Source organism: Solanum pennellii, chromosome 9, assembly GCF_001406875.1.
Source record: "Solanum pennellii chromosome 9, SPENNV200".
In the NCBI taxonomy this organism is placed as follows: Eukaryota; Viridiplantae; Streptophyta; class Magnoliopsida; order Solanales; family Solanaceae; genus Solanum; species Solanum pennellii.
Genome location: NC_028645.1, coordinates 566,799 through 681,730, shown reverse-complemented (window position 1 = coordinate 681,730; position 114,932 = coordinate 566,799). Strand labels below are relative to the sequence as shown.

At 33.5% G+C, this 114,932-nt stretch overlaps 16 protein-coding genes across 25 annotated transcripts; 7 read left to right on the top strand and 9 right to left on the bottom strand.

Moving 5' to 3' along the window:
* Positions 1-12,563: 12,563 nt before the first annotated feature.
* Positions 12,564-17,453, bottom strand: LOC107031617 (serine/arginine-rich splicing factor RS2Z33-like). Of its 4 annotated transcripts, none has more exons than XM_015233046.2 (7): positions 17,358-17,453; positions 15,658-15,788; positions 14,571-14,610; positions 14,357-14,452; positions 13,744-13,940; positions 13,554-13,652; positions 12,564-13,267 (listed from the first exon to the last, which is right to left on the bottom strand). In XM_015233046.2, exons 2-7 carry the CDS (start codon positions 15,765-15,767, stop codon positions 12,862-12,864), a joined length of 948 nt encoding a protein of 315 aa, XP_015088532.1. In that variant the 5' UTR covers positions 15,768-15,788; positions 17,358-17,453; the 3' UTR covers positions 12,564-12,861. The 4 variants fall into 4 exon arrangements, with proteins under 4 accessions (XP_015088532.1, XP_015088533.1, XP_015088535.1 ...); XM_015233047.2 differs by having other exon boundaries at positions 13,554-13,649; XM_015233049.2 differs by having other exon boundaries at positions 14,571-14,903; positions 17,358-17,420.
* Positions 17,454-18,775: 1,322 nt separating this feature from the next.
* LOC107030620 (ABC transporter G family member 20-like) lies at positions 18,776-21,285 on the bottom strand. Its single transcript, XM_015231885.2, has one exon. It carries the CDS (start codon positions 21,102-21,104, stop codon positions 18,906-18,908), a length of 2,199 nt encoding a protein of 732 aa, XP_015087371.1. The 5' UTR covers positions 21,105-21,285; the 3' UTR covers positions 18,776-18,905.
* Positions 21,286-23,533: 2,248 nt separating this feature from the next.
* On the bottom strand, positions 23,534-27,772 carry LOC107029681. Of its 4 annotated transcripts, none has more exons than XM_015231118.2 (4): positions 27,575-27,772; positions 27,313-27,491; positions 24,788-24,989; positions 23,534-23,938 (listed from the first exon to the last, which is right to left on the bottom strand). In XM_015231118.2, the coding sequence occupies exons 1-4, from the start codon at positions 27,654-27,656 to the stop codon at positions 23,706-23,708; spliced, it is 696 nt and encodes a 231-aa protein (XP_015086604.1). In that variant the 5' UTR covers positions 27,657-27,772; the 3' UTR covers positions 23,534-23,705. The 4 variants fall into 4 exon arrangements, with proteins under 4 accessions (XP_015086604.1, XP_015086605.1, XP_015086606.1 ...); XM_015231119.2 differs by having other exon boundaries at positions 23,534-23,941; positions 24,791-24,989; XM_015231120.2 differs by having other exon boundaries at positions 24,791-24,989.
* Positions 27,773-28,639: 867 nt separating this feature from the next.
* LOC107030825 (pathogenesis-related protein 1A-like) lies at positions 28,640-29,931 on the top strand. The gene is made up of 2 exons (XM_015232063.2): positions 28,640-28,948; positions 29,492-29,931. The coding sequence occupies exons 1-2, from the start codon at positions 28,719-28,721 to the stop codon at positions 29,817-29,819; spliced, it is 558 nt and encodes a 185-aa protein (XP_015087549.1). The 5' UTR covers positions 28,640-28,718; the 3' UTR covers positions 29,820-29,931.
* A 2,125-nt stretch (positions 29,932-32,056) lies between these two features.
* On the bottom strand, positions 32,057-36,050 carry LOC107030609 (fatty acyl-CoA reductase 2-like). The gene is made up of 9 exons (XM_015231875.2): positions 35,740-36,050; positions 35,443-35,546; positions 35,129-35,328; positions 34,932-35,032; positions 34,556-34,769; positions 33,886-34,047; positions 33,726-33,807; positions 32,838-33,211; positions 32,057-32,330 (listed from the first exon to the last, which is right to left on the bottom strand). Exons 1-9 carry the CDS (start codon positions 36,032-36,034, stop codon positions 32,165-32,167), a joined length of 1,698 nt encoding a protein of 565 aa, XP_015087361.1. The 5' UTR covers positions 36,035-36,050; the 3' UTR covers positions 32,057-32,164.
* An 865-nt stretch (positions 36,051-36,915) lies between these two features.
* Positions 36,916-42,778, top strand: LOC107031619. Its single transcript, XM_027919474.1, has 7 exons — positions 36,916-37,199; positions 38,516-38,651; positions 41,636-41,720; positions 41,811-41,858; positions 42,150-42,271; positions 42,367-42,531; positions 42,576-42,778. Exons 1-6 carry the CDS (start codon positions 37,037-37,039, stop codon positions 42,485-42,487), a joined length of 675 nt encoding a protein of 224 aa, XP_027775275.1. The 5' UTR covers positions 36,916-37,036; the 3' UTR covers positions 42,488-42,531; positions 42,576-42,778.
* A 249-nt stretch (positions 42,779-43,027) lies between these two features.
* LOC107031777 (protein GPR107) lies at positions 43,028-45,727 on the bottom strand. The gene is made up of 2 exons (XM_015233250.2): positions 45,059-45,727; positions 43,028-44,050 (listed from the first exon to the last, which is right to left on the bottom strand). The coding sequence occupies exons 1-2, from the start codon at positions 45,546-45,548 to the stop codon at positions 43,239-43,241; spliced, it is 1,302 nt and encodes a 433-aa protein (XP_015088736.1). The 5' UTR covers positions 45,549-45,727; the 3' UTR covers positions 43,028-43,238.
* A 2,124-nt stretch (positions 45,728-47,851) lies between these two features.
* LOC107031404 (phosphatidate phosphatase PAH1-like) lies at positions 47,852-56,383 on the top strand. 3 transcript variants are annotated; one of them, XM_015232756.2, is made up of 12 exons: positions 47,852-48,102; positions 48,191-48,259; positions 48,493-50,040; positions 50,183-50,778; positions 50,855-50,928; positions 51,574-51,658; positions 53,315-53,401; positions 54,934-55,006; positions 55,217-55,260; positions 55,508-55,636; positions 55,733-55,831; positions 56,085-56,383. In XM_015232756.2, exons 3-12 carry the CDS (start codon positions 48,609-48,611, stop codon positions 56,142-56,144), a joined length of 2,679 nt encoding a protein of 892 aa, XP_015088242.1. In that variant the 5' UTR covers positions 47,852-48,102; positions 48,191-48,259; positions 48,493-48,608; the 3' UTR covers positions 56,145-56,383. The 3 variants fall into 3 exon arrangements, with proteins under 3 accessions (XP_015088242.1, XP_015088240.1, XP_015088241.1); XM_015232754.2 differs by having other exon boundaries at positions 50,171-50,778; XM_015232755.2 differs by having other exon boundaries at positions 48,191-48,263; positions 50,171-50,778.
* Positions 56,384-57,363: 980 nt separating this feature from the next.
* LOC107030678 (myosin-9-like) lies at positions 57,364-68,593 on the top strand. 2 transcript variants are annotated; one of them, XM_015231948.2, is made up of 18 exons: positions 57,366-57,666; positions 57,749-57,982; positions 58,399-58,494; positions 59,916-59,968; positions 60,146-60,242; positions 60,364-60,437; positions 61,493-61,598; positions 62,932-63,042; positions 63,527-63,603; positions 64,518-64,584; positions 65,322-65,387; positions 66,514-66,621; positions 66,745-66,875; positions 67,105-67,171; positions 67,273-67,328; positions 67,397-67,481; positions 67,723-67,793; positions 67,889-68,593. In XM_015231948.2, exons 1-18 carry the CDS (start codon positions 57,511-57,513, stop codon positions 68,364-68,366), a joined length of 2,133 nt encoding a protein of 710 aa, XP_015087434.1. In that variant the 5' UTR covers positions 57,366-57,510; the 3' UTR covers positions 68,367-68,593. The 2 variants fall into 2 exon arrangements, with proteins under 2 accessions (XP_027775351.1, XP_015087434.1); XM_027919550.1 differs by having other exon boundaries at positions 57,364-57,666; positions 67,733-68,025.
* Positions 68,594-72,830: 4,237 nt separating this feature from the next.
* Positions 72,831-74,650, top strand: LOC107029827 (probable membrane-associated kinase regulator 4). The gene has a single exon (XM_015231272.2). It carries the CDS (start codon positions 73,087-73,089, stop codon positions 74,440-74,442), a length of 1,356 nt encoding a protein of 451 aa, XP_015086758.1. The 5' UTR covers positions 72,831-73,086; the 3' UTR covers positions 74,443-74,650.
* Positions 74,651-78,971: 4,321 nt separating this feature from the next.
* LOC107029542 (cytochrome c-type biogenesis protein CcmE homolog, mitochondrial-like) lies at positions 78,972-81,189 on the bottom strand. The gene is made up of 2 exons (XM_015230975.2): positions 81,051-81,189; positions 78,972-80,521 (listed from the first exon to the last, which is right to left on the bottom strand). The coding sequence occupies exon 2, from the start codon at positions 80,148-80,150 to the stop codon at positions 79,305-79,307; it is 846 nt and encodes a 281-aa protein (XP_015086461.1). The 5' UTR covers positions 80,151-80,521; positions 81,051-81,189; the 3' UTR covers positions 78,972-79,304.
* A 521-nt stretch (positions 81,190-81,710) lies between these two features.
* Positions 81,711-84,561, bottom strand: LOC107029194 (ankyrin repeat-containing protein At5g02620-like). Its single transcript, XM_015230546.2, has 3 exons — positions 84,170-84,561; positions 83,174-83,583; positions 81,711-82,923 (listed from the first exon to the last, which is right to left on the bottom strand). Exons 1-3 carry the CDS (start codon positions 84,501-84,503, stop codon positions 82,042-82,044), a joined length of 1,626 nt encoding a protein of 541 aa, XP_015086032.1. The 5' UTR covers positions 84,504-84,561; the 3' UTR covers positions 81,711-82,041.
* A 4,852-nt stretch (positions 84,562-89,413) lies between these two features.
* LOC107029237 (probable pectate lyase 4) lies at positions 89,414-94,535 on the top strand. Its single transcript, XM_015230609.2, has 5 exons — positions 89,414-89,805; positions 91,415-91,766; positions 91,847-92,057; positions 92,193-92,261; positions 94,017-94,535. Exons 1-5 carry the CDS (start codon positions 89,577-89,579, stop codon positions 94,233-94,235), a joined length of 1,080 nt encoding a protein of 359 aa, XP_015086095.1. The 5' UTR covers positions 89,414-89,576; the 3' UTR covers positions 94,236-94,535.
* A 4,558-nt stretch (positions 94,536-99,093) lies between these two features.
* LOC107030657 (exocyst complex component EXO70H1-like) lies at positions 99,094-101,127 on the top strand. The gene has a single exon (XM_015231930.2). The coding sequence runs from the start codon at positions 99,176-99,178 to the stop codon at positions 101,084-101,086; it is 1,911 nt and encodes a 636-aa protein (XP_015087416.1). The 5' UTR covers positions 99,094-99,175; the 3' UTR covers positions 101,087-101,127.
* Positions 101,128-108,344: 7,217 nt separating this feature from the next.
* On the bottom strand, positions 108,345-109,859 carry LOC107029892 (putative F-box/FBD/LRR-repeat protein At5g56810). Its single transcript, XM_015231334.2, has one exon. The coding sequence runs from the start codon at positions 109,857-109,859 to the stop codon at positions 108,345-108,347; it is 1,515 nt and encodes a 504-aa protein (XP_015086820.2).
* Positions 109,860-111,374: 1,515 nt separating this feature from the next.
* Positions 111,375-113,520, bottom strand: LOC107030692 (exocyst complex component EXO70H1-like). The gene has a single exon (XM_015231959.1). The coding sequence runs from the start codon at positions 113,403-113,405 to the stop codon at positions 111,489-111,491; it is 1,917 nt and encodes a 638-aa protein (XP_015087445.1). The 5' UTR covers positions 113,406-113,520; the 3' UTR covers positions 111,375-111,488.
* Between the last annotated feature and the right edge of the window lie 1,412 nt (positions 113,521-114,932).

Below are 114,932 nucleotides of genomic sequence, written 5' to 3'. Positions count from 1 at the left end.
CAAACCATTTTTTGGGTGATCCGGATTCCGACGTCAAATATTCCAAATTTTTTTGTGGACGTCCCGTCAAGACCTTGTATATGCATCCGATTGGCCCTCACAGCCCGTCCGACCCATATGGAAGGTCAAACGAGCCCCTAAGCGAGCATAACCCTCATTTCGACGATTTTCGTGTGCTATAGCAAATCATTTTTTGGGTGATGCGGATTCCGACGTCAAAAATGCCAAATTTTTTTGAGGACGTCCGTCAAGACCTTCTCTATGCATCCGGTTGGACATCACGTCCCGTCCGAACCATTTGGAAGGTCAAACGAGCCCCGAAGCGAGCATACGCCTCATTTCGACGATTTTCGTGTGCTATAGCAAATCATTTTTTGGGTGATGCGGATTCCGACGTCAAAAATGCCAAATTTTTTCGTGGACGTCCGTCAAGACCTTGTCTATGCATCCGGTTGTCCCTCACGGCTATTTCAACCCATTTTCAAGGTCAAACAAGCCCTGAAGCGCGCATACCCCCCATTTCGATGATTTTCGTGTGCTATGGCAAACCATATTTGGGTGATCCGGATTCCGACGTTAAAAATGCCAAAAATTCTTGTGAACGTCCGTCAAGACCTTGGCTATGCATTCAGTTGGCCCTCACGGCCATTCCGACCTATTTTGAAGGTCAAACAAACCCCGAAGCGCGCATACCCCTCATTTCGATGATTTTCATTTGCTATAGCAAACCATTTTTTGTGTGATCCGGATTCAAGCTTCAAAAATGCCAAAAAAATTTGTGGATGTTCGTCAAGACCTTGGCTATGCATCCGGTTATTCCTCACGGCCATTCCAACCCATTTTCAAGGTCAAACTAGCCCTGAAGCGCGCATACACCCCATTCAATGATTTTCGTGTGCTATAGCAAACCATTTTTGGGGTTATCCGGTCTCCTACGTCAAAAATGCCAAATTTTTTATCGACGTCCATAAAAACCTTGTTTATGCATTCAGTTGGCCCTCATGTCCATTTTGACCCATTTTCAAGGTCAAACAAGACCCAAAGAGCGCATAACCCCTATTTCGACGATTTTCGTGTGCTATAGCAAATCGTTTTTTGGGTGATCTGGATTCTGACATCAAAAATGCTAAAATTTTATGTGGACGTCCGTCAAGACCTTATCTATGTATCCTATTTGCCCTCACGCCTAGTCCAAACCAATCAAGGTCAAACGAGCCTTGACGCGCGCATACCCCCCATATTGATGATTTTCGTGTGCTATAGCAAACCATTTTTTGAGTGATCCGAATTCTGATGTCAAAAATGCAAAAAATTTGTTGTGGACGTCCGTCGAGACTTCGGCTATGCATCCGGTTGGCCCTCACGGCCATTTCGACCTATTTTGAAGGTCAAACGAACCCCGCAGCGTGCATACCCCTAATTTCGATGATTTTCATTTGCTATAGTAAACCATTTTTTGTGTTATCCAGATTCCGACTTCAAAAATGCCAAAAAATGTTGTGGACGTCCTTCAAGACCTTAGCTATGCATCCGGTTGACCTTCATGTCCATTTCGACCAATTTTAAAGGTCAAACAAGCTCCAAGTGTGCATACCCCCCATTTCGATGATTTTCGTGTGCTATAGCAAACCTTTTTTTGGGTGATCCTGATTCCGACGTCAAAAATGCCAAAAATTTTTGTGGACGTCCTTAAAGACTTTGGCTATGCATCCGGTTAGCCCTCACGGCCATTCCGACCTATTTTGAAGGTCAAATGAGTCCAGCAGCGTGCATACCCCTCATTTCGATGATGTTCATGTGCTATAGTAACCATTTTTTGTGTGATCCGGATTCCAACTTCAAAAATTCCAAATTTTTTTGTGGACGTACGTCAAGACCTTGACTATGCATCAGGTTGGCCTTCATGTCCATTTCGACCCATTTTAAAGGTCAAACAAGCTCCAAGCGTGCATATCTCCCATTTCGATGATTCTCGTGTGCTATAGCAAACCATTTATTGGGTGATCCCGATTCCGACGTGAATAATGCCAAAAATTTTTGTGGAAGTCCGACAATACTTTGTCTATGCATTCGGTTGGCCCTCACGATCATTCTGACACATTTTCAAGGTCAGACGAGCCCCGAAGCGCATACCTCCCATTTCGATGATTTTCGTGTGCTAGCAAACTATTTTTTGGATGATCCGGATTGCGACGTCAAAAATGCAAAAAAATTTTATGGACGTCCGTAAAGACCTTGGATGTGCATTAGGATGGCCCTCACGGCCATATCGACCCGTTTTCAAGGTCAAACGAGACCGGAAGCGCGCATACACCCTATTTCAACGATTTTCGTGTGCTATAGCAAATCATTTTTTGGGTGATATGGATTCCAACGTCAAAAATGCCAAAATTTTGTGTGGACATCCGTCAAAATCTTAGCTATGCATCCGGTTCGCCCTCACGGCTATTTCGACCCATTTTCAAGGTCAAACAAGTCATGAAGCGCGCATACCCCCCATTTCGATGATTTTCGTGTGCTATGGCAAACCATTTTTGGGTGATTCAGATTCCGACGTCAAAAATGCCAAAAAAAAATTGTGGACGTCCGTCAAGACCCTGGCTATGTATCCGGTTGGCCCTCGTGGCTATTCCGACCTATTTTGAAGGTCAAACGAGCCCCGAAGTGCGCATACCCATCATTTCGATGATTTTCATGTGCGATTGCAAACCATTTTTTGTGTGATCCGGATTCTGACTTCAAAAATGCCAGTAATTTTTGTGGACGTCCATCAGGACCTTGGATATGCATCCGGTTGTCCCTCAGGGCCATTCCAACCCATTTTCAAGGTTAAACAAGACCGGAAGCGCGCATACCCCCTATTTCTATGATTTTCGTGTGCTATAGCAAATCATTTTTTGGGTGATCTGGATTCCAACGTCAAAAATGCCAAATTTTGTGTGGACGTCCGCCAAGACCTTAGCTATGGAACCGGTTTGCCCTCACGGCTATTTCTACCCATTTTCAAGGTCAAACGAGCCCTGAAACGCGCATACCCCCCATATCGATGATTTTCGTGTGCTATAGCAAACCATTTTTCGAGTGATCCGGATTCCGACGTCAAAAACGCCAAAAAAATTTATGGACGTCCGTCAAGACCTTGTCTATGCATCCGGTTGTCCCTCACGGCTATTCCAACCTATTTTGAAGGTCAAACGAGCCTCGAAGCGTGCATACCCCTCATTTCGATGATATCATGTGCTAAGGAAACCATTTTTTGTGTTATCCGATTTCCGACTTCAAAAATGCCAAAAAATTTTGTGCATGTCCGTCAAGACCTTAGCTATGCATCCGGTTTTCCCTCACGGCTATTTCAACCCATTTTCAAGGTCAAACAAGCCCTGAAGCGCGCATACCCCCCATTTCGATGATTTTTGTGTGCTATGGCAAACCATATTTGGGTGATTCGGATTCCGACGTTAAAAATGCCAAAAATTCTTGTGAACGTCCGTCAAGACCTTGGCTATGCATTCAGTTGGCCCTCACGGCCATTCCGACCTATTTTGAAGGACAAACAAACCCCGAAGCGCGCATACCCATCATTTCGATGATTTTCATTTGCTATAGCAAACCATTTTTTGTGTGATCCGGATTCAAGCTTCAAAAATGCCAAAAAATTTGTGGATGTTCGTCAAGACCTTGGATATGCATCCGGTTATCCCTCACGGCCATTCCAACCCATTTTCAAGGTCAAACGAGCCCTGAAGCGCGCATACACCCCATTCGATGATTTTCGTGTGCTATAGCAAACCATTTTTGGGGTGATCCGGTCTCCTACGTCAAAAATGCCAAATTTTTTATCGACCTCCATAAAAACCTTGTTTATGCATTCAGTTGGCCCTCATGTCCATTTTTACCCATTTTCAAGGTCAAACGAGACCCAAAGAGCGCATAACCCCTATTTCGACGATTTTCGTGTGCTATAGCAAATCGTTTTTTGGGTGATCTGGATTCTGACATCAAAAATGCTAAAATTTTATGTGGACGTCCGTCAAGACCTTAGCTATGTATCCTATTTTCCCTCACGCCTAGTCCGAACCATTTTCAAGGTCAAACGAGCCTTGAAGCGCGCATACCCCCCATTTTGATGATTTTCGTGTGCTATAGCAAACCATTTTTTGAGTGATCCGAATTCCGATGTCAAAAATGCAAACAATTTGTTGTGGACGTCCGTCAAGACTTCGGCTATGCATCCGATTGGCCCTCACGTCCATTTCGACCTATTTTGAAGGTCAAAAGAACCCCGCAGCGTGCATACCCCTCATTTCGATGATTTTCATGTGCTATAGTAAAGCATTTTTTGTGTTATCCAGATTCCGACTTCAAAAATGCCAAAAAATTTTGTGGACGTCCTTCAAGACCTTAGCTATGCATCAGGTTGACCTTCATGTCCATTCCGACCAATTTTAAAGGTCAAAGAATCTCCAAGCGCGCATACCTCCCATTTCGATGATTTTCGTGTGCTATACCAAACCGTTTATTGGGTGATCTAGATTCCGACGTGAATAATGCCAAACTTTTTTTTGGAAGTCCGTCAAGACATTAGCTATGCATTTGGTTGGCCCTCACGATCATTCCGACACATTTTCGAGGTTAAACTAGCCCCGAAGCGCATACCCACCATTTCAACGATTTTTGTGTGCTATAGCAAACCATTTTTTTGGTGATCCAAATTCCGACGTCAAAAATGCAAAAATTTTTATAGACGTCCGTAAAGACCTTGGATATGCATAAGGTTTGCCCTCACGGCCATTTCGACCCATTTTCAAGGTCAAATGAGACCGGAAGCGCGCATACCCCCTATTTCGACGATTTTCGTTTGCTATAGCAAATCATTTTTTGGGTGATCTGGATTCCAACGTCAAAAATACCAAAATTTTGTGTGGACGTCCGTCAAGTCCTTAGCTATGCTTCCGGTTTACCCTCGCGGCCATTCCAACCCATTTTGAAGGTCAAACGAGCCTCGAAGCGTGCATACCCCCCATATCGATGATTTTCGTGTGCTATAGCAAAGCATTTTTTAGATGATCAGGATTCCGACTTCAAAAATGCCAAAATCTTCTAGGACATCCGTCAATAACTGTCTACGCATTCAGTTTTCCCTCCTGGCCATTCCGACCCATTTTCAAGGTCAAACAAGCCCTGAAGCACGCATACCCCCCATTTCGATGATTTTCGTGTGCTATAGCAAACAATTTTTTGGGTGATCCGGTTTCCTAGGTCAAAAATGCCAAATTTTTTATGGACATCCGTAAAGACCTTGTATATGAATTTGGTTGTCCCTCATGGCCATTTCGACCCATTTTCAAGGTCAAACGAGACCTGAAGCGCGCATACCCCTTATTTCGACGATTTTCGTGTGCTATAGCAAATAATCTTTTGGGTTATATGGATTCTGATGTCAAATGCTAAACTTTTGTGTGGACATCCGTCAAGACCTTAGATATGCATCCGATTTTCCCTCACACCTATTTCGACCCATTTTCAAGGTCAAACGAGCCCTGAAGCGTGCATACCCCCCATTTCGATGATTTTCGTGTGCTATAGCAAACCATTTTTTGGGTGATCAGGATTCCGACTTCAAAAATGCCAAAAATTTTTGTAGACGTTTGTCAAGACCTTAGTTAAGCATCCAGTTTTCCCTAACGGCTATTTCAACCCATTTTCAAGGTTAAACGAGCCCTGAAGCGCGCATACCCCTCATTTCGATGATTTTCGTGTGATATAGCGAACCATTTTTGGGTGATCCGAATTCCGACGTCAAAACTGCCAAAACTTTTTGTGGACGTCCGTCAAGACCTTGGTTATGCATCTGGTTGGACCTCACGGCCATTCCGGCCTATTTTGAAAATCAAACGAGCCCCAAAGCGCGCATACCCCCTATTTCGACGATTTTCGTGTGCTATAGCAAATTATTTTTTAGGTGATCTGGATTCTGACGTCAAAAATGCTAAACTTTTAAGTGGACGTCCGTCAATACCTTAGCTATACATCCGATTTTCCCTCACGCCTATTCCGACCCATTTTCAAGGTCAAACGAGCCATGAAGCGCGCATACCCCCCATTTCGATGATTTTCGTGTGCTATAGCAAACCATTTTTTGGATGATCCGGATTCCGACGTCAAAATGCCAAAAATTTTTGTGGACGTCCGTTAGGACTTTGGTAATGCATTCGGTTAGCCCTCACGGCCATTATGACCTATTTTGAAAATCACACGAGCCCCGAAGCGCGCATAACCCTCATTTCGATGATTTTCATGTGGTATAGTCAACCATTTTTTCTGTTATCCGAATTCCAACTTCAAAAATACCAAAAACTTTTGGAAGTCCTTCAAGACCTTGGCTATGCATCCGGTTTTCCCTCACGGCTATTTCGACCCATTTTCAAGGTCAAACAATCCCTGAAGCGCGCATACCCCTCATTTCGACGATTTTCGTGTGCTATAGCAAACCATTTTTGGGTGATCCGGATTCTGACATAAAACTGCCAAAACTTTTTGTGGACGTCCGTCAAGACTTTGTCTATGCATCCGGTTTGCCCTCACAGCCATTCTAATCTATTTTGAAGGTTAAACGAGTCCCGAAGCGTGCATACCCCTCATTTCGATGATTTTCATGTGCTATAGTAAACCATTTTTTGTGTGATCCGGATTCCGACTTCAAAAATGCCAAAAAAAAATTTTTGACGTCCGTCAAGACCTTGGCTATGCATCCGGTTGGACTTCATGTCTATTCCGACCCACTTTAAAGGTCAAACAAGCTCCAAGTGCGCATACCTCCCATTTCGATGATTTTCGTGTGCTATAGCAAGCCATTTATTGGGTGATCCAGATTCCGACGTGAATAATGCCAAAAAGTTTTGTGGAAGTCCATCAAGACTTTGTATATGCATTCGGTTGTCCCTCACAATCATTTCGACACATTTTCTAGGTCAAACGAGCCCCGAAGCGCATATCCCCCATTTCGATGATTTTCGTGTGTTATAGCAAACCATTTTTGGGTGATTCGGATTTCGACGTCAAAAATGCAAAAAAAATTTATGGACGTTTGTAAAGACCTTGGATATGCTAAGGTTGGCCCTCACGGCCATTTCGACCCATTTTCAAGATCAAACGAGACCGGAAGCGCGCATACCCTTTATTTCGACGATTTTCGTGTGCTATAGCAAATCCTTTTTTAGGTGATCTGAATTCCTACGTTTAAAATGCCAAAATTTTGTGTGGAGTTCGTCAAGACCTTAGCTATGTATCCGGTTTGCACTCACGGCTATTTCGACCCATTTTTAAGGTCAAACGAGCCTCGAAGCGTGCATACCACCCATTTCGATGATTTTCGTGCGCTATAACAAACTATTTTTGGGGGGGATCCGGATTCCGACGTCAAAAATGCCAAAAATTTTTGTGGACGTCCGTCAAAACCTTGTCTATGCATCCGGTTCGCCCTCACGGCCATTCCGACCTATTTTGAAGGTCAAACGAGCCCCGAAGCGTGCATACCCCTCATTTCGATAATTTTCATGTGCTATAGTAAAATATTTTTTCTGTTATCCGGATTCCCACTTCAAAAATTTTTGTGGACGTCCGTCAAGACCATAGCTATGCATCCAGTTTTCCCTCACGTCTATTTCAACCCATTTTCAAGGTCAAACGAGCCCTGAAGCGCGCATACCCCTGATTTCAATGATTTTCGTGTGCTATAGCAAACCATTTTTTGGGTGATCCGGATTCCGACGTCAAAAATGCCAAATTTTTTTGTGTACGTCCGTCAAGACCTTGGCTATGCATCCGGTTGGCCCTCACGGCCATTCCGACCTATTTTGAAGGTCAAACAAGCCCTAAAGCGCGCATACCCCCCTTTTCGATGATTTTCGTGTGCTATAGCAAACCTTTTTTTGTGTGATCCGGATTCTGACGTCAAAAATGCCAAGTATTTTGTGGACGTCCGTCAAGAACTTGGCTATGCATCCGGTTGGCCATCACGGCCATTCCAACCCATTTTCAAGGTCAAACGAGCCCCGAAGCGTGCATACCCCCCATTTCGATGATTTTCGTATGCTATAGCAAAACATTTTTTGGGTGATCCGGATTCCAACTTCAAAAATGTCAAAATTTTTGTGGACGTCCGTCAATAACTTGTCTATGCATTCAGTTTGCCCTCATTTCCATTTCGACCCATATTCAAGGTCAAACGAGCACTGAAGCGCGTATACCCCCGATTTCGATGATTTTCGTGTGCTTTAGCAAACCATTTTTTGGGTGATCCAGATTCCGACGTCAAAAATGCCAAAATTTTTGTGGACGTCCGTCAAGACCTTGGCTATGCATCCGGTTGGCCCTCACGGCCATTCCGACCTATTTTGAAGGTCAAAAGAGCCCCGAAGCGCGCATACCCCTCATTTCGATGATTTTCATGTGCTATATAAAACCATTTTTTGTGTGATCCGGATTCCAACTTCAAAAATGCCAAAAAATTTTATGGACGTCCGTCAAGACCGTGTCTATGCATTCGGTTTGCCCTAACGGCCATTCCAACCCATTTTCAAGGTCAAATGAGCCCTGAAGCGCGCATACCCCCCATTTCGATGATTTTCGTGTGCTGCATCAAACCATTTCTGTGGGTGATTCGGATTCCAACTTCAAAAATGCCAAAAAAATTTGTGGACATCCGCCAAGACCTTGGCTATGCATCCGGTTGGGCTTCATGGCTATTCCAACCTATTTTCAAGGTCAAACGAGCCCAAAACGTGCATACCCCCATTTCGATGATTTTCGTGTGCAATAGCAAAGCATTTTTTTGGTGATCCGAATTCCCACTTCAAAAGTGCCAAAATTTTGGTGGACGTCCTTCAATAACTTTTCTATGCATTCATTTTGCCCTCACACAAAATTCAGCAAATAAGAGGTTTTATTTGCTTTGCGGCTCGTTTGACCTTCAAAATTGATCGTTTTAGCCGTGAAGGTCAATTGACTTCATAGTTAACTTCTTAATAGACATTCAAAAATATTTTGGCAAAAAAATGTCGAAATTCCTGATCACCAAAAAAGATCGTGACAATAGCACACAAAAATCAGAAAATGAGGAGTTTACCTGCTCTGGGCTTGTTTAACCTTCAAAATGGTTCGTTTTGGCCGTCAGGGACAACTGGATCCGTAGATTATGTCTTACAGATGTCCAGGAAAAATTTGGGCAAAACGACGTTAAAATTCTGAAAAACATAAAGTCCATCGGGCACACGAAATTAGCAAAATGGGCGGTACCAGCTTCAAGACTTGTTTGATCTTCAAAATGAGTCGTTTTGGCCTTCAAGGCCAACTAGCTTCATAGCTAATGTCGTAAAAGATGTCCTCAAAATAATTGGGCAAAAGACGTCAAAATTCTGAATAACCAAAAAAGATTGTGGACTATATATCACAAAAAATTGGCAAAATTAAGGGTTTACCTGTTTTAGGGCTCGTTTGACTTTCTAAGTGATGTGTTTTAGTCCTCAGTGCCAACAAGTTACATAGATAACATCTTACTGGACGTCCACAAAAAAATTGAACAAAAAAATGTCAAAATTCCATATCAACAAAAATCCATGAAATATAGTACACGAAAATTGTCAAAATGTGGTACACCTTCGGGGCTCGTTTGACCTTGAAAATAGGTTGTTTTGATCGTCAAGGCCAACTAGATCCATATTTAACGTTTTAACCGGCGTTCATGAAAAATATTAGCAAAAAAAATGTCGAAATTTTGGATCACCAATAATACATGGACTAAACCACACGAAATTCAGCAAAATAAGAGATTTACCTGCTTCGGGGCTTATTTGACCTTCAAAATGGATCGTTTTGGCCGTCACGATCAACTGTCTCCATATCTAACGTCTTAATGGATGTTCATAAAAAAATTTGCAAAAATAATGTCAGAATTTCTGATCACAAAAAAATTGTGGACTATAACTCACAACAGCTGGCAAAATGAGAGGTTAACCTGCTCTAGCTTGTTTAACCTTCAAAATGATTTGTTGTGGCCGTCAGGGACAACTAACTCCATCAATACAGTCTTAATAGACGTCCACGAAAAATTTGGGCAAAAAAGACGTCAGAATTTCTTATCGCCAAAAATCCATATACTATAGTACACAAAATCAACAAAATTAAGTGTACCTGCTTCTCGGCTCGTTTGTCCTTGAAAATTGGTTGTTTCGACCATCATGGCCAACTGGCTCCATAACTAATGACATAACGGAAGTCAACAAAAAATTCGGGTAAAAAAGACGTCAAAATTTCAGATCACCAAAAATACATGGACTATTGGACATGAAAATCGGTAAAATTGGGGATTTACCTTCTTCATGGCTCATTTGACCTTCAAAATTTGTTGATTTGTCTGTCACAGCCAACTAACTCCATAACTAACGTATTAACTGATGTCTACAAAAAAATTGGGCAAAAAGACTTTGAAATATTATATCATTAATAAAATACGTTGACTATAACACAAAAAAATTGGCAAAATGAAGGATTTACCTGCTTCAGGATTCCTTTGACCTTCGAATTGGTATTTTTGGCTGTAAAGACGAACTGGCTCCACAGATAGCGTCTTAACGGATATCCACAAATATTTTTGGACCAAAAAAACGTCAGGATTAGCAATCACAAAAAATACATGGACTATAATACATCAAAATTGGCAAAATAGGGTATACGTGCTTAGGGACTTGTTTGACTTTAAAAATTAGTCGTTTTGGCCGTCCAAACCAACTGGCTCCGTAGCTAACGTCTTAAAAGACGTCCACAAAAGTTTAGGCAAAAAGACGTAAGAATTCAAGATTACCAAAAATTCATGGATTAAGCACACGAAAATAGGCAAAATGAGGGGTTTACCAGATTCAGGGATCGTTTGACCTTGAAAAATTGACCGTTTTGGTTGTCAGGACCATTTACATCCATAGCTAACGTCTTATCGGACGTCCACATAAAATTTGGGCAAAAAAGACATTTGAATTTTGGATCACCAAAATTATTGTGGATTATAACACATGAAAATCGATAAATTGAGGGGTTTACCTGCTTCGGGACTTGTTTGACCTTCAAAGTCGTCTGTTTTGGCCGTTAAGGTCAATTGTCTCCATAACTAACGTCTCAACGGACGTCTGTAAAATATTTAGGCAAAAAAATTGTCAATATTATTGATCACCAAAAAATATTTTGGACTATAAAACACGAAATCGGTGAAATGAAGGGGTTTACCTACTTCTGGGCTCGTTTGGCCTTCGTAATGGAACATTTTGATTGTCACGGCCAACTGACTCCATAAGTAACGTCTTAACGTATGTCCACAAAAAAATTGGGCAAAAAAGACGTCGAAATTTTGAATTACCAAAAAAATCGTGGAGTAAGCATGAAAATCGACAAAATGAGAGATTCATATGCTCCGGGGCTCTTTTGACCTTCAAGTTGGTGCATTNGCTTCTGGGCTCGTTTGGCCTTCGTAATGGAACATTTTGATTGTCACGGCCAACTGACTCCATAAGTAACGTCTTAACGGATGTCCACAAAAAAATTGGGCAAAAAAGACGTCGAAATTTTGAATTACCAAAAAAATCGTGGAGTAAGCACGAAAATCGACAAAATGAGAGATTCATATGCTCCGGGGCTCTTTTGACCTTCAAGTTGGTGCATTTTGACCGTCAATGCCAACTAGCTCTATAGATAATGTCTTATCAAATGTTCACAAAAAATTTGGGCATAAAAGACATCAGAATTCTAGATTATAAAAAATTCATTGACAATAGTACACGAAAATCGGCAAAATATGATATACTTATTTCGGGACTCGTTTGACTTTGAAAATTGGTCGTTTTGGTCTTCAAGGCCAACTGACTCCATAGCAAACGTCTTAATGGAGGTCCACAGAAAATTTGAGCAAAAAAGACATTAAAATTCCATATCACCAAAAATCAATTGACTATAGCACACAAAAATCGACAATTGGGAGGTTTACCTACTTCGGAACTCATTTGACCTTCAAAATGGATCGTTCTTGAACCCAGGGTCAATAGATAACGTCTTAACGGACTATGGTTCACCATTCTTCTTTGTGATATTTGATGTTATTTTTGCCAAAAGTTTTTATTGACGTCTTAACGACGTGAGCTATGGAATTTGTTTGCCCTGACTGACGACCAAAATGGTCCATTTTCAAAGTCAAACGATCTGAAATCTCACTAGCATTAGCACGCCACGAAGACTAAGTAGTTGATGGGATAGGTAATTGTCTGTTCTCTTCATTCAAAAAGAATAACCTAGTTTAACTTGAAATGAGATTTTTAAAATGAAAAAAAAAAAATTAATCTTGTAATTCTAAATTGAAGTAATATCAAATGTACCAAAATATCTTTTAACGTTAGTTTAAACAGGTCATGTAAAAAATTAAAGTTTATTAGCAAAACAATAAACGGATCATTCTATATGAAGGAGACTACAAAGAAAATTGATCATTCTTTTTTAAACGGAAATATCACATTACTTTCAAATTTGGAGACTCAAGATAAGTGATATATATCCTTAGTTCTCTAATATGAAGAATGTACATGGATCAAGAAGCCAGCAAACTAGTCACTGCAAATACATCAGAGGCTCTGTAGTTTCATTGTTTGAACATGTTTCATATTATAGTTCAATAGCTAGTCTAGTAATTCATCAAATACCAAGCACTGCACTAACATATAATAATCCCAAATATAGATGCAAAGTCTGACACTTTCAAGTACACATCTCATTAGTTCTCACAAGGTCCAGCCTTCACAAAAATTAAAAAAGTTCCACCAAGTTTCAAGGTGACTGGCTCTCTCTATCAGAGTGTTGATTACGAAACTCACCTTCATCCTCATCATCTTCATGGTTCCTCTGGTACTTGGGACTCGGACTTCGACTTCCACCATTAGCTTCAGCAGGGCTGTCATCATCATACTTTCGAGGAGCTGGGCTATCCCTTCTAGGACTTGAAGGACTGACGCTCCTCTCTCTGGGGCTTTGGCTATAGGCACCTTCTTCTCTCATTGGTGAAGAAGGGCTCTTTGCTTCCATCGGGCTTCCCTCTTCAGGTGTTGGGCTGCGCTTCCTAGTCTTGGGTGGAGGGCTTGGACTATCCTTCCGTGGCTCGGGGCTCCTACTGTAGCTTCTTGATCGCTTGACCTGGTCGACTTGTTCTCTCTTTGGTGGCGGGGATCTTGATTGACTGAAAGAACAAAGGGAAGAGCTCAGATATAGTTCATAAAGTTGAAGCCGGAAAAAAATATTTGGAAGTTGAGGCTGTCTAGGTAGAAGCTTTACAAATTTCACCTGGTATACTCCCAAACTAATTTCTCAATATTTTATCTACTGATGATCAGTATTTGCAAATATTGATAGCCAAATATTTACAAATAATGACTTCAGTATCTGCAAGTGAATTCATCGGGACAATCCGAGCAAATAGCAAATCCCACAGCAAAATGAATGCCATTTAAAGTGTCGAAACTCACCTATAGCTGCGACTTCTGCTATAACTTCGACGAGGAGAACGTGAACGAGAACGTGAGCGTGACTTTGACCTAACAGGCGACCGTGAGTAGCTGCGTCTACTGCAATGAACACCACAAAGTCAAGAAACTCAAAAGGAAAAGATAAGGGGCATAAAATAAAGAAGGCAATTGCTTCATAGAGGTTAAGTACCTGAGTTTTTTAGGACTATTTGGGCATTTTCTTTCTATATGACCTCTTTCTCCACATCGATAACACTTGTTCTTCCAATCCCCAGCTTTGCAATCTCGAGCCCAGTGACCTTCAAGGCCACAGTTGAAGCAGCGACCTGACCCAGGAGCGGGTCCTTTGCCAAGATACTCACGCGAACCACCTGGTCCACGTGGCACCTAGAGAAACAACCATTATCCGATATCAGAATTGACCCATATGTATCATAGAAAACAAAGTTCAACAATTTATTCATTTACTTAAATATTTTGTGAATAGGATCATGCGAGGATCAACAGATACTACTACAATTAGCCCACTTCCGTTAAACTGGGATATGCATTTTGATGGTGTGTTTTTAACAAGAATCGCCTTCCTCTTTGGTGTTTTTTTTTTTCTTGAAGGGGGAGAGAGAGCAATAATGTTCAGCATCTATATATAATTCAACTTAAAAGGCAGAGAAAATAAAGTGCAGTTAAAAGAGAGAATCAAGGTTATCCAGCAGCTTTACTGGATTACTGGAGCCCTATTCACTAGTCAGGACAGCAAATTGACAAGAGGAAAATTCCAGGAAATACATGTATAGAATACTTACACCCTTGGCAAATTCCACAATTATGCGGCGTCCATCAATGTCACGGCCGTCTAAATAGTATCTTGCATCATCAGCATCTCGAGGATCACTAAATTCCTGTTGAAACAAATTGTGTAGCAAACAAAAAAATTTTGGCGGGGATTGTTGAGGGATCAAAATGGGAACTAATGAAAATATTAACACCATCAAGGGAAAACAGAGAGATGATACATACCACGAAGGCATAGTCGTGCTTCATGTCCACATCCCGTACTCTGCGGAAATGGTTGCCAGAAACAGTAAGGCCATCATTACTTACTTAAGCACAGGAAGTTCATGAACACTTGCCCCTCAAGACGAACTATACACCAGTTTGAGATTGTTGGGAATTCCATAAAAATACGCAAAGACATTATAGAACAGACCACCAAAGTCTCCTAAAACCGGGCAAGACTCCACCAAGGCCATTAAAGAAAGAATCACCGAATTCTCCTAAAACCCGGCAAGACTTTCCATCAAATCCACCAAGGCCACCCTCTCAAGATTGACCTTCAGGCCAGGCAAATGCCTATAAACCGTCAACAAGATCATTCAAGTTAAACTCACAAGCATCTGGAACACATTTTCCTTTATATATAATAATTGATAATATACCCGAGTAATACATATGCTTGGAAGGAAATTCCAACACACAGAAAGGGGACTTAAAAATATAAACCTCCACCGACTTTCTGCTGGTGTGCTAAACCAACTGTTCATTTCTAAGGAGTTCCCCACAGAAAACCATGATTATTGTACGATAGCAAACACAAATAAGTCGAGCTTTATGACAAACGATTATAAGGGCACACAGAGCAGGCAACTATGATCTTAGTATATCATATAAATTGGATGAACAGAACAATGGGGCATAAAACTCCCTTCCAGATGAAGGAAAAGAAATCAATGAGAAATAGGACAAAAAGAGTAGCACTGAAATACTTCGCCAGTACCCCCCGTCCAATTTTACATGCATAGGTGATCCATCAATTTGAGATCTAATGCTACGACCCTAAGGAACCAAGTATCTCATTGACAAATACAAATAACCTTCTATTATGGCTAAATTAAGCACCTTCATGGAAGAAGCAACTCTAGGACATCAACAAAAAACATTACATGGTTGTAACAAAAACAATTTTCCACAGAATTTCCGCAATATCAGTTGCTCAATGGCAACTGGCTATATCAAAAGCAGTTAGAAAGCAAATGACACTGTGATTGATGGCCTTATGCCTATACAAAGAAACGCATGATATGCCAAGAATCTGGAAAAGATTTACCTCCCATATTTACTGAACGCACGCTCCAGATCACGTGAACGGGTCCGTGAAGACAGGTGTCCCACATAGAGACGAGTGCTATTTCCCACACGATCATCATAACGAGGCATCTTCACAGCACAATTCTCAAACTGAAAACATGCACAGAACAAACATAATTTTTTTTTTAAGAATGATCAACAGAACAAAAATGATATAATATTATAACTCAATCCGTTTACATACATTTTAAATCACCCAGCACAAGATGTATCTAACCAAGTCAAACATGCCAAAAAGATATTTAGAGCAGAACTAATCTTGGGGTAATACAACGAACAAGAAATGAAAACTAGAACATTGAACAAAGATGATACCAATCTAAGCACAAAACTGATATAAGCCAAAATGCAAACTTATTTTGAGCTAGTTAAAGGACTTGAATCCCGTCCAACAGAGAAAAATAAGAGTTCAAAAGATAATCATGCATAAATAAGAATGTGTCTAATCTCTTTAATATTTCAAAAGAGAAAAAAAAAATCAAGCAGGTTCAACCTGACATATTCAATTTACATAATCCAACTCAGATGACTTCCCATCAACTCAAGCAGGATCTAACCAAAGTAGTATGATTTTAGCGACAGTTTAGAATTATCTCAACCAATTATGGAACCTAAGCGTCACCTCTTACCGCAAAAAGATCAACTCACAGTTTACTTCTTCTAACAAATTTTACATAAGCTTTCAGTGAGTAAAACAACCACAACCTGACAACCATTCCATATAATAAGAATCTAACATACTACATACTCATAGTAGTAAATTTCTCCTTCCCAAAAATTAAAATCAACAGCTTACAATATGCACACAGAATGATTAAGCCTTAACTTTCTTTTCGGAATTGAGAAAACTTCAATTTCTATAAGGTATTACAATGCCAAATAGTTACAGGTGCGCCACTACGAATGAAGAAAAGCATGCAGAACTCACATCGATAGAAACTCAGCACACTTTTAACAAGAAAACCAACAACATAATCACAACCAACCACAAATTCACATTTCTTGAAATCATGCTACTTCACAATCAAATTCCATAACAAGAAAACACCAACAGAAAAAATAACCACCACAAATTCACATTTCAAGAAACCATAATTCAATCCATATCAAACAATGTCAACAATTTCAAAAGCACAAAGCCAGAAAGCTTCAAGCCTTTTTCATAATTGTTGACAGGAAAACAACCTACACAACTTCTCACTATTAAAAATCACATAATAGATGACAACCCTTTTAACCTAGTCCAACCCCACATCAAAAAAACTCAAAAAATTGATTAAAAATCTCAGCTTTATACTAAGTCCTAACAAAAATTCCACAAATACTCACAAACCCAAAAAANGAAAGCTTCAAGCCTTTTTCATAATTGTTGACAGGAAAACAACCTACACAACTTCTCACTATTAAAAATCACATAATAGATGACAACCCTTTTAACCTAGTCCAACCCCACATCAAAAAAACTCAAAAAATTGAATAAAAATCTCAGCTTTATACTAAGTCCTAACAAAAATTCCACAAATACTCACAAACCCAAAAAAATCAACAAACCCCACAACAATTTCTCACTAAACACAAATCAACAAACCCTAAAATCAATAATTTTAATGCAATTAAAGAACAAATAAAATTAAAGGTAAAAAAAATTTAAAAAATTACCCAAATTATTCGAAATTCCTTTGTAATTTTTCTTTGGCTGCTTATCGAAACCCTGTAAAAGATAAACGAAGGAACTCTTAATATCAAAACGTTATCTTTTTCTCGAACCGACATAGAGATAATGAACGGCTCAGATCTCAATGATTGTATATCGGACGGTTAAGATTGATTGAGGCCCAAAATTAGTTTGTAATTTACAGGCCCATTTTGTTGAGCCCAAAGTAAAAATTGTTTGGAATTTGGATGGTAGTTAGCCTCTTAGGTTTCGTGTTGTATTGTCTCGATGAATATACTTTTTGAATAGATAGTATTATTTTTCATTGTTACGTAATGTCGTACGTGAGTAATTTGAAAGCATTCCGACGAGAAATAGATTATTAGCTAATAAGAAAAAATAAAAAGGAAAGAAAATAAGGTGACGATTTGATCACATCAAATTTCGCCCGTATATAAAATAAGATTATTTATAATTACATAATGATATGATACAATAAAAATTTGAATAATAATTAAAACAAGCATACAAACGGTAACAAGTTGTATAGGGCGGATGCCGTTGTTAACTAAAAAGGTGATTGTTTGGCTTGGAGAGAAAAGAAAATTCGAAAATTTGTTACATTGTTGCATTTCTTTTTCTTTTCTATTTTGGCTTTTAGCGCGCTTAGGTTTATATCTCTGAATTTAAGTTGTTGATGTGGATTTTAAAAAGAAAAAAATATATATTTTCATTTAATATTTATGATTAATTAAAACATCTAGACGAATGAACATACTATAATCATGCTTTATGAGAAATTGAGTTTCAATATTAAGAAGGTATTGGTAATTATTTTACTTTCTCCGTTTTAATTTGTTGATCTTATTATTTTTTTTAGTTTCTTAAAAGAAAGTTTTTTTTTTCGTTTTTGACAATTTTTAGTTTCAACTTTCAAATGACAAATTTAAAATTATAAGATTCAAAAGTCTTCGTCATTTTATTAAATTTCGTGTTAACTCAAAATCAGATAAACAAATTGAAACAGGGAAGTTATATCGTGAATGATTAAATAACATATAGACCGAATGGTTAGAAGCTAAGTTACTCGGACTCTCCTGGAACGTTGTTGCACCGCACCCATTTCAGATCCTTTATAAATGCACTACTTTTGAATGATTCAACACACACTCGATGACATTTTTGAAGAAATCGAAGTTAGAAGGATATTTGTAAATTACATTTTCCATAAAATAGTGGAACTAACAATATCAGAATTCAGAAGTTAACAATCTAATACAAAAGTTAACAATCTAAATACAACTTGATGAACATTATTTAACAACATATATTGAACATTTGAAAATAAGCATAATAATAATGCCTAAGAAAACATAGGAGAAAAGAGCTACTCAATTAAAATTAAGATTAAAAAGAGGACTACTCAATAAAATTATGGTGAGATTAATTTATTTATTTTTTACCTAAGCTGAGCGGACTCTTCACTTTCGATACCACTTCAAAAATAACTGTTGACATTTCTGAAGAGTTTGAGCTAAACGTAACGTAGGTTTTCACCTCCTCTTATTTTTGCTTCCAACCAACAAAGCAAAATAGAAGAGAATCCTAAAGAAAAATCCCAAAGCAATTGTGATCCAAAAACAAGTCCATTTGTTCAAATCAGTCACACCACTTTGCTTCAATATATCTGATCCTGTTGTCAAACATGTTGTGTTAGTTATATTCATTCCCAATGTCTTGCTCATGTTTTGCAACAACTTGATCTTCAAGGCCTCAGGAACAGCCCTCAATGGCGAGGCATCGAAAAGCTGGACACCCTTTACAAAACACTTGTTGGGATCAGAAAACTCATTTTGTAACACCCCTTGGTAAGGGTATTTCACTAAGGACATATAGTGAAACCATATCCAATAAGGAGGTATTCTATCGCGACTAATGAAGAAGCCACTGAAGAGAAAGAAGTAAGCTAAGACCGCGACCACGACTGTGTAGGCCATCATGATGTTGTAGATGACACCAGAGAGGAATGTGACAAATGAACTCCCTGCCCAAAATGAGGCAACTAAGAAGAGCAAGAAGTAAAGGAAACCAGAAACGCCACCGGCTAGTCCAACTGACCAATATGTTGTGACAGCAAAGGCAATGGAGAGGACTAATATGGAAGGAAGTGAGATAATGGCATGTGAAACAACATAAGAGGAACGACGATAAGCGTTATAAGCAGTTTCTCTCATGAAAATATACCTTTCTTGAAGAAAAACAGGAATGGCTTCAGCACAAGTGTAAAAAGTTGTGGACATTGCAAATGCAAAAAAGCCTAACCTTTCTTGAACCCCTTTTGGTGAATTGTCTAATTTCCAAAAAATTGTGGCTAGGATGATCCCAGTGACAACGACAGCGCCAAAACGCATACCAAACAGCTCAGGCATTCTCATGGAATTCAGCATTGATCTTTTAGCTATCACAACCATATCTACCCAAAATGGATTAGCAAATTTCGGGACGTTTGAAGAAGAGAGATTTGGGTCGATATTCGTTGCTCCTGAGACTAATTTCCCTCTTGAAACACTTGCACTTATGGCATCTTTAAGTGATGGTTTTGGTCCATTGTAAAAGCTGCTAGTGCTAGTAGTTGAGTTTTTTCCCCTTTGCCATATTTTATTGAATTCCATCAAAGTTTTGGTTCCGTTTGGAGTTCCTTCGAGTTCTCTGATGAAATCCAAAGCAAACTCTATCCTGTTTTCATTTTCAGGAATCGGATTCCCAAAATCAGCAAAGAATTGTTGTAGACATGAAGGAGGGCTAGTCAAGACTGTGTGTCCACGCGAAAGGATGATTAAACGGTCTAAAAGACTCAAAATTCTATAACTTGGTTGATGAATTGACATGATCACAATACTACCACTTTGTGCTATTCTTTGCAAGACTTTTACCACCATATATGCACTAGTGGAATCAAGTCCTGAAGTTGGTTCATCAAGAAACAGGACAATAGGGTCATGAATTATGTCGATACCAATAGAAACACGTCTTCTTTCGCCACCAGAAACTCCCCTATGGCCTTCATCACCAATCACTGTCTTGGCAGCATTTCTAAGGCCTAATTGATCGATCAACGCTTGAACTCTACCATTCTTCTTGGACTTTGATAAAGTCCTTGGAAGACGAAACTCGGCTGAGAACATGAGTGTTTCTTCAACTGTTAACATTGGGAATAAAAGATCATCTTGCATAACATATGCTGAGATAACCTTGAGAAGCTTTGATTCAAGAACTTCACCATTCAAAGTAACATTCCCTTTAAGACTTTCTCTTGATATTCGATCTGCAAGGGCATCAATCAACGTTGATTTTCCCGAGCCACTAGCTCCAAGAACAGCCATGATTTCACCTTCTCTGGCTTCTCCTGATATGTCATTCAACAACACCTTATCGGATGACAACTCATCGTCTTTATCGCCCCTCCTCAACCACCTAGGAAGTGATATTTTACTTTTGACTTTAACACTATAGTTTAGGTTGTGAAAGGAAAGAACAAAGGGAAATGATGAAGGAGTAGTAGTCCCAAGTTCAAGAACTTGGTTTTTTTCCTCAGCAGAGTCGCCAACGCGTTTCAATAGCTCACCTAGTGTGATAGAGACATTGTGCCTTGGTTTTCTTCCAAATTCTTGAAGTTCCATGTTATTTCTTGGGCCTAAAAATGGAAGATCACTAGCTGAAGACATGTCGTCGCCTCCATAAAGACTAGACATGTTTGATCAAATTAGTACTACGTACCAAATTTTGTAGCTAAACAGCAAAATTGATCAGTAGTTGTTGTTTTTGTAAGTGAAGGGTGTTTGTTGTTTATGGATGTATATTTCTTACTAGTTTTGTCTAAAAACACACACTAAATAGAAAGATAAATGTATGAAAAGTTAATTCAACAAAGTTTTCTTCTGGTTGAATCACTTTCTTTATGAAATTTTGGCTAGGTAAATATATATATATATTTTTTATGCCTTTGTACAAGAATATAAGGTTAAAATTTTAATGTTTTCGTGTAATATTGAGGTTTGAAAATTATACTAAAGTAAGTTCAGTAGGTGGCAAGTTGGATGCCTTCCATTGAATAAGTATACGTAATATACATCATCAACTACTAGGTCTATGTTACTACGCATCTGATACGGGTGCATATCTAAAAGTCGGATGTGTTATTATTTAAATTTAGATTCGGGGATATATAAGGGTAAGATCCAATCAATAAATTTATATTACGATGTATATGAGTATATGTTTTGATGATTAATTGAAGTTGTTAAATCAAAGCTAGTTAATATTTTGTTCATAAGTTATCTCATATAATAGTAAGTGTTCCTTATATTTGTTCATAAGTAATCTCTAAGTATAGCAAAGTGTTCCTATATATATAATATTTTTTTCATAAGCTATTTCTTATACTAATAATAAAGTGTTTCTATCTATATATAAATATAAATATAAAATATAAATAATTATAATAGTTAATAAAGTGTTCCTATTTATATGTATAATATTTTCTTCATAAGTTATCTCATATAATAGCAAAGTGTTCCCAATATATTTACCACATGAAATCTCAACCAAAAATAGTAAAATACCATATCAACGTATGCTTTTTTTTCACGGATGAAGTTAAGATTTTGAGTTTATAAATTTTAAATCACAATTATTTTTATTTATGGAGTTCTAGATAAAAAAAAAATTTAAAAAAAATATCAGATGCCTTAGTTGTAACTAACCAGATTTAATGGGGAGACATTTCTTGTGTGTTTTTACAAAAAATAAAATAAAATATCAACTACATATTCTTCTAACCTAATAAATTCTTTTCTAAGTGATTTTAGAGTATATGATAACTCTTTGGTTTTTCTATCAATTGGTTTGTTGAGAAGTAATTTACAACAAGGGAAACTTTATTAGACATCACTAAAATGTCAAAAGGTTCATGTCTATTAACTTAAGGTTTATGACCAGAATTGCGATGATTGAAATTTGTTTATCCTTAATAATCGACTTTAATTTAAGCTTTAAAAATAAATAATATTTTGATAGAAAACGTTCGATCCCCTTAACAAATCTCCTCCGCAAAAACTAATCCTCAATTACCAAAGGCATAGTGAGAGCGAGATGGTTAAGCCTCATCCAACCTTAATTAGTAGTCAAGTTCGAGCTCTAAAGATGAATATTATCACAGTAGGAAGCATTTCATCCCAGCGAAACTTAAGCATCAAAGGGTATGTCTAGATATGGTTGGGACCCATCGACATAAGATAATCAGTTGATAGTGAGTTTCTCTATTCTTTCAAAAATTTCTCACGATTGAGTTGGTGTGAACGGTGAAGTTTACTGCCTGTCTAGCCTATGTTTCGAATTTGAAGATACATAATAATGACATAAAGTTTGGGTACGTAATGTAAACTTGACTATTTCTACAAATTAAAGAAAAAAATATAATACACATTGCTAACTTGTTGCGTGTTATATTCATATAGTAGCCACTCCTACTTTCTTGTGTGTTTTATTTAGTTGCAAATAACTATAATTCATCTAATTTTTATTGAATTATTAGTCACTTCCATGTGGCTTATAATATGGTCACCAATATATTCCTAATCTCTTTTGTACACGCCTTCATTACTTTACGAAATCTATTTTTTTATTTTTTTTGTCTATTTCCTATTATTATTTTACACTTGATAGGAATGTATTCTTATAATAAAAAATAAAAAAAAATCATTTTTTAAATCTTGTACCTAAATCCCTTTCTTATTAATATGAATTTTGTTTTACTTTGGGTGTAGATGTTCATCTACTCTGGACCTAAGAATTCCTACAAACTCTTCAGTCAAAAAATAGAATATAGAAATGTGGAAGTTATAGATTATATAAAGTTCGGTCAACTAGTTTATATACACTAAAAATATATGTGTTGTGCGTATTTTGTAAGCTAATCATCCATAGGTAGATTTACTTTTTTCAGAGGTAACCCGCGCTAGGCAAACCCGATGCGACGAGCACAACCTAAATGGCAAACACCTTGCTTTTGCTAGCAAAGGGTTTTGAACTTGAGATCTCCAACATGAAAATCTCAAACCAAACCACTAGACCACCTCGAGAGGGTACTTTTTTACCTGTCCTTTCAATTACTTGAAGCAAATTACAAGAACAAGGACCAGGTTGGAGTTTTCTCTTGTAGTACAATGAATTTATACATATTTTCACTCTGTTAAGTTTACACTATACAACTGTCTCAATAGTTCTCTCCAAGAAGAAGATTGAAACCAAAAAGCAATGTACAAGTGTTTTAGGGTATACCATTTCTTTTCTACCTAAATGACATGACTAAGTGGTCCAATGCCCAATTCGTCCTCTATGTCATCGCTCTCTTCGAACAGCTTCAAGAATCGAGCTTGCTCTTGTTGTTTCTTTCTCTTTTGCCAATATTTGTAAGCAGTTACTGCTCCAAAAACTACAAAAGTCATCACTAACACACAGATGAGCAGCACTAGAGCCCAGTGCATTCCCTTTTCCTTATTCCGTGGGACATCGGCGTGATTAGAAGCTACTGAAATCATGCAATAACACAGACAATAAGTTACAGAATATAGAGAACAAATGGATAAGCATCCATAATGCTATAAATACAAGAATTTTGTAGCCCTGATAAGTTGATGTTTAAATAATTTGTAGATTTTGGAACTCAGTAGAATCGTTCCTAATTTAGACAAAATCATCATGGATTCCCTACGTTCCACAAAGGGATGTCAGAGGAGACACAAGGATATAGTAACATTTAGAACAAAGATTACTAGAAATCCATATCGTCATCATACATAGCTTGCAAGGGAACTGCAACCTTCCGTTTATTCAGTTTCTTTTGAGAAACAGTCCAATTTAATTCTTCAATTATAGAACCGGGCAAAAAAATTGTTTACATCTGTGTCAACACCCCTAAGTGAATGTAGTGTGGTACCATTGTCTTTTGATTGCAGGGCCAATTAGGAGCCCAAATCCTACGTCAAAATAAAACTCAAAGATTTACCCACCAAAACCTTTTTCTATTGATCAATTCGATTGGCATAAATTTTATTTACCTTTTTGATGATTAAGATTCCCCTATGAGTTATTCCCAACTCCAACTGACCCTCATGTTCGAAAACTCCAGGAGGAGAGGGGGTACTTGAATGTCAGCCCTCTTGTCAGTGGCGGGGTCTGAACTAGAGACATATCTTTCCACACATTTTGTGTTGCATCCTTATCACTAAATCAAAACCTCGAAGAAAAGATTGGTGAGGGGGGNGAGTTTATGTGCAGTAAAATAATTCCAACTAGCCTCAAGTTCACTGTTGTTATAGAGAATACATCACATTAACCAACAAGAAGAGGAGACAGCAAAAGATAGAATACTCACCACCTTCAAGAGGGACGCAGTCTGGACACAAAAATGTGGCATTGAACTCTTTCTCCTTGAAATGAATATACTTCCCATCAGCACTAGTAAAATCAGATGCACAGAACTCCCATTCATCAAATATATCATCAGGCTTTATAAATGAGTCCTTCTCATATATCCCACATCGTTTGCACTTCTTTTCTTCAAGTTCTGTCAGAGGCTAAAAAAATAAACATGCACATTAGATCAGCAAACTTGTGAACTTCTAAAAGAACAAACATAGACAAGCTTCCGAGCTGCATCAGAAACTTCCAAGTAACAAGAATAATAGTCTAAAATTGGAATACAAATTCAAATTCTTCCCTTGATGCATAAAGCAAACAAACACATAGTTTATTAAGAATAGGAGTCTCCTCTGCCAGACAGCCACATATATGCTGTAGGCTTGTAACTAACTGAGGATTGTCTTGACTAAACTTTAAGTACTCCTATGTATCATGGAGAAAGACTGGGAAGAAAATTATGAAAAGAAATTGATCTGACTACTGGTTGCAAGTCCTCTCAATCTTTACATGATCAACTGTTTAGTTCCATTACCTTTTCTCTTTTTATTTCTAATTTTTTGGGTGCATGTGGTTGGGGTTGAGGGAGAGGAAACGGTTCCCCTCACACACAATTGGAACTTCATGCTTTGGTAATGGTTATTGCCTTCACGCACAGCTATTCCTAGGTTGAAACCTAAAAACTCCACCTCAGTAAACCCCTCTTCCATTTCCAACAGGTCAGCTCCCAGACAACTAATCAGTCATCTCCCAAGTGCCAACAATTGTCTGCAGTCAACTAGCACTTCTCTTCTCAGGCCTGCAAATGCCTTTGATATGCTTCCTAACATCATGCAACACCAATATTTCATCCCCTGCTCTCTCTCATTTCGTTTCTACCAGTAACTATAACTTATGCTTCTTGGAAATCCTCCCATCACGTAAGAATGAAAACCTTTAAGCCTAATTTAAGCCTTATCCCAACATCTACAGGTTAAAGGAAAACAACAAAGGTAAATAGAATTTAAAAAAAGTGAGCTCCCCACAACTACATCCGACCATGTAAATCAGTGTTATCAAGCATTTTGAAAGAAGAAATGACTACAATCCACTGAAAGTTGGGATGCTAAGTTATCTAATAAGAATGATTTCTTCGGGAGACAGAGGGACTGCATTGAAACCTGCTTCTACAACAGACCTTTTCCTCCCAAATGAGGGGTAATGGGTAAGAGACTGTATACCTCTCTTGCCTTCTTGCGCATCATCATTCCAGGTAAACTAATACAGAGCCTTGAAGAAAATATCTCTGGAGTGTAACCTCCACTAGAAGGGTCAATTACTACTAAAATAACTTCTAAACCTTGTAGGGTAGACATTGATGAACTTTTTTTTCCTCCTGAAACCGTACATCTAAATGGAACCTGGCTCTGCACTTTCCCAATTGACAGAGTTGACCTTAGAGAAGAAAATGAAGATTTTTCTAGAGCACATTTTTACTGACTTCATTATGAAATTTTCTTGTTTTAGCTTTTTGCCTTTTCCTTTTCTCAACACGAATTTAAGCATGAGAAAACTTTACTAATTGGCAAATGGCATGTCAAATAAAGGGCATAAGCTTCAGAAGATAAATCTGGTTATATTCCACCTCTCTTTAAATTATAGAAAAACCTCAAGAGAACGATATAGTTGGAAATATGATGAACCAACAAATTTGCAGTAGTGGTTAAGAAATCATTAACTTAAAGGGTAGTTTGCGGCTTTGCGCAATGGAACGCTTTGGAAGGCATGCAGCTGTAAGAAATTGAAAGTGGGTATTCCCTTGATTTTGGGATCAGTACCGTCTTCTTAAGTGGGCAGTGCCATGAATGTATCTTCCAAGAGCTAATGCAATGGATATCGGGGCAGGTGCATCTAGTTGCTAGAAACAGTGGATTTCTTGGCTATGAATTTTGTTAAAATGTAAAACAGGAAAAGAAAGCACACCTTCTCTCTTTACTACTATGTTCATTTTACTTAACTATTTCCTGATGTGATTTTCAGTAGGTTTTCTACTTTTTGCTATACTTCTTCCATACAAGCATGTTTTTCTGCTCAAACATCGATAAAGTTATAACGACTTAATAAACAAATTCTATCATAGTAGATTGACAGAGTCAGTATAACTCCCTCTATGTCCAAAGCATAGCCGGTCTCAAACCCAAACAAAGGAGTAGAATCGTTATAGGTTTGACAATATGATACTAAATAGTCAAGCTACGATCAATCCTCTAAAATCACAGGGGTCATTTCGTAGCTAGTTTGGAGGTGTGCTATGCAGGCATTAAATCCTACATGAAGCGATACCACGTTTGCTAGCTGGTCAGGAGGTAAATTATTCATGTATACAATTAACACAATAACCTGGTAACTAATATACGTATAACTCTAACCAGCTACGAAACAACCAGCTCATATAGTCAACCCACACTAATTCAAACATTTTCAAATTAAGCAATTGCATACCTGCCAAGACTCTTCTCCCTTGAAGATATACAACTCATGTTTCTTCTTCACATCAGGCAAATATATTGTTCTATTTTCACCTTTACACTTAAAATAAACTTCCGGTGATGATCCGAAAAACTCATGAGTATTATATATCTCGATCGAATCTAGTGTTACAACCGCCGCTGTAATCAATTCTACAGAAAAAATAGACAAAAATCACATAATTTTCCATCGATTAGTTCACTACAATCAGAAATTCGATTGAAATGAAATTTACCTGGAAGCGAGCTGAGAAGAATCGAGCTACAGAAAAACGAAAGGAGAAGATGAGGAACCCTAGGATTCAATCGACGACACATCGCTGTAGAGATTTTTCGTTTTTTTTGTAGCTTTTTGTGCAAGGAATTGGGTTTTTTTTTTATCGAAGACGAAGATGAAGCTAAATTTTGTACCTTTTGCTCTTCAGATTGTATCTTAATGTTTATTTTAGTCCTACTACTCTACACGTCCACTCGGGTTCGATTCTCTTTGGGTACGAAATCGTTCTATTACTCAGCATTTTATCCTTTGAATCCTCGTAAGTATGAGTTTTTTATTATATATTCCGTCTGTTTTTAATTATTTGTTTACTTTTGAATCGACACAATACTTATTGACATATTAAATTTACTTGTTTATCTTTTTCAAAGTAATTAATTGAAAGTATAATGCGTAAAATTAATCATGCTTTTTTGATTTATCAAAATGCACTAGTAATTAGTGACAACTTAAAAAAAAGATAAATAATTAGAGACAGATGAAAATAAACAATGTACAAACATTGTATAGATTGAAGGGGGTGGTATGTATTACTATCTATGTCCTAATTTATGTGTCATTATTATCATTCGAATTTTAGTGTCAATTTTATTAATTTTGAACGTAAAATTAAATATGAAATTTTTAACAACATATACAATAATATCCTACAAGTGAGGTGTGTGGAGGATAGAATTTATATAAAACTTATTACTATATCTTGGAGGTAAAGAGAAGACGAACATGAAATCTTTAAATTTCTTAAAATGAAAGTTAATATTTGAAATAACGTAAAAAGTATTAAAAGTCATAATAATTATTTAATTTAAAATATTTAAAAGAATACGAAAAAATTACTGTAACTTTTGAAATTCAAAGAACGCCACGTAAATTGTGACATAGAAGTATATATATTCATTCCATATGATGATCTTGCACCATTGCTTTAGAAGTTGGTTGACACTTAAGCCGATATCTCATCTCCACCTATCTTTTGCTTCTTTGTTCCTTCTCAAATTTTAACCAAATAACCAAAACCAATATTTGCCAACATTAATGCTACTTAATTTTCATTGCCATTGTATTTGTCAATAATCTTTTCTTTTTTTTTTTGTCAAATATCAATGGCTAAAATATTATTAACACCAACTTTTTTGGTGTTGTCCATCTTACTAATCTTCATTACTTTCTCACAAGCAACTCCACCAACCTTTGATTGGGTTCAACAAGAATACCTCAAGGCTCACAATGATTTAAGAAGTAGTGTTGGTGTTCCTCCTTTGGAATGGGATGAGAAATTAGCCGCTTATGCGTATGATTGGGCTGTTCAACGAAAAGAGGATTGTAATTACAGGTAAAGATCGATGTTCAATATACATAGTCTTTCGAAAATATTCTAGTTAGACCACCTTGAAAGGGTTGGATCAATTTGGACATGATCATGTAGCTAAATTTATTGTGATATGCACAAACATGACCTTTAAGTGGCACTATTTAAATTTTGGTCTATTTTGATTTTAAAGTGCAAAAAGTGGCTATTTGTGCAAATTAGCTCCCATTTAACATCTCCTAAACTTATTTTAACGATGAATGACTAAAATTTCACCTTTAAGTTCTCTGTATTACTATTATCTCCTATTAGCCATATAAATTCCCAAAACACATCAGATTAATGTATACGGCGCATTAAATTAATGTATCACATCATCATATTAGTGTATCATGTATAAAATGTAATGTATCTTCCTTCACGATTAATGTATCTCGCGCATCAAATTAATGTATCAGCGCTTCTATTATTGTATCCGTTTGAGAGATATTTATAATTATAAACTTATAAGGGGAAAATGATAGTTTTACCTTAAAAGTATGTGATTTCTATCATTTGCCCTTACAGACAACATTCAACCGGACCGTACGGAGAGAATATCTTCTGGCAACTTTACGCAGAGACACCAGCAACTGGTATTGTTAAAAAATGGTTCGATGAAAAGAAGAATTTTGACGAGGTAAATAATGTTTGCAAATGTAAGCCAGAAAAAGAAGGATGTGAATGTGGCCATTATTTAAATATTGTATGGAAGACTACTACAAAAGTTGGATGTAGTGGCAATGTTTATTGCAAAAATCAAAAGGGTGCTTATGTTGTATGTTCATATGATCCTATTGGGAATTATAAAGGTGTTAATCCTTTAAATCCTGGTAATAATTCAACAAGTAGTTAAGGCTAGGTCACATTTAACTCTGAAACGATCGATAAATAACGATGTTTTGATTTTGTAATCACGTTGTAAGGATTTTTTTTGTTTTTAAAAGAATATTTGGTGTATTCGTCTATAGTTTAACTTCAAATGATTTTTAAAATCTATTTTCATTTTTCTTTTTTTTTCTTTTTCGTAAGTTTTGAAATGAAGAAAATTATAAACTTAATCGACCATAAGTTGAGGTCATTGATACTTGAGTCATTCACACAAATGATTATTTTTCATCAAGATAGAGGTTAATAATCGACAAAGAAAATGGCACATTAACTTGTGGACGTTTAGTGATGAATAAAGCGAGCACACATTTTAAAGACTAGAGTTAAATTTAACAGATGTTAGATTGACCGATTTATCCTGTACCCACATTGATAGGAGATAGTAAGTATCTGATAATCGAAATAATTATGGTGACCGCAAGTTAATATGAACATTCAATGCTTAAAAAATTAGAGTGCCTTCACATACTTCTCTAATATGGACTAGGCAGGTAGTTATGTTTACAAAGCAAATTTTGTTCATAAAACGCGTTTAAAAATGCGATTTATACTTGTATTGTATTTTTTTTATTTTTTTTTAATTATGCATCGTATATTTTATTATTATTTTCTTTTTTAAAAAAAAAAATTGAGGGTCTATCGGAAATAATTTTTCTATTATATAAAGATGGAGCTAAGATATAAGTACATACATTTTACCCTACTTGATGAATTACACTAGATATGTTGTTGTTGTTACTTATATACTTGTCAATATAGTTACGAAGACGGTTTTGTTTCTTGCTATTTCGTTGTCTCTTTTCTTACAATCTTGCATCAGATAGTTTGCTTTTGAGTCGAGAGTCTATCGATAATGACTCTCTACTTCATAAAAGTAGGCATAATGTTGTGTATATATATCCTACTTTTATAGGGCGCAGAGAAAAAGAACAATACAATCTATCTAAACAACAGTATGATATAATACAGCACATTACAATATGTTTGATAGAGTTATCTAGCACCTATATTGATACTCCTTCTGTCTCAATTTACGTGACTTACTTTCTTTTTTAGTCAGTTCCAAAAAATTTGACACATTTCTATATTAAATAGCAATTTAACTATAAAGTATCTATTATAATCTTAATGAAATGATTTACAATCACAGAAATTTCTATAATTCATTTTGGAACACAAGTTTTACTTATGTACTTCTCAATATAATTACGAAGATGGTTTTGTTTCTTGCTATTGTGTTGTCTCTTTTCTTACAATTTTGCGACAGATAATTTCTTTTTGAGTCGAAAGTTTAGCAATAACTTTCCTTTTGTGTATATCCTACTTTTATGGGGGTGTAAGTGCAACGACAAAAAAAATACAATCTATCTAAATAACGTAGTTACTAAAACAAAGATAATACGATACGATATAATATATTATGAAAAAATACATTACAACGTGTTAGGAATATGAAAGTAATCTCTCCAATTTATTTTTGACAAATCAATCTCAAAGCTTTTTCTTTCTTCTTCAGACATATCTTCCATTAGTTTTTGTATGTTGCCATTGTGAAACCTTCAAAACAATAAGCCATACAGAATTCACTACATTTCATCTTTGTAAAATACTCTTTACGTCCGAAATCGTTTGTCATGTTGCGCTTTTCGAAAGTCAATTTGATTAATTTTTAAAGATGAATTAGATCATATTAATTCAATATTTTAAACAGAAAAATTAAATATTCTAAAACTATATGAAAAGTACAATAAATTACAACTTTTTACTTATCTAATGCACCCCACCCCCTCATTAATGGAACTAGAAGTGTCATATAATCTCTCTTATAGATATTGTATTGTATTGTTTTTCTTTTTTACAATTTTGCATCGGATATATTTATTTTTTAAAATCGATGGTATATTGCAAACAATTTTTTTACCTTATAAAGATGGAGCTAAGATATATGTGTATTTTACCCTACTAGCTGAATTACACTAGGTATGTTGTTGTTGTTACTTATATACTTCTCAATATAGTTACGAAGATGGTTTTGTTTCTTGCTATTGTATTGTCTCTTTTCTTACAATCTTGCGTCAGATAGTTTCCTTTTGAGTCGAGAGTTTAGCGATAATGACTCCCTACCTCATAAAAGTAAGGATAATGTTTGTGTATACCCTACTTTTATAGGGTGCGAAGATGAAGAACAATACAATTTATTCAAACAATGCGTTTATTAAAATAATACAGTATGATATAATACAACACAATACAATACGATATGATATATTATGGAAAAAAAAATACACTACGACCATTCAAATAAGAGTGTTAGGAAGATGATATCCTGCCTTTCAATACATGTTCTTTTACTCCAGGAATATGAATTCCTATAATGTAATCTCTCCAATTTATTTTTGACAAATCAATATCAAAGCTTTTCCTTTCTTCTTCAGACATATCTTCCATTAGTTTTTGCATGTTGCCATTGTGAAACCTTGCAAAACAATAACATATATTATTTTTTTAATATTTGAATACAGGTAAAGTTGTCTTCGTATAAAATATAGGTCACAAATTTGAGTCATGAAAGTTGTTATACTAATGTTTGCATTAAATTAAAATAGCCTGTCTATATCACACTCCTTGAGGTGCAACCCTTCCTCGAAACCTGTGTAAACACAATATACTTTATGCACCAGACTGCCCCTTAGTCTAAAATAAAAATTAGTGCGTCTATATCACACTCCTTGAGGTACAACCCTTCCTCAAACCTCGTGTAAACGCAATATACTTTATGCACCGAACTAAGCACAAATTTGAGTTGTGAAAGTTGTTAAACTAATGTTTGCATTAAATTAAAATAGTCTATCTATATCACACTCCTTGAAGTGCAACCTTTCCTTGAACCCTGTGCAAACGCAAAATATATACTTTGTGCACCAGACTGCGCCTTAGTCTAGAATTAATAAATGCAATGATAGTAAATGAGAAAGTGTCATACCATCCCTTGTAGAATGCATATGGTTCATAAACCTTGCTAAAGTTCTTTAAAAATTCCACCTTCCTTTTAAAAAGCTTTTGCATCTTTGAATCTTCAACTTCATGATGTTGATTGAACAATTCCTTTGAAATATAATTTGAATAATCTAACATGTTATCAAAATATTTCATCTTTTGAACCTTCACTTGTTCTCCTTTTGAGTTAACAAAAGGAAAAGAAGAGAAAAACTCATAGCTATAGTTCAAAAGTTGTGATGATAATAAAGGATTCACATATGATGATGCTACATGATACACATTTAGCTCTGGACTTTGCAAGTTTCCATGTTTGGCAATAGCAGCCAATGTTGTATTTACAACCATATCAACTGGAACCTAAACCAAGTAAACAAACACAAGTTGTTAGATAGTTTATGTGACGTTGTTTGACTGGTACAAAATAAAATTAATTTAATGAACATATATAAATATATATATGAGACTTATGAAAAACATACTTTTTATTGATGATTTCTTAATGAACGTATAAAAAAGAAATGTGATAACTAATAAAAAAAGAAAAGTGTCGGAACAAATTTATAACAAGGTACGATTTAAGACTGTGGTTCTTTATGGTGTAATTCATGAGATTATATTTTCTGACTAGTGAAACGAATTCAATGAACCTGCAAACTAAGTGTTTGATTAGATTCTTCGATTTTGTGATGCGTAGTGTTAGGAAAAAATACATTTTGGATCTATAACAAGTGCAATCTAAAAATTAGGGATGACAACAAGGTGGAGTAAGTAGGGATCACCCGCATAAACTCATTCTGCTCCACCTAACATAGTATAATTTTATATTTTCAAGATGCACCTCATAAACCCGCACCTCAAAAAGTATACCTACCATATCCATAAGACAGTAGGGGTTAGCATAAACACCTGGAAAGTCCCCTTTTCCATAGAAAATAATTGCAGGGTCAATTACCCTGTGAGAGAAAACAAGAAGATAAAAAAATTATAAAAAGTTTGACTCACGAAATCTGAACGTAACTAATATAAGATACCTTAATCCTTGTATCCATCCTGGAAAAGGTTGTTCATAACTACTAGTTATTGTGGAAGGACGAATAATGACTATTGGTATGTTTTCCCTCATGCTATCAATCACCATCTCCCCCATGGCCTTTGTGAATGAATATGTATCATGCCATCCATATAACTTTGCCCTATTAAAAATCATATCATATAGTATAATTCATTTAATTACAATTGAATATATGTATGTATATTATAATGACGATTAATCTTGTAATACATGTTACTCGATCTGTCTCAATTTATATGACTTCTTTTTCGTTTTAGTCAATTCAAAAAAAAATGGCATGTTTCCCTTTAATTTAGCCTCATTTTACATTTTTGTCCTTCAATTTTGAATGTGCACAAATAGGCACTTGAACTTGTGTAAAGTTGAACAACCACACACACGAGTCCTATGTGTCATAATACACGTAGGACACAAATTTCATGTAGGATGTCATGTAGGACGTTTGTGTCTATTTGTTCAATTTTTATACAAGTTTCAATGTTTATTTGTACACACTCAAAGTTTGAGGACATAAATATGAAATTAAGCCAAGTTAAATGGCATATTATATATTGTGCGTATTTAGTATATACTCCCCTATTCTATATTAACAGAATTTGTGAGGTAATGCACACTTATTAAGAATGTACCTCTCATCTCCTAATTCTTTTATAATTTTCTTGAACTCATCATTATTTTTAATAGAATTCTTCAATTTTGAAACAAAGTCCAACTCATTGGCAGCATTGAGAAGTGGAAACTTAGCAGATGGAGAATGTGTTGTGAGTTTTTCCTTTGTTATGCTTTCTCCCATAATGAAAGGCTTCTCATATTGTAGACCTTCTCTTTCTCCATTGGCATATGCTTTAAAAGAAACAAATTGCATAAGTAAATAAAACCTTTTTTAATTTATAATAGTTAAACATCTATATAACAATGTCCTTATATAAAAAAAACACTAAAAGATATAACATGATTGTCGTTATAAAGAGATTTGACTGTCTGTCGATGAATTTGAATGTGTACCGGTCGAATAATGGATGAGGAGTTTCAAGTTGTTGCATTTCTTGGCAAACATCATGAGTTGATATGCACCATTCACATGAGCATCAAGAGCCAAGTCATACCTAGATAATATTGATGAAGACACAACTCATTAAATAAAAAAAATAAAAGTGTACGTACTTTCTGTAACAACTTTCAGATGAGATGATCGCACTAACCTCAAGTCAAATGTGGTATTTGCTGCGGAGTCAATTATCAAATTAATTTCTTTAGCTATTTGTTGAGAAATAATACTATCCATACCAAGGTTTGGCTCATGAATATTTCCAACCACAGGAATCAATTTACTTCTTATGAATGACTCATAAGATTCCCCATGTATTTCTTTTAGACATTTGAATAATTTTGACTCTATTATCTAATTGAAAAAAAAAAAGAAATCATGCATAATTAGTGACTTTATTTGGAAATTAGATTTATTTATAATAATATAAAAAGTATATATGGAAGAAAAAAAATATAATCAACATACTTCACTTGTTAATCTGTCAAATGCAACTTCCTTATCCTTTGCCCTTATAAGGAGGTAGATCTTGTTTATCTTTGGTGTTGTTCTTAATATCTTTTCAATTAAAACTACAAAAAGAAATGTTTTTATTGTAAATATTAGAGAATATAACCAAGTGTTTAAATGTACCTGTCTTCAACAACTTAATGTTTTAGATACGATAATCTAAGTATGCATTTTAACGTGATATCATAGTAGGCAAAAGTCACGTGTTTGAGTCTCACCGCCAACGAAAAAGAATTCCAACATTATTGAAATTACCTTTTGCAAGAAATCCTGTTGCACCTATGACAAGAAGATTTTTGGCTTCAAAAAAATCAACAATCCCTATTTCATTTTTAGCTAAAACATCTTCATGATGATCACTTAATGCTTTAATAAAAGAGGAAGATGAGTCAATACCATGATCAATTCCTAATGTTAAGTGACTAGTTTTATTTGATCTAAGTTTGTATGAAAAATTGCTAGAGAAATGAGTATTATTTTCAAAAAACAACTTATTTATTGGTACCCTTGTGTTAAGGATAAAAAGATTTTGAAGGTGAAGCATTGTCATTTGACAATTAAACAAATAATTTAGTTATATGTTATAGAAGCTAAAATATTTTTACATTATTTATAGAGGTAAACTTACATTGAAATTAAAAGGGTTGTGAGATCTAGTGCGAAGTGTAACCTAACAATTAGGCACATTGTTGAATTATGTTGAATTGTGATTTTGACATTTAACAAATGGCCACCATGTATTCCGTGTTAAAAAATGAGATCTCTTGTTCATTTACAAATAAAAAGTCGTATTTACAGATTCATGTGATAATAATCAATCCACATATGAATTTTTCATCTCTCACATTAGTTTTGTGATGATAATCAATCCACATATGGTAATTATATCTTTCATATTGCTTAGATCTCTAGTCTCATTGACAGGGATGGCCATAGAGTAGAGTGAACGCAAGGCGGCGTGAATTTAATTAAATTTGGAAAAAAAATTATTCGCACCACGTGTTTAGATCAAGTCAATGTAATTTCCATTGTTACATAATTTAATAAAGTAAAATGAACAATAAAAACACATGACATGCATGTATTGATTTGATATAAATACTCGATGCGCATAAGTTTTACACTTAAATTTATATAAATTGAGGCAAAATAAAATAAAAAATCTCGATAAATAATACCTTAATTTTAGCTAGTTATCGATTATTTGAGTTAATTTTTTTCAAACGATTATTTGACTAGTAACTTTTATTTCAAAAATTTACTTAACTTTATTTTGTTAAGCAAAAATCACTTAATTAATGATAATTGGGATAACTTCTTAAATAAAAGTATAATTTGTGCTCATTTTTACATATATATTCTTGAGTGACATATTTTAGTGTAATTAACGGTGTCGTATGATACTCTAGTGCAAACGACATCGTATTAGTACTTTTAGTGAATTCGTGTAAATTCTTGGGCCGCAGCCATTGTTAACAGAGTCTTCTTCTTCAGTAGCCATAGCTGAAGCTTCACTGTAATCTCAACATTTAGCTTCGAAGTTGTTCCCAAGATGATGGGTTTAATGCGTGTTTTGGCTAAATCGAACCGTTCGATTCAAACGAGTATTCAAAATCAAGGGCTGACATTGCCTCTCTGCAGACAGTTTTCGACCCAAATGGAAACACCCCAGAAGGACAATTCATCTGATTCATTCCTTCGAAATCCGTCTTCTGGTATACATGAATCTCTTAAATATTTGATAAAAAAATGATCTTCTGTTTGTTGGAATTTGTTTTTCTTTTTCAGTAGTTTGTTTAAGTTTTTTTGGTTGGATATGCATAATTCAAGAAATTATGGATACCCTTTTGCTTATTTGTACTTTTANTAAAAAAATGATCTTTTGTTTGTTGGAATTTGTTTTTCTTTTTCAGTAGTTTGTTTAAGTTTTTTGGTTGGATATGCATAATTCAAGAAATTATGGATACCCTTTTGCTTATTTGTACTTTTATCTCTTGTTTTGTGGTCTTTTTTTCCAAATATTTAAGTGTTTAGGGTTTATGGTTTTGGCTATTGAGCATTGTCTACTAGGTAATTGTGTCACTGTTAAAGGTTTGAGAATTTTGAAGTGATTGTCTGTTTATTAGAATTGAACCAATGGTTATTCGGAAACAACCTCTCTATATCGAAGAGGTAGTGGCAAGGTCTACGTACGCTCTACCCTCCCCAAACCTTACTTTGTGAGATTTCACTGGGTTTGTTGTAGTTGTTCATTTATTGGAATTTGTTTTTTCCAATGGTTTTATAAAATTTTTGGATTGTATATGCATAATGCAAGAAATTGTGGATACCCTTTTGCTTATTTGTACTTCTATGCAGTCTTGTTAATTTACCTGTGTATTTTTTTCAAATGTTTGAGTGTTTAAGATTTATGGTTTTGGCTGTTCTGTTTATTCATTAAGCATTTTCAATTTTCCCTGTTTGCTTATTGTTTGAGCATTGTTAGTTTGCTACTAGGTAAGTGTTTGACGTGTTAAACACCTTGAGATTTTAGTTACTCATGGCGATGAAAATATTTTGTTGGATTTAATTGTATTGATAAATTTGTGAGTTTAACAAATCAGTGGAGGTAATAATCATCAATCAATCAGCTATACCGCAATCCCCACTAGTTGGAGTAATTGGGGTCAGCTATATGAGTACTTTGTATCCTTGCCACGCGTGTTTATATGAGTTCACTCTTCTATCCTAATTCGACAATTTTTATGCTAACCATCAAACTACTCCATCCCCTTCCTTTATCCAAGTTCCTAGCTTGTTCTAGTTATGCTTCACGAAGATCACATAGGTGGTGTTGGAGGCAATTATCAACCATTAAAAAGTTATGGATTCCTTATATCCACTTCTTTTGCGTCACTCTCCTTTGTTCCCGCACATGTAGAGTGGATAAGTTTTGATAGGGATGTGAATTGTTCTTTTTCTTTTGGTGACACAAATGCATATGCAATGTTATACGAGGTTGATCCAGGATCTTGGTATTTCCATTTCCCAGGTTTGGTTTATGGGAGACTTTTTGTCATTGGAAAGCATACAAGGAAGAGTGACATTATTAACATGTTAGGGAGTTCTAGATTGAGCCCAGATGACGTTAGATTTGAGTACAACATGAACTATGCTCCAGTTTCAGTGTAAGTTTTCTTTTATGATTTAAGGTTTAACAATGTCTATGAGGAAATATATCTTGTCATTGTGGTTTTGATTTTTGAGCACGCAAGGGTGTGATTTAGTTGTCAATGAAGCTAGAATGGATCATGGATCACGAGAGACCAGGGTTCAAGGCCCTGCAAAGCTCTTGGTGATTTCTCTTCATCTTTCGAAGTCTGAATGGGCAGATTTGCCCGGTATCTGTGTTGGGTACTTTTGTGAGCATCTGATTGCTTTTCGAAGGTCGTAATATATGGACCTCCTTGTGATCAACTTGTTCTCTGGCAAAATTATAGGTGTTAATTTTTTCTTTATTATTTCCAATTTGTTTTATGTTCAAGACATGCCAGTTCTTGCATCAATTTTAAAATAACGCTACTATAATTGAATCATGGGATAATACGTATAGACCTCCTCTAACTTGTCCCTTTTTTCCAACTATGCACTAAAATTTTGTGGGTTCCAATACCCCAAGTGTATCTATTACCACCTTGACTATTGACATGAAAGAGGGGAAGTGCTTACAATTACACCATGGCTGTGAAAGCCAAAAGCAAATCTAAAGCATACAGCCTCTTTAACACATGATGCAATTGACCCAAGTCAAATCTTTCCTTCTTCAAAAATTCTTTCTCCTATACAGAAGTATGAACACTTTTTAGAAAAAGGTAATGCCATCCATGTTTTTTTCAAGCTCCTGCCCATCTCTGCGGCTCTGCCAGCTGCCACTCTCCTCCCTCAATCTATCTCTATGATCCAAAACCATTTCTTCTCTTAAATTTCTATACCGTTTCATCACTTTCCTTTTTACTGTTAAACAACAAGATTATTTAAAGTTATCCATCATTCCTGAGTTCGAAATTTCAACACCCAGCATAACACAAATTTCATGAACAAGAGACGAACCGTGATAAGCTATTGCCAATGCCATCTAATTTTTTTCTGTTTTGTTAATTGTTACTCACAGTAGCAGGACACACCTTCCCACGAATTTCTCACTGTCTTTCTTGCTTCTCCAAACTGAACCGCCATACCCCAGACCCAACTTCCAAACTACAAAAGACAATATTAAATTATAGGCTTTTGGCTAAAGTTGAGCCATCACTACCATCAATGGTGGCCGGGATCATAAAATACATAAATATTACTCCGTTAATGGAGTAAACATGATTTCACTTCTTTTAGTATATTATGTTTTGTTTCTCTGTTTGGGGAAGAGCAAAAAAAGCGAAGCAAATAAAAATCCATCAATGTTAAGCTCTATTAGTATATGTTTGCATGTGGGGGAGGAGAGGAGGGACATATTGGAGATAAATAGAGACAAGGAAATGTGAAGCAGATAGGAAAAATGAAGAGAAATAATACTAAAGAAAGCATGTTTAGGGCGGCGGCGGGCTGAAGGTTTGAAGAACATGACTTCTTCTTTTTACGACATTTTTCATTTTTATTTTTAACTTTTTAATGTTTTAAATTAGAAAATATTATACACTCTCTTTAAAACGCGTGGAAGCACGTATTATTCCAAGTCAACAATGTTAATGCCACATTTATTCAGTCAATGGTCAGTTGTTCGGTCANTATTTTTAACTTTTTAATGTTTTAAATTAGAAAATATTATACACTCTCTTTAAAACGCGTGGAAGCATGTATTATTCCAAGTCAACAATGTTAATGCCACATTTATTCAGTCAATGGTCAGTTGTTCGGTCAATTTGGCGTGAGTGTTCTTAATTGACCAACATTCCCCTCCATCCTACATAGTTGGTCCAACCACCATTTTGTAGAACTTGCCTTTAAGCTCGTCTGACACCTTCTTATCACACAAGACTCCAAAAGTGAGCCTCCATTTCATCCACCCTGCACCAATACGATGAGTGACATTATCATCAATCTCTTGATTACTTTGGATAATAGACCAAAGATACTTGAAACTTTCTTTCTTTTGATAGCCTCGGTATCAGGCCTCACTTCCACGCCAGACTCATGTGTTACATCAGTGAACTTGGAGTCACTTGCACTCCAGGTATCTCTCTTGGTATAGGCAATATCCTGAAAGGATCAATGTATAAAAACTTGACAGGATATGGATTCTTTGTAAAGGTAATCTTATCATTTGTTTTGATGAAGGGTTATCTTATCAGTTGTTAGCAATATTTGGACTCATACTATTTTGTCAAAAGCTTAGAATGAATAACTAAGAGTGTGAATGGTACTGGAACATAAACCCTTAAGAAAAGGGCTTCTTATATATACTTATATAGTTATATATAACCCAGCACCTTCTTAATACATGAAGATGCTTATTAACAAAATACTTTACTTTTACCAACCAAACAAACTAAGGTGCCATTTTGTTTAGGAGCAAGTTATGCGGGAATTAATAATGTAGGGATTGTAATGCAAAGATTTCCGGGGCTTAGTATTGTAGGAATTGTAATGCAGAGATTAACTAATGTAGAGTATATGGGGACGATAAAAAAGGTAAGCGAACAATGCATATTTATACCTTGTTTAATATATAAATTGCACTACCTTATGCTGCAAACCAAACGGCCCCGTGGAGTTTTCAGGATATATCATTTGTTATCAGATTGGATGTCTTGCTTCATTTTTTACAGGATTTGTACGGCAGTATTGACTCGTAGCTTGTGAGTTAATCTGAATTACACCACCAATACTTGGTCATTGCGGGTAACAAATTAGTACTTTTTAGTTTATTCCATTTTCCTAATGATGTTTCTTGTCACAGTTGTTCCCTTTTCGACCAATAGTTCTTGAAGTTGTCTATTTTATTTGCATTTTTTCTGTACTTTGTTGTTTGTTCAACAAGAGAGTAGTCTAAGCTTTCTTGCCCGTTTGTTTAATATATGCTTATCATAAGTAAATTGCTTTAAATATTACTGTTACTGCTTTATCAGAAATGAAAATACTTACTACTGCGCCATTCCCTATTTTATCTAATGAATAGGATGATTCAGTTCCCTTCTCGAAATTCTTATGAGGCTACACTTAGGGAAGGAAGTCGGAAGGGTGGCTTATTCAGAATGGAGAGGGTACTGTTTCAATATACATCTTCTTATTTGTTAATCTCTGGAGGGTCACATGCAAAATTTTCATTTCCTCTAAATTTTTGATGATTATAGGTTGGTCATCAGCAGTGGGACTCTTTGCCACGATACGATGGAAAGACTGTAAGTCCGGTCTCTAGACTCTAATGTTTACTGTCTCCATTCTTTTTTCTGTGCTGTTAGATGGTGGTGTAAGGGCTGATTGATTTTATTCTATATGTCTAAGCCTTAGTCATAGGATAGTTACTTGATATTGTGTTGCCGGGAGGTAACACTTATGGTGTAGTAGTCGAGATGTGTGCAAGCCGACTCTGATGATAGTTTTATTTTTATAAAACAACGAATTATTCTTTTTTCCTGAATGAGGTTCGTGTTTTGAAGCAAAAATCTAAGGATGATTGTTGGCATTATCAGATTTTATTGCAAGGAGTCCCTCGAAATGCAGTAGCCGAAGATGTGGAACGTTTCCTTGCTGGTTGCCAGTATGATGCATCAGCAATTCAAATGTTCGGTAGACCACAACGAGCTGCTGATAGGTATCTAAGCTCTACGACTCACATATCGATGGCTTTATTCACTCGTATGTGTTCTCTGTTAGTAATTAGATGGATTTCTGGCTTATTTGTTGCAGACCACCAACTAGAACAGTCTTTGTCGAGTTCCCCTCGCAGGCTAAGGCAACACATGCATTTATCACGAAGAACAGAGGCTTCTGTCTTAATAACCAAATCTCAGTGCGACTTCTTCAGTAATCTCATCCATCTCCAAGATAATTATCTACGTTTTGTTTCCCTGTTTGCGATGCTCAATTGCTAGGATGTCGATGATGATTTGGAATGCTTGGATTGTGTACCTTCTTGTCCAGGCTTCAATCTTCCATCAGAGAACTATTTTCATTTATAGTAGGAAAAGCTGAGATGAAATTCGAAATAATATAACCTTATCGATCTTTTGAATGACTGCAAAAACTGTACAAGGAGATGTTTTAAGCTTTTGTTTAGATTGTTTGTTATACTTTAAGAAGTACCTTCATGTTCATGATACTCCCCAAGTCCCTTTTATTAGATACTACTCGAACTACAACTTGTTTCAATTAAGCACTTAGACACATGGTAAATTATTCGTATACTACTCGAACTACCACTTGTTTCAATTAAGCACTTGCAGACTTCTAAATTCAGTCCAACCCATCCATTTGCTACCACTATATCGCTATATATAAGTGGGCAAAACTTAGGTGGAACCAGTTTAGTAGGATGAAGAAGCCTAGGAAATACAATAAAAGGGACAGATCAAACAAAATCATGATGAATGAGGTTTATATAACAATTCCATTATACAAAAATAAAAGGTCTGTATTGTGATTTCAAAGCTACTAAACAACAGTGAATTGTAATTCATTCTGGTAAACCTACTGCCATTCTTCCAAGTAAAACTCACAGTGTTAGGCTGAGAACTGTATAAAATGTAGGGAAGAGACCCCTCCTGCATAAGACTTCATAATCACAGCTCAAACTCCTCGTCTTGAAGAGCCAACGCTGCAGCCTCTTCTTCCTCATCATCAAGAACGAAGTACTCATTCCTTTCCACAGGCCTAAACATGTAAAACATGACGATGTAAAAAGCTAAGCTCACTATTTCCTCCGCAGAGTATGCCACCCATTGATACTTGTACGCGGAAATTGTCCTCAATGCAAAAACCACAATCCTTGTGAAGTACAAGTATCCAATCACCACAATATAAAACTGCCTGAAAAGAGTCAACTTTGCCAAATTCCTTGCCGCCTTCCCATCGGTCTTGGAAGTCTCCCTCAATGACCTAATCGACCACACAATGGGGAAAATAATAGCACAGCAGCACACAATATCAACAATCAAAAAGACCTGATTCCATGTCACCCAATCCTTAATAAAAGGACCTGTTTCGCCAATAACAACCGAAGCCACATTAGCCAAAACCTGAAGTGGAATCACAATCATCAACACCTTCTTTTCCCTATCTTGCAAAAATGGCTTCAAGAACGACCACCCAGTACCAATCAAAACGATAACAGTGAAAAGCAAAACCACACGCATGGACTGGAAAATGTAGAACAACACATCCCATCCATGTGCAGTCCCAGTAACCTTAACATAATGCTTATCCTCAGCAGCAAAAAGCAAATTCAACGCCTTCATTACAACCAAAAGTGCCATAAGTCCATGAATCCTATGCACTGATATCCTATTCTTCAAACACACCAACACCCAGACGGCCAAGAAGCCAAAATAAACCAAGGAAAACAAAAAGTACAACGTTGGCAACTGCGTAAGACCTGTAGAAAGAGGGGAAGATTATGAGAAGTTGAATGTGCAGAGAGATTAGAAATACATAGTGAGTAACTGCATTATGGTTATTTCAACCAAAATGGCTTGTCAAGTTATCGTAAGAGATTTGCACAAATAGGATCACTTTCAGGTTTCTCTATTTAAAGTTTGTCCCAATGTAAGGAAGTTTTGCAAGAGTAGGTTGGCAAGGCCTAGCTTACTCAAAGTGTCCCTAGCCGGGGCATTACTTGTTTGGAGTTATGCCAGGCCGGAGCACAACTTGTTAAATGCCTGACCCGGCATAACTTTGAACAAGTTATATCCCGCCCCAACGTAACTTCCACTTGGTCTTAAAATGCAGAACTTTTAAAACAGGAGATTTAAACACCAGCCCTCAAACACCCATTTTTTGCATAATATTTGAATATGACAAGCTAGTAGAAGTATTAGAATATTATCATTTGTTCGAAAGAAACATTTCCATCAAAAATGTTTATTTGGGAAATCATCATTCTGATCATTTGCTTGTGTTTGGTTAATACGCCGTAAGGAAAGCTTCTTTCTTTTTTTTAGAATGAGGGGGTAAGAGCTGGACATTTGCAAAAGAAATGACTCCCACCAAGTTATACTCCCCATTTTGATGAAAAACATTTTAAGAATTCAAGCATATGAAACGAGTTCATGAAGTTATATTAAGCTTTTCACAATTCAAGTAACCAAGAAAATTTCATCAAAGAATATATTTAGTTTTCACAATTCATAAGACACCATAAAAATCTGATTTCATCAACGAAACTAGTAGGATTCCGCGGAAAATGGTTACATCAAGGAAAACATTTCCACCATACTAAACCAAAAGGTCCCTTTCACTATCATATTTTCATATTTTGCAGCCTTACAATGGAAGCTCAATTTGATCAAATGCACAGATTTCCCAAAATAACTAACAAAAGGAACAAACAAAATGAGCAATTTATCAGGAAAAAAAAAATACAAAGTGGGTAATCGAATAAAACCTGAAGATAGATAATCTTTAACGCGGCCATCGAGATTGTAAAGCTCAGTGCGTACATCCATTGAAACTTTTGATTCAGGAGCACAATTGGCGAAGAAGAGAGAGTATTCATTAGGGGAAGTTACAGGGTAAGCTCGATCGAATGATGAATTAGGTGGAGGAGAAAGATCACGAAAAGTGAATAAATGTTGAATGAAATTGGATTCAAGGACACAGAAATTAGGGTTTTGTTGAAGCTCAATAAGGACTTGAATTAGGGATTCTTCAGATAAGAGAAAGAATCCGAGTCCAGAAGGATCAGGGGTAGCTAGACTGGAGATGACGGAGACAGAGGAGACGCTAATGGAAGCTTGACCCGTATGTGTGAACCCGAATCGTTCGAAGAGGATCATGGGTCGGTTATCGGATCGGATCTTCAGTTTTTTAATCTCGCCGGAGGTGCATGAGGCAAGGCAGAGTAGAAGGAGGAGGAGGGTGGGTAGTTTCGACATTTTTTTGGTCCGGCGGTGGATACGGCGGCGATGGTGGAATCTGGCGGCGGAGCACGGCGGAGGAGAATTTGGTAAAGAGAAAGTGAGAGAAAATGGAATGTGGAATAAGATTTACAGGAAATAGCTGTGAAATGACGATATTGACCCTTATGTGCGTTAGATCTAATGTATTAGGTGGGAAAATTTGGGATCTAAAACCAAGAGAGGTCTTTGTTTTTTTTATTTATATATAAAACAATAAAAATAAATAGATGAAAAAAATAATAATATGAATAAATAAAAGACGATGTAAATAACTATTCATTCAGTGTAATTCCACAAGTAAGGTGTAGTGTATACGCAAAATTTCTTCCTATTTGTGAAGATGGGGCAGTTTTCAATGAGACAATTTGTGTTGGTCCTTTTTAATGAAGAAAAGAACGATTTAATAGCAATTTGAATTTAATTTTCTGAAATTGCGATCTTCTAAACTAATTAACGTTGACTTGACTTTTGAATGCTTTTTAAGAGAATGACTTATAAAAACAAAGTTGAAAAAGAGAGATTAGAAAATCGTCAATTAGTCTTTAATATAACTTATATTTGATGATGTTTAAACAAAATAATCTATTAATATTCTCGACATTCAAAATAAGCCAGTTATTAATTTGTCGATATAATCAAAGGTAATCTTTATTTACATAACTAAAACAATAGGAAATGTACATGACATATCTCATTTGTTTTTGTTAAAGGTCTCAATCTGAATTGACATCTCAATAGTCAAGATACTGATTCTAGATTTGGATACATAATAATTAAGACTATTTGATTTTCAATATTTGAATATACATAATCTATTTACATGTACATAAAAAATATACAACTCAAATAAAAATTAATTAAATATTTAAGAATCAATAAAATCATTGCTTGATTAAAAAAATGAATCGCTGTTACTTGTTAGTAGTAATAGAAAATGACTATAGTAATGATATGGTGCTTGATATGCCCCCACCCCTACCGAGACGGTGGTGATGGAGATGTTAGAGGCTACATAAACGGTGGTGATCACGATGGCGACAAAGAGGGGGGGAGGGATGACGAATAATGAATATAATCATAATGATAAAGGAACTAAATGTGATAACATTTAATAATAATAGTTACCAATAGTAGTGATTGTAATGACATGGATGATTGACGGTAAGGATAATATTNGGTGGTGATCACGATGGCGACAAAGAGGGGGGGAGGGATGACGAATAATGAATATAATCATAATGATAAAGGAACTAAATGTGATAACATTTGATAATAATAGTTACCAATAGTAGTGATTGTAATGACATGGATGATTGACGGTAAGGATAATATTTTTTATTATATTCTTAATTTATTACATTAAGTAATGTATTTAAAAAAATACAACAAATTAATATGGATTGGTCCTATTAATTATATTAGAAATACAAAATAAATTTACAATAAATCATTTTTTTTATAGATATGTCGAATTAAAAATTAACAAGCAAATAAAAACAAAAGGTTTATTTTCTTTTGATTTACGCACATCACCTCATAAATATTTTTTCCAATGCAGATTCTTGAAAATTTCATAGCATTCTATTGTTTCTAAGATCTAATAGAATATTTTCTATGTGAATTAATTAAAAATTATAAATAATTAAATTATATATGATCAAATATAGAATTTGTCAATAACTTAGGGATGTATGTGTTATTATCCCTAAAATATTAATTGATTATAATATACTAAAACAATTTTTCATTGGCCAAATGATGACTTCTTATGAAAAATATTAAAAAAATAAGAAGGCGATACTTCTTAGGAAGTTAGGATCTAATTCTAGAACCCCTTTTTCTTTAGAAACTAGATAACATAATTTTTTTTTTCGAAAAATTTCGAATTGGTGTAATTAGTGATATTTTTTCTAAAGAAAATTATGAATTATTTTTCTCTGTTAACGTTTTTTTAGGTGAGCTTATGATATCGTATTTACCTCATGTAGTTTATATCTCTTATGTGATTTATGAATATTGTACACTACGAGATTTTACGAGTACGCATCCAAAGAGTGTATGGGAGCAAGTTTCTTGAGATTTTTTTTTATTATTGGAAAAAGCTTTATCAAAATTAAATTTCCAAGATTACCATTTTCAACAACCCAAATTTACAACAATAATGAAGGTAATTATGTAATTTTAAGAAAAGAGTAAGGGTATAAATGGAATTAAAAAAAACCTCCATTGAAAAGGCCATAACTTATTTATTTTCCATTTGCATATTTAAGGAATGTTTTAATTTTTTTTGGGGCAAGTTGGAAGGAATTTATTGACTCTGGTTGTGTTTGTTATCCTAAAAATCATTCAATTCTTCATATTGTTATCAGTTCAAATTTCAAAGCTATCCTCTTTGTTCTTCTAGAATTTTTTTTGCTATATTTTGAGTGATTTTGACAATTTTGTTGTTATACAAAATATTAGAAAAATCAACAGAAATCACCTACTTCCCAGAGAGAGAAAAAAGAAAGATACCCTCATAATATTCCTGGTATAGTCTTCTTGTTTTTGCATATATAAAATGGAGTAAATTTTTGATATTATTTTCTAATTTTCTTCTATTCGTCAACCCTTTTCAGCTGTGAGATTAATTTCATTTTGATCCATCCATTCTTGGAGCTTCAAGATTTTATTTTTCTCTTCAATCTGTAAGTATGTGATCTTATTTTGCTAATTGGGGTTGTGTTTTCAAGATTTATTTTGGTTTTTATGCATTTTATAGATTCAATTCTCATTTGGGGTTTTGTAATTTCAAGAATCTTGATGTAAAGTTTTGTTCTTTAGGGGTTTTGGATTTTTCTTGTATTGTATTGGAATTTGTCATTTTTGATACTATGCATGGTGTTAAATTTGTTTTTTTATTTTAATCTGTTGCATGCAGGTTTTGTTGTATTCTGTTTTCCACTGCTCAATTAAGATCTTTCTGAAGCTGATTGATTGTAAGGTGTTGATTATTGTGTAATTTTGGGGATATTAAGTTTCTTGGTAGTTGAACAGATGAATGTTGTAGGTAAAGTTAGTAGCTTTATAACACAAGGTGTATATTCAGTTGCTACCCCATTTCACCCTTTTGGTGGAGCAGTTGACATAATTGTTGTGAAGCAACATGATGGGACTTTTAGGAGTACCCCTTGGTATGTTCGATTCGGTAAGTTTCAAGGTGTTCTTAAGGGGGCAGAAAAGGTAGTTAGAATAGAAGTTAATGGCAAAGAAGCTGATTTTCACATGTATCTTGATAATTCTGGTGAAGCTTATTTTATCAAAGAGGCTACTAGTGAAAATGAGAATGAAGAAAATGGTTGCTTGAAGAAGCCCGATAATTTGAAAAGTGAAGGGGATTCTAGTAATCTTGGTAATGGTAACCATAACGAAAGTAGAAAAGATGATGTGCTGTCTAAAAGTGAGGAGGATGAGTATAATGCTGCTGATTTACCATTACGAGATGAACGTGTTACTTTAGGTATGGATCGATTGAATAGAGTAGATTCTGATGCTGACCGAAGGTTCTATGAGTTTCAGGATGACCAATCTTCTTTGGATGATTCGGTTGATTTATCAGAATATGGTTCCAGTAGGTATGATAATTTGGATATGGAGCATGTTTTAGAATCACAGGACTCCAGTTCAGAAGTTGTTCTAGTGAGCGTTGATGGCCATATTTTGACAGCGCCTATCTCATCATCTGAAAGGAACTCAGAAGATGTCGAGTTAGACACACCTCAGTTTCATCTGGGCCCTGGTCAGGGGACTGATTTTTGTGATGATAGCTCAGAATTTAATTCGGGTGATAGTACATGGGCTGACGATTATTTCAGCAATCTGAACTCATCCAAAGTTGCATCAGGGGACACTTGCGACGTGAAAAATGAGAGCACTACAGTTGAGCACCAGTTAGAAGTTTCTGAAGTAGATGGGAAACGTCTTGATCGAACTCCGGAAGATGACCTGAAGAACCGGGAAGAAGATCTTTCCATGAAGAGTACTGTGGAGAGCACATCATGCAGCATTAAGAGGGATGATGTTTTCAAGAGCTGTCTAGAGCTATCTGCATTAGCCATGCAGGCTGAAGATGAGGTTAATCAGTCAGATACGGTTTCTCAGTCGGATATTCAGGGAGTTGTTGAAGATGTAAAGGAGACGTCTCATAGGAGTCCTTCTGCAATCAGTGCCGAAGATATACATCCTGAGAAATTGGGAAATGAAAATGGCACTCATGATTCTGACAGTGTAACCCTTCAGAAAAGTGACTTGGACGTAGAGCATAATGCTTCAGATAGTGCAAGAGACCATCCTTTTATGAATGATGAACAGTCAAAGCAACATGGTGATTTAACAGTAGCAGCAGAGCAGGCACAAAGTGAACTGCAAGGATTCGATGAAAGCACCGAATGTGATAATGTGGAGCAGCAGACTGCAGCTTTGCTTAAAGGTACATAAACTGATTCAAGCACAAGGAAGCGTGCCTCTTGTTTTTTTTTTAATTAAAAAAATTATAGTGTCTCATCTAGCTGTTCAATTTAATTAATTCTTCTTCTCACTATGTTCACACATTTTGTTAGTGATATCTGCAGGAGTAGAGATATCTCTTTGTAGGCACTTGCTTCATGCTGGAATGGGTTCCGCTGCTGCTAGAGAAGCCTTTGAGGCAAATCGCGTTTCTGAGGAGGTATTCAGAAACTCCGCAAAATCCATGATAAACAATCCAAATTTAGCTGTCCGAATTCAAGGAAATTATTTACAATGGGACAAAGCTGCACCTATCGTTCTCGGGATGGCTGCATACAATATGGAATTACCTGTTGACTCCACTGACGTCATACCCGTGGAGCAGGACAAGAACCTAAAAACAGGAGAGGATGATAGTGGGTTGCCTTCAACTCCTGGTCGACGATGGAGGCTTTGGCCAATGCCATTTAGAAGAGTTAAGACAATCGAACATACTAGCAGTAATCTATCAAATGAAGAGGTGTTTGTTGATTCTGAATCAATCTCACCGAACCAGCCTATAGAACAAACAGCATCACCACAAGGAGGAAAGGAATCTCCTCGCAAGCAACTTGTGAGAACAAATGTCCCTTCTACTGGTCAAATTGAATCTTTAAAACTGAAAGAGGGTCAGAATTTGGTGACTTTCATTTTTTCCACTCGAGTCCTGGGAGACCAAAAGGTTTGTTGTGTTACTTGTGGCAAATTCATTAACTTCAGAAAAATGTAGTCTTTTTATTGTTTTGGTCTTAAAACAGGTTGAAGCCCATATATATTTGTGGAAGTGGAATACTCGGATTGTAATTTCTGATGTTGATGGGACTATTACCAAGTAAGACTTTTTGATCATTATACCTCAAGCTGCAAAAAATTGTTAGCCTTTACATACTATCTAAGAGGTTGTCTCTTACCTGATGAGTCGCTTGCAAGATGAGTGGTGAAGCCAAGATTTCATTGAGGGGTTCAAAAATATGACAAGTAAACACATGAAGAATCAAAGGGGGGTTCAAGATCTATTATATATTCATAAATTTCGTTTTTATAATTTTAAGAATGTATAAACACTGTATTTTTCCGCCGAACGTGAACTAACTGCTTCCGCCCCTGTGCAAGAACCTCTATCATGCTAGAAACTTAATAAATTAAAGCCAGTCCACTCTTCAGATTTTATAGGATAACTAGTTTCACATGTCCAAAGTTCTCACCTTTAAGCTGATGTGAGAAACCAATATCTTTTTGTGAAGTTTTCTACTTTTTGGTATACTTCTTGTATACCTGCGTGTTTCTCCTTTCATTTAATAAATTTTAATATACATAATGAAAAAAACTGATTTGAGAGCATAAAAGAATATTAAATAGAACTGTCTGTTGGAACATTTTCTCATTCTGGTATAGTCTTACACTACTATGTACCTAGTAGACCTGAATGAGGACATGCTCTCTAACGTAACTTAACAAGTGCATATTTTATGTCTAGGTCTGATGTTCTTGGTCAGTTCATGCCGTTGGTTGGAAAGGACTGGACCCACTCCGGAATCGCTAGACTTTTCTGTGCAATCAAGGTATTCCTTTCTCTGTCCTATATTTGGACTTCTCTTCGTCTTTAAGTCATCATATCAACTAAGCTTCGAACCATTCTTATATTTGACAACTAATACCTTAACCATGGAAAACACTTTCCTAGACAAGTAGTGTGGCAACAAGTAGCATCAAGTACCACCAAGTGTATTCATTATTGTCATATCATAGTAATTCCTGCATCTTTTTCTATTAATACATTTCTATTATTCATGTGGCAAGTCAACTGTTGTATTGCCTTTGTGATATATGATTCTGCATGAATGTAGATATCAACATATTTTGGGAATTCATGTCCTTGAACATGTTTGCTGACTTATTGTGGCTATAGATTATTTTATGCTGTTTTTCAGATAACTTGTGGAAAAGTGATTACCCTAGCATTTGATCTTTACCATACCTATGCTTAGTGATCAAAATATTTCATGAATTGGATTTGTTGATCATCTAAGCTAGTATTCGGAAAGTAAATTTATCCTGAATTGTTAGTTTAGTTAGGGTTACCTATGGAAAGATTGTCATTCTTCTTTGTTATGTGGAAAGGGTTTGGAGTGGGAATGTGGCAATTCAGGATTTGATGCGTCAGCATGAGGTAGGGGTAAGGTGTGTGTACATTCTACCCTCCCAGACCCTACTTGTGGGATTACACTGGGTATGCTGGTGTATGCTTCAGCACGAGAAAAATGTTGCAGGGTGGCTATGCCCATGACACTTAATGGGATTGATAAACACGTCAGCCAGAGATGAGCAGGAAACCTATTTAACGTATGTAGAGAGGAAGGTAAAACATTGATGGTATCATATAGAGTTTATCCATATAAAAAAATGGGAAAGAATTAAGGTTTTAGTAAGCAAGCATGGAAGAATTATAAGATAATTAGATAGAAGGTCCTGTGTTCAAGTTACCACAACTTTAGATGAAGTGTGGCATGCTAATCCACAGACTCACTCGTACAGGATGACAAGACCCTTATAAGATATTTGCTTAGGTGAGATCTGCAATGTTACATACCTCACGGCAGAGTATTTGATTCAACATATTGGACACTGTACAGTGTGCAGAAGTTGGGTCAAAGAGTAATATATATATAGTATGAACTCTTATGTCTCCTTTCCCTCTTTATTCTTCGTTTGTTGCTGGGTGAGAAGAGGGGGGAGTAAGAGCCAGAAGAAATGGTGGAACATGATACCCTCTTGTATATGGTGGACTATTTGGAGAGAAAGAAACAAGAGGTGTATGGAAAATACTGCAGAATCAGTACAAAAGATCAAATGGCGTTGTATGAAGACCTTCTGTTTTTGGTGTAATGAGGAGGGTATAGAGGATGCTGGACAGATTTTAAACTTTTTCTCTTCTTTATAAGTTTAGTAGCAATTTCTTGAGTTGGTTTCTTTTTTGGGTCACTGATGTAAATCTTTTTGATGGTTGCCAGCATATCCTCATTGCTGAGGAATATAACTTTACTTTATCAAAAAAAAAAAAAAATTCTTCGTTTGTTAATTTTTTGTAGATATGAAGTAGTATGATCGACTGACATCAAGCTGGTTTAATGTTTATGATCTCTCACTTCCATATTCATTGATGTTGAACTATTTTTCTCCATTATTTTATTGATGGATGGGCTTTCTATTGATTGCAGGAAAACGGATATCAGCTACTCTTTCTCAGTGCACGAGCAATTGTTCAAGCTTATCTGACCAAAAGTTTTCTGTTCAATCTCAAACAGGTAATCATAATTCAGTTTATATGAAATACCGATGACACTAGTTTTTAGTTTCCTAAAAGATGCAGAATATTTATTTGAATCTCAAGGGAGCATGTTAGTTGGATTTTCTGTTACATGTAGGACCATTTCTCGATTCATATGTTTCTGAAGGGACTGTCATATGTACGGCTGTAAATTGTTTGGTTTAAACCAAGAGAATTGACCAAGCCAAAAATCTTGGTCTGTTTGGTACTGCTTTCTTGTGTTTTTTTAAATAAAAATTATGTTTGGTTTCTGTTTGTTTTGATTCTCTGTGCAGGGGTTTCTGTTTTCCAACGCGGTTTCCTTTTTCTTTCCTTTTTAATTTAGAAAAAGAGAAAACTGAAATTAGGGGTATGCATAGTTTATCCAGGTATCGGTTTCCTTCACTTCCCCCCTCACTCCATCTCCGTCTCTCACTTCTTCTCCACACTTCAAGGCGAGACTAGAACATGATCAAATGAACACCCTAGAAATGTCGGTAAAACGTTGATAATCTAAGATCTAAACACCAATGTTATTGCGAATCATATACAAAATCTTTTCTTTTTCCAGTCTTAGCAAACATACTACCTCAGAAGGGCTTCAAGAAGCTTTTTCCAAATTTGGTGAGGTGGTACACGCCATAGGCTGTTTATCCCTGGCTATGCATGAAACTTCGTAACACTGATTTTCTTCATTGAATTGATAGTTGCAATATCAGTCCGCATCTATCAACTACCCATCTATCTCAAATTATATGTTGACCGTTAACTACTCCAAACTTCCTCCTTATCAGGCAGGCTTGGGACCTACTATGTGTAGCTTGAGTTTTAAGGTTGCTATGTCTATTAAAAAGAAATATAAAAGAGACAACATCAGCACATCTCCCTTGGCTGTTTTTGTGAATCACAACACTCATTTCTGTGTATTTCTTTAGTCTTGAGAAATTGAGCAACTTGAAGGTGCAACCAAAAATCTAGACAACTATCAAAAATAACAGCCTTGTTATCAACTTGCCTTCCTCACTATTATAATCTAGTTTTTATTCTTATTTAAGAAGTTCCCAGATTTGAAGTTCTGGCTTTATTTCCTGCGTGGGTGTAACATACTGCTGCAAGTAAATTAGCAAAGAAAGAGAGGCTCTAATAGAACTGTTGATTGGTTTGTCAATCTACTAACAGAAAATCAAATAATATGAACAGAATTCGCTCAAAACTCACCAACTGATTGACTACTGCCATATTTACATGTTTTGAGTACTTGTGGTGGTGGAACTTAGATTTAGCCTTTACAAGCCTTTCTTTTCATTTTTATTCTCCATGTTTTCCTGTTCTCAGACCTTACAATTGTTTTCTCTTTCTTTTGTGGGGAAAGGAGTTTCTGAGGATGCATTTTATCTAACACTACTGTGGCTCAACTGTATAGACCATCTTAGGAAATCTTGGATCTGGCCTCTGTTTGCTTGTCCTATCTTGTAGATTTCTGATTGTGCAACAAATTTCACTAACCTGAAATGTGTAAACGATCTGTAGGATGGGAAATCATTACCACCTGGACCTGTTGTTATTTCACCTGATGGTTTATTTCCCTCATTGTACAGAGAAGGTTAGTACAAATTTGCTAAAAGTCCTTTTTTGGCTTTAGTCTTTGTCAAAGTGCATTATGTACGCATACGCCAATTTCACATGTTTCTTGGTGTTTGGTTTCAACGAGAGTTACCCGAAATCTTCAGCTCTTTTGCTGATATGATAAAGAAGGAATTGCCTATATTTGATCTCTAACAAGATTTACCTTTTCTCTTCTATGTCATGGCAGTTATAAGAAGAGCTCCTCATGAATTCAAGATTGCATGCTTAGAGGTTCGTACTCAAAATAGTGATGGTTCTTTCAGGTGTCTTTTAGTATGCATGAATGTATGAAGCGGATATTACCAAGTAGAGATTGTACATCTTATCTGCCTAATCCTGATAGTTCTAAAAAAAATAATATATATATTTACCTAATCCAGATGCTAATGATGCATACCAAATGACCCCCTCTTGGATTCGATCCTTTTGAATCTCTCCAATGGTTTGCCACCTTCTAATGTATTCTTCTACATTTCAGGACATTAAAGCACTTTTTCCACCAGACTATAACCCTTTTTATGCGGGATTCGGGAATAGGGACACCGATGAGCTCAGTTACAGGAAAATTGGAATTCCAAAAGGCAAAATTTTTATAATAAACCCAAAGGTTTGAACTCTTTCCTTTGCTTTATTGTTGAAAAACTGTATGTACAGTTTGTCAAGTTTTACACTCTTGTCTAACATGTTGAAATTGGACTTACAGGGGGAGGTAGCTATTAACCACCAAATCGACGTGAAATCCTATACTTCATTACACACTCTAGTTAATGACATGTTCCCTCCTACATCCATGGTTGAGCAGGTTAGTGCTCGATGACTCTCGTTTTCAATATCTCATCTTTGTTTGTTCTAAAGTAATTATTAGCATAGACAATCTCATTTAGAGACTCGAAAGCATCTGGTTAGACATGTATAGTCATTCTTTTCTGTTAGCACGCGTTATGCAAAGAACCAACTTTTCATTTACTGGTTATCTTTGAGCTTCGACTCTTCTATACAGTCTTTCAACAGGGCCATCTCCATGACATTGTTCTGGATTTTCATTGTAAATGCAGGAAGATTATAACTTATGGAACTACTGGAAAATGCCCTTGGCAGACGTCGATAACTTGTAGAGATTTCTTCCCCTCATACCGATGGATCCACCTTTTTTGTTGATCTGAGAAGTCGAAAAGCTTAGCCGGTATATGTATAACCAACTACCTGCAGTTTCTTTTGTAGGAGAGCTGCCATTCTTCTTTGTTTCTATTATTAAGGTGTATAAAATTCAGCTATGTAGGTTCATTACATTGTACTCAAAAAGGCATAAAGTTCTTGCTCATGAATAAAATTTTACTTTCTATTTCTCTTAAAAGTCCATTTGCTGGTCTTCTCAAAAGTTCTAAAGTGTATTCTTTTCTAATTACTCATAGTTCATGCTCNCCATTACATTGTACTCAAAAAGGCATAAAGTTCTTGCTCATGAATAAAATTTTACTTTCTATTTCTCTTAAAAGTCCATTTGCTGGTCTTCTCAAAAGTTCTAAAGTGTATTCTTTTCTAATTACTCATAGTTCATGCTCCTCTAGTTCGTTGTAATTGAAAAATAGTCATTATCGCAGAGTTTTAGTAGCTTAAATGCATGTAGGGGGCAGTTGTGTCATACACGCGAAAAGATCAATATTGATGCGTTCATTTATTATCTCAATCTATTTCAGTTCAGCTCGGTTCATATTACCTCGATTTCTCATGCAATTTTAGAGGGTTTTTTGCAAATAGCCACTATAATAAACTTGATTGTGTTTTATAGCTATAGTTTGTATATTTGCAGGCTACAACTACAGTATTAGCGTGTACATTTGTATAATTCAGTATTTCTTTTTGAATTTACGAATTTATACAATTGCAAATATAAATAATTATATAAATTCTGAATTATACAAAAGTTATACAAATTATATTGTTTAAGTTTCGAATTATACAAACAAATTTTCAAATGTGATATTTTTCATACAGGCATAATAAAGAGATCTCTATATTAGGTTTTTTTTAAAAAAATGAATAAAATAATTAAAAATTAGCAAATTTTTATTTGTATTTTGACTAGTTAGATGTTTTGTTCCTAATCCGCTTAAATTTAACTCAATCTGCTTCTTATTATTTTTTCATATTGTGTTATATATTAGTATAGGTTAATATCTCAATATATACTCTCTAAATTCAAACTTTTTTAAATCAAGCTTGTCGGATATTACTTGTTTAAATTGTCTATTATATTTCTTACATGTTTTTTCGATCGAGCTCGGAGTTGTTTAGTATGAAAAAAAAAAAAGGAAAAAGAAAGAAATAGAGAAGGCGCGAAAAGAAAGGCAAGAGACTCGAACTAATACCGAACTTCTTCCTTTCTTCAACGAATTTCCAGTTCCAAATGTCTCATTCCATTTCTTCTTCAACGAACATTCACCGGAGAATCTGACCGGAAACTGAATTACTTGATCGGCGATGTCATGGCTCAGATCGGCGGTGAGCAAAGCTGTAGAAGTTGGCGGTGCCGGCAACAGAAATATCTCTCGTAACCTCCGTTACTACGCCGATTCCGTCGTTCAACAAGCTAGTAATGCCGTTTCCGGCGGTGCAAAGTTATTCCTTGATCGCTCTGTATGAATAAACTCTTCTGTCCGTCTCTCATTGTAGTTGATTGATTAAATTAGTAATGTGTGATTTTCTTCTGGTGATTTAGGGATCTCGGAGTTTTCAGAATTTTAAGCAAGCTGTGAAAACATTAGAAGAACTTTCTGTTTCATGTAGAGGTATAGAGAGAGTTCAGTTACTAAGAAGATGGTTAGTTGCCTTGAAAGAGATTGAGAGACTATCACTGCCTCTACCTGTTAGTGAACATGTATCTTCCCCAAAGAGTATTGATTCTATTTATACCACTGATGATGACAGGAATTCTCCTCGTGAGCCAATTTTGGTGAGTAAGTCATTGAACTGTCCATCTTCTGAAGTTTCCAGCTTTATGAAGGATGTTAGTAATATTTCATTATGAGGTCAATATTTACATGATTTCAGTTTTAGTTTAGATGCCTTATTTGTGTTAGCTTTGGGAATTCATACTGTAATCTGTCATAGTGGCTAATTTTTCGAGAACTACGTTGATTCATGTGAAACAGAATACAACAACTCAAAACTTAGCTCTCAATCATCTAAACAACGAGATATATTCTCCATCATGTACTAGTTGGGCCGTTGAGTATCCTCAATGACAAGATATATTTTTTCCATTCTCCAATCATAAACTATATTTTTCTCATAGATCAACTTCCTTGAGTATTTTGATTCATACCTTTGATAATTTGCTCATGTATTTGCTTACTTTACAACGGGCAGGTTTTATATTATGATCCTGATCTTGGTGGAGAACCAATGAATTTTAGAGATGTATTCCTTAGCAGTCAAGCTCTTGAAGGCATGATACTTTCAATGGTAAGATAAAAAAACAACTCAGCTAGCTGGTGTTGCATACCTGTTTGATGACTTGACAATTACTCCTCTACATGGTATAGTTTAACCCCAATGCTTCTTAACTTTTTTATACATCAGAATCCATCATTTTGATGTGGGTGCTAGGTCTGGACCATTACCAGTGTATGACCAAGCAAAAAGTAAATATATAAGGGAGGGGGATTCGGGGCGGAACCTCCAAACAAAAAGTTTGAAAGTCAGCCACTTCTAATAATGGTGCTTATAATTGTGGTTTGTCATACAGTTGCCATGCTTAAAAGAGACCTCTTTTTTACATGATCTAATGTTAGTCTATGTAGGCCTCCTAAAGATTCTTACTGTACAATATCTATACGTCATGACCTAAGTACAAAAGTATTTTACTTGCCTGATTTTGAAATTAGGCATTTTTCTGCTGTCTATCATCATCTTTGCCTTTGCCATTCTAGGGAGATGTGATTGGCCAATGCATCCACAACACCAGTTGCTTCTCTAAATCAATGTTGGATTGACACTTTATTAAACCTCTTTAACATGTTTCTCAAAGCATCAACAATAGCAGTCAGGTTCCATGGAGGATTTTATTTAGCAGCGGTCCGGTTAACCACCAACAAGGAGTCAAATTCAATCATTAATTCTAAATCCTGGTATCGATGAATTCTGGAGCCCAATTTTTTAAGCCTTGCCTCAGCAATGTTATTATTACGTTGCAAAACAAACATTCCATTTTTTATGTGGAATTTTACTTATTATCCTTTTGAACTGCCAAACGAACCCTTCGATTCAGGGCTTCTCTCAAGTTTACCCTAGCTACTTCCACCCAACTGGTTTTCTGTGTTTTTTTTTAAGGTTGAAGATATACCTCTGGTAAGTGGTGCTGCAAACTCCGATTTTGTGCCTTATGTGTTGGAACCTCTCATTCTTCATGTGAAACCTGAGAACAAGAATTCATCATCATGAGTAACCCTTTTGTCCGTTTTGTACATAAAAGTGAACAGAGAATAGTCGACCTTTTGTGCTCCTGAAGAAGAGCTGTGTTTCTAAAGCATATCCATAGATAATGCGCGGTTATAGAAAACTTTCCCTCTTATTTCTACTGCCAAATGTGGGTTTATAGATTTGTGTTATTCATCATCTTCTATTGAAGCCATATCACTATTTCCAAAAAGCCCCTCAGAGCTACCGGAAATAGTCAAGAATATTTGTCTATGATATTCATCAAGAAGAAATCGGAAAAGTGGCCCTCACTTGGGTGCATATGGCATTTTAACTTTCATGGATTAAACACGATGTCAATTGTAGTGATTGCTTTATCATCTGGAAACTCTTTTGCGTCATCTTTCAGTAACATATTCATTCTGTTGATTGGGATTAACTGGTCTTAACTTTTTTGTTTGAAACAGATTCTTGAAGCACCTGATACAGAAGAGGTCTCTTTACTTATGGAGATATTTGGGTGATTCTCCAATACTGATCCTAAATTTTTATTTCAGCTTATACCTTGGATGGACTTGGATAAATCAGTTATATGAATGGTTGAGTCACTTCAGAAATGTGTGCTGAACTCAACGGAATTTTAAACAGAACTGATACCAGGTTTATTTGGTTTCTGATCTATTTATTCACTCTTTAGGCTATCTCTTACGGGCGGGAAAGAAGTTCGTGAGGCAACCATGAGCAGCATTAAAGTTTTGGCAAAAGTTTTCTCAAGCTATAAAGAAGAAGTGCTGGTAAGGGAACAAACTCCTTATGCATATCTGGTAGTGATGTTGCTCTAAGATCTAAAGAGTTATGGTTAGTATGTTATTAAACAAAACTGTTAGTCCATCAATATTCCATAATTCATCCCAGGCAAAGAAGGAAGAACTGCTTCTCCATGCACAAGGTGCAATTGCTGGATTGAAAATAAATGCAGATATAATGAGGTATGAAGATCTTTTATCCTTTTATCATGATAGAACTCTCTCAATGTTTATATGCAAGTTCATTGACAAGAAAGGCTCATACTCTATTTCTTCTGGTGTATATTTATGTCAGTCTGTATCTTCCACCTCAATTTAGTGTCACCATAGACTAATTCTTGTAAGCTATTGCGATCGTTGCCATAGTTTTGCTATTCTCGTATTCTCTTTGGTTAACTTCTCTTAACCTATACCAGGAGCTGTTGATTTGTGAATTTCTGTTAAAATTGATAATTATTTGAACATTTGAGTTAATATCTCGGAGGAATCTTTCTAGCTTTTATTTTGTCCAGCTTTTAGAGGCAAGAATTTCCTCTCCTTTTCTAACTCCTTCCAAATATGGGCATCCTTTCACTATCTTTAGATGTTTCTAGTTAAAGTTTCATGTAAAATTTTTCTGGGTGCACGTTATTACGAGTGAAGAACTTGTCTGTCATTGTGTAGGAGAGTTGCCGGATGAGAAAAGCCTTTTCTGAACTTGGGACTTGAAACATTAAATGAGGCGAGCTCAGGAACCTGACAGGATGTTTAGATATTACTCCCTGCATCCCAAAGAAGAAGTCCAATTCTCTTGTTGGTCAGATCTAGATAGCATGTTGTACTCAACAAAAAGTGACATCAGACCCGAAGACCTAAATTCTGGTCGAAAGACTCTCTACTCATGAGTAGCTGACTGTATTAAGTGCATGCTTTCCATAAAGATTGGTGAAGAAAATAAACTTATCATCTTTAAAACATAAGCTATTTTCTCTATCCAGAGAGAGAATATATTGCCCAAGTTGCGAGAAGAAGCTTGTTACAGTCCGAGACCTTCTGCAGTAGCTCATGCTTCCATTATATTTAGTATTTCAGCAATAGTAGCATTTGATTTTTGCTCTAATGACTCACAACTTAGTAGTTATGGTGTACTGTAGCATATTGTTCTTTAGTTGTTTGCTATAAACCTTAGATTATCATGCATTTATTTTTATGCATAAACTGCAAAATATAATTTCTTCTCTTTTGTGATCTGCCATCAGAATAGATTCTGAAGTCTCAAACATACATCAAAAACTAGACAAGGTGATATTACAACTGCCTTCAAGCAAACATGAAAAGGAACCGTCTAGTGTTGCAACATCAGAGGCAAGTTGGATTTTATCTCCACTTTTTTGTTTTTTACCAAATTATGCTATCTAACAATGAATTTGCAAAATAAAACGAAATAGTTGAGAAAGCAGAAAATTTTCTTGGGGGTGGGGGAGTAACAGTCTCAATATATTAGCCATAACATACACATGTTCTTTACGAACTTAAACTTGTTCCTTTTGGCTAATATATGGATAGCTTTTTCTAATTATTATACTCCCAAAATATTGAACTTAATATCTTTGTTTGATTTGGATTTGGTTCATTGTAAAATCTGAAGGTTCTAAAGTTTTTGTAGAAAGTAGAGTAGGAAATTATTTACACGTCTTGGCAGTCGGCAGAAGAAGATTTTCAACTTCCCTTGGACACTTGTGATATAAAGAGGGATGACAGAGTAGTGTTTTGAAAAATAAAATACTCCTTATCAAAGACAAAAGGACGATTATGAAGAAAATGTTGTTTAACTTCCCATTGATGTGGCACCCGTTAAATAAGATGGTCAGAGAAAAAACATTAAAATGGGAAGAGGTTGCTTGATAACTAAATGCTCTGTAAACAAAAAGTCAATATTGAATCAACTCTGACAGAGGAAAATTATCTCATTTTATGACTATATAGAAACAACTAATGAATAAAATCCTGGAAAGACTTCACACTAAATGTAAAAGGATCTGTTGTTGTGAAAATTCTCAAATTACTCGGAAATTGGCAGTTAAACCATCTGTTTAAGTGGGAAAAAAAGTGAAAAATCAAATGAAGGAATGTCATGTTTTGGAGTTGGTTATCACATCCTTAAACTTTTAGTTATACTTATGAATCGGGATTCGGGAATGTTGGGGAAAAAAGGGTGTAAAGAGGTTAAAAAGGAAGTACAATTATCTTGGATTATTTTTAACTGACCATTTTAAGGGCACTTGAAAGAAAACAAAAGGACCTAAAGTATTTGAAGCTGAATAATATGTAAGAAACATACAGCTGTATCATTAGATGCAGTAAACAAAAGATCAGGTATCTGAAACTTGCCGACATAATACCTTTCCATATATATGCAGGATTTGAAGATAAACCCATATGTTGTTGTAAAAGACTGCAGAGTTGAGAAAAAAAGAGGTCAATTATATGCTGAAATTGTCTTGTGAATGTATTGCAGTGACCCCATATGAGTAATCTTATTAGGCACTTTTAAGTTATATGGTGCAACCGCCGTATTGATGGGAAGGACATCATTAAATAATGAAAATTCCCTGTCTTAGCAGTTGAATACAATTTTCTAGTGAAATAATAATTCAATTATTCAATTTTCTTGGAACTGATGCTTTTTCTATGGCAGGCATTGAAAGAAGCACTCTCCCAGCTTCAATTCTTATCCAAGATGGAAGCACTTCTATTACAGAAAAAGGCTTTGCTCGGTAGGGACGGTCCTGAAAGTCAGACCAAAAGGGTATGCTTTCTAAATGATTACATGGGATTTTCCTGAATCTGAATTGCTATATATCCATGAAACTAATATCCGTGGAGGTGATGGTCATAGCCCTAATACCTGGGGCATGATACCTGATTGATATCTACACAATATTTGTCTCCACTTTGAGCGGGAGGTGTCCATGGATATGAGACAGATTGAGTCCTTGAAGAAGTACATTTCCTTTATTAGTACAGGATCTGTTAGAACTAATCATCAGCTAAACATCAAACCGGTTATGCAATTGTAAGAGTAGGAAAAAGTAGAGGCGTCAATTTGGGAGGGGTCTAAGGGGTGGAATAGAATGGGCATGATGATTGTTCTGATCTTTCCTAATCATTAGGAAATAAAGTAAAAAGTTAAGAAGCTCGAATAGTGAAAAAACCCTATAGAGGGGTCTCTTCTAATATTTTGATCTGTTCTTGCATGTATGAACTGTGTTATCTCTTTGCTGTATAAATAGGTTTTTAAGCTGAAGGTTTTATCAGAATCTCTTTCAAGCTCTACTACAAAAACTGAAGCCCGCATTTCAGAGAACAGGTTCAAGCTTCTCTCTGTTGTCATTTCTATTCTCTCTCTTTGTAAAAAGAACTTCTAAATGAGATCTACTTTATAACTACAATCGCTGTAATCTTACAAACCTCCTTCCCTCTCTATTTCTCAATGAGAAAGAACAATTTACTGTGCTTTTCTATTGTAAATACTTCTATTCTGATATATAACTAGTACTAGTAACTACGTCGTCTTAGGTGGAGGAAAAACGAAAAGAAAAAGTGGAAGGAACACTGAATGTCTAATCCTTTGGTATTAAATGTGATACTGANATGCTTTTCTATTGTAAATACTTCTATTCTGATATATAACTAGTACTAGTAACTACGTCGTCTTAGGTGGAGGAATAACGAAAAGAAAAAGTGGAAGGAACACTGAATGTCTAATCCTTTGGTATTAAATGTGATACTGAACCTGACAGATTATGAACTCTATTTCGGAAAAATTTTTGCGAGAGTGATTGCAAAGACCATGGGGAACAGTAGTGCAAATTATAACTAGTACGTTAGAGTGATTGCAAACACTATGGGAAACAGTAGTGCAAATTTTTTATGGAACATACTTATGTTTCTCAAAAAGAAGTTATTGTTTCTGTAGTTTCTAGTCAAAGGGTAATCTTACATTTTAGTTTTCCGGTAATGGATCTCATATTTTAACACCATTAACTTAGCATTTTAGGATCTTATACTTCAACACCATAAACTTAATAGCATTTTAGGATCTCATACTTTAACACCATAAACTTAATAGCATTTTATAGAAATATGCTCGTACTGTTTTATTAAAGCAAAGTTATTCATTATGGGAAATTTTGGATTTCCTCTTCTTTTTTTTCCTTTTAGTGGAGATATCTGGTTCTCATTTTAAGATGGTCTCCGTTTTCATCATTTTCTTTCCTGCAGAATACAAAAGGAAGGAGCCCTTAAGTTCCGTGTAACAAAAACTAGCGAGATCTCCCAGCTTGAGAAGGTAAGATTTCCTCGATGTGTTCCTGATGAACATTCTATCAACTGTTTATAGTCAGTGAATATACTTGTATGGGAAATAATTTGATGGATGGTTAGATTCATTTTCGTTCAAAGTTCTCTTTTCCTAAGCTGGTAATTGTCCACCTTTGAGGTGCTTCAAATTCTCTGCTTCAACAAGTGCTCTCCCGATCTCTTTCTATTATCATCATAGGTTGGTCTTTTCTACAACTGGGTCAACTTGCAGGTTTCTTAGAGAATGACTTAAAATATTTTAAGTCAATTAACTATAATTGTAAGGTTATAACAATTATGACTGCAGAGAACTTATTACATTTTAAAATGAGGCGAGACAAAGTTATCTTATGCATGGATTTGCCAATAAATCCAAAGGGAGTGTGAGTATATATGAGCTTATAAGCTCCATGAAATCACATATGTCTTTGTCTTTATCTTGATCTCCTGGCACACAAACGTTTGTTTCTTTACTTCTTATTGTTTCCTAATCTGTATGTAACCAAGGAATGGATGCTCAGATGATTTCGTTCATTCATTTTTGTTTAATTTTGAGTTAGATTTACAATTACTGCAAAGAGCCAGCCAATGTTAACTATTTCCTACATGTTTCATGTCTCAGTAACCTCTAGTTCTTGGGAACGGGATAAAACATATTTCACTTAGTTATAAGTTTCTTGATCAGAGATTGTACTCGCCTTTTGAAGTATGATTTTTCTTTTTTAGGAACTTATGGATGAAATTAATGTGCTTGAAAATCAGAGAGATGAACTTGAAGCAGCTCTGCAAAAGGTAGGAAATGCTTTGTCTTCTTTACTGAAAGTTTGTGTTTGTATGTTGGTAGTAAAAGATGTTCCATCAATCTTCTATTTTACGTGGATTGAAGAGCTACTTCATCTGCATCTTGATATCATTTGATTGCAGCTTGTCAATTACTTCATAAACTAGTAATCTCTTAAGTAGTGTGGTGGTCCGATGTTCCCTTTTGAAGGACCTAGTCCCTCGTAAAGGGGGAGCAGAGCCTCCTTCACATCTTGAATCCCTCAGACTCTGCAATGACTTTCCTAATGGAAGGATTCTTGCCTACTAATTCTTTAGTAAATGTAAAATTATGTACATAGATCCTTGTGGTCTGGCCTCTCCCTGTACCCCCCCTGCGCATAGCGGGAGCTTAGTGCACAGGATTCGCCTTTATGTACTTCCACATAACACCGATGCTCAATTTTCTTAAATGAAGTTCCTTCCTAGTTAAAATATTCTGAATGGGCATCACGATTATACGCTTCTTTAGCATGGAGAAAAGGGCCAAGCAAACTGCATGCTAAAGGTAGACAAGTACCAGTGGGAAACTTCTTTTAATGGACACTTGAAATCACCCAAATTTGTAAGCTAAACCAATGAGAACTGTGTATCCTTATTTAGTTTTAGGTTTGGCTAGTGAACATCCCATATTTGGGTTACACATGCTAAATTTTTTTTGTTAATAGAATCAATTCTGTTCAGTTCAAGTAGTTACCTTTGTCAAAAAGTATTTGTTTGCTTCAAGAGAAGGGACATCTGAAAATTAAAAAAATGGAAAAGAAATGAAGTCACTTAGCTTCAATGAAGTCCAAGTAAAATGACTCAGCTTCGATGAAGTTCAAGTTCCCTGAGCATCAAATGCTTTATGGAAATTATTCCTGAAAAACTTGTCACCGGAATTGAGGTGCTAGAAGAAAATAGTCTTTGATATTCCCCTATATTCAACATTCAAACATGAATGTTTCAGAAATTACTCCCATTGACCTCAGTCATTGAGAAATTGTAGTAAAATACAAGATTTTTGTTGACTGATTATTTATGATCTACACATTGCCATACTGCTAGCATTTCTAATCATCATTCTTATCACTGATCATGCTGTGTCTAATGCGTGTAGGTCAAAGTCTCATTGGTTTCTGCAAATGCCCGTCTTTACAATGCTAGGGAAGAAAGAGATCAGTTTGATGAAGCTAATAATCAAATTCTTCAACACTTCAAGGTGAAGGTAAGGCGATGAAGTAGTACCGTTATAGAATTTATCTTATGATGAAGTCAATGCATAATTATGTAGTCTGCAGAGTGCCGACCATCTAATTATAAGATCTAATATCTTCAATTCTAAATTCAGGAAGATGAGCTGTCTAAATCGATGATCTTATATAGGGCAGAAGCAGATGTTTGTGATGCATTTATTAGTTTTTTAGAAGACTCCTGGACTTTTGAGTCCTCTCACATCAAACAAAAGCAGAAGCAGGTCAAGTATGAATCTTTCCTCAATCTGCATTTTGTTTCTGTTTTTCTTTTCTTGAAAAAAGTGTTACCGTGTTAGTTTTGAGTTTTCTGGCTCGGTAAATTTATAAGTAGCAGTACAATTGAAATTAAAGTAGTTATACTGCTATTTCAACATTTCACATGCATGAAATACATCCTTGAATTGTTAAATTTATAGGATTATGCTTACTTAATGATATGTTTTTGAAATATCAAGTGATGAATTGGACAAATGTGAAGATTATTTGGTGAATTTGGCAATCCACGTCTTATCGATGTACAAGGTATGACTGATTCGATGTGGGTAGTCTAAGATTAATGCTTCAGATCACATAATCAGATAGTCAAACTGAGAACAGAATGGCTTCTCCTTTGCACTTGACAGGATGAGCTGGGGCCTTCTATTGCAAACCTTAGACAACTTGGAGAGAACTTGAAACGGTATCATAATTCACATTTCTAAAATATCCTTCTAGAGGGAAATCGTGTTTCTAAATTTGAATTGCCAGGCCAGAAATTATCAACAACGAGAAGATCGAAACAGTTGAAGTGAAGAGAAGGTTGGAAGAAGAATACATGGATGCAGAGGCCAAGGTACATCTATAATTCATTTCTCTAACGTACTCTGATCTGTTACTAGTCTTAAGTGCATGATCATTCTCCACTGGAAGAGTATTTATATCGCTTGACACTCTCGTTCAGTCTGCATTTGTTTGTTTCTACATGTAGTACTTATCTCTAACTTATGTGTTTTTTTCTGTTATATTATATCTGTCCTCGCTATTTCTCATCGGTGGATGTTCTGTCTATCTTTTTTCGTACAATTAATTTGCAGTTAGTTACAGTGTTCAGTGTAGTGGATGGCATAAAAAGACAATTTTATGGGCAAGACGGCACGATCTCTAGGTGATGAAGTGTAATTATTTACTTGTTTTGTATGCACTACTAGTTAGTTGCATCCTGTAATGATGACCTCAAGATTAATAATACGACTTAACCAGGAAAGGTGATGAGAAAATGAAAGAGTTACTTGATACTCTTCAAAAGCTAGAAGACGATTTTGAATCCATTAATAGACCAACGCTGGAACTAGAGACCCTAGGGAAGACTGACGCAAAATCAAAAGAGACACTTGAAGGCTCCCCTTCTTCATCTCCTACACAGCCAACAAACGATGACTCTGCATCCTTTGTGGATGCTCTTCCACGAATCCAGACACCAAGGCCTGACCATACATCCAATCCAGAAACAGTAGTACTAACACCAAGGCGATGGATGAGAGAAAATGTCAGAAGAAGTCTTTCATTAGCTATTAATCAAACAACAGGGACACTGGAGTCCAGTTTCAAGTCGCCAAAACATCGGAAAGGGAAGTCCATGGATCCTGCTGCTGAATTGTCTAGGCTGAAACTCGAGCTGGAACTCGAGAATGATAGTAGAATACACCCTTCTGAGGAGATCAACGACTGGTGTGATTGATAAAGAAAGATTACATTTTAAATGAACTTCCCAACCTCAACAGACAGGCTCCAATATGTACCCTCTAGCTACCTTCTTCAGCCAAAAAACCGCGAAAACTGCCTATATCCCTCTTAAATCACTTTACACTTAGTTTTTCATGATATTAGATGAATCTTTTGTACATAAAATACATTGTTTTTATGACGTTTCGACTTTAATTCAGGTGTACACATGGATTCTCTGTATGTACTGTCCTTTTAGTAAATTTAATGAACTAAAGCTGTAGTTCTTCAAGTAAAAACCATATCTTTAATCATAAATTTCGAGTTCTGACACTTGGAATGGAAAACCTCTTGGGAGCATTAGTGAGCCTACCCAGTACGAATCTAGATTAGTCCGACTAGTGAAAGAAAAGTTACTTTTGGTCTGGTAAGAAAAAACCTATAGAGACTATTTTTGGAGTGCAAAAGCTGAAGTAGTGTTAATAGGAAGCCAATAGAGACTGGGAGTTGGGCCAGTTGTGGAACTCTGTCAGTTTGAAGTCATGTGAGGAATCTGATGTGGAATAGTAGCAGTAGCAGAAACAACAGTCAATATATAGAGGCGGATTTAGAATTTTGATTTTAACCGCTGAATCCATTATACTTCTGAAATTTTAGTATAACATCAATTATTTGTGAATTATTTACTGGATTCAGATGAACGTGTTACATATATTGTCAGCAGAGGGATGAAGTAGGGGCATGGTGGTTTCTACTTTGTTCCTGTAAACTACAAGTCTTTGATGAAATCAGTCCAAATTATTTGTGCAAATCTCTTGGTATTCACAAATCCTTTTGTTTTGTATCAAACAAACTACAATTTATACCCACTCCATGTTCCCTTCTACCTAATATTTCTGTCTATATAGTGTGAATCAGAGCTTTGGTCAAATGTCTCTCGATCGTTCTTCACTTAAATATTAATTTTAAACTCGCAAAAACATATCTAATTCGCACTCTTATCATTAGACGGAAGCTTTAAGATGGTCTTCTTAGTTCGTTCCTTTAATTCATCGTTCACTAGATCATTACAAATGGTCCTTTAAAATTTTTGGTAAAATATTCTCAAAAAATTCATGAAACTTCACTAGGTCGGATTTTTTGACAAAAGAATTTTGGGACCTTCTGTAGTGACCTAGTGAACGATAAACATAGTCTCTACAAGATCCACACAATTGTTATTAGCATTTAGGGATTACAAAATTGAATTTCAAGATTTTTATCATTTCTTGGTATGTATTAATTCATGATTTTTTTTTGAAATATGACTGAACGAAATTTTTGATCAATNGGATTTTTTGACAAAAGAATTTTGGGACCTTCTGTAGTGACCTAGTGAACGATAAACATAGTCTCTACAAGATCCACACAATTGTTATTAGCATTTAGGGATTACAAAATTGAATTTCAAGATTTTTATCAGTTCTTGGTATGTATTAATTCATGATTTTTTTTTGAAATATGACTGAACGAAATTTTTGATCAATATTTTTTTGGACTATTCGTAATGACCTAATGGACGATACCATATTTTCTTAATTTTTTATACGTGAGTCCATCAATTTTTGAAAATATGACAGTCCAAGACTACTATGATTACAAACGTATTAAATTTTCATGTCTCACATATGACCCCATCTCACAAACAAAGAAGACTAGAGAATTATTTTTTTGTTATAAAATCAAGGACCTCGAGCATTGGAAATTATATGATTTTTATACTCTACAAGTCTAATAATATTTGTCAATTATCGATTTCGTGCACTTTTTAAGAAACTATAAATATAAGGTACGTAATTTTACTATACTCTCTTAAATAAAATATAATAAATACAAATATAATAGAAAAATAACTATAATTAATGATAATACTGAATCAGAAATTAAGAATAAAATTATTCATTAATTTCATAAACTGATCGTTGAATATCTAAAATAATATAGTGAATAACTATTGTTGAACGGAGGAATACGTTTGAATTCAATATTTCCAAAAATTGGGAAGGCAAGACATTGTACCCTTTGGCAATGAGTAGGGTTAGTAGTGTCAAAAGTTAACATCTCAAAAACAGTTAAAATTTTTATTAAAATATAATATTATTTTTTTTAAAAAAAAAAGATGTCTCATCACTGATTTGACCAAGTCAACTGGACAATGTGAAATTATATTAAAAAAATCCTATAACAGAATTCAATTTTATTTTTATTTTTATTTTGGTGCTAAAAACAAAGTGTTGAGGAATGGGCTATTTCTTTAATATCTACTGCATAAAAAAATGTTAGTTTAATAAAAATTTTATTGGGGTTGTGGGTTTTGCAGACACTGGACATTATTTATTCAATTGTTTTGCTCTTTGATTATTAAAATTTAAAGCTAATCTTTTTTTGGCCACAAGTGCAAACTTTATTGTATAATTTTTTTTTTGATAAAGTTCCCGCTTCAAAATTTAAAAATAACAATTAACTTACTTCAATCTCAAGCAAGTTAAGTTGGCGTCATAAATCCGCATGGTTTACATCGCTCAATTAAATTTTGAAATTTTATTAATCAAAAGTCGACCTCCAACATTGTTTGAAATTCTCAACCGAATCTATGATCACATGGTTAAATGTCATGTGCTCTCCCAATAGAGCTAAGTTGGTTAGTTCGATAGTAAAAATCAGTAATTCTATTTAATACTTAAGTTTTAGTGTATGATTTGCAAAAACTTTAAACGACACTCCTTAATAAATTGAGGGAGCAATACCTATAGTATTACCATGATTTACATCATTTTTTTAGCATTTAGAGGCTACTTATTAGGAACAAGATAATTTTCTCAATTTTCTATGTGTGTTAATACAAAAAAAATTTGACAATATGGATTTCATAACATTTTTTGCAAAATATTTATAGGACCACTTGCAATGACCTGATGGAACAATACGTATAACCTAACCATGATTTACATCATTTTTAGCATTTAGGGAAAACTCAACAGGTTTCATGAAATTTTCTCAACTTTTTCGTGTATAAATATATAGATTTTTTGGTAATATAGATTTCAGTTACTTTTGTTAAAATATTTTATATGATCCTCTGTAATGACCTAGAAGAACTCTACTTATAGTTTTACCATGATTCACGTCATTTTTTTTAGCATTTAAAGGTCACTCGATAGAAATTAGGCGATTTTCTCATATTTGCAATACATGAATTTTTTGGTGATATAAGTTTCAGGAAAAATTGTATTGCAAAAACTTTACATGATCCTCCTCAGTCCTCACTGACCTAGGGAAACAATACATAGAGTCTCACCGTGATTCATACCACTTTTTTTTTTGCATTTAGAGGTCACTCAACAAGAATTACGCGATTTTCTATATTTTTCGTGTTGTTAGCACGTGAAGTTTTTAGTGATATATATTTCGGAAACTTCTTTTGCAAAAACTGCACAAAACCCTCTATAATGGCCTGGGGAAATATTACCTATAACCTCACAATGATTCACACAACTTTTTTAGCATTTAGGGGCCGCTCATAAGAATTAGATAATTTTCTCAGTATTTCCGATGTATTTGTACATGAGGTGTTCGGTTATATATATTTTGGGCATCTTTTTTTGAACAATCTATATAGGACCCTTTGTAATGACTTGGGCGAACAATACCTAAAACACACCATTATTTACGCCAATTTGTTTAGTATTAAGGAATTACTCTAGAAATTAAATGATTTTTTCAATTTTTCGTATGTTTTAATACATGATTTTTTTGGTGATATGAATTTCAACAACTATTTTTGCAAAAACTTTACAATACCCCTACAATGACCTAGGGAACAATAGATATGACCTCTAGAGGAACTAGTCGCATGTAGTTTGTCATATCACAAAAAATTTGAATTGTTAACTCTCGAGAACAGTAAAATATAACGAAGGATATAAATGATCCACTCTTTTCCGTAGAATAAATAACCAAATAAATAATAGTAAGTCAAATAAACTTTTTTCCTTTGTTCTTTTCCTTAGAGAAAAGAGTGGGACATTGTTGTACTTGGTATGTAGGCATTCAAAAGTTCTTTCCTTTTCCCCTCTAAGTTCAAAGAAATGTTTAATATTTTCAGAAAGTGCTTTTAATTTGTGAAATTACAAAAATGAAAACTATTATCAATTAATTTGGTAAGAAGAATTTTCTACATAATAATCATATCCTAAAAAAAATGAAAAATACTTATTTCATTCTTTCTCCTTTTTAAACATAATGTACATTTGATCTTCACCTTTCAAAAAATTTATCCAAACAAGCTATAAACAATCTTAGGTTCAAGTTATCAGGTACTGTGTTGGTAAAATAACAGATCACTAATAAAATAATCGATGCTCACGAAATTTGATTCAAACATCACGATTTATAAACAATCTTAGCTAGTTACCATATACTTGGGTAGGTAAGTGATAGCAAATCACTAGTAAAATAATCAATGTTCATGAAAACTGATTCGAACACCAAGACTTATTAAAAAGATATAGAAAAAGTTTTACTGACATTTCCTTCAAATTTTTATATACTTTAGTGTCTTGGCATCATCTCTTTCACTTTAAAGTACCTCTGCTCTTCCCTCTCACATTTGCTCAACTCCCCATAAGCATCTTCACACAAACACACACAAAAACTCAGAAAACAGTGCAAAGACTCCTGTCTTTTGCTTACATTAAATGGACACAAAAACTCATCCACCTTCATCTAAAATCAAGAATTCAAATGAAGAACAACAAGAACAAGAACAAGAAGAAGAAGAAGATTACATAGATATGGAGGTTACATCTTCTTCTTGTTGTTCTTCACCACAAATAAGCAGAGAATTTGAGTTCCAAATGGCTTCTATTTCCATAAATGACAAAGAGGCAGCAACAACAACATTAACTTCACCAGCTGATGAGCTTTTTTATAGAGGCAAACTCTTACCTCTTCACCTTCCTCCAAGGTTAGAAATGGTTCAAAAACTTCTAAAAAACTCAAAGATTGAATCTTTTCAACAACAACAAGAAGATGATGAAAGATTTAGCATTAGTACTACAACCCCTTTTGATTCTTGCAACATTTCCTCATCACAAATGGTTGAAAAACTTCTTCAAACATCAAAGATTCAATCTTTTCAAGAACAAGAAGAGAGATTCAACATTAGTACTAGAAACCCTTTTGATTCTTGCAACATAACCCCATCACAAATGGTTCAAAAACTTCTTCAAACATCAAAGATTCAACCTTTTCAACAACAAGAAGAGAGATTCAACATTAGTACTAACACTAGCACCCCATTTGAGTCTTGCAACATTTCTCCATCAGAGTCTTGTAGAGTGAGTTGTGAACTTAATCCAGATGAGTATTTCTTTGAATGGTCCACTGAATTCAACACTTTTTTCAAAGACAATCATCCAAAGATGAAATCTTGGTCCAAAAAGCTTAAGTTAGTGAAACAATCTTTAATCAGTCAAAAGCTAAAGTCTTCAACTTCAAAAGCATATCTCAACCTCAAGTCTTTATTCAACAAGTCTACTTGTTCACTAGATCAACAACAACAAGAAGTTCCTAAAGAATGTTCAAATAAGTACATTAAGGTATGTAAAAGAACCCCTTTTGGTCATATTGGAAAATGTACACATTCATCAACATTAGCAAGTATGATAAGAGACAATGAAGGAGAAGGGGTTCATGAAGACAATGTCAATAGTAATCATAGAAGGTCATTTTCAGCAGCAATCAAGAAACATTCACCAACAAAATGTTTATCATCTTCATCATCTAATGGTTCAACTTCATCATCATCATCATCATCATCTTTTTCATTGAATTCTAATGGATTTTATGAGTTGAATTTTCTTAAGAGAAGTAGTAGTGTGAGTACAGAGATTGAAGGGTCAATTGAAGCTGCAATTGCTCATTGTAAGAAGTCACAAGAGCTTTGTAATCCAAAAAGGAAATTGAATGAAGCTGAAGGGATTAGTTCAATCTCTATTTCCAAGATTAAAGTCACTGAGATTCAAGAAAGATCAGATCTTTGCAGATTTTGAATAAATTTTTTTGTTTTATTTTAGTATTGTCACAGGTGACAGAACAATACAAAAGTCCCAAAAAAAAAAAAGAACAGTTTTAAATTCTTGTTTGAATTTGCAGATTATATGTAATTATAAGTCATTGTTTTAGTGTGTAAGTATAATTCCATGAGTTAATGTAATTTTCAATGAATTATGTGACTACACATTGGAATTCTTGACTAAATTTGAATCACGGATAGAGTCTATTCGAGAGTTTGGCTTCCAACAAGATTTTCTCTAAATTCGAAATTTATGGTTAAATGTGAAGTAGTCACACCACTGTATCACGACTCGTGTTGATTGAATTGTGCTATAAAACACAATTCTTATTTTTAAATTGTGGCTTATAAAGTATGGTTAGTTTCATTAAATTTTTTTGTTAGTTGTTCATTAACATCCATGCTTTTAAGGCTTAGTGAGAATTATTGCTTGTTTGGGACATGCAAAATTTTTGCTTCTTTTAAATTTTTCTTCTTTCAAATAATTGTTTGGTTATATATAATAATGAATTTTTACTCTTAACTTGAAAAATTAGTGGAGCTAAGATATCGTAAGGAGTTCATTGTAATCTTTCTCATTGGAAACTTACGTTGTATAATGTATAGATATTGAATAAACTGGTCTTGTTCACACGTTTGTTTCTTTAAATTTTAAACTTCCTTAGTGAAAATCGTGATCTGAAGAAAACTGATGTCTAACCACATTTTAAAGTAAACAAATGTTTTTCCTCGCAAAACGTCTTAACATTTTTAAAAAAAAAGTAAAATGCATATACAAACATAACTTCAAATATCATCAAATTCATGTTCACACCCTACTTCAACATGAAAAAAGAGAGGGGTAAATGGACCTTTTTGCACTCACTTAGATGGTGGAAACCTTTATAAGAAGTGATAAACTTTGTGTAATAAACTTTGTACTAAAGGGAAAAAAAAGGGTACTATAGAAACAACTTTTTTTAAGACAATGGCTTTTTAAGAAGTATCTTTTTCCACAACTAGATTCTGCTTCACTTTTTTCTCACTTGTTTTATTAAATATGTACTATTTCTATAATTATTTTATTTTAGTAATGTATACAAGTGAGGAATCTCTCAACTTTTACTAAAGAAAAAAGTGAAAAGCTGTCATTTTCTTTTTACAAAAGATAAAAAAGTTTTGGTCAGAGTATTATCAAAAAGTATTTAGGTTCTTTACATTTGAAAATGACTTAAAAGAGTAAAAATAAAATGTATAAAAAGGTTATAAAACTATGTATCTAACTTATATAGTAATATACAAATATAAATAAGTTTCTTGTCTAATATGTTATAGTATATAATGAAAAAAAATAATACATTTTATCTAAATAACATATTTATTAATACAATACAATTTACTATGTGCCGAATCAAAATATCAAATAATCATATATATTCGGTGTCAAGGGGATTCAGCGTTATACGTACATACATTGAATTTTCTTCGAGTAGCTATTCCCTTAATATTATTATATTTTAACATGTTATAACATATCTAATTTTTCTAGGTACTAATCTTGATTACTATGATACTTATTTGCGATTATCTTTTAGCTGATTTGATATTTTAAAATTTTAATTTTTTAAAATAATATAGTAAATAAAAAAGGAGGGGTGGAAGGGGGTGGGGGTGGGGTGGAAGGGACCATTTGATAATGACATACATAATCCAAAGATCTTTCATGATATCATGCTCAAGTCTCCACTGACTTGACTGTATCTGAGAGACTATTAATAGGTAAGATTGGTTGTCTTGTAACCCTATTGAAATATGCACATTTTGAGATAATCATCATTACTATATGACCTAACAATCTTATGTTATATGACCTAGACTAGACAATCACCTTTGGGTGTCATCATTTCCAATGAGAGCATGACATACAAAACATTAACTTAACAAAATGTTTATATTAATATTTGAATGGTTACATGACCTAATAACAATAATAATAAAATACTCTCCAATAATTCAAGCGCTAATTACATCCTATCCTGAAGTTTTCTAAATCATATCACAAATTTTTTGTAATTCACAAATACATTGTTCATTCGTCTGATACATAGCAAATTATACTTAAGTTATGTATCCGATATATGAGTTTCGTATCCCGTACATAAATACTTATTTATGTCTGAAATAACAACATTTGTAGCAGGTACATTCTACACAAAGTTGTAATGTATCTTATAGAAATGGAGTGATATATATCCAGATGTTAAGAGAGGGAAAGAGAAAAGGGAGATTTTTATAATTAATTTAAATGATAGAGATTTCTAGAGATTATGTTATCTTAAGTCGTGTAATTATGAATTCTCTTAACCTATTGAAAGAACCTCATATTAACTTCCATGCACAAACAAATTTAAGTTCACATTACATGTGCTATGTTCCATTGTTTTGACATTGACAAATCAATACTTTTAGTAAAGCTTGGATTATTCCATGAATTTCTAAAAGGTTTAGGAAAAACAAGTATATCATAGAAAAATTCCTAGAGTAATACTACGACTACTAATATGAAAGACAAAACGAGATACCTCTCAACTACCTAACCAACCCTGTATATTCAAGACACGGTATATATTTAATCCCTTTAGCTTCTTCATATTTAAACTCCCTCATTAAAAATTATGTCTCCGCCACGACTTACATGAACTATATGACCACTATTCATAAAAAAAATGTGATGTAAAGAACATAAGCAGCCAAATAGAAACAATCAAATCAACTGGTAAAACAATGTCTACATTCATATTATATAGGTCATTCTCAAGATAGAAAAACTGAACATTAAGAATCAATTGGACCCTTCTTTTTGTGGTTTATTATTAATGTTCATTCTCTTATTCCAAAGTTTTTTAAAAATTCTTTAACAATATATGCACATGTACTTTTGAACTGGAAAAAATATGATATCTGCAACAACAACAGTACATTTCAGTAGTGGAGTATGTGGTGTAATGTCTAGATTTTTGGAGATATAAATCAAGAAATATTCCCTAGAAGATAATACATCTGCACCAACATTATCCAATCAAACTAAATAATTTACTTTTACAACAAAGAACCTTTAAACACTTATAACTAGATTGTTCTCAAAGTAAAAAGGTTATCAATCTTGGAAACTAGAAGAAGTTGAGGTGTAGAAAAATGTCAATCACAAAAATCTTATGTCATATCAATGTTTCATCTCATGCCCCTAAACCCCAAAAAATGCAAACCAAAACTGGAGATAAAGGGAAAAGAAGTTAGTAAATGAGACAACATATCAAGATTGGTTGTGATTGTAGACCATGCTGCAATAGCTTTTGGCTTGTCTTGGAGCTTTTGGCTCTTTTAGTTTATCTCATTTCGATTTCTTCTATCCAGCAAAAATCAAATTTTCATAAAAATAATTCATCTAGGGCTAACATTTAGGACCAACTGCAACTCCCAATACTCGAGGATACTGGTGGCACACGCCTTTCTATCATTCTCTACTTAAATACTATGCCTAGTTCTTATGGTGCTGGACTTGAATTCACGCCTCTACCAATCAGTTGTTCCAATAAGAAGCTCATCCACACTAGCTAGATTGTATGCAAAGTATGAAGCTATAACAGTTTTAGTATGGCATAGGTATCCACGAAAGTGTCATATGTATTATGATTCTCTGGAAGTTATACGAACTTCCAACAAAAAATGTCAAGTGGAGCATGTCAGAAGATATGTAGCTCTAAAGGGTTCAGTTGTTCAACAATTCAAGTGGTACATGAGTTGAGTTTAGAAAAGTTCGGTTTCTTCTTATCTCTCTGACATGTTCTCCTTCCCTGTAAGACTATAAAGAGCAGTAGTAGCTTCCTTTTCCCTTTATCTGTACTTTGAATGAAGACAGATCTTAAGGAACTCTGTCCATTTGATCTTCTTCTGAATTAACTTTGTTATTCAAAACTACGCCTATATATTAAAGCTGCAAATACAAAAGTCCGAGGGGTGGGGACGTGGGTGTACAAAGGGTGTCTTTATTTCTTTCTCAACTCCATATGGATTCAAAACTATCATATGAAAGCACATCCATTGGTCTTCCTATAACATAAATAAAAGAATAAACGATCACATCACTTCTAGTACTATTTCCGTGAAAGAGGTCGCTGGTATGGTTGTTGCCACCGACAGCAAGTAGACAACGTACAGAGTCATAATAACAACATACCCAATGTGAGGATGGTGCATACGCAGCCTTCTTTCCAATAGACACTTAGCTCAAGTAAAGCATAATAAAATCACGTAGGGAAAGGAAAAATACTGTAATGCAGAAGTGAACGGTAACAACAACACGTGGGTTAAAAAGCAAATAAACCATGTCCAGATTCATGAAAGAAAATAACAAAAAATTTAACAGTACAGGTATCAACACACAACAAATGAGAAATTGGAGGCGTCAATGATGGGGTTACACAAGTAATGATAAAACTGCACAATAATAAAGAAAAGCGGACAAGAAACTCGGAAGTGATTTATTCTCTATTTCTTTCTCCAATGACCTCTATATTGAGTGTACACATAGAATTACAAGCATCCAATGTCATAAAAAATAATTACTGTCATTTATTCACTAAATATTCCAAAATTTTGAAACTGTAACCCCATTCCTCAGGGTTGGTAAAATCTATGACAACAAAATTCATTGTATAACCTCAGTAAACAAACTATATATCCCTTCGTTTTTTCTAACTTCCTTCAATAGCATAATCATAATTGAAATTTAACAAAACTCTTGTCATTTCGGGAAAATAATCAATAGAATTTTTACCATACTCTATAGTTGGTTGAGCCTTACGCTCTCGCTGTAGCGGGAGGTGTTGCATCATCACTCACTTCCTCCTTCCCTTCCATCTGAATAAGCAACTGCTTATTCTTTTCAAGCGCAGCTGCAACTTCAGGAGGCATATACTTCTCATCGTGTTTAGCCAACACTTCAGTAGCTGCAAAATAACAGTCCCCACTTCTCGCCTTCTCAGTTAGCTGTAACTTTTTCTCACTCAAGATTTCGTTTTCTTTCTTCTTCATCTCTTCAGTAAATGGCTTTATAAACCCTTCTACTACAACGGAATGCCCTTCACGAAAAAGATCTGGTAACGACCCGTCGTACTTAACCAAAATATCAGTAATCAAATCAGTTATCACAAATTCCATTTCTGGGGAATTGGGTATTGGTGTTACACTATTTTCTAGTACTAGTCCACCGAGTCGAAATTTGGATCTTGAAGGATTTTCAGCGTGTTTTGCTAGAGCATCTGTAGGGGTTAAATAGAATACAAGTTGATCTTGGAATTGGTTAAGGACTATTACTATGAATCCTGCTATGCAGCTGAATGTGATGGCATAGGTCCACAGACGGCGGGTTTGGAGTTGCCGGGCTTTGGCTGCGATATCAGGTCGAGCTGAACGGTGGGATCGTGCAGGCCGAGAGAGTGTGGAAAAGGATCTTAGGGTGAAAACAGTTTGGTTGGTATTGAAATGGGGAAATACTAAGGGCTGTGACTGGTGGTGGAAAACTGAAATCAAAGGGTGAGATTTGGATAGAGCAGAGGTGGTAGTGGCAGCAGCACCGGTGACGGCAGAACGAAGGAAATGGGAGGCTAGACGAGAAGCTAAACGAGAAGAGAGTTTTGAAGCCATTGAGACTTTGTGGAATTTATCAGCTCGTGGATGGAGATAATAAGGAGGGAATTAAGGTTAGGGGTTGGACGACCAATGAGGACATGAAAGAGAGCTGCCTGGACAGCTAACCACTTCTTGGTTAAGTATTTCCAAAGTTTGGTTTCGATAATTCTGTAATTGGTAACTGAAAGTATATACCAAAGACCAAACTTTCAAAGTTCGGTTTAGTACCAGTAATTTGGTAATACCAAATAATTGGTGTATATAAGCCTTCGAATTTTATTTATTGTTGGCGTATACAAGTTGAATCAACAAAGAAATAATATGGAGAGTTGCTAATACAATTCCTAGAAATTTCAATAAGTACAAGCCAATCCAACGATGCACAACTGCAATACATGAAAAATTATATTTAGATAGGTAATTAATTGCAATCTATCTAATCGTTATAACCACATTATTATCCACATATATTTCGAGCATAGAAATTATTTGCAACCATAATTATTCTAAACTTCTCTATAAATATCTTTAGTTAATTCTACTTCTCATTCTATATCTTCGATTAACTCGAACTATGTCGAGCTGATTGTTGCAAATCCATTAAGTCTCATTATTCTAAGCTGTTGTAAATCCATTGAGTATATTAACTGAATTTAGCTCCATTTTACTGTTAAATTTACAATTCCAGAATTCTGATAAGTAATTGAGAAATTGTTCATGATCGCGCTCATTACAACATATTTTAAACAAAAAAAATGGAGAAATATAGATCTTCAAATACTTGCATAAATTTCTACTAAAATAATTCAAGTAATTGGTGAAATCTGGTACAAAAACAATCAAAACAAATTTTAAATCATGAAAACATGAAGAATTGAAGAGCTAAAAATTAATGAAGAATGATTTAATACAAACCTGCGATTAGGATTTGTGATAATCAGATGAGAATTTATATTCAATCTTCTTCTTGGAAAAAATGTTTGAGCAATTTTGCCCTAAATTCCCAATTTGCTCTGTTTTATTAGTCTATAGTTTTGATATATGGGCTTATTATTGATGGGCCTATGTCACATTATTGGTAATGGCCTCTATTCACTTTCGGTACGCGGAGATGAGACAGATAAAACTATACCTGAGATTATTATTTTATCGCGTTTGCATTATTAGATTACTATTCCACTAATTTATAGTACAATTGATGGGGTAAAATAATGTTGGGACTAATTAACATTGTAACTAAATATGGATAAAGTTACTTCTAAATTTTATTTCGACTTTCGAGATTATTATTCTGATATCATGTACTAAACGATTAGATTATGTGACATACTTTTTTCCAAAAAGAAAAACAAGCTTTTATATTTGGAAAGGATTAACATTTACAACTGCATGTATAGTCACAAGTTTCAAAAATCTTATAGTTACACAAAATGTTATGACATGTTTTATGCCATAAGTTTCGAAAACGTTCATCTCTACCTAAACCTTGTGCTAAATCAAACTATGTCACGTGAATTGAAACGGAGTAAAGTGAATGAACAAAAGGAAATAGAGGCACATTACAAAGATAGAAAGTTGAAAACCAATTATCTGTATAGAGCAGAAATATGCTCAAAAATTCTAATATAGCATAATATTTTACACATCACATCCCTTGGGAAGCGGTGCCGCTTTTCCCAGGACCCTGCTAACGTGGGATGTTTTGTATACCGGCCAGTCATTTTACTTAGCTTGCTAACTGAACTGTATTTCACTAAGTAAAATGTTCATAATTCTAAAATCTTACACTTGAATTATCTTGCTCATATACTACACAAAAACTAGAGCTCTTGCATTGAATCTTGAAGTGCAAAGATCAATTTTTTATAACACAAGACTGTACATTGGCTAAGAACTAGACCTAGAACTATATAGCATATAGTTTCTTATACTGATCTTCAGGGATCTCTGATTCTGACATGATTGATACGGACCGTGACAACGTCTTGCTACTCCGAGCTGATTTCCTCTGACTTCTCAGATTCGAAGACTCAATACGATGCATAACAACCCAGTAACACAGTGTACCTAGTGTCGCGACCATGATAAAAGTTCCCATAAAAGTTACTGCACTTGCCATCCATCTTTCATCTTTACCTATAACAATATATGACAATGCAAGAAACGCTACGGAGACAAAAACACAAGCCAACCACATTAGCTTGTTGATAATCGCCATCATTTGCTTTTTGGCTCGTCTTTCAACAACCACGATTGATGTTTGAACAACCACGACAGCTAATGATATGAAGAGTGCAAGAGAGTCGAATATGAAGAAAATCACAAAAGGGGGTTGAGGAGCAATCCTTCCTTCTCCTATTGAGTATCCCGGAGGAATCTCCTTAGGGTTATCGGTATATTGACCTGGTAGATTAAATATGGCAGCAAAAGTAACAGTAGCAATAAGAACAGCAACAACCGTGGTGGAGTTTATGGCGTTGTTAAGACCTTCTGTGTGCATTTTGTTCAGACGCTTCGCTATGTTCTTCACTCTTTTCTGTGTTTGGAAAGTGTGCTCTAACTGATTGTGAACGTCGTGTTTTATGTCACTAACAGTTTGTTTCAGTTCTTTGGCTGAACGCATTGGTAATGCTAGCTTCATGTTCTTTGCAGTCAGGACACCATGCTCCTTTAGAATCGCTGCTATCTCTGAATTTCGCGCTTTCTCAGCAACGTCAAGAGCAGTTTCACCAGATTTATTGATGGCATCCCACTTCATTCGTTTGTCCTTTACGAGTGCTTGAACGATCTACACAAAATTATTCATATAGTTAGCTGTGTTTTCATTTGAACATCAAAAATCGCGCAATAAAATACAACAGAAAGTCAGCCTATACAGAAACATATGGAACTATATAAGCATAAAAGTGAGAAATGAACAAAGCCAGGCTATATTTAGTTTACGCGTCAAAAGTCATTTTTTCTTTCTTAAACTCCGTGTCAATCAAACACCACCATATAAAATGAAACACGAGTATAGCATACATATGAGAATTTACCTCTACACGGCCTTTACGCGTTGCAATATGCAGAGCAGTATTACCCTTTCCATCAATAATGGTAGCCAAAGTAGGATCCGATAGAATGAGCTCGTTAACGACATCAACACTTTGGCCTTTGACTGCCATATGAAGAGCTGTTTGTCCCTTTTTATCTCTCCAATTTAGAATCCCTTCTTCTTTGCTTAAAAGTGCCTTCACAACTGCAACATGACCATTTCTTGCTGAAGAATGAAGCGCCGTCTTCCCATTATTCTTCGGTATGGTGGCTAAACTGCTATTAGTCTCCAAGAGGAAATTGACAACATCAATGTGACCTTGTGCTGATGCAGTGTGCAATGCTGTGGAATTTGACTGATCAAATGTAACTGACAGCTGAGGAAATGCCTCCAATAGTACCTTCACCATTTCTGCAACGAAAAATCGTAACATATTTAGCCTAGTGCACAAAGCATCCCATGTTAGCAGCCACGCGCAAATGTCAGTACTAGCTTAACACTGAGGGGACTTCCCTACGGAAGGTGCCTAGCCAACTTGCGTACACCTCAATAGGAGATCCACAGGAATCAAACCTGCAAACTAGGGCTTGCACAGTCCAGTACCACTTGACTATCTCTCTTCGTTGATTCAGTTGGTTCAAAATTAATATATATACAAAAATATTGAAATATCTACCCTATATATACAGTGTAATTTTTTGTTACCCACGTTGGTTCGCCCCTGCGCACTTTTACCATTCTGCTGATCCACTATCTGACGCGGAGTCTTATCGACAGAAAAATGAAAAAACAAGAACTACTACGCCTCAATCCCAAACAAGTTAATATTCCTCATTTTTCATTAACTGTTAGGTCACATACTTATGATAAATGAAAAATTCATACATAATGAAAAACCATAACAAAACAACCACTACTACATACAACGCCTCAATTCCAAACAAGTTAAAGATTCGCGAAGAATAATATGAAAAAAAAAAAAAAACTAAACACTTACCAAAATCACCTTGTTTAGCAGCAACATGAAAAGCATCATATCCATTTCTAGCCTTAATACTAGCTAAACCAATATCATAATACTTGATTAATTCCTTAACCAAAACCAAATCACCAGATTCAGCAGCAACATAAAGAGCACTTTCACCAGATTGGTTCTGTTTTGACAATAATTCAATCAATTCTGCTTCATTACAACAAGTAATTATCTCTAAAACTAAATCAAGATTTCCACTTCTTACAACTGAATGGATTTGTGTGTCTCCTCTTTTTCCTGTTAATTGTTTTGTCATCTTTTTCACACAAACATTTTGCTGCACAACAGAGGAATCCATGTTACCTGAAATTTCAACACTTCTTTAAAAGTTTCCCCTTCTATTTATGGTATAAATAATATAATTATTATCTAAGTCTTTCAAAGTCAACATATGATATAAATGATCTAACTAAACCTTGTGGTGGTGGGGTAGTAAAATTCTAGGATTCTAAATAAAAAAAATCTCGAGTTCGAGCTATGAGTATGTAATTGCCTTCCGTAGGAAATGATGTATTTCTATTGGTATTTTCATAATATGAAACTGAATTAGTCGTGTTGTATGTTTTTATAAGATAAATTTGAATTAGTCGTACTTCATTATGTAACGAATACGAGTGTGAAACTAAAAAAACGTACTCTAATTTTCTATTTTGTTTATCCCATGTGACATATTTTTCTTTTTATTTTAACTAAAAAAAATTACTTTTTTATAATTAAAAACAACTTAACTTTGAAAATTTTATTTAGAACAAAGAAGTACTTAGTTATGACATGGCGAAAGAACATCTTTTTTCATTCTAGTTATGAGATTTTTTATACATAAATTTAAATTTAATCGTACTTCGATATAATTTTTTAATGTAAAATTTAAAAATAAGTGCTAATTTTCTACTTATCTATGACATGACAAAAATATCTCTTTTTTTTACACTAAATAGTGAAATTTAGATAATGATTAATGTCCACTAGTTAATTTTTTTGGTCCACACGCTTGGTCCATCATTTGCACAATTAGATATTGAATACACAAAAATACAAGGACTTTCAACTAGAAAGATAAAAGAAAATCAACTCAATTCTAGAAATCAATAAGTGGTTTGATTTTATTAAATGAAAAACATAATGGTAGGGTCAATTTTTGAAAATGAAATAATAATAATCAGATGTGTTTCTTTTACTTTGTAGTATTGACAAATTCTATCGTAATATTCTCAGATCGTTTGATTGGTTGGATAAACAATTATAATATTTTTTGGTAAGATATGAGATTTTTTCATATGTATTAGGTAGATGATATTGTTATGTGAAATTTGAGATTATTAATTTTAAAATAATTAATAAGATATATAGCTTTTCTTCTAAAGTTTGAAAGAAAAATAAATTATGTATCTCAGTTTATTCCATTTAAATCAAATAATATATTTATATATCAACTTTAAATAGATAGTTTCATCATATTATAAGTTCATTATTGTTTTAATGATGTTCATATTATAATTCAACAGTTATAATCTTGAAATAACTTTTTGCTTCACCAAAATTGAGGATTTATAATCCAGCTAATTAATTATTTATAAGTGCTTAAACACAATTGAGCACTATACAATAACACAATTAAGAAAGACAAATTGGGTAGTTGAAGAAATAAAGACAATTGAAAAGGCAAACAACTGCAGAATAGTATTATTCTATTTCCATCTCAATGCATGTGAGAATATTTTAATAAAAATATCATTTAAAAATTAATTAAGTGCGAATTTTTGAAATAAATTCAGAATTTAAAGAACATTATAGGTTTAAATTCATGATTTTATTACGATCCATTTGATATTTATTGGTTTCAAAATTTATTGTTTATATTTATTTAGTATATTAACCTATATAAGATTAGAACCAAAATTATGAATCCCAAAAAGTCATAAAAATGTGAACTTTTATATCAAATGTTAGGAAGGATAAATAAAAATTACTAGGAGGACGGTTGTCGAGGATCCATCGAAAATTACGTTTTTATTTTATTAAGATAGAGTAAAATTGTATCTTACACTTATACATCTTACTCTCTTCAGATTTTACTTGTTATTTTTAAGAGTTTAAGATTAATAAAAAAGAAAAATACTTCGTATAAATGGTACATGACAGTAGGTTAGCAAGTTTCCAAAAATTGAGTTCCACGTCAAAATGAGAGAAAAAAGTGAAGAGTTTTATTAAGCACAATTCAAATTATCGTGGAACATGCCCTTTGAGCAGAGACGGAGCCAGAATTTTCAATAAGGAAGTTTAAAATTTTTAAAAATAGATAGCGGAAGGGGATTCGACATTCACTATATTATAAAAGGAAGGTTTATATGGCTCTTTGAATGATGAAAATTGTTTGTATGATTGGTTTATAGAGAGATAGGCAATAAACATTATTCCCTTTCATTCCATATTAATTGAATCTTTGAAGCGTTTCACATCCTTTAAAAAATATAGATTATGACATAAATTGAATATATTTTATCATTTTTATTCTTATTAATTATTGTCTAATTTATTGAAGTCATAATATTGAAGTCCAAATGAAGGGCAAAATAAAGAACACTCTAAAAGTAATCTCGAAAACTGAAGAATTAAGTTAATTTGAAAAATGAAAAAATACCTCCAAAATTCAATTAATATAAAATGGAGAGAGTACTAATTAATTGATACATATAAATGTGAGTCATTATTGGTTACTAATTATCCAAAACAATTTATCTATTCCATAAAGATAGAGTGACATATATTTATTTTCTTCATACTTTAATTGTGAATTATAAGTTTAATGTCGAGAGTTTGAGAGTAATCAAAAATAAAAATGTATCATATAAATGGTAACAATAGGCTAGCAAAACTTTTGAAAATTGACCACCTTAGATAAATTCCACATCAGAATGACAAAAATAAAGAGTTTTATTAAGCATAATCAAATTTACATAAAACGTGTATTTTGAATCTCAATATAACATCAGCTCAAACAATATATTTATAAATACTCAAATTCTATATAAATAATACATCTTATGAACTTGAATCACGACAAATATAATCTAAAGGGAATAAACCTTTTATCAAAATACACTAAATTAACCTAGTGTGAACAAGTTTTTGACTAATTTATGCTTGAAAGAAACTTCCAAATCCAAATATAGAAAAGGTTTAATTATGTGGCTTTTTGGATGGTGAAAATAATTAATTGAAAAAGAACATTAATTTATGAATATAACAGCCTGTCAAGCCCGCCATTGTTTAAGGCCACTCGTGGGTTTCTTTTCTATATTTTATTATTACTCCAATTATGCCATCGAGGCGGAGGTAGGTAGGATTGATGAGGTGTATCTGTTTTTTTTATAGAAAATATTATTTATATATGATAAAAATTATTTTTATGTATATATTATTTTCTCCTTTCTAATTTATGTAGAATCTTTAGAATTTTGAGATTTAAATGATTAGTCTATTTTTATTTTAATATTTTTATGTATTTTTTAAATATTTTAAATTAACAATTATTGTGATTAATAATATTTTTTACGTAGATTATAAATATATAAATTTTATTTTAAAAATGTGACGATTCTTTGCGTAAATTCTCGATCAAATTTAAATGAAATGATTTTCGTAAACGAAAGGTGTCACATAAGTTAGAGATAGAAAGAATAATTGATATTGAATGTCTTTTTTTTTTGTGTGTGTGTGTTTTTTTCTTCAAAATTCCTTAACAAAATCTTAACTTTGCCACTGAGTATTTATACGCTATATTATTAGACTAAGGGATTATTTGGTTCGAAATAAGTTATCAGCCTCACTGATACAAATACAATATATGATATTAATTTAGTATCAATTAAGCAAAATTATCATACTAATGCAATATATGATACTCATTTAGTATCAGTTAAGTGAAATTAGTTAGAAATATATAATACAATTATTTAGTGGAATATGAATGTAAAAGGCTATATGTTACATAATTATTTTAATTTCCCCTTTTGATAACCATATGCAAAACTTACATTTATATTTTGACAGTACATTCTTACCACGTAACACACCAAATACAAGCCTCTATTTATCCAGCCGACTACAAAAAAATTAAATTTTAACGACACATTCTTATCACATAACACATCAAATACAAACCTCCATTTATTCATCCTTCTCCAATACAATATGCTATCGATTTTATTCACCTCACTCTAATACTATGCAAGAGTACAAGCTCTTTAGATAAAATCCAATAATATGGGCTTTATTGAATCGAGTCCAATACTTTCTTTTCAATATTATGGGCTTTGTAGCGAAGATGTCCTCTCTCTTCAAAATCTTGCTCGTTTCTTTATATGTATACGTTTTGTTGGTCTCTTTATATATAGATATATAAAAATTATAATTAAGGATATTATTATCTTTATATGTATAAGTTTTGCTTGTCTCTTTATATATAAATATATAAACATTTAATTAGGGATATTATTAGGAGCACTATTTAATGGCCTATCTCTTTTTTAAAAAATATATATCGAATTTTTTTAAGACGTGAAAGATACTTTGTAATTTTGTAATCTAATCCTAATTAAAACTATGTAAATGTAATATTTGATCTTGTTTTTTTTTTTTTAATTTTCTAAATAGAAACTAGCTAGATATATGTGTATATAAAGACATTAACCATATGTTTAGCCAACTGAATTAATTATATATGCATGTCAATTATATACTCCAATCGTTTATTTTTACTTGTTATATTTAATTTAACATATTTGTGTTAAAAAATTTATTAATATACGTATTTTTATTATACTATCTCTACTAAATAATGTTTAGTATTAGATCATGAAAAAAGATTCGAAGAATAGTATCTAATGTTAACTGTAAAATATAAATTTTCTTTTACCTTCTCTTGATACGTAAGTAAAAACAAAAATTTATTTTTTAAAAATAAATTACGAGTAAAAGTGAATAGAAAGAGTATAAGATTAACTTTTATATGAATAATACTCAAAGTGTGTGAAGTATATCGAGAATCAACACCTTCAAAATATACTCTCTTCGTATCCTTCGGGGTGACTTAATAATTTAAATTTCAAACTTTTATATCGGAGCTTTCAAATTTCAAATTCCTTATAAATAAAAATAAAATATTTATCTTTTGAGTCGAGCTCGCTACGCGATTAATTTTTGAGGTGTAGAACAAAAAAGAGTGTCGGCAAAGTTTCAGTTTCAAGAATGATAGAGAGACAAGAAAGAAAGTGAGAGTTTTAATGGAAAAAAAAGTTTCAATCTTTTTGGCGTTAAACATCATAATAATCAATACTATGAGTTACTAGTGACAGTAATAGTGCATTAAATGGGGAACCACCATGGCCGTTTCTCTCACAGTAAACATCATCATAATCAACAAGGTCCCCCATTTTTTTTACCTACACAACAAACCCAAAATACCCAGATGGGTATAGCTTTGCCTTATGCTAATGTTGATTCAAATTTGCGTGGTCTTGCTGGTCAAGCTGAGGGTTTTGGTGGTTCTTCCATTGGTGGTCTCGATGGTCATGTTTATCAAGTTCTTAATCTTAATGGTTAGTTTAATTCTAATTTTAATTTCATATCTTCTTTTGGGTATGTGTTGAAATTGGTTGTTGTAATGGGTGTGTGTGTTATTTTTATGTTTTGGGGTTTAATGGAATAGTGATAGATGACACCAACTTGTTTGATTTGAGATTGAGGTGTAGTTTGTAAGTTATACTATGCTTTGACCTATAATGGGATAGCGAGGATTCGTATAGCGGACTCTAACTTGTTTTGGATTGAAGTATAATTGTTGTTGTAAGTTACACAATGCTTGACCTTAAAATGTAATAGAGAGGACTCATATAGCTGACTCTAACTTGTTTGGATTTGTTGCTGTAAATTACATCTATGTGTGCTATCTTGAGTTGGGAAGGGCAGGATTTTTCTTGTCTTTCGAAAATGCAGCGAAAAGTGTTTGCTTTTGGATTTTGATGTTGTTCGTAAGTCGTTTGGCTGGTTGAGAGAAATCTTTTGAATTGGTTTGACACAGCATGGACTAGCTTTCCTCTTCTTTAAGTTGTTCTACCTTGATAAAAACTTCGTCTGATCGATCAATTATATGTCTTGATACTAAATTAGTTCTGATTAGCTATTAGAATGCTCTCTTATCACCATTTGTCGTATATTCATGTCCGCTTCAGTAATGCTAAAAGATTTCCTATTAAGGCAAATCAGGTGATTCTGTATCTCACATTTTTACCCGAGAGTTGTTTAATCTGGACTTCTTGTTATCGTCTATATGGACCATTGTCTTTATTGTGTGTTATTCTTAGCTAAATATGCATTGATTTTTGATGAAGTAGCTAAGTTTGCGTTGTACTAGTAGATTCATTCAAGGCAACTTCCCATTTTAGATTTATTCATCCCTTTTTCATCATATTGTCACACTTACAGACCGGTGAATATGCATAAATTCATATAAGGTTTTCTGAGACAACTTTAATTACTTATGCCTTATTATTGGACAACATATCTATCCTTCCTTTTCGTTTGCTCATAAGTTTTCCTATCTGTGGTACTGTCTGAATAGGTTGTACTCTAGATTGGATCAATTGAGTTTGCAAATCTAATGTGCTTACACGCATCTTAATACTCTTATTTCTGATCTTTCGAGAAAAAGATCCATTCTTTTCATAAAAAATAGGAGGTATCACCAATAAAGATTAATGTTTTGATTCATCCCTGGCCTCATTCAAGTATCGCGATCCTTGCACATGTGCAGTCAAAGTCCAGTTAATTAATTACTTGTCATTCTATACCATTTCTTTTAAAAAACCAGATAATGGATATGAACGAAATCTTTTGGCTTTCCCTTTGTTAGGATGATGTGTATTAAGATGGAAATTCTTTTCCCCAAAGCCAGCTAACAGCATTATTGCCTGCTTATGAACATGAGCAGATTCCTCTCTGCTTTTACTCTTACCGTCCTTATCTTTCATGTTTTCTGTCCCACGTCTTTCCTTGAGCCGAGTGTCAAACAGCCTCTCTACCTCCCAAGATAGGGGTAAGGTCTGCGTACACTCCCCTCCCCTCCCCAGACCCCACTTATGTGATTATCTTAGATTGTTCTGTGCCTCTCATAATACTATTGGACTTATCATTCTCATATTATTGTAGATGATGGGCCAGGATCACTTCGAGATGGATGTCGTAAAAAAGAACCTTTGTGGATCGTCTTTGAAGTTTCAGGGACTATTGAGCTCCGTTCTCATTTGAGTGTGTCCTCTTTCAAAACTATTGACGGGCGAGGCCAAAAAATCAAACTCACTGGGAAAGGGTTGAGGTTGAAAGAATGTGAACATGTTATTATATGCAATCTAGAGTTTGAGGGAGGTAGAGGACATGATGTTGATGGCATTCAGATTAAACCAAAATCGAGGCATATTTGGATAGATCGTTGTAGCCTTAGCGACTATGACGATGGTTTAATTGACATCACAAAAGAGAGCACAGATATTACTGTTTCTAGGTCAGCTGAATCAGCATTATCAGATATCTTTGTTATGACATCAATATTTTTCTTATCTTGAATGTTGTATTTGCAACCAGGTGTCACTTTTCAAAACATGATAAAACAATGCTTATTGGAGGAGATTCTTCTAATTGTGGTGACAGATGTATGAGGGTCACCATTCACCATTGTTTTTTTGACGGAACTAGACAGCGGCATCCTCGTGTTAGGTTTGCCAAAGTACATTTGTACAATAACTACACTAGGAACTGGGGAATTTATGCTGTTTGCGCTAGTGTAGAATCACAGGTAGTACTGCTTTTTAGCAACATCTTCCTCTCTTTCTCCCTCGTCTTTTTGAAGGGCAGGGATATAGCGTTGTGTAAATTCAGTAATATTTGTCCATGCTGCTATTATTGATGACTTAATTATCTCCCGTGTCAGATATATTCACAATGCAATATATATGAAGCTGGACAAAAAAAGGTGGCCTTCAAATATCTAACAGAGAAGGTAAATCTACTAAAATACTTAGGAGTATTTATTTTGCTTCCAAAACTATGTGATAATTATCTATGTTTTTCTTTAATGCAAAAATTTACCAATTCGTTCTCTTAAACAGCAACTTGAATTGCACAGCAAATTTGAGCAGCCTTAACCTTTAAATCCAAAATTGCAAATGTAATTGTCAATCTATATTCTAATCTATAAGTAATTGTGCTTCATGTAAACTGTGCCTGTATGGAATCACAAAGTATAGCCCGTGGTGTCAATCCTTGTTGTTTGAGTGTTATAGTAGGAAAATGGGTTAACTTTCAATAAAACTATTCCGTCTGTTCGTGATTATGATAAAAAAAAACAGAGATTTTGACGTTGAGATTGAGGTTTCGTAGGTTCATTCCACAGAAGGTAGCATGTGTGCGCTTCTCCGGGAATGAATTGTAATGATGAAGCGTCTTTGGTTCCAATGAGTCTTTGGGATGGCACAACTTTTTGAGATTTTCCTGCTCTTTCTGGCAATTGGAAACACCCCCATTTATGCTACCCATCTTAGAGGTGCTTGATGTGCCTGGTCAGTTTGCCCCTTAGACTTAGAGCGAAGAAGAGAGGGGCTTTGTGTAGACACTATTGAGCCATGTTCGTACCCTAGACTTACCTTTATTTCATTTATAGAGGAAGCATTCATAGGGATAAATAGGTACCCTATGGAATTAGTCGAGGTGCGCGCAAGCTGACTTGGACACCTTATTCTTTAGTTATATTTATATTAGTTTTTGGACTAGCTCAGAATAAACTTGTCCGGGACAATTGTCCCTCTTTCTTCTCCTTCATCACTGCTTCTTTTCTAGTGGACTTCTATGCTTATGGACTATGGTTGGTCGTCAAATTTGGAGAAAAAGAACTTGATGTAAGTTGAGAAAATCCAACGTTGAGCTCATTCCATACCAATTTTATTATCATATTTAACAATTGAACCAACAGCCTAATTGAAGGATCAATTGCATGTCCTTTGTAAAACAATTTTTTTGCTGGCTTTTCCATTTGAAAGAATTAGTGATCAAGCTGATCATCTCTATTTGAGCTGAAAACTTCCTGTTCCATATCAATCTTCCTTTAAATTTGTCTTTCGTAGTTCCGTATATGCATTTAGTTATACGTGTGTTTTTCTTCGTTTCAATGCCTCCCTCCATAATGTCAAAGTGGGACAGTTAGAGAAAGAGGCATTTCATTCTCCCCTTTTTCAATATATGGCACATGGCTTTGTGGTGGTTATCCAGTCTCTATCAGCCAGTTGTATAGAACACCCTTTCGGCCCTTATTAGGGGCCTAGATGCTTCATATTTGTATCAAAATTATTAATGGAAGTGGAAGTCATGTAAGGAAAGCTCACGGAACTTTTAAGGCGTCTTTTTTTTGATAACCATGGTGTCCAAGCCAACTTGAACACACCTTGACTAAATCCACGGGATATATGTCACCTTTATCCACCAAGACTAGGAACATATGAGGAGAAATCATGTAGTGTTTTTTCTTTTTGTCTTTGCTTGGATTTAAACGAAGAACTCATGGTTCTCACGCACTTAGTTGACCACTATGCCACACCTGTGGGTGCACTTCTAAAGCGTCTTTGTCGCATATATTCTAAACAACAACTTATTGATGTTTGAAATTTTCTTTGCTTATGTACCATCAACTCTGAAATTGCTAACCTTTAATGATCTCTTAGTCTCTTTCACTACCTAACTGGCTCTTTATGTCATCCTACAGGCAGCTGATAAGGAAGAAGCATGTACTGGTAGCATTAAATCTGAAGATGACTTGTTTGTTTGTGGAACTCAGGCTGGTTTATTGTCTACTTGCAGCGAAAATAACGTCTTCAATCCATCTGAGTTCTACCAAACCTGGACTGTTGAACGTCCCAGCGATGATCTCAAACACTACCTTCAACATTGTACAGGATGGCAGTGTATTCCGCGGCCAAATTGATCAGCCTTTCTCCAGCTGTTTAGGATAACGTAAATGAACAGAGACGGTAGCTTAAACGTGTGAGCATATACTACTACAACGTCGTTTATCATCGATTTGTTGTTGCTATCATCTCGTCTATTGTTGTCATTATATATGTTGGCGTAAACTACAATCATTGAAGTAAGAAAAATTCCTAAAATTTCTCATGCTTCTAGCCTCTTTTGGTATGAACCTTAACCAATTTGTTTACTCAATGAAGTTGGTGGCAAGATCAAAGCTCAAATCCAACAACTAATAGAAGGTGGTTTCTTCTCATCAGTTCAAGCCTTGATATCACTTGTTACCGGTGTTAGCTTGGACCTTGTATGTGTTTTTAAACAATACCAAATAAATACACATAATATAGATTTTGGACCTAGTACATTAAATGAGATGTGGTAACATGAAGCCATATAGTCTATAATGCGCCTTCGTGGGTTGGTGGGAGATAACAAATATAAATAGTTAAGGTGTGTGTAAGCTGATTCAAATATCGTTATTTTACTTAGCATGACTTAAAAGAGAAAAGTTACCTAGAGTTTTGATTGTTAGTCTATGGTTAAACAATATTTATTTTGAATAATTCATGCTTTGTATTGTTGTTGTACCATGCATTGCAATGCTTGTACATTACATGATTCCCATGATTAAATGGTTGCATTAATAAGTTGACAATTTCACAATATCATGTGCACAATATACCTCTTGGTTAGGTCTTTTACAAGAAAATTTCAAATATCTAAACCAAATAATTGAACAAATCTTATCAAATGACTTTTGCCAAAAAAACATGAAGTTTTCAATATATTACAATCCTCAAGTGGTGTAGGAATTAATTGAGTTAGGGAAATAACACATTAAATGGTTGACTGACTTGTTCTTCAATTCTTTCATAGGTAGGGTACTCTTTAAATTAGTTTTTTAAATTTTATGACAGTGAAAAAATTAGCTTATGAAAATATGATCTCGTTAATTTATTCATTTGTTAGTCCAACTTATCGTAGAACTACTCGATACTCGATTTAGGGATTATCATGTAGCTATAAAATAGTGGGTAAAAAGAAAGTTTGGCATTTGCTAATACAAGAAAATTTTGAATGGCAAATTTTTGATTTGAGAGTCTTATACTTTAAACTAAAAAGTTTAACTAAAAGTTTGGCTTGGAGGTTAGGTGGAAATTTTAAAAATTTGAGTTTGAATTTTGAAATTGATTTTTATGAGAAATTTGAAGTTATTTAGGTATATTTGAGGATATTTTTTTAATAAGATTTGTTTACAAAAAGTTTGGAGAGTACATTTTTCACCTATTTGTTTGACCAGCACTGCTTAATACTCTATTTATAATTAAAAAAAAAAACAAGCCTAAGCGATCAGGACATCTTGTTGATATTGATTGAGTTGGAGGGACTGGACTTTCGCTAAAAAAAGTCTCTTCGAATTTATGGCCAATAATACTCATAATTAAATTGACATGTCATGTTCTAAATTCACAAATTTAAAGACCAAAATCATGAAAAATTATTTTGAATGGTTTAGTCTTTTTATCATATCAAATATTTTATGATGAATGAGTAGAATTCGTTCGATAAAATTTTGTTCATTCGTTATAATCCATGGTAATATAACTCTTTTTTAAAAAAAATTATATTAATGTATTTAAACTTTGGAGAGTAATTAGTTAATTGTCATTTTCAACTAACTTATCAATCTTATAATTAGAGGTGGATTTATAATTTCTCATGCTATAACGATTTCGAGTTAATACTTGAATGATCTGATTTAATTAGAAAATATTAATTTACATAAATTCATTATGAAACGTCTTGTAATCTCCTGCACTTGTAATAATCTAAGGGTATATCATAAATTATAATAACAGTATATTTAATATAATTCTAAATAAATTTTAAAAAATAAATATAAATCGACCTTACTGCTTCTTCGTACCATGATAGTAATAAATAGTTACACTTTTCATATAATTTATTAGTCAATGTTCATGACTTGTTTTAGTAAATATAAACCGACCTTACTGCTTTTTCGTACCATGATAGTAATAAATCGTTACACTTTTCATATAATTTATTAGTCAATGTTCATGACTTGTTTTAATAAATATAAACCGACCTTACTGCTTCTTTGTATCATGATAGTAATAAATAGTTACACTTTTCATATAATTTATTAGTCAATGTTCATGACTTGTTTTAATAAAGAAAATAAGAAAAATATAATTTTGTATTGACTTAGATATTGGCTTACGCTGGGGACGGTCAATTATATTGACTTTTCCTTTTTCAGATTAAAAGACAAAATAAGATTTAACAAATCTTTCTGTTCCAATAATAGTAATTAACTAATTATATGCTTATCAAGATTCACATAATTAGGCTGATTTATTATAATCAAAGATAACCAAAATGAAGAAAAAAAATAATTATTAAAATCGAAGCAAAGACTACTTTAATATCTACTAATAATCTATTCTAATCCTTCATTTATTCCATTATTTCATTGATAAATATACAAAGTAAATCACACTCCAATTAAAAAGAAGATAAATTGAATTTTGAACATCAATTGCATGAGTTTAATGTTTTACTAAATGGCATCATGATCATAACCATTCAATTGAATATTATTCTTTATTTGTATCTGACAATGTGACAATAATATTTATTTATTATTAAATATTGTCCTATATATATATTATTATTATATACTTTGAAATTACAGCAAAAAATAAATTATTTAATCAAAATTTTGACCATGTGATAATTAAATGAATCTCAATTAATGAGATATACGTCTATCATCCAATTTTATCAAAATATATTGAAAAAGTCAAGTCGAGTAATTGGCTAATAGTCTTATACTTTTTCAATGAAATAATATTTTACTTATATTTTTATTTTTATTTTTATTATTATTAAATAAAAGATAATAACTCCACCTCTAAATTACGTTTCTAATCATATTATATTCTCTCGTTCCCATTTACACAACTTGACTTTACCTTAATTTTTTTTTTTAAAAAAAATAACTCATTTGAAATGTGAGAAAAATCTATTGTGTATTCCTTCTGTTTATTATTATTTGTCATATTTTTTATTTTTTAGAGCTAAACTATAAAAATTTTAATTGATATTTCAAGATGTACTTTTCATCATTTTGATATGCAAATAGTTACAATTTATAATACTTTTCATGTAGTTTATAAATATTTATTTTTTTTAAAATATAAAATTAATGTAATTTCATTTAACTTTGAGAATTAGTTAAATTGACTTTCGAAAAGCCTAATGTGATAAATAAAAATAGACGAAAGAAGTATATAAGTTAAATATTTCTTTGTATACATATTATATAGTAAATAATACTTGATGTACATTTTTTTTCTATCGTTATCTCTAATTTTTAAACACTTTTTAATGAAAGTTCTGATTTTATTACTAAGCTGATAGATAAAATAAAATTAAACGTGAATAAGTTGGATATGAATAATTCAAATACTTGTTAATCAAGACATGATCATTTAGTGTGGGAATAAGGATTTCTTTTAATCATATTCCAAGAAAGCAGCACGTACAATTAATTAAAAAAATATAATATTAATTGTTTGAATTAGGTCTAGGTACTTTTTATAAAATTTCCTCATTTATCATTAGAAAATTAATTAGTTAATTCAATTAAGTTGACCTTTAAGGGTCCGTTATTTCACAGTAATTCTGTATGCCTGACACGTGTCAGCCATGCGGTCCATTGCTGACTCCCAAAATCCCAAGGCCCATAAAATTTGTCTTTTCTATTTTTTATTATAATTATATCCAATAAAATCCCAATTTATGTCAAACTATTTGGTCCCATATAGATTTTTTTTTTTAATTTAAATTGATCTGATTTACTATAGTTTCAAAAATTAATCAAAGAGATAATGTTCTTTTGTTCCCATTTATATCATTTACTACTTTTTTGTAGCTGATCTAAAAAGAGATATTGCTATATTAAGTAATAATCTAATTGGAAAGTATTTATTTTACTTATTTATAGTCATATAAATATTGATGATAAATCTTAATTTTTTTTTAAAATTTTGTATCAAGTCAAACTAACTCATATAAAATGAGATAAATGAAACAAACACTTTTGATCCTTAGGTTATTATAAGTGAATTCTGATTTTAATTCCCTGTAATATACTCTATGTGATTCAATATATTTATTTTTCAATGAATTAAAATCTGTTTTTGATTCCTTTATCAAAGAAATACGTTGTATTTATATTACTCTCAACGTGAAATAAAACTAAATAATTAATGAAACAATTAAAATTTGAAAAACTTGTAAATGTTCATCCAAAATGTATATTTGCAGATAAAGATTAAATATGCTTAGTCAAACATATCAGATACTTCCCTCGTTTCATTTTATCACTTTTCAAATTTCGAGATTCAAACATTTTTAATTGTAAATTTTTCATAAATTTTTTAAACTTTTTGAATTATTAATTATTGTGAGTTATAGTACGTTTTACGTAATTTACAAACATATAAATTTCATTTTAAAAAATTAAATATTAAATACGCAAATTCTTTTATTAAACCTAAACTGTCTGACTCTTAAAAACAAAAATTATCAAGTAATTGAGATAAAAATATGTATATATTTACGTCAAAGAGTATTACATAAATGGAGATAATATATGTGAATGGAATCAACAAATAACTACGTGAGAAACTTTTTTACCCGTATATCAAAATGTACGGCTTGCTATTTTCTCTTTCTATATATACCTTTTCCCTGTGTCCATGAAACATTTAAAATCCTTCTTTCTTCATTCCAAAAAAATAAAAAATAAAAAATCATAGCTTAACAATCAACCATTTGATAATATATTCGTAGTGATCGATCGATCGATCGATGGCTCGTATACGAATAGGGATGAGAGAAATTTGTTGTTCACCAAAAAGTTCATCAAAATCTCATGATAGTCCTAATTCACCATCTACTTCACTATTCTCTTCCCCTTCACGTTTCTCGTTTTCGCCATCTCGTCCGAGTTTTTCCGATTCAGTTATGAATCGGACACTCGAGATGGCGGAACCGATGATCATGAAATGGGATCCTGATACTACTAACTATGCTAAAGTTACTTCTCTTTTCTACGAGAGTAGAGGAGAAGCCAACGATTTCATCAAGGGTGTGTTTAATCTACAAAAGGCGATGCACTTTCATTCTATGGAAAATTCAAAATCTGATAAGCTTGTTCGTGCTCAATCGTTGATGCAAATAGCAATGAAGAGACTTCAGAAGGAGTTTTACCAGATTCTATCGATGAATCGAGCTCATTTGGATCCTGAATCAATTACTACAGTTTCTTCTCGAACTTCAACTCGTTCGAGTTTATCCGAGTTTGAAGAGGAGGAAGAAGATGATCGTATTGTAGCTGTTGCTGGTGAATCGATTTCTGAAGTAGAGGATGTATCGAATGTAGCAATGGCCGATTTGAGATTGATTGCTGAGTGTATGATTTCTTCTGGATACGCAAAGGAGTGTGTGAAGATTTACAAAGTTATACGTAAATCGATTATAGATGAAGCGATTTATAGACTCGGTGTTGAGAAACTGAGTTCTTCGCAAGTTCATAAAATGGATTGGGAAGTTTTGGATCTGAAAATTAAAGATTGGCTTCGAGCAGCAGATGTAGCTGTAAAAGTATTGTTTAATGGAGAGAGAATTCTCTGTGATCACGTTTTTTTGTCCAACGATTCAATAAGAGAATCATGTTTTACTGAAATTTCAAAAGATGGATCCATGATTCTGTTTAGCTTCCCGGAAATCGTAGCGAAAAATTGTAAGAAATCACCGGAAAAAGTGTTCCGTCTGCTCGATATGTACACTGCCATAGCTGAACACTGGCCGGAAATTGAAGCTATTTTTTCTTCCGATTCAGAATCTGTTATCCGATCTCAAGCGTTAACGTCACACGACAAGCTCGGCGAGTCTATAAGGACGGCGTTAGCTGAGTTTGAGACGGTTCTTCAGAAGGAATCTTCAAAAACACCGATCGCCGGCGGTGGAATCCATCATCTCACCGTCGATGTAATGGATTACGTTACTCTACTTGCCGATTACAGCAACGTACTCCCCGATATCCTTGCTGAATCTCCTCCTCCGGCGAAAGGTTCCTTGCCGGAATCATACTTCGGTATAGCCGAAACCAATGACTCTCCGGCACCGGCAATCTCACTCCGATTCGCTTGGCTGATTCTCATTCTTCTCTGCAAACTCGACGGCAAAGCAAAGCACTACAAGGACGTTTCCCTCGCGTACCTCTTTTTAGCCAACAATCTCCGGTACATAATCGTAAAAGTCCGTTCGTCGAATCTCAAATACTTGCTAGGTGAAAAATGGGTATCAAAACACGAAGAAAAGGTGAAGCAGTTCGCGTCAAACCACGAACGGTTAGGATGGAGCCACGTCATTGAATCTCTCCCGCGAGAACCAAACACATCAATGACTCCCCAAGAAGTGAAAGAGATTTTCAAGAGATTCAATTCATCATTCGAGCAAGCTCACCGGAAGTATTCAATGTGCATGGTAAGTGATAGTAATCTCCGCGATGAGTTGAAAATATCCATTACGGAGAAACTACTACCAACTTATAGAGAGTTCTATAATAAACATAGAAATACGATAGTAAAAGAGAGACATTCAGCTCATGTGGTTAGATTTTCTCCGGAGGAAGTAGGACATCGATTATCTGATTTATTTTTCGGACCGATTGAATTAGAAAGATGTTTATCATTTGAGTTTTCTCCATCGCGATAGCGCGATAAATAAAGGAAAAAAATATTTTATTTGTTTTTTCATGCTATGATCTTATATATTAAGTTGTAGTATACATGAAGATCATATTACATATGTATAGATTGCACAACATTTGTTGATGTGTTCAGAATAAGACAATGATATATAAGTATTTTTCATGAATAATGATTTTTTTTTTCCTTTTCCATGAACTGAATAAATTTCTTAAAATATAAATATAGGATTCTATTCAAAACTATTAGGTTTTATGATTTTATCTCGAAAGGATGATGCTGTCTTGGACTTAGAATTTTTAACCAAACTAAGCCATTATATAAAACAATTTACCAAAGTAATACATTTTTCTAAAATTTTACAAAACTAGTATAAACGTATTTCACGGTAACGTTTTAGGGTATATTTTATTTTTAAAAAACTAACAGCATTAGGTTGATATACGTTACTGTAAGTAGCGTTTTACTCCTAAAACGTTATTTTCAGTGACGTTTTACTCCTAAAACGTTACTATGAGTAACGTTTTAGGAGTAAAACGTTACTGTGAGTAACGTATATCAATCTGATGCCATCAACTTTTAAAAAATAAAATATATCCTAAAACGTTACTGTGGAATACGTTTATACTAGTTTTGTAAAATTTTAGAAAAACATATTATTTTGATGAATGACTTTATATAATGGCTTAGTTTGGTTAAACCTCCGAGGACTTATATTTTATATTTGTTATGGTCACATTTCAACAAGTCTACAATCATGTTATAATATTGGCAAATCATACTAATACATTTATATATTTGTATCTTTTTAATCATATTGTTGGAGAGGCAAATCATACTAATATCTTTATATATTTAGAAACAATGTATTTAATTTTTCTAGGGTAGTATTTAAGTGAAAAATGGAGATTTATGGGTTTCTCTTTAATTAGTGAAAGCAAAATATGTAACTATCTCCTTTGTTCACAATCTAGAAATCATTTCTAGTATATGGGAGCATTGTTACGCGAATTAGGGTTTAGAAGAAGGATAAACTAATGGACTAACACACTTATTTTTTACTTTCTCAATCCACAAATGTTTGGCAAGTATACTAAAAATAGATATCCAATATTAATTGTCAATTTAAACAATCAAGAAATAATTAGTTATTTTTTTTCAATTTTACCCTTAATAATTACTCCATTTTGTTTAATTGAAAAGATATAATACATAAACATGACTCCTAACTTGGCTTCCGCGGACAACTATGCCCTTCAACTTTGGGTGTGAACAAGTAGACATTTAAACTTGTATAAAATTGAACAAGTAAGCACATGTGTCCTACATGGTATAATACACGTAGGACAAAAAATTGCCATGTAAGGTGACATGTAGGACGAATGTGTCTATTTGTTTAATTTTATGCAAGTTTAACTGTCTACTTGTGTGTCATCCAAAGTTAACGGTCATAGTTGTCTCCTGATGTCAAGTTAAGGATCATGTCTATGTATTATGTCAATTGAAAAGTTATCCAGACTTTTGATATTCTTGCTGTAGTAGGTATGTAAGTCAAATTACGTCTTCTATCAAATTTTTCTTGAAGAAAGTGCATGATCTTACCCTGACAAACAATTGTGGACGATTCTTGTGTGGTTGAGTCCAATCCCCTTTTCTTATTTTATATTAGCTCACAAGAACGATATATGTAATTTTTTACAAAGTGAAAAAAAAACTGTCATATCAACGATGTACACTTCCTAATTACATAACTAGTCATTTCTCCAAAATTTCAATTGAATCTCGTTTCTCTAAGCTAGCTCCGCCCCTGCTTACATGTGTCAATATTGCCCACAAGGTCCACAAACGTCTACTTATTTTCTATTTTCCTTCTTGGAAAATTTACAAGTTGTAGAAAAATTCGTGGAAAATTTATGACAAACAAAGACATATATATATGTTTAAAACCATGAATTTTGAGATTACGTGATATGAAAGTAGTGTGTAAATATAAAGTTCTTCATCATTTGAATTTTAATTTCTTCGTCATGATTGAGAATAACAAAGTTTTCTTCAACTTTATTTCTTTTGTATTTTCTAGAATTGAATTTAAATTTATATTGAGAAAAGTATGATAATTCTATGTAGAAACGTTTATATTCCGGGATAAATTCCAAAAGAAAAGTGAAAATTATTCAAACCTAAGTTTTTGATCCCATTGCATGATTTTTTGAGATTACGTTATATGAAAGAAGAGTGTTTGTATGAATTCACGTTAAATATAAGTTGATATTATAATTACATACATATATATAAAGAGAAGTCATCATATTATTATTAGTTTGGTTTGACCTAATCAGACGTGGAGGAGTCAGTATTAAGAGTTTAAGGTTGTAAATTTCCTTTTTTTCTTATCATTGAATTGTCAATTTGTTTTTATTGTGGTTCATAAGTTACTTACTTAATTTTTAAATATAAATACAGGATGAAAAAAAATTACTGAATTCGTTCGAACGCATAAACACCCACCTACCTCCGCTCCTAAACCTAATAAAAGTCATCATAATTTTATTTGTGGGATCTTTAATTTTTGAGACAAAAAAGCCTTTACAAAAGTCCTATTTGGAGAAAGTTCATTTTTGAACTTTTGTTAATGTCTTAGAATGCCATCAAAGTACAAGATTCAAAGCTAGAATTTTTTTATTTTTTTAAAATTAAAATAGAGTATCATATTTTTTTTTCTCCTTTCCCACGGTCTCAAACTCGATCATACTCATTTTATTTGCAAAATTATAAGTTCAAATATATTACATACTTTTTAAGAATTAATTTTATAGGTGTTCACATATAATTTATACTCGTGTTAAAAAGGTATTGAGTTAATTCAAACGCTAATCCACCAACTTTGAAGAATTAATATCCATATTGATGATACTTAAAAAGTTATAACTAAACTTAATTTTGTCCACATTAATAAGGTCAATAACAATTTGAAATTTGTGATATTAATGATAGCAACTATATGTTAACAAAGTAAACAAAATAATTTAATATACATAGACATATAGCCACATTTTTGGTTATTTAAACGTACAAGTGAAAGCAAGAGTCGATATTTATCTCTTTCATTAATATTATATTTAATTTGAGTCTAAAAAAAAGGGACCAATCTAGTTGTGGTTAGTAGAGAACACATCTCATCGTTCACCTCTAACGTAACACCTTTCTTCTCATTTTATAATATTTACAATAAATATACGTATTGCTCGAATAATTAATTCTTATTTTCAATTTATTCAATATTTCGTTTTGATCAATCAATTTTTTGTGATAGAAACTTGAAAGTGTCACATGACCACAATTAGAGGTCAATTTCAACAAACACAAACAATGTTAGTTCAGACTTAAAATTTATGAGTTATGAATTTTAGATAATAAAAATTTACTAGATTTGAAATATACATATAAAATCAGACCTAAAATTATTTGATTCTATCGAATCAATGTTTTGGTCACTATCGTTATTATTAATAGAAAGAAAAAAGGTACTCCTACTTTATAGGGGTATTACAAGTCAGTCAACTAATAAATATACTCAATTAATTTCATTTCAATTAATAATTAATCCACTTGGGCATTTTATTGAGAAATTTGGTAACTACTTGGTCTTTGATTGGATTATGTATTCCCAAAAGTTGTTAGATCAAGATTCAGTCTCCACAATCACATACAACTATGTAATAAGTCACTATTTTCGAGTCTCGGAAAATAAAAAAAATTATGTTGAAAATATTGCTTAGTTTCATATATGAATTCTATAAAGCGCGAATGCATATTTAATCGATTTACAATACGAATATCGAACATCGAATGAAAAATTAAGAGAGAAAAAATATTTTTTTAAGTTAAATTATTACGTACTACCTAAATATTTGAACTTAATCATACAAATGATTATTCAATCGTACTTAGAAGTAGACCATCTTTATCAGTAAGGGTGCACGTGCAACCGATAACTTCAGATAAAATCACGTGTATATATGTATATCTATATTGAAAAACTGATAAAAACTAGGATATAATTAACAGTGCACCAACGATGAGTGTAGGAGTGTTCTTTTGCCGCTGGTACAATGCAGAGGAACCACTCGCGAGACCAAGGTTCAAATCTAGCTAGAACACTATTTTGTAAGTTTTTTTTTTTTTTGAGTTTAACTTAGAAATCATATTTAATTTGATGCATGCACCCTTAGTCTTCAAATCCTGATTCGCGTCTAATTCATACTCACGAAGAGATACATGGTAATAGCATATATATGCTAATCTATAGCTTATATAAATAAATTTATTAAAAAATTAATAATTTTATTTTAAAAAATTTCAAATTTATAAATTCGAAATTATAGTTGAATACTCAAATTGTTAAAATAGTTCAATGCGAGAAAGGGAAGCATAAGAAGATTCGTTAAAAAATACTTTTACTTTTTCTAGAATGAGATTTTTCAAAGGCTTTATTTTTTATTTTATATACTAATATTTTATTTTATTTTCAAAAAAAAGACCACAGAAATAAGTGGACAGCCCTGACCTACATTATATTACCTATCAAAATAATTATTTTCCTGTTTTTGATGTAATTTGATGATTGACTACAATTTAAAAGATTTTGTAATATTTGTAATAGGAAATTTTGTAAATAGTCATTGTAATAAATTTAATTGAGCTATTTATTTATAGTTTGCATATTAATTAATTGTAGCGATATATAGTTTAAGTTGATATGGGCCGGCGACCTTATTTGTATAATTCGTGTATTTGCTAATATAATTTGCATATATTTGTATAATTCGTATGTTTTTATAGAATTGAGTTATTTTTGTTCGTATTGTATAAATTAGTTACTATCTTGTATTTATTTTTATAAAAACTTGAAATAACAAATTTATACAAACACAAACATTTAAACTTTAAACAATTATATAAATTATATTATAGAAAAGTTATACAAACTAAGAAATTTCTATGCCTGAAACTTGGCCGCGTAATCTTTTGCCTTGAAATTAATGGTGAATAATAATTAGTTCAAACTATAGCCATATTAATTAGTATATATTTTATTTATTCGCATCACTTTCCCATTTTTAAATTATTCTAATAATAAATAAATCAATCAATAGAAAAAAATATACAGCTGTGGATTTTTTTGTCAAAAAATAATTAAATGTTTTGTAAATAACAACAAAAACGTCCTTCTTGTGAACAGAAGAAATAGTAGTTTAAAACATGTTTTTTTTTTAAATTTTAAATTATATTATACCATCTCAAAAAATTACATATTCAAGAATATGATGTATATCAATTGAAAGTTATTCATACGTATGTATATTCTAGAACTAGTAAGAAAAAACAAAAGAGATCTTTTAAATTTCATTTTTTAAAAAAAAAATTTAAATCATATTATACCATCTCAAAAAATTACATATTCAAGAATATGATGTATATCAATTAAAAGTTATTCATACGTATGTATATTCTAGAACAAGTAAGAAAAAACAAAAGAGATCTTTTAAATTTCATTTTTTTTAAAATTTTAAATCATATTATACCATCTCAAAAAATTACATATTCAAGAATATGATGTATATCAAATTGAAAGTTATTCATACGTATGTATATTCTAGAACTAGTAAGAAAAAACAAAAAAGATCTTTTAAGTTTCTTTTTTTTTTTAAATTTTAAATCATATTATACCATCTCAAAAAATTACATATTCAAGAATATGATGTATATCAAATTGAAAGTTATTCATACGTATGTATATTCTAAAAAAAGTAAGAAAAAACAAAAGAGATCTTTTGAATTTTTAATTTTTTTTTTTTTGTTTAGGAGGAAAAAAAAGCAACCGAGTAACTTTATTCAATTTAAAATAATTTTTAGATAGTCATCAAATATCAATCCATAGAATCATAGGCTTACATTATAAGGATTTGATCAATAAAAATACTTTTTTTAAATCTCTTTTGACCAAATTTGTTAAAAATAAATCTTAACAAAAAAAAAGATCTTTTTAACAAAAGAGTACAAACGTAAAAAGAAATTTTTATTCAAGAATGAGGTCTAATCATTCGAGTTCTCACATCGAGAAAGAAAAGAACCTATTATTAGTATCATGATCAGTGACGAATTCAGAAATTTTATTTCAGGTGTTCAATTATTTTTAATTTAAAAATTATATATATATATAACAAGCAAATTTTTTTATGTAGAATGAACAATTTCAGTATGTTTATATTTAATAAGGTGGAAGCAAATAAAATAGAAACACACTTTCTAAGGTCGAAAAATTGTCATGACATACCCCTCTAATAATAGATATTAGTTTCTATTAATATATTATTTTCGTTTACCAAGAAAATTATTTATATACATGATTAATGTTATTTCAGGATATAATTTTCGACTATGCAATGATGACTAGCTAGTGAAAAATTTGCTTGTTGAAAATGTTTTTAATAGACTTTCATTTAAGAATATGATGTACGTTGTTTTCATTATTTCACACGTATATATATTCTAGAATGAGAGTTACAAATATAAATACATATAACTTTAGGATAACGTAGTATGAGTATTTTACATTATTGTAAAATATTAAAAAATACATTACATCTTTATAGAATAAAAAAAAATTGGTAAGCCGACAATCATCATATGTGAGATCACTCATATCCTTTCTATTCTTATCTCTCATAGTATTTTCACACATTCATCTAAACATTCATTATATACATAACATTCACCATCGTTTACATTCTTATTTCTCCTATTATATTTACACATTCATCATATACGTAACATTCACCATATATGTAACATTCACCATTGTTTACATTCTTATTTCTCCTATTATATTTGCACATTCATCATATATGTAACAATCACCATTGTTTACATTCTTATTTCTCCTATTATATTTACACATTCATCTAAACATTCATAACATTCACTCTCATTTACATTCTTTTATTTCTCCTATTATGTTTACACATTCACCTAAACATCATCATTTCTGCGACATTTATCTTGTTAAAGAAATGGAGACTATGGAAGTAACATTACAAGCAAAACAAGAATATAATTTCAATAATTAACCACTTGAAACGAGCATAACTCTATAACTTCTAATGTGCTTATACAATAAGATTAAAGTAATTAAGGCAGCAATTAATTAAGTTTTAATTAAAAAAACATGAATTAATAAGTACATTCAATTTAAATTAACTACATCACCAATCTAATAGGAAAAAAGATTTACTCATCTCAGTTCGTGTCATCATAGCCAAATCTTCTCTATCAACTTCAACATGCTCATTTTCCGCGATATATTTGAAAGCTTTTACTTCTTTTAATCGATAACTATGCCAAAACACGCTTCCATCAAAAGTAGAATGACTCGAATTCTTCAGGTACGTTAAACGATCCAAGAAACATATAATTGTTTCAATCGAGGAAACTAGGTTAAGTATCTTGGGATGACAACTCCATAGCAAAGCATCCACAAAATTAGTACACGTGCTTACATCAATATATCTCATATATATATCTAAAACAAGCACTTTAGGGATAGCAACCCTAGGGTGTGACTCCAAATCTATCAAGTTAATGTCATTGCATTCACCGATATGAAGGGAAACTTGAGACCAAGAGGTCAAGTTTGATAGAAACTTCTTCATCTTACAAAACCATTCCACGTCAGTAGAATTACTGTAACAACTAAGACATGCTTGCGATTTCTTCAGTTGAAGAGACTCGTTTACAATTTTAAGATCGGGAATTCCATCTCCATCATACTCAAACGATACCAAATTCGAAGCATCAATCTCCCCTATGTCGTTACAACCCTCAATCCTCAAAACCTTTAGGGATGGACTACTACGAATGTTGAATCTTTCATTTAACTCTCCAGAAACGTAATATAATATCAAGCTCTCGAGGTTTTGGGATGTATAAATAAGGTTCTCGAGAGATTCTTGAGATATGGACAAAAGTGATAGTTCTAAAGATTTTAGATTTTGACATTCAATGATATCAAATGCAACAATTTGCTCGAAAATCGACAAGTGCTCTAGAGATGGTGCTTGAATTTTAACACTTAGGGTTTCATCAGTTGGTGAAATATGAAACGACTTGATGTTTTGTAGATTCCTCAACTCAATCTTTGTCAATAAAGAACAATTCTTAATCTCCAAATCGGAAATCAAGGGGCAACAATTAAGTAGAGTCTGAAGAACGTGGTGATCTAAACGAACATCACACAAAGAAAGCTTTCTCAAAGAATGACAATTCATAGGACTAGTAGATAACAAAAGACTCATTATATCACAACCCGTTAGAACCAATTCTCTTAAAGATTTTGATATCAAGAATGCGGAAATAGGGAATGGGTATGAAGGAACATTAACTTCACATACCACATCTTTTACACCATTCTGAAGAGCAGTGTCGAGCCAGTTATCAATTCGAGGAAAAGCAAGTGCATGATGATAAGGAGAAGATGTAATATCAAGTTCAAACTTGTCAATTGGATATTTTTCATCCTTATATCTCTCCATAATTTTCTCAACTATTTTTCTATTATTATTTCCTTTGCCATACTCAACTTTGAACTTCAAATTAGGTTGAGTCAACCATGCTTGTTGCCATATTTTAGATATAAGACTTGAATTGGCTGCATCTTCATAACTTAGGTAGGAAAATATTTTGTGAATGATAAATTCACAGAATTTATCACTTATTGACATGATGTAAAATTGTTACTATTACACAAATATTCTCTAGAAGGATGAATTTATAGAATAAGAATTTTAGTAATCACATTCCAATTAGGAGATAACTAGACAAAACCTTTTCCTACTTGATATCTATTATTGTGTTAATTTCTACTCGATATATGATATTTGTATTAATTTGAATATTTTATTTATTAGTCCCATAAATATTACTTATACTAGGCATNGTCACATTCCAATTAGGAGATAACTAGACAAAACCTTTTCCTACTTGATATCTATTATTGTGTTAATTTCTACTCGATATCTGATATTTGTATTAATTTGAATATTTTATTTATTAGTCCCATAAATATTACTTATACTAGGCATATTATAAAAAAAGGCAATATTAAAAAAAAATTAAAAAACGAGTGATTGAGTCTCACGCGTGACACGTAGGATTAATGAGGAGTTTGAATTATTATTATTATTATTATTAAAGTCTTATTATTCACACGTGCGTTTAATAATATTGAGTTAAATTATTCATATATTTGCTATTATATTTATTTTATATTATAACAATAGTGTTTTAGTTTTTCTGTTTCTTATAAGATATGATAATGTCTTAATTCAATGTATTTAAGTTTAATATATTTAAAATACTTTGTGTGTTTTGACTTTTTGGTATTTATTTCTTTTCTCTTGAGATATATATGTGTATACAAGTTGTTTATTAGATCAATAAAAAATGTTATGAAAAAGTCAACAATAATGATGATTGCTTATCATGTATAAGGATGTTGGAGATTTTGAGTTCAACAATAATATATCTTCAATCTTATATTTTTGTTTTTATTTTAAAAATATATATATGAAAAAGTCAACAATAATGTATAATTTTCATGTAAGATGATATGTAATCGAGAAAAAAAGAAGAAGTTACTTTAGCTCTTTATATATATATATATCGATAGCTCTTTATATATATATATATCGAGCATCCAAAAATGGACCATAGACTTGCAAGTTGCAAATGAGTAAAGAATATATATATACATTTTAGTTTGATTTCGTAGAAGTGGTTTATATGGACATAATTTTTCAATGTAAAACAATAACACTGGTTAACATTTACATCATGAATTTTCTTTTTTATGATTTTAAATTTATAAATTTATTCTTACAAACATTTTAAAATTCCAATTGAATTCACAATTAAATATTTGAGAAAATTCTTAAGGTATATATAATCTTTTTATAAACATTGTTAAGAATAGAAACATATGTAAATATAAGATCAATGTTAAAAAGACCTTCCATCTTATACAAATTTATTAGGACCACAATTATTTTTAAAGCTTTACTTTCCGTTCGAAATTGACATTTAGTGTATATTACTCTAAAACAAGACTACCAATTTGGAACCTACCAAAAAAACAAGTTTGTTAAGAGTTTTGGAGTACAACAATAATATATCTTCAATCTTATATTTGTTTTTATTTTAACATCCTCATATATCATCTGATTTAAACACATAAAAAGTACTTGTACAAATGTATACACTTTTTTATATGAATCGTATTTCAAGTATATATCATACGTATAAATTACATCTGAGATAAGAAAGAAAAATAAACAATTACTCTAAAAAAAATTTCACTGCAGTTGTGATGGTATTGTACGTGATGGGGATGACTCAACTGACGATGAACTTCCCAATTCAATCGGTCCAAAAAATAAATCGGACAAATAATGTGCTAAATCTTCCGGAGAATATTTGATCACATGACTCGAATATCTCTCTTTTGCTATCGTATTTTTATGTATATTGTAAAACTCTCTATACACCGGAAGTATTTTCCTTGCAATCGACACTTTCAAATCATCTCGGAGCTTACTATTTGGTACGACGTAGAGAGATTGCTTCCGATGAACTTGCTCGAATGATGAATTGAATCTCTTGAATATTTCTTTCACTTGTTGTGGAGTAATTGAGGCGTTTGGTTCTCGCGGTAGAGATTGGATTACGTGGCTCCATCCTAGTTGTTCATAATTGGAGGCAAACTTTTTGATTTTTCGCTCTTGTTTTGATATCCAATTTTCACCTAGCAAGTACTTGAGATTCGATGAACGGACTTTTACGACGATGTATCGGAGATTGTTTGCTAAGAAGAGGTACGCGAGTGAAACGTCCTTGTAGTGCTTTGCTTTGCCGTCGAGTTTGCAGAGAAGAATGAGAATTAACCAAACAAATCGGAGTGAGATTGCCGGTGCTGGAGACTCATCGGAATCAGCCATACCGAAATATGATTCAGGCAATGAACTTTTAGCCGGAGGAGGAGACTCGCCAAGGATGTCAGAGAGTACGTAGCTGTAATCGGCAAGTAGAATGATGTAATTCATTGCGTCAATAGTGAGAGCATGGATTCCACCGCCGGCAACTGTGGTCTTAGACGATTCCTTTTGAAGAGCGGTTTCAAATTCAGCCAAAGCCATCCTTATAGACTCACCAAGCTTAACGAGAGACGTCATCGCTTGAGATCGGATAGCAGATTCGAATGTAGTTTCAATCTCTGTCCAGTGCTCGACGATGGAATTGTACATATCAAGCATACGGAATACTTTTTCTGGCGACTTCTTACTGTTTTTCGCCACAATTTCTGGAAAGCTAAACAGAATCATAGCTCCATCTTTTGAAATTTCAGTAAAACACGATTCTCTAATTGCATCACTTGAAACAAAAACGTGATCGCAGAGAATCTTCTCTCCATCGAACAATGTTTTCATAACTACATCCACCGCATTAAGCCAATCCTTAATCTTCATATCCATAACTTCCCAATCCATTTTATGAACTTGCGAAGAACTCAATTTCTCAACACCGACTCTATAAATCCCTTCATCGATAATCGATTTACGTATAACTTTGTAAATCTGCAAGCACTCTTTTGTATATCCAGAAGAAATCATACACTCTGCTATCAATCTCAAATCCGCCATTACAACATTAGAGATATCCTCAACTTCATTAATAGATTCACCAGCAATTGCAACACGATTATCATCATCATCTTCAACGTTAAATTCAGAGGTACTCGATCGAGTACTTATCGAAGTACGTGAAGACACAGTGGATATAGATTCAGGATCCAAAAGTGCTCTGTTAATTGATAAAATCTGATAAAACTCCTTCTGCAGTCGTTTCATCGCGATTTGCATCAACGATTGAGCACGAACAAGCTTATCAGATCTGGAATTCTCACTAGCATGAAAATGCATAGCCTTATGTAGATTATTCACATATTTAATGAAATCCTTAGCTTCTTTTCGATTTTCATAGAACAGAGAAGTCACCTTCGCGAAGGTGGTAGTATCAGGATCCCATTTCGTGATCATCTGCTCAGCCATCTCGATCGTTCGATCAATCACTGCTTCAGAAAAACTCGGCCTGGATGGCGAAAAGGCGAATCGGGAAGGAGATGAGAATTGTGAAGTAGATGGAGAATTAACATCAGTTGCTGAATTGTGTTTTGGTGAAAACCAATTCAGTGTTCTCATTCCTTTTCTCGGCATGATTTTCGTGTTATCTTTTTGAGAAATAATTGAGTGGATTTTGTTATTGCGATAGCGAAATAATCAAAAAATTTTGGTTTATAGTTTTTGGATGTATAAATGAAGAGTAGAGTAAAATGATTGATGTTTTTTTGATGGGTTTTGATAGGTGTTAAATGGAATATTTATAGAGCGCACAAATTGTATTGGAGTTTTAGGAGTCAACAATAGATGCAAAATTGATGATTAAAAAAAGTCTTTACTACTATTATTCACACGTTCCTTCAATAACAAGAAGTTTTGAATTATTCCAATTTTAGACTATGGTTTTTATGTTGCTTATGAAACAAAAATTGTGTAACAATGTTCGATTTGACACCTAAACTATGGTATATAAATAAACCCCTATGAATTATAGTATGATTTTTATGTTACTCATTATTATATTATCTGTCTCGATATATATGATATTATTTGACTTGATATTAAATTTTAGAAAGAAATAATCTTTCGAGAACTGTGGTCTAAAATACTTATTTCATTAGGGTAAAATGAAAAATAATGAATATAAATTAGGTCCAAATTATTACCAATCATAAAAAGATGATTTTTTTAATGAATTAAAAAAAAAGTGTGTCACCAGACAAAAACAATATAAATATATTTGACTTTTCTAAAGGGTATGCTCATTAGAGACAAGTATCGAAAAAACACATCAACTTAACATGAATAGTTAGTTACTTAGTTTTTTTTTTTTTTTATGTATTGTTAGTCTTAAAAATACTTTTTTACTTAATTAATTAAATTTTAAGACACGCTCGATCTGCCACACGATATTGCAAGTGTCTCAAATTGTTATAGGAGCGTGAAATTTTTGATAAAAAGCTGAGAGAAATGTTGAATATACCCCTAAATTTAGCGAGAATTTTGGAATGTATTTCACTAATGTGATAAGATTAGGGATATATTCAAATTCAGTTGATTAAGTAAATTAGTATTTTTAAAACTGTCATAAAACTAATAATTCGCACTAAATTTAAGAATATTTTCAATACTTAACTTCTCCCATGCAATTATAATGTTTAATATTCTTCCATAAATAGGACCTAACACAAAATATGTGTCATTGAAAGTGAAAGCACAACTAAACTTCATATGAAATTGCTTACCTCATTACTAATTAGCACACCCTTCTAGTTATTTCCTTAAATTTTCTCACTTGTTTCCTTTTGCTACATAATTATTTTATTTAATTGGTCATTAAGGGTGTTTAATTAGGTTAGTGATGGGAGGGGTGATCTCATCATTAATATATATTCTCAATTATTGACTATATAATTAGCATATTTTATATAGACCCAATAGTTCTACCCTATTGCGCCATAGTTCAAACATGTCATTTTCAACAAATCATCAGACCAAATGAAATACTTCACAATTAAACTAACTACTAATTTGTTTGTTTCAAAATAGTTATCGATCACGTTTCATTTTTTAGAATTAATTTAACTAACTTTTAAAGTTAAAAATTTGATAAGATTTATTCAA

Bases quoted from the DNA above. Each gene is read 5' to 3' on its own strand.
- LOC107031617 (XM_015233046.2), bottom strand. From the start codon at position 15,767: ATGCCTCGTTATGATGATCGTGTGGGAAATAGCACTCGTCTCTATGTG. The intron at 14,611-15,657 runs GTAAATCTTTTC...CCATTTCCGCAG, and splicing joins GCGTTCAGTAAATATGGGAG to AGTACGGGATGTGGACATGA. The intron at 13,653-13,743 runs GTACTTAACCTC...TGTTCATTGCAG, and splicing joins AATAGTCCTAAAAAACTCAG to TAGACGCAGCTACTCACGGT.
- LOC107030620 (XM_015231885.2), bottom strand. From the start codon at position 21,104: ATGTCTAGTCTTTATGGAGGCGACGACATGTCTTCAGCTAGTGATCTT.
- LOC107029681 (XM_015231117.2), bottom strand. From the start codon at position 27,656: ATGTGTCGTCGATTGAATCCTAGGGTTCCTCATCTTCTCCTTTCGTTT. The intron at 27,492-27,574 runs GTAAATTTCATT...TTTTTTCTGTAG, and splicing joins TCTTCTCAGCTCGCTTCCAG to AATTGATTACAGCGGCGGTT. The intron at 23,942-24,787 runs GTGAGTATTCTA...GCATGATTTCAG, and splicing joins CTGCGTCCCTCTTGAAGGTG to TAGCTTCTAATCACGCCGAT.
- LOC107030825 (XM_015232063.2), top strand. From the start codon at position 28,719: ATGGCTAAAATATTATTAACACCAACTTTTTTGGTGTTGTCCATCTTA. The intron at 28,949-29,491 runs GTAAAGATCGAT...TTGCCCTTACAG, and splicing joins AAAGAGGATTGTAATTACAG to ACAACATTCAACCGGACCGT.
- LOC107030609 (XM_015231875.2), bottom strand. From the start codon at position 36,034: ATGACAATGCTTCACCTTCAAAATCTTTTTATCCTTAACACAAGGGTA. The intron at 34,770-34,931 runs GTACACATTCAA...TTTCTTTTAAAG, and splicing joins CCTCATCCATTATTCGACCG to CATATGCCAATGGAGAAAGA. The intron at 33,212-33,725 runs GTAGGTATACTT...TACTTGGTTTAG, and splicing joins CCTACTGTCTTATGGATATG to GTTCCAGTTGATATGGTTGT.
- LOC107031619 (XM_027919474.1), top strand. From the start codon at position 37,037: ATGATGGGTTTAATGCGTGTTTTGGCTAAATCGAACCGTTCGATTCAA. The intron at 37,200-38,515 runs GTATACATGAAT...TCCATTTCCCAG, and splicing joins CCTTCGAAATCCGTCTTCTG to GTTTGGTTTATGGGAGACTT. The intron at 38,652-41,635 runs GTAAGTTTTCTT...TCTAATGAATAG, and splicing joins AACTATGCTCCAGTTTCAGT to GATGATTCAGTTCCCTTCTC.
- LOC107031777 (XM_015233250.2), bottom strand. From the start codon at position 45,548: ATGTCGAAACTACCCACCCTCCTCCTCCTTCTACTCTGCCTTGCCTCA. The intron at 44,051-45,058 runs GTTTTATTCGAT...CTCTTTCTACAG, and splicing joins TAAAGATTATCTATCTTCAG to GTCTTACGCAGTTGCCAACG.
- LOC107031404 (XM_015232754.2), top strand. From the start codon at position 48,609: ATGAATGTTGTAGGTAAAGTTAGTAGCTTTATAACACAAGGTGTATAT. The intron at 50,929-51,573 runs GTAAGACTTTTT...TTTTATGTCTAG, and splicing joins GTTGATGGGACTATTACCAA to GTCTGATGTTCTTGGTCAGT. The intron at 55,832-56,084 runs GTTAGTGCTCGA...TTGTAAATGCAG, and splicing joins CTACATCCATGGTTGAGCAG to GAAGATTATAACTTATGGAA.
- LOC107030678 (XM_015231948.2), top strand. From the start codon at position 57,511: ATGTCATGGCTCAGATCGGCGGTGAGCAAAGCTGTAGAAGTTGGCGGT. The intron at 61,599-62,931 runs GCAAGTTGGATT...TTTCTATGGCAG, and splicing joins CTAGTGTTGCAACATCAGAG to GCATTGAAAGAAGCACTCTC. The intron at 67,329-67,396 runs GTATCATAATTC...TTGAATTGCCAG, and splicing joins CTTGGAGAGAACTTGAAACG to GCCAGAAATTATCAACAACG.
- LOC107029827 (XM_015231272.2), top strand. From the start codon at position 73,087: ATGGACACAAAAACTCATCCACCTTCATCTAAAATCAAGAATTCAAAT.
- LOC107029542 (XM_015230975.2), bottom strand. From the start codon at position 80,150: ATGGCTTCAAAACTCTCTTCTCGTTTAGCTTCTCGTCTAGCCTCCCAT.
- LOC107029194 (XM_015230546.2), bottom strand. From the start codon at position 84,503: ATGGATTCCTCTGTTGTGCAGCAAAATGTTTGTGTGAAAAAGATGACA. The intron at 83,584-84,169 runs GTAAGTGTTTAG...TTTTCGTTGCAG, and splicing joins TGCTAAACAAGGTGATTTTG to AAATGGTGAAGGTACTATTG. The intron at 82,924-83,173 runs GTAAATTCTCAT...AATTTTGTGTAG, and splicing joins CGCGTAAAGGCCGTGTAGAG to ATCGTTCAAGCACTCGTAAA.
- LOC107029237 (XM_015230609.2), top strand. From the start codon at position 89,577: ATGGGGAACCACCATGGCCGTTTCTCTCACAGTAAACATCATCATAAT. The intron at 89,806-91,414 runs GTTAGTTTAATT...ATATTATTGTAG, and splicing joins TCAAGTTCTTAATCTTAATG to ATGATGGGCCAGGATCACTT. The intron at 92,262-94,016 runs GTAAATCTACTA...GTCATCCTACAG, and splicing joins TCAAATATCTAACAGAGAAG to GCAGCTGATAAGGAAGAAGC.
- LOC107030657 (XM_015231930.2), top strand. From the start codon at position 99,176: ATGGCTCGTATACGAATAGGGATGAGAGAAATTTGTTGTTCACCAAAA.
- LOC107029892 (XM_015231334.2), bottom strand. From the start codon at position 109,859: ATGTCAATAAGTGATAAATTCTGTGAATTTATCATTCACAAAATATTT.
- LOC107030692 (XM_015231959.1), bottom strand. From the start codon at position 113,405: ATGCCGAGAAAAGGAATGAGAACACTGAATTGGTTTTCACCAAAACAC.